This window comes from Thalia democratica, chromosome 1 (assembly GCF_965202585.1).
Source record: "Thalia democratica chromosome 1, ktThaDemo2.hap1.1, whole genome shotgun sequence".
Classification (NCBI taxonomy): domain Eukaryota; kingdom Metazoa; phylum Chordata; class Thaliacea; order Salpida; family Salpidae; genus Thalia; species Thalia democratica.
This window is the reverse complement of record NC_139165.1, coordinates 52,844,503-52,975,393: the sequence shown is the minus strand read 5'-3', so window position 1 is coordinate 52,975,393 and position 130,891 is coordinate 52,844,503. Positions and strand designations below refer to the sequence as shown.

Below are 130,891 nucleotides of genomic sequence, written 5' to 3'. Positions count from 1 at the left end.
ATTAAAAATTTTAGTTTAATTATATCATATTTTTAAAGTAGAAAAACATCAGACTTACTAACCCTCTGCAACAATATACGTATTTTGAGGGTCAAGCAAGTAAAATTTATCATTTGTAATTCCAACTGCCCTAACTATTAATTTTGAAAAAAAAATTGTTTAGGAGAAAATATAAATAAATGAAATTAATTGATTAAATTGCAAAATTCTAAACCAACTGATTTTACATGCTTACAGATTAATGATAACTAAGCTAGTTTTAGACAAAGATAGAATGTAATCTTTAGTAGTTTTTTTACCTCATAATAATGAACAAAATTGTAGAATTTATAAAATCATTTAAAAGTTTTTTACAGCATAAGAGCTTAAATGTTTGTATCATACAAAAATATTAGAGTTTATTATTAAAAACTTTTAGAATATTTTTCTGACTGAAACTGTCCGGATAAGTGAATAAGCACTGTATCAATTTTTTTTTGGTCTATGATAATTTGTTTTAACAACCAATTTAGTATTTAACATCTGCTTTGGGTAGTTCTAATAAGTTCTTCTAGAAGCTAGCTGTTTCTATGAAAAAATAGTTGTGAGAAATATTTGTAGTGTGCCTGCTCTGACTCCAATAAACTACTTCTTTTCTAAATACTGATCAACTGAGATTGAATGTAGTGTTTGAATTTATATTAGGATAAAGATCCTAGACTTTCTGAATATTTTTAAAAGTTTATTCTTATTTCTATTCACTAAAAAATTTAAAGTTAAAAATAAAACCAACTGAAGTCTGTTATAAAACTGATTGTGGAAATACATTGAAAATAATTTTTGTATTAACTTTATGGTGAGTTATAATTCCACAATAAAGTAGAAAAAGAAAAAAAAAAGAAAAATGCAAGTACTATACTACAACCCTCCATTTAGCTAAACATTAAAAACCAAATTAGGAAAATAATTTCTAAAGTTAGTAGACAAACACTTCCCTAAAAACGGACCTCTCAATAAAATTCTGAACAGAAACACAATCAAAATTAGTTACTCATGTATGCCCAATGTAGAATTCGTAATTATCAAATCAAATCTTAAAATAATAGAGGAAATTAAAATCCAGGAGAAAAATGAAACAACTTGCAATTGCAGAGTTAAAACCTCATGCCCAGTGGAAGGCAAATGCCTTTCCAGAAGTGTTATATACAAAGCTAAGGTCATATACAACAACAAAGAACATCGTTTTATTGGATCCACCGCAAGAAACTTTAAAATAAGATACAATTAGCATATGCATAGCTTCAGAAATAAAAATTGAGAGAATCAACAAAACTGAGCTCTTTCATTCAGGCCGCCAAGTTCAACAAAGAGATGATCAAGAAAAACGTCAAATGGAAGATAATTCATAAAATTAATCAACACAAACTGAACAAAATTTGCTCCCTGTGAAATGTAGAAAGACTGGAAATAGTATTTGCTGACAAAAAATCCTTCAACTCCAGAACTGACTTAATTGGCAAATGCAGACACTTTGCTAAATTTTTTTTATAATCATAACATTGTCATGTCCATATTTACAAATTTTATAAGTTTGTTGCGTTTGTGCTTGTATTTTTATTGTACTTTTATTGTATTATTATTGTATTTTCTAGTTATTTATTTATTTTGCTTTATTATTCTTTTTTTTTGTATACCATATCCAATAAGTTTATCTTTTTTATATATATATTTTATCTAATTCCCATTATTACTTGAATGGTGGCTCTTTAATAATTATTTAATTGGCCATTAAGCATTTTGGATTTTTTTTGTTAATTTAACAAGCTCATTTAACTTAAACAGTTATAATTAGAATATCATAAGTGTTGATTAATAGCACCTAATAGTAGTATATATGGCTTTGTCTGTCTTACTTCATAGAGTTTTAAAATCGTGATCATTGTGATTGCTTGAAACACTATGTAGAATAAAAAGTCTCAATTTGAAATTGTCTAATTAATAAAAATAATTTTTGTTCATGTTTAAACCTTGAAGTTCTATTCAATTTTGAATTTTAACTGATGTGATCTTTTAACAAAATTTGATACTATACTAAACTTAAGAACAAAACTTATACACTATCTCCTTAAATTTCTTCCAGTTTGTAATTTTAACTGTTGTATTAAAAAACTCAGAACCTTTATGTTAGTTTACTTTATTATAAACAAAAACTATAGTTATAAAAAATAGTACATGGAATTAAAAATTAGTCAAACGCTAGACAAAAAAGTTAGTTCCAGTGATTTTTTAATGTTTTTAATTCTATCTAGTGAATTCCAGTGTTTGTAAAATTTTAAATATCCAGAGAAGTCTATGAAAATACAGACAATTACTAATTATAATATTATTTTAGTTTCAGACTACTAAAAAGATACCTTGATTAATTTTGTTTTAGTGTATTTACTAGCTAAGATTTTTTTTACTGTCTTAAGGTTGTTTTTTAAGTCAAAAGTGTCAGCCTAAGTTTGTTAGAAATAAAAAATATTCTAAGTATTGAAAAACACTGTTAATCAAGCTCAAATATCCAATAATACCAGAATAGTAATAAAGAACTTGATATGAGCCCAAGATTTAATAAAATTTAAGTTCAAAAAAACTAGCCTGAGTTTAAGATAAAATTTTCAGAACTAGTCTGAGGTTTTCAAAAATTTCAAATTAGTCTGAGTTATTCTGAGTGGCAAGTGAGTGTTGGTCATTTCTGTGTTTTATATACTAATTTGTTTTTGTGTGAAGAGTAAATGATTTGTTTAATTTAAATTTATAGCAACTGGTTGTTAGTTTACATTGGTGGCATTTATCACGTTACTAAAATGTTAGTGCGTATTTTCATTGCAGCATCTGTGAATACTTGCATGAGGACTTGAGCTTCAGGTATTTAAATTTTGTATTTTTAATCTTATGATTTAAACCTATGTTATAAAATGATATTTCACAAGTATCTTCGAATTAAAATAAGATAAACTTTTATTTTTGTTTTTTTGGATAATATAGTGTTAATTATTTCAGTTGAAAATGTAATTAGACATGTTTTTACTTGATTGCCTGACCTTAGTAAAACGTTTGTTGTTGTACACAAGAACATAACTAAGAATAAGAAGTGAACTTTAAAAAAAAAAGCAAGAACTGAATGCTTAAAGCCTATGTTGGAAAAAGTTTATTAAATACGCAAAATAGCATAACTTAATGTAAAAATGCAGATATTAACTATTTCAATGTTCTAAGACAGATATATTTCAATTTATCATAAACTTTGTACTCATAAATACATAAAAAGTATAAAACAGACATCACAACAAGTTTTCTGAAGTATAGCAGACTATAGTGGGACTGATAAAAACAGCACAATATTTAATTACTTATTTAAATTCCCTACTATCATAACTCAGACATTGTATAAAATTTTAGCATTCTAAAAGAATGCAAGCAAAGTGAACTTCACAGCCTGTAATCAACATTAATCATGAACAGAAACCTTAGTTAAATACTCAAATTGCATTAAATGGTAAAGTCACAAAAATAATTAATTATTAATTTCTTACACTTGTTTAATTTTGCAACTTGCTTGCTGACAACGAATTTGAAAGTACTTTAAGCATCAGTAATGAGTGTAAAATAAAAACTTAATTTTATTTTTTTGATGTATAATAACTTTTTACATAAAGTAATTAAAAAAAAAACTCAAAAAAATAATAAATAATAATCAACATACAAAAAGGAGGACATGAGAAACTTAAATATTATTACTGTTAATTTAAATAACAAGTGGTTATCAAAATTATGCATATCATTTTGCAATGATAAATTTATATTTATAATTACTAAACCACTTATGTGAAAAATATAATAATGCTAATAGTTCTTTGTTATTTTAAGTATTTAGACAATAGTAAACAAAAAACTGTACAGCATGCAAAATGCTCCATATTGGATAAATCCCCTAAAATGACAGTTATTGTTGTTTTTTTTTAGGGTATTTAATTAAAAAAAAAAAGCTAAAAAAGTTTTAGTTTTAGTCAATTTATCACTTAACTTCATATCTCTTTAGTTGCTCTAAGTTAGTGCTTACAACTTACTTGAGTCTTGAGAAGCTTTGTTTGTTGACTTTTTACAACATTAATTAATATAGAAAAAATAAAATATGAGTTCATAAAAAAAATATTTTAATTAATTTATTGCAGCTATAAATAAAACATTTATTTAAAAATTAAACAATCTTTGAATTAATTGTTTCAAGAAAAAAAAAACAAAACGTTGAAAAATTAAAGAAAAAATACTTATTTTGTAATTGAAAATAAATTTTTAACAAAAAGATCATGTTTAATGTTCTAAAAAAATACAATTTTTATGTAAAACTTTAATAAAAATAACTCAAAATTTATTTGAGATTAGTTTTTACCGTTTATAACAACGAAATAAAAGTAATTAAATTTTAACTGTGTTAAGATAAACTAGTAAATAGACAAAATTAAAAAAATACTTTGATAATTTTAATTAAACCATTGTAATCATAGCAATTCTTTAAAAAAGGTTTAAAACGTATTTAAAAGTGTTTCATTAAAAAAGAAATATATATAAACTTTTATTTTGACAGTTGGGAGTAAACAAAACAAAACAATTGTGTATTAATTCTTAAATAATTTATATGCAAAATAAAATTTGTTTGTTGCCCAAACTACCAAGTACCAACACTTTATGCTACGATAAGTTATGAAAGGTATTTTTTTTAATTTGGTTGATAACTAAAAAAAACATAACAAAATAACTTAAATTTACCAAATTTTAGTATTAAATTAATTTAAACTTTTTGAATTAGAAAAAAGTTTTTTAATTTGTCTACAAAATAAGACTAGCTCGTTCCTTTTGTTTAGTAAGGATTTTGTATATTATGCATCCAGATCCTCAATGGGTGGTAAATTCATTTTAGCACAGTCTACATACCAGCTTATTACCGAAAATTATAGGCTGTACTTTTTTATTGCTTTGCAAGGTATTTTTTGTTCCTTACATTTGCTCTTTAATCTGCAAAGAGCAAACATACTTCGAAAGCACAGTGTCATTTTCATGGGTTACTAGAATTATATCGACTATAATAAATTAAATCATAATAAGCTTTTTAATTTAAAACTCGATAATTATAAACTCGATAATTTTAAATTCAATCTTTTCAAAAAAGATAATTTTGAACTTAATAATTTTAAACTTTATTATTTTAAACTCTCTTGGGGTATTTCAAAATTTTAGGGGTCAATATAGGGGCCAAATAGGACTCTGTAAGTAGTAAAGAAGCGACAGGGGGTTAGGGTCTTTATAAATACGGCGACCTTTGAGTTTTTAGCTAATTGGTATTTATAATTGGCAAATATTACAAAATCACTCTGTGCAAAATTTTAGCTGATTAAAAAAAAACTTATAGAGGCTGTTTTAGATTTTCTGAAAACAACCAAAATGCAAACTGTATGGGACCCAACAAATTCGACCTTAGAAATTTAAACTGATTTTTTTTACATGTGACCAATTATCACATAAACACATTGCGCATAATTTAAGACAATTTAAAGAAAGTTTTGTTGAGGCGCTTCTTTATTATATGTAATTCTTACCGCTTTTTGTAAGTTTTCATGAATTTTTGGTTCCTTTTTCAAAAAATTTAGATGTGACTTTATAAAACTTTTTCTAAATCGTCCTAAAATATGCTTAATGTGTTTATGTGACAATTGGCCACATATAAAAAAAAAATCAGCTCAAAATTCTTAGGTCGAATTTTTGGGTCCCACACAGTTTGCATTGGGGTGGTTTCCAGAAAATCTAAATAGCCTCTATAAAAAGTTTTTAAAATCAACTAAAATTTTGCACAGGGTGGTTTTGTGGTATTTGCTAAGTGTAAAAATTTTTTAGCTGAAAATTCAAAGGTCGCCGTATGTATAAGCACCCTAAAGTGGGTCAAGAGGTCAAATTTGAAACTTAAACTAGATATTCTAACGTTGACGGCAAAGAGCAAAAAATAAACAAAAGGTCTTCGGCATATTTAATGGTAGTTTTAGAACTTATAAACTTACACTAGACATTGAGTTGATGATGAATAGCAAAAAGAAAGTTATAGGCGTAGTTTTTGAGAGAGGGGGCCACAGTTTTTTAATTTCCTCAAAGGGGGACCTTATGAAAAAAAGTTAAGAAAAACCTGTTTCATTTGAATCTCACTAATTTTAACTGTGTCATTTTTATCTCGATCAACTTAACCTTTTTATCATTGCATGCATAAAAATTCAAGTAACTAAGCCACAAGTTCTCTTGAAAACGTTATACCTAGTTTAACTTAGATAAAAATTACTTTTTTGGTGTTTAATGACAAAAGTTCTAAAATTTTGCAGTAAAAAATACGCTTGTTAGATTAAATCATTGGTTTAGCTAGTTTTGCACTTACTAATTATTGTATGTTTTAAGAACTGCAAAAGAGCAGTTTCAAAAGTAATATTTTACATCTTTGTTATTCAATGTTTTGATCATCATTAAAAAATTGTTACATCTTTATAAAAAACTAAAATGGATGCATTAAGAAAAGCAAAAAAAACATCCTTACAATACTTTAAGTACAAAAAATTAAATTTTAGAAGTACAGTAACCTCTCGCTTATTTACGCACATTGTGTCCACAGAAAAAATGCGTAAAGATACGAGAGGTACCAAATAAACTTACTATAACGCCTGTTTTTTGATATTGCTTCTAGTTAAAAGCAGACTGGGGACTTTCCCACTTTTAACAATTTATTTGCTTTATTTATAAATATGAAAACAAAAGATAAAACTATAAAAATTATTTAAATTTATTTAAAATAATAATACTTGTAGAAAAATTGCTGTGCAAAGCAAGTAATACAGAAGTAATTAAACTAGATAAAAACGTCAAATGAAAATTAGTGATATGTTTACTAAAAAACAATTGAGATTTGTGTTAAGTGTAAGCTGTATATTTATTAAGTATCACTGCTACTTTTTGCTAGGAAGTTTCATTAGATTTCTTTTTTAGATGTTTATTAATATATAGGGTAAGAGTGCAGTATTATTTATTTGTGTTTTAAACTCTCATTATTTCATTGTACTTTCATTATTTAACACAGTCATATTTCTTTCAGAATTTTAATTTAATCTTTTATTGTTAACAACATTTCTGATATACTGAGGTATGACTAAATGTTTATCAATTAGTCAAGGAACATAAGTTTACGAAGTCTAAAGATATAGATAAGTGAGTTAGCATTTAAAAACATATTTCAAATAAAAAATATACAATAAACCTAATTTGTGCAATATTAGAAAAATTTGAAATGTTTACTTTTAATTTTATAGAAATCTAAGATGCGTAACTAAACGAGAAGTGCGTAAAGATGCGAGAGGTTGATGTACTATAATGATTCTATAAAACTTATTATATGCTTTTATTTATTAATCAGTATATCAGTTGATGTGCCATACTTAGGTACTAATTATTAGATGTTTTTATTCAAACATAATGTAGTCTTGATATATACAAGTAATTAAATTTATGTTTTACAGTTTTTTAATATATGATAGTTGAGAGGTAATCTTATATCTTAACAATTTTTATAACCGTGTGAAATTTTTAGTTTAAAATATACAGCTTCTGTAACAAACTAAAATTAAAAAAACGAAAAATAAATAAAGAAAAGAAGAGATCAAGGTATTTATATAATTTTTCTTTGTTCAAAAACAAAGACTTTCATTGTGCATTGAAAAATTATTTTTAAAATAGGTAAAAAAGTATAAACTTTCGATATAATATTGAATATCGTTAAATTTGGTGCACTTTAAACTTAACGTTACAGTAAACAAACATATACTTATAAAATCAAAAAAAAATTTAAAAGCTACCCGGAATATACAATAACCAACTACAGTTGTAAAAAAATTAATATTATTTTATTTGATATTTTAATGAGGTTTAAAATTTGATATAAAAAAATATTTTCGAGAACTTTTCTCGTAGTCTTGTATCAAAGTTTAAGTATTCAATATCTTTCTAGTGGTAGCAAGAGCTTCAGGAAGGCAGCCTAGAGACGTTCTTTATAATAATAATAAAAAATAAAAAATAAAAATACGTATTTTAGACTAATACTGTTTTTGAATCAAGTTTATAATATTTTATGAAAAATTAGTGCCTTTTTCTGTATAAATTGTTGTTCATACAACGATATAGAGTTTAAAGTTATCGATTTTTAAACTGTCAAGTTTAAAATAACCGAGTTTAATATGATCAAGTTAAAAAAGTAAGTGTTTAAAATTGTTAAGTTCGTAATGTTGCAAGATAGAAATGACCGGCTCCCTATTCTGATACTCACCGCCGTTAAAAATTTTTTGTGATTCAAACATATCTATACAAATCGAGTCGAGAACAAGCTGAAAGAATTAAATACGGCTTTGTAAACAATGTTCTTTGAATGGCTATTTTAAAGGATATTTTCTTTTTCAGTGCTACTTCACTGAGTATCAAATTCTGTACTTTCGTTCAATATTTTCTAGTTGTGCTGAATCTCTTTAAGTTTTCCGTAAATAAATAGCTAGTTTGCATCTTATTACAACTAAAATGTTTAAGGATTGTATTTATCGAAGTGTTTTTAATTATTATTCAAAACTTTCCACCATTATTTTACCGAGGTACTAAATCAAATTGTTATTTTATTATTTAAGATTAGTTTTAAGTTTCAATTTCTGGTTTTAAAAATTAAGTTTTTATTATACCTCTATTTTTTGATAGCTAATTCATAATCATTTTTATTTTCAATAAACTTTGTTCCTTATTCGATCTTTTGTTTAACTGTTCGTAAACTATATTTAGGATTTATGTTTTTGTAATTTCCGGTTGACAAGAATTTTTGTTAATATACAATAATTTTGCGTTTAGCTTTTAGTAGTTCATGTAGGAGAGATCATTGAGGTTTGACACGTAATCCAAAAGTCTTAAAGAAGTGGTAGTCACTATGGAATCACACTAGTAATAAATGACTTCCTAGATGTTAAGCTTAACTTGAATGACCTCATAATATGTATGCAAGAGTTAACTTAGTTGTACTAACTTAAATTTAAGGTTAAAAGAACCCTATTTTTCAAATTCTAGTTTTTCATAGTCTAGAACAGGGTTTCCCAAAGTGGGCCAAGTAGCTCCCTTTGGGGCCATTACAGAAGTTTAGGGGGCCATGAGGTCATAATTTGAAACCTCACTAGATATTCTGGAGTTGATAATGAAGATCAAAATAAAAAGAAAGTCTTGAGCGTTTTTAATGGTAGTTCTTTTTAGAAATATTGTCGGAGGGGCCATAGCTTTTTTAATTTCTTTAAAGGGGGTTTTTGAAAAAAAAACTTGGAAAACTCTGGTCTAGAATGATATAACTTTAAATTAAAGTTTTTTGGTAGGTTATTTTTTAATAAATTAACGGATTAAAAAAACTAATTAGTATTTAAAAAATATTTTAAACTTCGTGCAAAAGAAACTACTGTGAAAAATTTATTACGCCTTCAATGAAGTAACCTGTTCAAAGACGAAACAATTTTTAAATGTTACGATCAAAAAAATAAAGGATTGCGCAAAAGTAAAACAGTTCAATTCGGTTTTGTTAGCATGATAGCGAATAGGTATTATACTTACTAAAACTTGATAAAATTTTTGAAGATGTCTTATATTTATTGAAAATAAATTTATTTGTATAGTAATATATTGTTCGATAAAACAAGTTTTATGTTTACGTATAACTTTGACTTTATTTTTTTTATAAGTTTGTAAAAAAAAACTGCCAATTAAAAAAACTATGCTAAGTTTAAAATTTTGATAAATGTTTATTTAAACTTATTAATAGTTTTTATGTGTTCCATTAATTATAACAAATCTTAAAATCTTTCAAAAGTTTATAACAAAAAGTTTTCATTACGTCAAACTAATTAAAGTACTAACTAAAAGTGGAATTTACAAAATAATAAGTACATAAAAAACCTTTAAGTAAAAGACCGAGAAACTATAAACTGTTTTAAATATATTTTATTATGAAAAAAAGTCTGTATTGAATATATATTACTAAAATTTTGTATAAAATACAGTATCATTGTCCTTAAGAGCTACTTTTTGGAAAAAATAAAGCTTCAAAATCTATATAACAAATAAAAAATCAACTACTTAAATTTATACAGACAATTTTTATTTATTTATAACTACGAAGTTGTTAAAAATATTTGTGTTTAAGTAACTAAACTACAAAATTCTTAATATTATTTTTAGTTTAAACTTGTGTTATACTTTTTCGTAGCAAAGTGAACTACATAACACTCTAAAAACTCTTTATTGTTAACGTATTATAATTTATTGACTTGAACAACAGTAAAAATATATTTATCACATTCTTGTGAGATTTTTATATTAACTTTAAAATATATTACTTTTGTTATAAATAAAAGTTAAAATTGTTACAAGTATTTACGTTTAACAGTTTTGAGGTTAAAAGGTTACTAGCAAAAACGACTAAACTAATTTAAACTTAGAACCCTGATGTTTTAATGAAAAAGTTCTAGCTTTACAATGCAAAGTCTGAATAAATAAATAAGTGTTTTGATCGAAAAATTATATTGAGAACTATTTTTCTGAAACTTATTTAATAATAAGAATTTATTAAAACTTAATAAAACAATGATACTTAACTCGCTAAGATAGCTTAACTTATTTTTTCAATTTTAATTATAGGCATGGAAAAGAAAAATGCAATGTAGTAATTTTTGAAGAAATTATTGCTTTTTTGTAAAATTTTGAAGAATAAATAAAAAACACAAGACTTAAAATTTAAACTGTTTTTAAGAATATAAAATCTAAGATCAGAACAAAAAAACAATATTACTGCAGCAAAAAAAAAAAAAAGCAAAAATATAAAAACTTTACAACATTAAATTAAAAGATTTCGGCAGTAATATATTAAAGTTTGACTAAAATCAAACCAAATGTTCTTCAGTTGTTGCAGTAACTCCTTTCATTTTAAATTTAGGTGATTCCTTTGTGAACTGTCTGATTTGATTACGAAGCGTCTTAAGTAAAACAAATTTAGATAAGTTAATGCGAAATAGGATTGTAAAAATGTGTTCCAAACATTAAAACGAACTATTAAAGTATTTTAAACAACATTAGATTGTAAGTATAAAGATAGTCTTTATTAAAAAACATCATAGTTTGTAAATTTACTTGTATTTCTTTTTTGTGTATAGTGTTTTCTTTTTTAAAGTTTTCATATTGTAGCAATTTTTTCTTTAAGAAATTTATTTCATTTTGGAAATTGTTGTTTTCATAGCATTCTTGCTCTTTGTTTTCAGGTATTGATCCAAAGTTTAGAGATGAATTACTAAATAAAACTAAAGCTAGTAAAAAATATGTCACTAATATTACAAATTAAAATTTTTAAAACTAATTTAGACTAAATTATTTCTTTCTTAAATTTATGGCGTTAAATACTATCTAAATTTTTTTCTATTTGTAAGTTTACTTCAAGTATGTTTTCAAAATACATATGTGTAGTTATTTTAACGAATGTTGAGAATAACCGCCATAAACATAAAAAAGCAGTTTGCTCGATAGATTAGTAGTAATTTTTTTATTATTTTGTTTAGCTTTTGCGAAAAATATATTAAATTAGCAAGTAGACATAAATAACATTTAGCTTTAACAAACCTAAGACATAGTTGTTCAGCTTCATTTTTGTCAACTAGCAAAGTATTTAAGCTTTTTGTACCGTTTAAAACCTTGTTTGAACTGTTGTTTGAATTTTCGTGTACAACTTTCGACGTTTTGGTCATTGATTTATCTCTAAAAAATTTTTGTTTGTAAAATATGTAAACTAGTGAAAGTATATACACCAAAGTATAAATGAATTATTAAAGTTATGTGTATAATACTGTATAAATAATACAATGTACGTTTTTTTTACACGGTACTTCGTTCCCATAAGCTTTTAATATAGCTAGCTGACGGCAACCAAGTATATATAAAGCAAACGTAAAAAAATAATTTTCCTAACTTTCTCAACATTCAAACTAAATTTCAGTTTTACTACAAATATATACATTTTTGAACTAATACTTTGTACTGTATAACAAGTAAAGTAAAAAAGTAGCTACATTTATCTTATTGAAAAAGATGAGTCCCGCGAGAACAAAAGTAGCGCGGTTTCAAATATCCAGTATAATATCATTAAGATACATCAGCTAAAAACTCTTACTTTCTATTTTCATTATTTTGTAATGCATGGTTAGTACAAGTGTTGTTTGCATTCATTGAAGGTTGTGTTTCGTCCTAAATTAAAAATATATTGATTGAAAAATATGGTTTACATACAACAAACATATGCTTTGTTTTTATCGGATTTAGCTCAAAAAGCATATAAGTAGTGCAGTTTTACGTATATAAGTAATGTAACATAAAAGTAAAAAGGTCTTATTGATAAGAAATTTGTACGTATTTGAAAACTGACGCAACTAGATTTCGGTAACGACTTTTCGGTCTTGCCATGAAAAATTGTAGGGCTAGAGTTTAATTCTTCTGAGTTTCTTCGCCGTCGGTTTGCTAATTTCTGCAAATAAATTTAAAGTTGTTTCTTAAAATGATCGATTTGGTGCCAAAAATTATAAGATTTGATAAATAACAACTAACCCTTAGTTTAACTATATTTATTTAGTTTCATTAAGTTTAGTTCGGTAATTAAAACATAACGAATAAAAGTTGAAAAAAGTTTTTGTTGCAATGAGTAACAAGGCATTTTAGTAAAAAATATAAATTTGTATGAAAATAAAATAAAAAATGACGAGCTCGAGTAAAACAGGACAAAGTGTATTTTTAATTAAAATGTTATTTAGTATGTTTAAAAAACATTTATTATTAGTAAAAATGCTCGAAAATCTGATGTAGTGAATAAAAAAACTTCGTACTTGTTTAATTTATAAAATGTTATCAAGACAAACTCTTTTTTTTTGAACTAAAAATATACTTTAATTTTTGGTAAATTAAAACAATGTGTTTAAATTGCTGTGTTGAAAATAACTAAAGACAATATCACTAAACTGTTTTAAACTAGAAACTTTTTTTTAGTACTTAAGAGTTTATAAAAAAAAAGTAATTTTTTAGTTAAATATTATTATAAAACATTTTCTAATGAGGTTCTTATAGTATTTTTAGTCCTTTAAACATATTGAGATTATTTTGAAACTAATTGTATTACTTTTTAGTAATATTGACAACAACTATGTATCTTTTACTTATAAGTAGAAATTTTTTTTATAAATAAACAAAACTACGTTGTTTCACACAAACAAACCATGCTAAAATTTAGTTTTCATAAAGTAAAGTCCGCAAAAAACTTTTCTAGTCAATAAAAAAACTAAAAACACCAAAGGAGTTTAAAGGAAAGGAAGAAATGTAAGATGTACTCTTAATATTTGAAATTTTTGTAAATAAATAACTTGAACTCTACTTATGCAACATAAAGTACATAATTAATTTTTTTTGGTATGCTTTCCATTTTAAAATGTTATCTTGCAGCTGAAAAATAAAGTAAACTGAATCAAAACACGATAAAAAATTAAGATTAATGAGTTAGACTTTTCGTAAGTTTTCAATTTCAAAAGTTTGACGCAAGTATGGTACTTTTTGTAAGAAACGTTTTTGTGGACTACCTGTAAGAAGCTACAGTTAATTTAAAAAACCAGAGTAAAAATACCTTAAATTAAATTACATTAAATTACCATTGTTCTAAGGCTATTTAAGGAAGTATTCGCTCTTACCTAGCTAAAAGCTGATTAGAATTTTCAAAAAAAAAACTTAGAAGCTTAGAACTTATTTTAGAGCTTAGAATAATTTTACAAATTTGTAGGGATTAAAACAATACCAAGATTTTTAATAATTTTTTCAGCTTAGAATTGTATTTAGTGGTAAACTAAAGACAACTATCTTTAGAAAAGAAACTTTACGATATTTACCTAAAATTACATTATTGATAATTGAAGAAGCATTAGGTAAACAAACTTCTTATCTTTATTCTTTATATTTTACTAAGTATAATAAGATAGTATTTGTTTAGTTAAAAAAAACTTATGTTTCATTAAAAAAAAACTATTTCATAAAGACAAGACTAATGTAACTTTTAAAACTTTTTGATTTTACTTCTTTTATTGCAAAAGTAAGAACAAAACAATATGGTGAAAAAATATATTTCAGTAAAAAACTAAACAAGCTGAAATAAAATACTTTAATTATGGAAATTTTTAGTATTATAAATTATCAATGACAAACTTCTCTTAATACTTAATTTTTGAGTCTAATAACTATATTTATTTTAATAACATTTCAAAACAAATATATTTACGATATACTATCAGCATAGCTTAATTATTTTGATTACTACTTTTGATATCGGACAAAAACATTAAAAATAATATTTTTAAAACATATGTTTAAATTTATTTAAGTATTCTTTGTACCACTTTATTACTATCTGATATTAAAAGTTTGCAGCTTTATAGATGTTTGAAGATTCTATATCTTTTATTAGATTACTGTACTTTTATAAAATTGAACAATTTTGAATAATTTAAACTAAATTTAGGTCCTTTTCGTGAAACAACTTATTACGCTGGTGTAATTAGTTTTAGTTATTATATATTGATTAAGGTGTTGCATATTTGTAACTATTTTTAACAAAAAACTTGTTATAATTAAAATATTAGACTACTTATATTAAATTTTAAATTATTATTGATTAAATAACTTTAGTATAAGCTAATAATGTATTTAATTTAAAAACAAAAAATGCAATTCATGAATGTTCACCACGCATTGTTATTATGTTGAGACTTAAAAACAGTGTATATTAATCGTGACGTGATATGTTTACACAAAAATAGTTTCTGTTTCACACTTATTTTACCCAAACATTCATGACCCGCTGCATTTTCGGTAATCTACCTAATGTGTCAACGGAATTACTTTTTGACCGATACTTCTGAAAATTTTCTCAATTTTAAAGAAAGCGCTTTAAGATAATTTGACTTCATTAGAAGCAGGAATTTTCCAAAATAAAGTTACAAAATTTAACTGAAAAAGTAAAGTAGATGGTTGTCAGAACGAATTTATCAAAGTTAAATCATTATTTTGATACATAGCTGCTTACTACGCGTCATTTGTAGTTTGTAGGTTATTTGAGAAAACATATTGTACCTTAAATGTTTCATAAAAACTGGTTGATGACTCCTTGTTACTGCTAGAAACTGTTTCAGAAGAAATAGATGATATACTGACAGTGTCAACATTAGCTGAGGGATCAAGTAGTAAGTCTGTACCTTCTCGCAAATCTTTGTAAAGCATCGACATTAACATCGCTCTGTTGAAAAAATAAGTAGATAAAAACGAAACGTAGATCTCAGAAGTTTATATAAATAAGTGTAAAAGTACTCTTAAAAATTTTTTTGCTGATGTAAAACTGCACTTTAGAAACAAACTTATTCACTTTGAAAATTTAAACTTATCAAAAAAAAAAAGCTAAAACTCAGTTTTAAAAAGTTAAATAATCAAGACCTTCTTTTTGAAAGATTATTAGAAGAATACTTAAAATATTTTATTTATTTGAAGGTTGTATTATAAAACAGAAAAATTATTAAGTCATTTAAACGATGTTTGTAATTTTTTAACTTTAAAATTTATATTGATAATTAATAAAAAGAATAACTACATGAATTATTGTATTTATAGCTTTGTTAAAAGTTAAATTGAAAACATCCAATAGTAGCGTTACCTTGTTCGACGTTGCATGTGGGAAAACTTTACAGATTTATAGCAGTGAGCCTGGCCGTTGATCAACTTACAGTACAACCAGTCCTTAAACTTTTCATCTTTTTTAAAAACAGAAACTGCAGGAAGTTCGGGTGAAAACGTTGGAACGTCAGATCTAGCAGTCACGCTCACCTTAAATGATTAACTTCAACGTTAGTTTTTAAACTCGATTGGTAGTTATGATTTATACTTAATTAAAAAAAAGGATTAGTAAGTAATTAAGTAACAAGACAAATTTATTTTTAAAAAGTATATAAAGATTTAATATACTTTCAATTTTTGTAGTGAGTATTTTGTTTCCTTTAGATTACTACATCTGTTTTCACTAACTAAAAATAGTACTATTTTATAATGTGAAAGATTATATAATACTACATATGTTAAAAAGACGTATTAACTTAAGTTTTAGAAGGTTGTTTAAATTGTAAAATATATAGGCTTAATCTTAATAAAATATAGTTTTTTAATAAGTACTCGTAGGTTGAAGTTTATGTAAGTATTTACAAAACTCTTTTTTGACATATTCACTTTTCTTACAAACAAAAAAAAACTCTAGTTACTATTAACAAAGTGAAAAATGCTAAACTGATTAAATAAGTTAAATTTAAATAAACTAAATTACATTATAAAATCAACCTTGTATCTAGTATTCACTGTGCATGATTCAACGGGCTGGATGACAATGTAGGCGTGTAGAAACCTTGTTGTTATCATATTCGGTACGAAGGGAGTGTTTCCTTCCTGAAATACCAACGAAACGACATCATTTCCAATGTGACGTTTTCTTTGAAGTTGCTGTCTGTCACCATCTACGTAAGGCAGCATAGTTGACACGTGAAACATGACTTCTTGACCTCTGAAGTTCCTATATATTGATTCTTTACCCGTGTGTCCGTTGAATACATCCAGTCCCCCACGGAAACCAGTGTGTCCCTAAGAAGGTAAAATGATTTTTAGATGTTATTAATTTTTTCAGTTTACAGTTTTTGAACTTCTATAAATGATTAGCTTTGGTAACTTTTTTAAGTTAAGAATAGTACAGTTTTATAAAAGACAATAAATCCAATCTAAGTAAAGCAGTAAAACACCTAAAACTGTTTTAAAATAAAAAAACGTCATATTTTATTAGATTTTAGTAAGCATATGTTCCTTAAAACTGAACATATGTTAGTTTTTTAATCATTTAGTATAACTTATAGCGATCTTAAACACATTTGATAAATCAGTTTTACTATAATGTAAAATACAATTAATATATTTTTGTATAAAAAATTAAACTTCGATACTCAAAGGTTTTGGTACTAGCTAAAAATTAAAACAATTATTTGTTTTTTCCTTAGAATTATTAAAAAAATCTTGTTTAATAGAAAATAAAATATTTCATAGCAAAATAAATATTTAGTAAAAATTAAGGATACTGAAAAACAGTTTTTAACAAAGTTTAAAGCTGAACTACATTTAAGACCATTTAAGTTAATCAAAAAAAGAAAGAAAGTTTTTACAATTTAAATGTAAAGATCCCTTACAAATTAGTAAAACTTTGAAATTTACAAAAAAATTATATAATATACCAACTGTTCAAAAGTTAAAGAACTTAAAAGTTTTTAACTAAAAATAAAAAATTAAAAATAAAAAAACCTTTGAGTTCAAAAAGTGTTTACAAGTTTATTTAAATAATAATGAGAGGTTTTATCTATTATCAAGGTTTAAAAGATAAAAAAAGAAGTAGTTAGTCTAGAACTACTTTTATCATGCTTAAAAATATGTGTAAATAAAATGAATAGTAACATATTGCACAAAAAATTAATAAATTTTTATTTTTAAAAGTAATACTACTATTAAAATTTTATAACATACATCATTTAAAACAAAATAAAGTAAAAATTCTACTTATATTTTATCTGTGATTTTAAATTAAACATTCGTTACAAAATTTCTTTTGTGTTGTATATTGTACATATTTAATATTTGTATTTTAAATTTACTTTAAAATTCAATTAATGAGCCGCCACATGATATAAAACAAGCTTAACTACATAAAAATTAATATACTCACTTTTGAAATTAATTCTAAGGTCAATTTTTAAGATTTAAAATTAAAAAAGAATATATAAATTTAGAGTTTTTTTCAAACTTATTGTTATAAAGTTATGAGTTTTTACTAGCTTTGAAGGTTTATAAATTTGATAACAAGAAAAATAAACAGTATACTTTTCTAAAAGTTAAGATGAAAATTTAAACTATGTTTAAGTTTTATTTATAGTTTTAAAGACCACTCTAAAGTTATGTGATACTTTATTCATCCGTATCAGATATTTCTATAATCTACTTAACTGTATTTAGTTTTAATTATAATTTTATAACAAACAGAAAAGTAAACAAACTATGAGACTTATTAGATAGTAAATTTATTTACATTAATGTAGTAAATGTTTGAACTAAAGTTTTTGAAAAACTGACATTTAAAAGTTAAGAATATAAAGTAACTAAGTTATACATATTACAAGAAAAAAAGTTTAATAAATACCTCGAGTTGAATGCGATCTCCTAAAAAGTCCAGGAACTCTCTAAACGCAGGAGATTCTTTATTATTACTGAACAGTTCTTCTTCTTTAGTTTGATTAGGAAGCTGGTACAACAAGCCAAACTTGCAATGAGCAACTTCATTGTGTTCGTCGAAAGCTAAAATTGTATTCCAACAGTTTGCTGAGTTAATAGGATCAAACCTGCAATTTTAGTATTTAGTACTGTTTCTCTACTAAAAAAAGACTACTTAACTATAAAAGTTAGAAAGTTAGATAAAAAATAAATAAACTATACATAAATGAAGTCTTAACCATTAAATTTACATTTCAAACTTACTTTATATGAAGTATACAAACAAAACTAAAAATGTAATTCGAATATAGGTGTTATAGATAAAGCACCACTTAGTTTGAGGAAGCTTATATTTACTAAAACTAAAAGGTAAAGACAATTTGGCAACCTCAATTTACTAGCCAAGTAATAGCCTACGTATTGAAAATTTAAAATAAATAAAAAGTTTTTCGATTAACTTATGAGAAATTCAAATTTTTTTGTGCATTAATTATGCAATACTATTTTTTTTACGTAATGTTGATATATATCAACTGTTACAACTTATAATCATTCTTTTCTTGTGAATGTAGAGTAAACATTTTTAGAAAAATAATAAAGATAATTCTATTTATCATATTAGTATAACATTGATAATTTATGTACATATATATTATTAGTATGTGCACATTTTATACTTTAAACTGGTAAATTAAAATAACTTTATGAGTCAAAATCAGCAAATTTAAGAGTTTCTTTAGAGTTAACATAAAAATTCATTTAAAATAAAACTTGTGTTTAAACTTAAAAGATTTTTTTTCTAACAAGCTAAAAAAAAACTAAAAATGAAGCAAAATGTATTTTAAAAATTACTTTTCAACATTTAGTTCAGGGCATAACTCTTTTGCCCATTGCATGAGACCTCCGCTTTCTTGGTTTACAGTAAAAACTCCACTGTATGTGTTTTCTTGACATCTAAAAAATAAATATAAAAGTCCTATTGGTTTCGAAATATAACTACTTTGTTATCTAAACTTTATATAAATTTTACCCAAGGCTTGGTTGAAACTTAAAAAAACAAAAAAAAAGACTGAGTAAACTTTTTTACAAAATATGTTGAAAAAACTTTAGGTTTTATGTTAGAAAAATATTTGTTACTTTTTCTTTTATATTTTGAAAATCAGTTTTTTAAAGTAAAACATTTTAGGTCGAACAAAAACATTAATTAGAATTAGATAAATTAATAGTATTGCAAAAAATTCATGAGAACTGACTAAGCAATTGAGTCTATTTAAGTTTTATCAACATATAGTAAATACTAGCAATCTAAACAAATACAAACCTTAAAATAATTCTACATTTTCCGTAACTTTTTTCTTTGCTTTTTGTTTTATCATTTTCAAATTTAACCGACATTACAACATGTCCAATTTTTTCATTCGTCAGATCTTTTGCACTAAAGTTGCAATGATCCTAACAAATATAACAGTTATTTATAGATGTTAAATTTGAGTTAAATAAAAAAGACTAACGGATCCAATAAAATGATTTCTGTAAATATGTTTTGTATCATCGATATAAATTTTAGATTCTGTAGCAGGATGTACTTCTAAACTTTCATCTTCAGTTTTTAAATGCGAGCATGAAGAAGTAAATCCTTGAATCCAATAACCTCCGTTTGGAGGAGGAATAATCTGAGGATACGGACCACCTTGTTTTAGTACATCAATTATACTCGGATATTCCTGAGATTTGGTAGGTACGACCTTTGAAAATAAAAAACTTGTATAGATTGTTTTTGTCAAGAGCTGTTTTCTTTATTTACCAATTTTTATGTACACATTTTTATAGTTAGTTTACAAAGTTTCATAAAAAATCGATTCAATTTTAACTTTTTTTAAAGATAAAATAATAGCAATTAAATAAAAATGATAACAAATCTATAAAAACCCTCAAAAGTATTTGTTTTGGTTTAATTTGAATTCTATGCGGCTAATTGATGCAAGGTCTATCGAAAACCGATTGTGTAAATACTTATTATAATTATATTAATATTAATTTCGAAATAAAATATAAGGTAATAATAATTTAATTATAAAAGTTATAGAATAAGTTTTACCGTTTCTATTTGACACGTTTATAGCTTAACGATTCAAATCATACTTTGAAAATATTTTACTTTTTTGTATAGACAAAATGTAAAATTTATAAAACATAAAGTAAAGAAAGAAAGAACTACACTCCTATGAAATCATGTATAAAAAAAAATCGTTACAAATTAAATATGTAAAAATTGTTTATTGCTTTTATATTATTAAAAAAAATGCCTATGCTTTTAGCTAACTTAAGTATAAAAAACAAAGTATAAAAAACAAAGTTTAAAATAAAAAATATTTTATTATTTATCATTTTATTATTTACCATAGACTGTTTTACCTTTTGAATAATGATATCTGAATAAACTTTTCTTCTAACTATCAAAAATACACGTCTTAAGTTTTACTATAAAAACACAAAATATAACTAAATTATGTCAAAGAATATTGAGCATTTTTTGTACGGAATTCTGTGAGTTTTAAATGTGTTAAAAACTAAACTATACTTTTTTATCAGTAATAATCAAACTTGTTTGTGAGTTTTAAGATCAAAATAAATTAAATAACCTGTTGTGGTTGATCAAATAAAGCAGCAGATGCTATATGGAAAGAACAACGTTGTTCGTCTAGTCTACCTCCCTATAAATTTATATAGTATATTAACTTATATAAAAAACACAAGTCATCAAGTTTAGCTTAATGAAACATTCATCTTTTAAGCTATTTTTGCTTATTTAGGTATTACATAACTATATCATATTTTAAAATAAATTTCAACTAATAGTTACAAAATCTTAAACATTTTTCGTTGCGTCAAAAAAAAAGTAGCATAACTAAGTTAATTAAAGCATCAATGTTGTAAAAAACTTGCTATACTATATGACTTTATATCGAAGAAAGTGTTTTTTTCATAATTGTGAACTTTTATACAAAATACAAAAAGTAAAAACTAAATAAATTCATTTACTTGAATTAAGTTATATGAAAACAATCAATGAAAGCTATTCAAGACTTTATAAAATTAATAAAAGCTTTCCAGTAATAAAAGCTTTCAGACAGTGAAAGTACGAAGAAGATAAAAAATCAATTTAAACAAACAGAAATTAGTTTAATGAGCTTATAAAGTCGCACCTTTAATTATTTACGGCAGACACAAAGTATAAAAAAAATCATGCAAAAACTATAACTGTTCTTTCAAGCTACACGTTTAAATCTACTTAAAAAAATCAGTGTATATCTTACCTGCATTTTTTCCAATAAGTTGAAAAAGTTTTCAGTATTCTGTGACATAAAAAACTAAATATTTTCACGTAAGCGTATGTTTAAAAAAAGTAAAAAGTGCAAAGCAAGTTCAGCAAAAGAAATTTTACTACATGTATTAGCAAAAAAAAAAGACAATGCGTGTTCATAAACAACATTTGTTTTTATAAACCAGCGGATTTATATGACAGCAGTTACAACAATTAGCATTGGTGTTAGTGTGATAAAACAATACGTAAATGGTTAAAGTTTAACGTTTTACTTAATGATCGTAAAAGTAATACAATCAAAACATTCAGTATTTTAGTTTATTTTCTAAAAAAAAAATAAAAAAAAAGTAAGCTTAAATATTTTTTTAAGAAAATTTACCCTTAACATCTCTTATAAGTTTAATAAACAACCTATTCTTTAAAAAAGCTAAAATTTATGCTTACCTTGGTTGTTTCACTACTTGATTTACTAGCTTCATCCTGTATAGGACAAGACTCACATAAAAGTCCAGAGCCTGATTCTTTGCTGTAACATGTAAATACATTTTACTTTAAATAGAAAAAAGTATAAAGGTAATCGTCATTGCAATGCAGTTTTTTTATCAAAAACGTGTTACATTTGGTTTCAGTACTATATACTTACTTAATGTTATATAAAAGTTTGATCAAAAATAAAAAATTAAAAAGTTTGCTATGTATTTTATACTTTTCCTGATTAGTTACATAGAACCTTTCAACTTGATCCAAACAACAGTTAATATTATAATACCTATGTACTTACTCGTGTTCAAGTTGAGTTAAGTAAGTAGCTAATACAGCTGCTTCAGCAATTTTTTCAATTTTTTTCTGTGACGGTATAGTTGCATGTCTGTGGAGAGTACCAATAAGCTTCTTTCGAATTGTGTTTTTTCTGTTCGAGTTCTGTTCCTGTACTTCTTCCTCGTCTCCTGCTGTGTATCTCCTTAATCCTGAATCTTGCAGTTGCACGTTCAATGGCTGTACGTGTGAAAAGTTAGGGTCGTCAACAGACCCAGGTGCGCTAACAGCTAGTCGACGACATCTAAGGCGTCGTGATGAGTTTGGGCTATCGACAATTTTATTTTTGTCCACGAAAACTTTTTTATCTTTACAATGGTTGTGCTTTGTCAAACTAGTTTCTTCTTTAACTAATTCGCAAGCTAATCTGCTACATTTATGTAAGGAACACATCTGGTTATTTTGTTTTTTTCGGAAAGCGAGTGGTCCACATAATGTGTAGTACACAGTGACTGGTGATCTAATGTTTTTATGTTCTATTTTTGTTTCTCCGCAGCTAAAGGTTTTACTATATTAAAAAAAAAATGATGTTTATCTAAACTAATATTAAGTTTACTAAGTAAAATACACTAAAACTAACTTTACTTGAAAAATAAAAACAATTAGCTGTTTACTAAAAAAATTAAACTTGAAATCAAACAAAAATCAAAAACTTTAACATAAACTTTTCTAAAACATTATGCTGGATGAACTTTAATTGATTATATTTGAATCTAATTAATTATGTATACCCTATATGATTAGATTAATTAAGAATTTTGGACGAAAATGGTTTAAACTGTTAGATTTTAGTTTAATTCTAAGAACAAAAAACAGCTTACTAATTTAGAATTTTGTGATTGTTTCTGTGTGCGTTCGAAAGGTTCAGAAAATTAAAAGTTTTTAAAACTGAGAATTTTCTTATCAAACTTGTACACTCAATATATATATATAAAACGTTTAAATGGACGCGAGAAAATTTCAAAAATAATTGGAATAGTTAAGACAATGAGTTATATTATTTAGCTTAACTGTCAATATAGTCGTCATGTTGTTTATACTTTAATTTATAACAAAACAAGATTGTTGTTAGATATATATAAATAAATAAATAAATAAATAAATATATATATATATTTATTTATTTAATTATATAAAAACTATAATTTAAACAGCTGTTTCACACATTGAAATGTAAAATTTCATGTGATCGTCAGTAAGTTACAGTTTATTATAATAGTGAACAGAAATTTCGATTTTAGAATTTTTTATAATAATTATGACGTAGTAATGGTACAGTTTATTGTACGATTAGTTGAATTTGAAATACGCTGTGAATATTATTCTATGCTTTTTAGGAAAGTTTAAAAAGGTTATTTTGGAAGAATGTTTTAAGGTATTAGAAAAAAATTTTAGGCTGTTGGGGAAAAATGTTATAAAATGCTATAAAATACTCGTGTTTGCCGCTTCGATTTTATTTTGTTTTAATATTTAGTTGGTTTTAATTTTGTTAAAAAAGTTCCCCAACAGCCTAAATTTTTTTTCTAATACCTTAAAACATTCTTCCAAAATAACCTTTTTAAACTTTCCTAAAAAGCATAGAATAATATTCACAGCGTATTTCAAATTCAACTAATCGTACAATAAACTGTACCATTACTACGTCATAATTATTATAAAAAATTCTAAAATCGAAATTTCTGTTCACTATTATAATAAACTGTAACTTACTGACGATCACATGAAATTTTACATTTCAATGTGTGAAACAGCTGTTTAAATTATAGTTTTTATATATTTAAATAAATATTAAGCTCCAATTGATTTGTCGAGCACTGTCGATCAGAACTTTGTATAAAACCTTTTATATATATATATATATATATATAATTAAGTTATTTAACTTAATAAATTAAATTTTTCACACTGAGCCCACCTTGAGGGCTTTATTAATAAAAAGGTTTATTTAAAGATGCAAAACTCAAAGGACTCGAGTTTCGTGACTATTCACTCATCAGCTTCAAAACAAGTTTAAAATAAAGCACAAAACAAAATCACTAATGAAAGTAAAAAAATTTTTTCATAAATAGATTATGACGTAACTTTTAAACTATCAAAAATGATGCAAAACGGCTTGTGCAAAAATTAATCTACCAACAGACAATAAACTAGCAAAAATTCATACAACTTCAGTGAGTAACTATATATTAGGACAGATAATTGAAAGAGATAAAGATAATATTAAGATGCAAAAAAGAAGCGAGTTTGTATCGTCTTGTAGACATATAAAAAAGTCGCTTTTAAAGTTTAACAAGTTTTAATTTCATCTTAAAATAATCTAAATTTCAATTTGCATCTTAATTTTATTTTTATCTCTTTCAATTATCTGTCCTAATATATAGTTACTCACTGAAGTTATATGAATTTTTGCTAGTTTATTGTCTGTTGGTAGATTAATTTTTGCACAAGCCGTTTTGCATCATTTTTGATAGTTTAAAAGTTACGTCATAATCTATTTATGAAAAAATTTTTTTACTTTCATTAGTGATTTTGTTTTGTGCTTTATTTTAAACTTGTTTTGAAGCTGATGAGTGAATAGTCACGAAACTCGAGTCCTTTGAGTTTTGCATCTTTATATAAACCTTTATATATATATATATATATATGTAAAGTTTAAACATTTCTATAAGTTGTTGAGGCTAAACTATATAAAAGTTTGTTAGTTAAACTAGTATTGTTTTGTACAAGCTTGGTTGCTTTAGACCAGGAAACAGATAACTAGCCAAATTGACTGCTTTTGAAACTGTATTGTTGTCAGTTGTATTACGAATACTATGTAGTAATTGCCTTAAATACTAGTTGATCAGATAGCTGGTATAACAGTTAAGGAAAAAAAAAAACTTTGTGCTATTCAAAACTAGCACGTATACTTTTAAATAACTATAGGTTTAAAAAAAAGACATTTTATTACCTGGTTAAACTTTTAAAAGATAAAAAAAAACCATTTAACCACAAACAAAAGCCAGTCAGTGTGTTCAAAATACCGCAGGTTTTGTTTATAAACAAAAACAAAATTAAACCCACAATAATGATACACCTACGCGATTTATTTTCCGTTAAAAGTTATAATACCCACTTTGTACACACACTATACGGTTACTAATATTTTACTTTTAAAAACCATTATTTTAATCTAATTTCTAATGTAATTACTTTAATACTACCAGACCTACTTTTCGTCAACATACGTAACAGCAGGCAGATAAACTACGTCATCATCTTCAACTTCGTATTGAAACAACTTATTTGTTCCGTTTAATCTATTTCTTTGATACTTATGTCTTAAAGTAGCCATGGCTTGTAAACCATTTTAAGTTTTCATAAAAACTACAAGATAGTTTACTTAAAAAAAAAAACTAATTTCTGCTGAAATTATTTTAAAGTGAAATTTATAAAGCACAAACGAAACCAAATTAAAAAAGAAATTACTTTGAGTTGTTTAAAAAAAAGGTAGTAGCAGATAAATGACTTCTAAAAAATAAACTTAAACTTTTTAAATGTGTTGAAAACTGTGCTTAAATCATTATTTGTTTAAATTGTACTTATTTAAATCTAAACCTATCATTAAAACTATCTTCATAAAAGCAATTATATTGACATTATATATATATAGAAATTTTCTTTCTAAACTGTTTAATAACAAAGCTAGAGTTTGTAGCAAAGTTCATTCAGTTTTACTTTTATAATTGTGCATGTATTTATAAAAGCAAATTCGAAAAAGTTTTTCTTATTTCTCTCATTTTTTTTTAACTGGTACAATGCTGATTGAAATTAAAAAAAAGGTTAAGACTTTGATTGATAAACATCTTAATGAAGAAACAATGATGATTAATGAAATAAAAGTAATTAATAGACTATTTTTGAGGTTTAGATGTATAGAAACCACTACGTTATTAACCTTTCGTTGTTTCACGTTTAAAATATTTCTTTTTTCAAGTTTACGTAAGAATACACAGCGTTGTAATTTTTAGTTCAACTTTGTTTTTATAACTTTAAGTAGTATAGATGTTGATTTACAACATCAACGACAGATAATCGATCAAGCTACGACAACCAGCTTTTATGAATGATATGACATCCTACTGTGTGGTGCTTAAAAAAACAATTGTCAATCATAATTTCTCTTTTGGTTTTCGAACAAGCTAGCATGAAAATACTTTTACTGAAGCTATTTTTCACAACTTTGTAAGAATTTTTGTTTACTCTTATTATAACGTCTTGACGATTAAGTGAAAGTAAGAGTTTTAGGTGTCTGAAATATTTTTAAATTAAGGTAATATGAAAAACGTGAAAAGCAATCAAACTTTTAGCTTATGTTGGTCTAAGTTTAACTACTTTAGCTTCAAAAAAAGTTAGCAAACTGTTTATTTTTGTTAGTAAAAGTTTTAGTGCTTTTATAGCAGCACCCTAATCTGATTGGTTCCTAGTTATTAACTAATTAGAAGTATTGGGTTGATCGTAAAATTTTAAGCTGAAAGTTTGTTAGGTTTTTAAATCATTATGTTTTCATTTAAAAAATTTTTTATTAAAAACGTGTATTCTACTTATGATTAAAGTTTTATTCTCTACATTTTACGACATATAATACTTACTTTTTATAGCTTTGTTTACAAAAATAAAATATCTTTACTCAAACACAGTTCTATCAGAGAAAATCTCTTTAGTAATAAATCAAACACCATTTAGAAGTTGTTTTTATAAAAAACTTAACATCGATACTTAGTAACATTCTTATTTTTTTTATTACAACGTTTTTGGCTAAATTAGGTGTTTTTTATTAAAGGGCTTTTTATTATTCAGAAAGATATGCTAAAGTTAATATGTTTGTTTTATTCTTAAATCATTTTAGAATTACTTAGTATAGTCATTTACAAAAATTTAATATAGAAAATAAATTAAGAAAATATTAGGCAACATTAAAAGTTACAATGCAATAAGTTATTTCTTGCTTTGTCGTTGTTTGAAAACTAAACCTCAACATATGCAAAGTTTGGAATTAAGCAGCATATTTAGTAGATTTAAACGTTATGGTTGTAGTAACGTTAAAAGACATTACAGGATAGATAAATTTTACGATACTTAATCTAAATATTTTTATTACAAGTTAAAAATTTTTCGAAATGTCTGACCTTAAAATTTATTAATTTGTTAGCTTTTGTTTCTATTTTTATATTCTAAGAGTCAATATAAGTTATCGTAAAATTCTTTTTAACTGCTATCATTTCTAATCTTAGATAAATAACGCTGATAGTTTGTAAAATTTTAAGTAGATTTAAACTAGTATTTATAATTTTTGTACTTAAGTTAATAATAGTAACAATATACGTATTTTGTATCAAAGACTCTTAAAAATTTATAAGACCATTAATTAACAATGGTAAAACTAGTTTTAAACAAAGTACACTTTACTTTGATAATCAGGATCTGTCAGTCAAGAGATGAACAGAGAGCTTAACTAATTTTTGTTAGACATTGAAAAATCTTAAGTATTAGTACTATAACATGTGTTGGTTGGTAGTGCTTTAAAGCATTGAATGTTTTTATAAACAAACGCAATAAACAATTCATTCATTAAAGATGTTTAAAAATGTATATTTGAATTTTAAACTCATAAAGTTTATTTTTATTTATTCCATAACAACCGTAAAATTTATTCAGATTACTTAAACGTATGTTTATTATTTGAGTGTGGTTTAAAAAATTAAAAATATTGAACGCTATTGATACTTATAATCTTTTTTGGTACATACTATATTTCATTCAAAGCGCCTAATAAATTTAGATTATTAAAAAATGTACAGTTAAACTATTTAGCTTTTATTTATTGACTTACATATATCTTTGTCAAGTTCATTCTATAGGTTAAGAATCGATTCTATAAATACTAATTTTATAAACTAGCAGTGTTTATAGTTTTAGTGTGTTAAAAAAAAAAGAATTTTGATGTTATAATTTGAAAAATTAAAAGAAAAAACTATAAAATTATTTTTTCAAGTCGAAAAGTTGAATAATTATTTCTTAAACAAATTATTAAGACATCTTAATTTTTTTAGGTTTGTAAATTTAAGTGTAATCTGTTAAAACTACCTATAAACCAATTACAAATTATGACTGTAATATTTGTAACATTGAACGGCTAAACTGTAAACTAAATCTGTAAAACAAAATTAACTTTATTTAATACAAAAACCTCAAAACAAAGCTGATCTAACTTCACATTTAAGTTTAAAAATACTTTAGCAAGTCTTAATATTTAAAGTGTTTTACTAAAGATAACTTCATATTCTGAATAGCTTTATATCGGAAGTGTATATTTTACCTAAAATTTTATGATTTTTAATTCGAACGAATGATTTACAACTGTGATGAAGGTACTACCTTGATTCATTAAATGTTTTAGTAGCTCTTTTTTTCTTTACTGTTATTTCAAAGTTTCTTTCTTTTAAACTGTTTAGAACTGATTCGAAACTGCGCTTCACAACACATTTTTTGTAATCAACTAAAAACTTTGATGGACATGTATCACCTGACTCAACTTCTCTAAAACTCTGGTTTTCAGGTTTTAATAAGTTGTCGGATGACATTCGAGAATATATACGTTTAAAAGTCTTCATCCTGTACTTTTTGAGTTTTTTAATAACAAATAACTTTATACGAGAAATTATTAGCATGACACATTTGAGCTCAATCCAGCTTTAATTCTTTTTTTTTTCTACTTGTATTTTCCTATATTTTTCGTTTTACCGTCGATCGATGTGCACAAGAACAGCTTAAAATCAGCAATCGATTAAAACCTGATCTTTTCATTACGTAAAAGTGAAAGTTACGCTTGTTATTAGAATTAAAGCTTAGAATGTTTCATATAAAAATTGAATCAAATAAAAAGTAAAACTACTGTTAAACTTGAACAAATAAGAATAAATTATAATTATTAACTTGTTAGTCTGACATAGCAACGTTTTGAAAATAGTAGACATTTAAATAGATATACAAAAGTTCTAACATAAATTAAAGTAGAAAAAGCACTTACCGAGCAGTTTTTAGCATCAGTGGAGTTTCACACCTGTAAAATATATTTCAATGAATTTTTTTTATTTACGATGAAAGCACAAGCACAAATTAATCTACTAGTTTAGCTCTAAACTATCTTTGCTACTTTACTACTAGAGTTGTTATATTCTTTTACATCATTAAAACCCATCAAAAAGGTTATAAGTAATAAAATATTTTTGGAGAATAGCTTTTCCATGTAAATATACAATATTTATAAACATTTTATTTTAGTTTAAGAACAGTAAGAATATTATAGTTTTAAGTATCTCAAATCTTCCCTTGGTTGTGTGTTGTTCTTCGTGATTTTTTTGTCTTTATCAAAACTATTTTAAATAAAAAGTCTTTTTTATTTTACAAAAAAGTCTTTTTTATTTTACAAAAAAGTCTACAAAGTTATAAGTACTTGTTATATTGCCTAAAGTACTTTCAAAAAAAAATCGTCTTCAGTAAGCAATTATATTAGAACTGAATTAATTCAAAATTTTCTTGCATATAAAAAGTTTTATAAAAGTATATTATGATAGTTAGTATCATAATAAACTTTTTAAAAACTTTTTATATGCAAGAAAATTTTGAATTAATTCAGTTCTAATCTAATATAATTGCCTACTGAAGACGAATTTTTTTGAAAGTACTTTAGGCAATATAACAAGTACTTATAACTTTGTGGTTTTTTTTGTAAAATAAAAAAGACTTTTTATTTAAAACGAGTTTAAGAACAGAAAATGTTAGTTACTCCAAATAAGTACAAACATTTTCTGTATATAGTGATATTGATTTATATCGATGAAATTAACAATTGGGAGCTTGATTAAAAAACAAACAAAATAATTAGTTTAGAACTTTATCAAATTAAAAAAAAAAGTTATTGTGTTTGTAAACTTTCCATTAACATTTCTATCTTTTTTACTCTAAGTCACTTTTAATGTTTTAAATTACGTTTTAATTGTAAACAAGTAGCTACTGAACATAGAAATAGTATATTGACCAAAGCCAAAAAACGTGTTTTATAATAACTAAAACAGTTATTTTGTGAAAATGATATTACGACATCTTTTTACTTCAATATAAAAAAAATGAATTATCTTAAAATTAACAAAGTAAACTTTACATTGGCTATAAACTAAACAATTTTAATTAGGAAATTAAATTTTTAGTAAAAATAAGCATATACTATCATTTAGAAGAAATAAACATCAAATAAACACTTATAAAATACCTTATAAATTTTAATAAAACTATTTAGTATACCTGTTCATTACAAAGCTCAATAAAATTCAATGTCATTCAGTATTTCCTAACAATTGTTTTTGACAACAATGAATACTGTCTCACATACAATATTGAAAATAGAATAAATATTACTACTTTTTATCGATTTTTCTGATGGTTAATCTTTTTTTGTTTGTAAACTGACATAAATTTTCATAACAATAAATACATAGTTCTATTTTTCAGCTTACAAAAAATATAACAAAATTACCAGTAAAAACAGTTTTCTTTGCAAAATAACTAATGAAAAGAAAAGCAAAAAAAAAAACAGTAAAATATCGTCTAAAAGTTTACTTAGTAAAGCATTTTTGAGAGTAATTAACACTATAAAAACGCTCATTGTTTAGTAACTTAACATGACTTCATCTATGAATTTTTTATGTTAGTCTTTTTTTTTTTGCCAAGCAGTAATCTCCAAAAACTTAATAAAACTTTTTTTACAAAACTTAAAATAACTAAAGTCTTTATATACAGTTTTTAGTCTAATATTTTTCGTGTTTATATAAACAAAATGTAAAAATAAGATACCATGGTAAAATAAAATTTAGAATGTGTGTAAATAGTCTACGTAATTATTTAATTATTTTCTAACTGCGTTTGTTTTTCTTTTCTATCGATAGATTTACAAATGAAAAAGTATAAAGTGTTTGGAATAATATTTTAACAATTTAAGAGTTATAAAATGTATTTACTTTCTTTTTTACAACGATTGAAATAAAATGAAAATACTTTATATTACAACTATAATTGTAGGTTAACTTATTTATTTTACTGTGAATGTTTTAACCTTAAGTGTTCAAAGTGTAATACAGACTATTGTACTCACAAATTTCTAATAAATTTTATATAAAATAATCAAAAAGCTTAATAAGCATTCTGATATACTATAAATTTTTCTGACGAAAGCAGAAAACTTGAAAAGCTGTTTAAACTCAAATTTAGTGCAGCACTTAGCGGTTGATCAAAAATAAGCACCAACAAGCTTTTTGCTCACTTCTATTTTATTTTTGCTAAAATAATCTTCTATTATTTTTGATCACTCAAATTCAGTTTTAATTTATATTATTTTACTTGTTTGCACGCAGATTAATTTTTTAATTAAACTTTTACTGAAAATTTTATTAGACAGTGATACAATTAAGTAAAATCAATCTAAAAAAGAAAGCTATTTGCTGATAAGCTTTTTGGTGAAAACTTTTACTACGATAAGCATAAAAAATCGTACATAATTTACATATATTCTATATCAGTTTTAAAATCTAACAACTTCACTTTAAAACGAAAAGCTTAATATTAAATATTACAGAATACAACTATTTTTGTTAGTTTAACCGCATTTTCAAAAAAAGTTTGACTGTTGAAAGAACTAATTCAAACATTACAAACTACTATGTTTTATGATTAATTAATCTTTAATGCTTTACTAAACTTGTTTATAGACTTGTTTAAAAATAAAACATTGACAGTCTTTCTGATGAGGAATATATTTTTCTTTTTTTTTTACAAAATACATGCATTTTATCGAGTTTAGTATGTTAAAATGAGTATAAAACAAAAACTTATCTATAAGTAAAAGTAAAACTATTATGCAATTTTCTGCACATTTAATTTCTTCATTTTAAAATTTTTTCTAAAACTATAACAAATTTATTTTTATAATCTATTAAGTTAACCAGCATTTATTATCCACTACAGTTTAACACATGTGTTTTAGAATATTTGCTATAAAATAACAAATCTAAATAGTTAGTATATAAATAAACATTGAAAGTACAATATTAAAATAAAAATGTAACCAATAAAAACAGGCTAAAAATGTGATCAACTGATAAAAAATTTAAATTTAAATGTAGCTGATGGTTTGTAAAAGTGTTATATAAGTTTAAAAATAAATGAAGAAAGAAAATATTAATAACAATTAGATAAAAAACTGTTCCAATCACATAAAAATGCTGATTTGTTTTTGAAACTAGGATCTTCGTTTTAATTATACTTAGAATAATTTTAAAAAATAGGATTAAAAATAGAATGCTTGTTTAGAATAATCTTAATATATTTTATTACCACCAAATTTGTTTTCATTAAACAAAAAAAAAACAGAATACAGTTGTTTATCTTGATGGTTTTTGAATACAAGTCTTATAGCTTTTGATGTAAGTCTGAGTGATTAGGAAATAATCTTGATATTAAAAAATTGTCAAAAATATATGATTTATTCTAACATCTGAGACTTTGAAACAAAACTATATTTATGTACTTTTGTAATAAAGTCAAACGATTGTCTCTTCAAAACACTGTTTTTTAACTCACTTCACAAATAACAACTAAAGTCTTCTAAAAAAAAATCTTGACAACTATCTGTATACTTCAAGAAAAAAGTTACATATCCTAAATACACTAAAAATTTTTTCAAAAGTTTAAAGTTATTAGATCAGGAACTCGTAGCTCTTTATTAAAAATATACATATTATATTACATTATACTCAATATATTACTTTCTTTATAGAAAAGAAGCCATAGTATACTGAACCTTAATTAGCCCTATAAGTAGCAATAAAGACAAGCTAGTGTGTTATAGATATTATCTATTTTTACCATTTAATACAAACTAAGTGAAATTAATTAAGTTGTAAAAAAATAAGTTGCTGCATAGATGCTTAATCAAACTTAAGATAACTACACATAGTAACAAATGTTTTATAAGTTATAGAACTTTATTAACAATTAAAGTTAATTATAAACTGTATTGTCCACTTGACGTAAACGAGCATGTCGCTTAAAGAACTATTGCCGTCTAAATAATCTAGTTTATAAAATAAACAATACTTCTCAAAAAGTACCTCAAAATTATTTCTCAAGTTTACTTGTGTTAATTTGAAAAACAACAAAAATTTAAGAATGATAATAAAAAACAAACACCAAGCTGACTTACACAACCTACTTTAAGTTTAAATTAAAATTGATTGATAAACATTTTTCACTGGAAAAAAATAGAGAATCAAATATATGTAATTAATATTATACAAAAACTTTTACATAAAATTGGTTTAAATAAACAAAATAATATTATTTTCATAGACGTTTTTTGAGTAAATGATGCTTACAATGGATTTAAAATTGTACGCTATTAACTACATCAAAACTTGATATTTACAAACAGTATATTAATAAAAAATTTAAAAATTATAGCTTAAATTAATGTAAGTTAAACTTAGAGAAACGTCATTGGTTTAATTCAGGGTTTCACAAAGTGGGTCATTACAGAAATTTAGGGGGTCATAAGCTGCAAAAGGAGGGGGCATAAGGCCATAAATTAAAACTTACACTAGATTTTCTGAAGTTGATGATGAAGAGCAAAAAAAAAAAGGTTTTAAGAATTGCTAATGGTAGTCTTTTGAGAGATCTTGATGGAGGGGCCATAGCTTTTTTAACTTTTTTAAATGGGTCCTTTTGAAAAAAAAAAGTCGGGAAAAACTGGTTTAAATAAATACTATTTCAAAATTGTTGTTATTCTTATTAAATCCAACGGTATAGTTTCTTTTATAACTTTTATTAGGAAACTATATTACCAACTAAAATTTTATACATTATTATTTTTTTCTTATTACTACTTATCTATAAACTTAAAGTGCTTTAATATTTTTATGTGTCTTTTATTTTTGCGTTTGATAAAGTAGTAATATTACTTATTTTGAAAAATTGTAAAACTAGCATAAAAGTACTGTGAACTTCTATTTCACTAGAGTTATTAAATTTCTACTAATGGTTTAAAAAAAAGCGTTTCTTAAAGTATGCACTACACATTAGTATAAAAAGTGTAATTACAAACTAATTCACTGATCATGAAAACTTAGTAGAAGTACAAAAACAGTCAGATCTGTTAATATAGATATAATAAATTTTAAGTACTGTAAATTTCTATAAAAGTTATTGTTTTGATACTTTTTTTTGGTAAGTTTAGGTCTGTGTTTAACAATAAATACATTTAAACTATACCAATATAGTTTTTTTGTTAAAAAAAGATCATACATTTTTATTTAATGATAGGTGTACACTGTTTATAAAAAAGTTTGTAACTGCTAGTTTAAGGTGTTAAACTACCAAAACTTGCCTTCTTTTTTTCAATTGATCTACTATACCGGTAGTAACCAAACTTTAAAACATTTAGTGCCCGCAAACAATTGAGCATTTTTTTCTTAATAAGAATAGATTTCAATAAATAAACAGATATGTTTTGTTGATAAACTGGTTGAATATCTGGTGAATTTTTGAAAACTGGTGAATCAAATTTTTCAACTAAAACTTTAAATATAGATTCCACACAAGTGTTGTACTTAGATTATTTTTGGTCTGTGACCAAAAGTGTTTTTAGACAAGTGCAAAGTTTGATAATTAAGTTAAACAGTGCCTTAAAAAAGTAGGTAAAATATGTTTATACATACAAAACACTTTGAAAAAAAGAAGGATAATAGTTAGTAGTTTACAAACTTACGCACATTTTGTTAACGAGATTAGTTGAAAATAAATGCGAACAGGATGTAAACAGATATTGTGAAATCGGCTTTATTATAATGCATTAATTTGTTTATTTATCCACATGATTTAAAATACGGTTACAATACTTAAAGTACTTCATAAAATTTTAATGTAGAAAATACTTAAGATATAAAACTACTAGTTGTATTGTAACACAACATACGATTAAACTTAATCTCGTTAATTCTATTTAAATGCTTTAGTTACTAAAGTTTTTTATACCAATAGAAAAATATACTCAACGTAGGATAAAAACAGTTAATAACGCAAAAAGTATTTTATAATAAGCTCATCCTTTTGTTATTATCACATCACTATATCGATTCTTAGTTCGGAAGTAAAAAAGAAAGCAAATATGGGTAAAATCAATACCTGTTTCCGGTGTTTATCGATTTACTTATCGAAACTTACATTTTACAAGCCGGTGTTAAAAGTTCACGTTGTGTTGCAAAAAAAGTTTCATAAAAATGTTTGAAATTTGGTAATTCTATAAAAAGTAAAAGGTTTTTGTAACTTAAGTTTAATATTGCTTATTTTACCCTTGATGCTGTTTATAAATGTATCAAATCTCCAATCAAGGTCAAACATTTTCTTAAATCTATTTTAAACTTTGGATGAAAACAAGGTTATACCTCAGAATCATTGATTGGATTTTGCCTACTAAAAACTGCAACTTATCCAATTAAAATCTTTTTACATATCCTATCAGTTTTGTATACTAAAAAAATAAAAGCAAGATTTTTTTTTATTATAAGTTTGTTTTATCTTAAATTATAAACTTTTTTATTTTTACAAAATTTTCAATATATAATTAAAGTATATTTACTTAAGAAACTGATGTTGTTTTATAATAAAAAGCTTACTGATAAGAAAAATATGAATTTAAGTTATACAATAGGCTATTGCTTTTTTTCGTACAAAAATTTTAAAGGTAGTAAGCCGACTTTTTACAAATAAAAAAAAAAGTAATAAAAACGTTTTTTTAAAAGAAAAAATTGTTAGAAGTAGCTTTAAATTTATATTTGTGTGAGTCTGTTTCATACTTATATTGAGTTTATATTTTAAATTTTTTTCCATAGAAAACCTACTTTAAACTTTTGTATTATGTTTAAGAAATGGTGTGGTTATATATTTTGAATATTTAATAAAAGTTCATCAAAAAAAAAATATTAAGCAGCATTAATGAAGAAAAATTATCAGTAAAGTATGGTAAAATGTTTTTGTCGAAAGCCACATTCCTACTTTTAACAGCTGCATTTTATCTTTATTACTGTACAACTTTACAATTTTTTTTTGACAGAAGTAATAAACAATAGTTTATGTTTTTTAAGCTTTTACATATTAATATTAGCAAAGCCTATTTAAGCGTGTTTAAACGTTAAATTCTAACATCATAAAAATATATAAGAGTATTTTATAGAGGATAGTTTAATTTTTTTTTTACAAATCTTTTGATTAACTTTAACTTTGTGTTTAACATTAACATACTGCTTCAGTTTAAATGCTCTGACACTAGTTTCGAATAGTACTTAACTTATTTTACCCAAATTAGTTTTATACAGCATAATACTTACTTATATTTAATTTGACGTTGATTACGTCCTACTAAACCAGAAGTTCCTGTTGAACTATTGGAATAATTTGAAACGTTTGAGTTGTTTCTAATTGTCTTCTTCTGAAGACCTAGTTTACGACTTTTACCAAAGTCTGATAACGAAGAATTAGAGTTTTTATTATTGGTTTGAAAATCTTCAATATTATTTGAAGTTTTGTTAGAAGAAAAAAAGTTTTTGAAAGCACGGTTTATGCTATTCGATGTCGTATTTGAAAATGGTAGTGATTTACGACGATCCTCTTTCGAAATCACAGGCGATTCGTTCCAGTTGAGTGATCTGTTGTTGCGTAATCTCACGCGATTTTTCGCGCCATTAAAACTTGTAGATTGTTCAATGTTAGATTTTTGCTTTCTAAATAATGCCCGGCTTCCACCATTTGCTTCATTATAGCTAGGAACTGTCATTGTCAGCCCACAGTCACATGGTGAGTAATCCGCACTTTTACCTAAATAGGAGTTGTAATAATTAGAACTGTTGTTTGTTGAAACTAAAATAGACATTGGTCTTTGCTTAGAGTTGTCCATATTAGTTTGATCTCCTAATGAGGAAGGTGTTGATTTGTTACTTCGCTGTAAAATCTTTGGTGATTTTTTTGATTTCTTATTTCCATCTACTAAATCTCGCTTTGCCCCCGAAGAAGCCATAGAGCCAAACTGAAACGGAATAAACTTTCTTATTCCGCTAACAGCTATTTTACTTCGGTTTTCTTCACATTTTTCAGTTGAAAAAGATTTACGACGAACAGAGTTTCTAACATTAGCTGGTGGGCTAGTTGTAGGTGTGAGAAAGTCTTTTTGAGTCAGCTTGGTTTTAAAAAGCAATAAATTGTTACTAGAAGGTGATTGATGAAGAAAGTTTTGCTTTTTTTTAGAAGATTTCATTCAATTTATGTTCTATCAAGTTGTCTTGTAGACATGCAACATTAAAGTCTTGTAATACAACACAGGCTTTGTTAAACGTCTCTGTAATTTTATTCTTTACAAGTTGCATGAAGCTTTTTGATTTTAATTTAAGCAGATTTTAATCCTGTCTAAAATACAAAGTTTTAGGCTTATGAGTATAATAATAGCTAACACTGTATTAAAAACCATTTATATGCATGTATATATATTTAAAACAGTGTTTAAATACAAAATTATGTTACGAATTAAAGGCTTGGTATAACTTATTACAACGTTTTATAAAAAAAGCGGTTATACTAAATTTTCAAACTGTTTTTCTTTTTTCTGCTATTGTAATGATCAAAATATTGTAAACATAATAACTCTCCGTGTAAATGTTTTTTATAGTTAATTATAATAAACAGATAAATTACAAGTCATCTTAATAAATATCAAAAGTAATAATAAAAAGCTTTATTTGTATATTACTAGACAATTTTTTTGATTTATATAATAATCTATCAACATAGATTTTGACATTTATAAAATAATAAAACCAGGTTTATATAATCAAACAAAAAAAAAAAAATTCCATATGAATTCATCAATTCCAATTATACAATTAACAAACTTTTGAAAAATTAAACATTTGTTATACGTAACAAGCTAGCTAAAATTTTAATTAGTTTTAAAAGCTCGTAGATTTTTTGAATTTGACCTTGAAGTTAAAAAAAAAGTGCATACCGTAAGTTTAAGGAGAAACAAATCTAGATTTTATTCTATTGGTCATAACTAATTTATTATTTTATTCAACTCTTGCACAAAGGCTGTTTTAAGAAGTTGTTATCTATACTTTACATATAGCTATTTGTTAGAATCTTATTAAAAAGTTATTTTTAGAACTAAACTTTTGTAAATTTCAAAACCAGTGCATTAATTTGTTCACTAAGTCTATAATAGCTTTTAATTTTCACTTTGTATTTAACTTTTCTGTAACATGTATGTAGGTGGTAAAAACCAGTTCTTGTGCTTAATTTTAGATGATTGAAATAGTGTAAAAATTTACCAAAAACATAGAAAATTGCATAAGAAGAGGTTTGTATAAACATGTGCTTTTTGAAAAACATCCAGCTTATATATTTTTGGAAGCTATTGAAAGTAATTTAGAATTATAATTGAATTTCAAAAAAATTTTTGCTAGAAAAAAAGTTAATAAATTAATGTTAAGTTTGTAGTAGCTGGAAGTATCATCGTTTTTAAATGAAGTTTAAATACAATTTGTAATTAAGCGGTTTTACTTAAGACAAGGGTTGAAAAAGTGCGGCTCACGGGCCAAATAAAGCCCGCCAAGCAAAAAATTTTAGCTTACAACGTGATTTATACCTTAAAAACAATTAATTCAGTAGAATATTGTTATACTAGCGTATACAAATATACTTCTTTCAGTTTATGAGAAATTTTTAGCCTATTTTTAGTTTGTGACATCATATATGTTCTGTTCTATATTTATTATATTTATTGACAGCATTTTATAAAAATACCAATATCCGAAAAATACTTTTTTCTTTTAATATGGTTCATGAAACAAACGTAAAAAAAATCAAGTTTTTTCTTGGTTTGCAGTATAAAAAAGATAGCTTTGATAAATTCTAGCTTTATCGACTTTTTTTGAATATAATTTGTTTTTTAGAATAAAGCTAACTGTCTTCAATTCAATCATTTAAGTTTATTTTAAACAAAATTTTAAGTATTAGTAAAAGATGTTTTTTAGTATTTAACTTCTAAAAGTGTTTCTAAAAAAAGGCTATGTAAAAGTGAAGTATTTTTTTTTCTTTATTACAACTCTGTAAAATTTAAGTGCTACTTTTAAATTTTAAACTGAAAAGAATAAAGTTAACTTCTAACTTCAATAAAAAAAAAATTCTTGGTTTAAACAATAATCGATAGCAATGTGATGCTACAAAAATTGATTGGAATTGGCGTACAAAACTTTACATTTTAAAGATTAGTTAAAAATTTTATACAACAGCGTTACAAACGGCAATTTTTCGTCTAGAATGGTATTTTTAAGTTACCTAATTTTTTTTTATTAAAACTAACTAGAAACATACAATGTTTTCAAAAAAAAAAACTTTAACTAGTTCAAATATTAAACATTTACATTTTTTTTTTGTTTAGATTGAAATTAATCAGTTTAGATAAAAATCACGTCTATAACTTGTAAAAACTAAATCTGTTTTATTTAGCTCTTATTGAAGAAACTCGTTACACTTATCAAAAAAAAAAATTAAAAACACTCTCTCTTAATAGTATCCTGTTATTAGATTTGGTCAATTATATTACATATTGTGTAGAAATGAAACTTAACTTTAAAAAAAAATATGGCCTGAAGAGTACAACTGAAAACTTCAAGTTTAAAAAAAAAACATTTTCTACAAGTTCTACAAACTTTTAAAATTTTTGTAAGAACAGAAGTCGTTTCATACTTTCTTTTTGCCTGAGTGTTTTAATTTACAAATTACTATGTAATTGCTCTAAAACAATAAAAAAAAACAGTTTAATTATATAATTATATTATGATTATAAAATATAAAACTATATAGATATTAAAGAGCCAAAAATTGATCGCATGTTGTTTTATGAACTGTAGTTATAAAAAAATTTCATCAGTTTTTGTTGCTTTTTAATTTTTGCTTAAATTGTCAAAATGCCTTATTAGAGATTATTAAAGTTTAAAACTTTTAGTATCAGTCTTAAGCAAAGTTCTAATAAAGTTTTTAATAATAACTACTCGGCTGTTTATTTAAACAACATTTTTAGTATAACAAAGCAACTAAGTGGCGTTTTTAAATTCAGTCATCTATAAACTAGTTTAAAACCTATACAAACTTTAAGACTTAAACTTAATTTATAAATTTTCATAAACTTGAATTTAAAACAAATATATCCTTAATCATTGCTTCTTTAACTATTGGTTTTAAAAGAAAAGAGAAAAATTTCTTTGTTTAATTTGTAAAAAATGAGGGTTAAAAACTTTTTGCTCGAGTGGCTATAATCATGTTAAACGAAGCGTGAAATACATGCAATACAGCTAAATACAAATGTTTATGACATAGAACTTTCTTTTATAATTTATACATTTGGTATGGTCAAAATTTATAATCAAAATTTATATTTATGAAAATTTTGTCTGTTTTATGTATTAAAGTATTAACAAGTAGTGTAAACTAATTAAAATAGTCACAAATTTAACTTTATACAATTAAATTTTAACCTAAAAAGACAACTAGAAAATAGTTTATGACATTTTAGACATAAATAGGTTTCATACAAAATTATAAAGTAGTAGATTATGAAATCAGCTTGCATTTAGTTTTAGTGTACTAGTTGAAAACAAAATAAATTCTACAAAAAACAAACTTAAACTTTGAACAAACACTTTGCTATCAAGTTTAGGTAATTTAAATTTCAACTTCCCATTACTTTAACTAAGATAAAATATATTTAAACCATATTAGTTTATATAAGATAAAAGCTCACGTTGAAATTTTGTACTACCACAATTGTTGGAATAAGAAAATCGAGAGACTGGAAGTAAAAAAAAACTTGTATGATAGTTTTAGTATACTTATCTGCTTTTAAGCAAAAATATTTAACAAACTTCTTTTAAGCATATTTTCAATGTAAATACTTTTATGTTGAATTTAAATCAATCTAAAAACTTATACAGTAAGAATTTTTAAACAGCAAAAAAAAAACAATGTTTAAACTTAAGTAAAACTAAAAAGTACTTAACGTAGTTTAAAAAAGTTTTGTTATGTTTTCATGACTATTATAACATAGTTAAGTATTGAAAATAAATGTTTTGTTCTCTGTTTTACACTTAAAATACTTTTTTTTCAAAATAAAAAAACATTATGTACTCTGAGTAAATAATCAAATGTATATTAAAAGCTTCGTTAAAAGAATGCATAAATTTTTAAATCTAGTAAAATGTATTATAAGTAAATTCGAATAATTGAAATTTTTACTTTAAAAAACGTAAATTAGATTTAGTAAGCATATACTTTTGTATGTGTTTAAATGGGAACGGGTCAAAATATCACGATGACAAAGTTGCACGAGGGGACTAAATTTGGAGATACTTTTAATGGCGATAGTAGAAATAAATATAAAAGAATAACTAATAATAATTGTTATTAAAAAAAAACATGAAAAATGAAAAAATAAAATTAATTAATTAATAAGAAAAAAAAAACTAAGCTCCCGACCGAGGGTAAGGGTTAGAGGTAACAGTGATAGTAAAAAAAAAAAACTAAATTAATGAAGAAAAAAAATAAAAATAAAAATTCAACCGGTCAAAAATGTCTCCGTGCAAAATTGTCTGCTCGTGAAAAAATGTCCCCTCGTGCAATTCTTTATCGCTCGTGCAAATTTGACACCTACCCGTTTAAATAGCTCTCTACAGTAAAAATTTCTTAGTAAGCAATGAAAATAGTTACAAGATATGCCCAAGCATGCATCAAAACAAAAAGAAAAACTAAGTTTTAAATAAAGTTTTATAGAACGTTTTAGTTGTCTATTTTTATCTAAATTGTTTAAAAAACGTTTAGTTTGGGGTAGGCAATAAACTTAGTAAGCGGGCCAAATTTACGACAAAAAGTCTATTGCGGGCCGGACTTGTTAAAAAAAGAAGCCTTCTTAGGTTGCGTAGTTTACATAAGTAATATTATAAAAATAACTGTGTAAAATTATCTTTGCAATCAAACAGTTATGTAATAAAGTGTGCTGAAAACATTTTTAAAAGGATTTTTCTATAATTTATCATAAAAAAATTCATTTTCAACTTTTCGGCACAAGTTCGAGAGTTATGTCGCAAGCCAAAAATTTCTGCTTGGAGTACCGAATCCGGCACTCGCTCCGTACACTGTTCATTTCTTTCATTAAGTCCAAACATAATACTTATTACTCATAAGCAATGCTTTTTAATGTTTATTTTTTGAAAGTTTTTTTCTTAAGCTGTTAAAGTATTATTTTAAATTAATTAGAACAGTACAATTTGTTTGGTAATACGAAAAATTTCTAACCTGACACACTTAAAGCAAGCTTTGTGGTAGTGTTTCCTTCCAAAAGACACAAATGTTAGTTCCATTGACATATTGATCTCCTGCTGGCATAAATTGCATTTTGAAGTTGTATCAGAAGAGGACCTAAAGGATTTTTAACATTTTAGTGAGTTCAAATCTAGAACCTGTTCGTTTACTTTTAGAGCCTTACTTTAAACATTAATTCTAAGAATCGTCATGCTAAAAATTTACAAAACTGTAATTTAAACTCATTAATAAAAGACAGTTTTTCATAGAACAAAATGCTTATAAGATACTTTCATATTTTTATTGAGTTTTCTAAAACTGAAATATTATTAAATATAAAAATCCGTTATATTAAACTCAAATTTAAAGTTATAAAAGTTAGAAATATACAAAATTAATTAGCATGAATAGTATAAAAGCAGTAGTATAAGAGATGTACAATAAACATACCTTTATTTATTAAAAAAATTTAAACGTTATTGGAAAGTTAATTTCTTAATTTCTTCTGCAGCCAAAACCTTTAGCATTTAAGTTTTTGTTTATTAAAAATCTACACCCTAAACTGATCAAGCACCATTTGAGGTAAAACTCAAAACTCTAAAAAACTATGATAGCTTAATATTTTGACTTAGTGTATGTATTATAATTAGTAAAATAGTTGAACTTAATAACTTGTTTGTATGCTAGTTGCTTGATTTTCAAGTATGTGTTTATTCGATTTATATCATTAGAAAACCAATTTGGTATTGCCAGATTTCTAACAATGTATTCTATTATTTTTTTTACTATTGTCTAGTTTAAAGTATCTAAAATTTATACCAGAAACTAAAATAACAAAATATAAGTATAATAAACGTACAAACTTATATTTACTTAATAATTAAAAATTCAACAAAAAAAAGCTAAAAAGTTTATAAAAAATATTTTTCTTTACTGCCTAAAAAAAACTAAAACGATCACGATGAACGGCTGTTTCAGTCTAAACAAGCGGGCTGTGCCTGACTTACAATTCATCGTGACTATTTCTACCTGATGAGTCCTAATTATGACAAAAACCAGATCACAAATTTTCGCGTGGATTTTTTTTGATGGTCGTGGTGCAGTCTAGTGCTTATTAAAAAACAACCAAGCTGTTTATTTGTAAGTTACTATTACTATGCTGATTTAGTTGTAAGGATATAACCTTAAGTTTTTGATAGAACTTATATGTAGTTAGTAAAAATATTAACGTCAAAAAACAAAACAAAAACCATAAACTTAGGAAACCAAAACAAAATGTTAAGGGATCAAAATTCTTTTTTGAATTTTGTTTCGTACATCATGTCTAACAAATCAAACTATAATTAATTATTTATACTCGAAAGTGTTTATTAATTGATTTAAGTATACTAATAAAAACGATACAAAATTAAAAAAAAAAATTTTGAAACCTTAACATTTTGTTTTTGTTTCCTAAGTTTATGATTTTTATTTTGTTTTCTTTACTACAATAATGCAGTAGTTTGTTGTTACGTATTAAAACAGCTAAACTAAAAATAAAAACTTAACTAAGTTCAAGTAACTAACGAGTTATAACTTGACATAGGGTAAAAGTTTTAAATAAACTTCAATATTAACAAAAGCATTAGACTGTATTTTTGTTAAAATCAATTGATAGTGTATTAAGTGAAAATATATTCAAACAAAGTAATTATAAAAAAATCAAAAACTAGTGTTCTTTAACAAAACAGTACTTTGAAAAAACTTTTTTAAAGTTTTTTGTAATACATTTCTATTTTACAGATAATCCATGTAAAAAACAGATAAAGGCTTTGAAGATAAACTTAGAACTATGTTATTATGTTATGCGTATAAATTAAATTGATACTTATAAACTGTTTAAGCTGAATAAACATAAGACACTTTAAAACAGAACTATTATTTTTTAGTAACCGAAAATTTTCTAATGTTTTTTTCTTTTATACATTAATGGTTTATGAAACCTACAAAAAACTTTTTACAAAAAAAAAGCTTATATAAACCACAAAAAAATTACGTAACTTTGAACTAAAAAAATATTTAATTGTTGCTTATAACTTATGTTTTTTTAATAGTTACATCTCTACCTTAGTCCTGCTCGGTCAAAGTCACTTGAGCTGCGTAGACGCATTAGCTGCCGAGAAACTTTTCTACGCAAGGTGCCACTAGAGTGTGCACGATTCACGCTCGGTGTGAGCTTGTTATTGCGTGTTGAAAACGAAATTTTGCTTTTTATGTTTTAAAGCTGAAACATTTAAGTTTAAATTCAAATTCTTGTTATGTAAATTTTGATGAAGGTCAAAACGAATTCATACTTTTATTTTATTAATAAATGTATGTATGGTTAGTTTTAGTATAAAATTTTAATTAAAGACAAGTGTAGAGTCTTAAAAATAGTATTCGATATTCAAATGAAAGTCATAAAAAAGTCTTTGACTTTTTCAATTTTTTCTAAAACATTAAATTTATAGTTTACACCTGAATTAACCTTACTAATATATTTAGACAGCTACGAAAATATTTTTTGATAACTTTTGAAAAATAGTATAAATATTTCGTTGTATTTTTATAACATTTTCAATTTTCATAAGTCTAATTAAACGATTATCTCATAAAAAGCTGTTGTGTTGATATCTAATTATAAAATTAGAATAGTTACTGTTAATTAGGTATACAAGTCATTGTGTAGAAATATATTAAAATAATCTTTTTCAATTGAGGAAAAAAAAATAATGAAACAAGCTCAGGTTATTAAAAAGAAAGTTTGAAACTGTTTTGTTTTTACGGTTTTTAAACTTTTCAATGAATATCTTAAATACATTTGTTTCATAAATTGATAAATATGTTTAAGCAGTTTTATAAACTGCCATATCTAAATATTTAGTTATTAGTTACTTTATTTTTTATAAAATAGTGTGATACAATTAAAAAATCAATGTTTTATAATCAAATATATCATTTTAAACTTTTCTAGTCAATTTAAGTTAAATAAAACGTAAAATTAAACAACAGTTAATTGTTTAAGTAAAATGATTAAGTAAAAAAAAACAAAGAATATAAGTAGATGACTTTTAAATATTGATAATTTATTGTATTTTTTTATATAGTACAATATATAGTATATATTTTAAAAATGTTTACACTTACTATGATTATTAAAAAAAAAAACTTCTAAGTTTAACTTAAAAATAGCTTAACAATTTCCACGCCAAACTAATCAACTCGCAAAACCATGCACATTAAATGCCAAAGTTTTCTACCAAATTTAACTGTTTAATCGTTATAATTCCCAAAACTATTTTACTGCTGGTAAAAAAAAGATCTTACAAAAAAGCAACAACAGTCTTAGATTCTTTTCTCAACAAGAAAAAGTAATACTTTTATTTAATTTCATAAAAGCTGCAAGGATTTCAAAACAAAAAGCTTAAATATAAGTCTTAAAACAGTTTTCCTAAAAATTTGTTTAATCCAAAAATTTACACAAGGTATTAAATTATTTATAAAAAAAACTACTGCTTATAATTCTAAATGTCAGCTAAATCTTTAAAACTAAAAACAAAACAAAATTAAATCTATCCATAAAAAACTATGTTTTACAAGAAATAAAAGTAAAGTTTAACATGCATGTAAAGTTTATTATCTTATCACATAAAAAGCTTGTTTTCATTAACTTATAGTTTGTAAAAGTGATAAAAAAAATTTAAAGTTTAGTTCTCTATTTTAATTAAAGGTACAATATACTTTCTTTTAGTTTTTATTTGAAAGCCTTAAACATTCAGAGTATTTTAGCTACCACAGTTTCACTTTATTTCTAAACTAAAAACTCCAAAATAAGCAGGTTATATTTATTATCTGTTTCGTAACATATAAGTTGTAATTTAACTTTCTAGAAACATATCACTTCAAATATCGAATAGTTATTTTTAAAATTTAACATAGCTCAATCTACTAAATAAGTTGTGATTTCTTTATCGCATCTTTCTTGAGATTTTTAACTTTATATAATTAATAAAGAAATCAACAGTGTAAAGATAAAATTAAAGCTTAAATTTACAAATACACAACTTAACTTAGCATACACAACTTAACATAACATACACAACTTAACTTAACATACTCAACTTAACCGAAAATTTTTTTCGTGCACCAGGTCTTAGGATCAAATATTTTGAGCGTATTTTTTTCGTTCAATAAACTACATAACTTATAATACAGCTTATTCTATTTTTAAGACTGTTAAATATTTGACAAAACATGTTTTTAAATAAGATAAGCTGTATAACTCGGCTACTTTTTGTTATTTTTGTTGTTATAAAAGTTTTTTCGTTTAGCATACTAGTACTAGTATACTGTTATCCAAAAAAAGAAAAATCAAACGTTTAAACTCCTTTTAATAATAGTAAAAACTTTTGTAAATGATCATTTTAACTGTTCTACTTAGAAATAATATTGATAAACGCTTTAATTTGAAAAAGATCTTTTTATACCGATTTGATTTAAAAAAATAAATAAGTGTAAGTTCTCTAAATATACATGGTTATAATAAATATTTATTGAAACATATATATTAGAAATAAAATGAAAATACGCATGTCTTAAAGATGAACTTGACAACAAACAACCTAATATAAAATAAAAATCATGGTACTTTCGTTAAAATGAAGAGAATTTTAAAAACTGTACCATTTAGTTTTTTTAAACACTATAGTTGTAACTTTGTAGATTTTGATTTTGTGTAAATGTTTTTTCGTTCGTCTATCTACCGTTTAAAAAGCTAACCCTTAAAAACTCGTATAAATGTAACCATACATTTCGTGCAAAGAGTAAAGTTTACGCTTTGCTATGTTTTATAAAAGTTAATTATGCATATCAAAAAACTTGATACTGATTAAAAGACTAAAGACTAATGAAAAAAAAAGAAAAAAATAATTGTTATCTAAAACATGTTTCCATTATTTTCCGAATCCAGTACTAATAGTTCCAAAACTTTATGATTAAAACTATTTTTAAGGTAAAAACGTCATGTATAGACGAAAACTAAATAGCATAAGATAAAAAAAGAAAGTTATTATGTAATAAAGTAGGACAACAATAATTATTTTAGAAAATTATTATTTATTAGTTATTTCATGTTTGTTAAATACTTGAGTTGAAAATTTTATAGTTGTTTTTTTTTCTAAAATATCTTGTTTTAATTGTTATTGGTTTAATACAGAGATCGGCAAACTGCGGCCCGCGGGCCAAATGTAGCCCTCGAAGGATAAATCTGCGGCCCGCGAGCGCGTTATTTTTTTGAATGAAATGCGGCCTTCGAAAGAAAGTTTTGCGGCCCGCGAGCATGTAAATGTGGCCCGCTGAGCAAAAAAGTTTTTTAGAAATTGTTTATATGTTTTTTGGTTAAATTTGTTTAATCTAGTTTTAGCCCCTTTATAACATTTTAAAAGAACTATAAGACTTTACTACTTTAGCTTAAAAATGTGAAAAATATAGATTAGCTTTTCATCAGAGTTCTTTTTCAGTTTTATAATAGTTTTTTTCTTACAACAGTAAGTTACTATATGAAAAAACAGTATTAAGAGTGCTTGGTTTTAGTAAGTTACTTATATAATACGTATTTAGTAAATAAACTACATGCAAATGTTTTCCATTTTGTACAAAAGTAATGAAAAGTAATTAACTAAGATGTCATTTATTTACAGTTTAGTTGTTTTTTTATATTTTTTATTCTTAGTCTATTTTATAGATGTTTTTTTACTAAATGTAATATTAGAGAGAGCATAAAAACAGTTAAAATTACATAGTAATAAGAAATAAATATTATTATATTTTGGTTTTGACACGTTTAGATTTTCAGAATTTTTCTGTGCACTTTAAACAAGTTCCTATGTACACCAGTGCACAAAGATGTTCATATTTTAAGCCACTTTTTATTAAACAACTAAGTTAGATTAAGTTTAGTATATGCATAACTTTCTAAGATTGTTGTTTCTACATGTAATATCTAATTGTGTACAACCACATTATAAACAATATATAAGAGATAAATTAAAATAGTTTTTGTCTGGTGTATATTTTCATTTTACAAACAATTTCTTTTTGGCAAATTTAGCTAACTTTTATGCATTGCATACTGATATACACAATTGCTATTTTTTTAAAATACCTATTTAATTAAACTAGATTTGGGTATGGTAAATTTATTAAGTTGTACATTGTTAATCAAAATAGTTCAAATTCAAGCAAATAAACAACTAAACATTGCAAAACACTCAGACTTTGACTATTTGAAGACTTCAAATTTCAGGCCAATTTATCATTTTTTAGTTTTAGATTGAATTGCTTTTTGTATACTAAAATATTAGGCTATCTTTTTGTAAATCAAGATGGACTTTTTTGCTTTAAAGAGTAGCAAATTAAACTAATGATGTATGTTTTCTTCGATCTACAGTGTTTGTTTTAATTGTAATATATGTTAAATTTAAAATCTTGCAGCTGATATAATTTAAAATATCATTTAACTAGTTGTACACACATAGGTGTGAAAAATCAGTGTTGCTAAAAGTTTTGCTAAACACGGAAAAGCTTGAAATTTGACAATTTATGCTTAAAAAATCTAGAAAAACCTTGAATTTGAGAATTTTTTGTAAAAACATTGAATTTTAAACATTTTATACATGTAAATAAGTGAATTTTCGTTTTGGGCAATTAAATCTACCATACAAATATTTTTTATTAAAAACACATCTAAAGTAGCTTGACAGTATTTTTAAATATTGTTTTATCATTTAAGACAATTATTTTACCTTTTATTTTGTTTTATACTGAGAATAGAAGCAAAAAATCGTACTTTCAAAAACTTTATATCGGTGCATTGCACCTTTACTTTTAAAATATCTTTGCCTATTGTTATGCTTTGCATTGAACTAAACCTAGAAATTTTTCTGAAAATGTCAAAGTTAGTAAAAACACCTCTAAAAGAACGTAAGTATTCTAGTAAAATCTAGAACTCAATGAACAATTTTTGTTGTATCAGTACTCTCATCTTAACAGATTGATTAAAATCCTAATTTGATTTATGCGGCTTTATAATCTTCAGACATTTACTAAACACGAATTTTTGTTGTCATTAAATAAATAAACAAAAATATTTTGCTACCGCCAACACAAACTCTTTAAAAAAAATTAGAATTCTAAAGGGTTTCTTCTTTATAATAATTAATATGCTACTTTTTAATTTGTCTTAAAAAAATTTACTGATCAGTCTGTAGTTACTGAAAATAATCATGTGCTTTGTTGAAACTGACTTAAGCTTTTCTTTTTGTTTCTCCGAAAAATCCTAACTAACGTTTTTTAATTCTTGTAGCTCGTCTTATGTTTCACATTTACTCTTTTAAAATTCAATATTTTTATTGCAGATAAAGATTGCTATAATGCTTAATAAATTTTTTCTATTTCATTAAAGGCTTAATAAAATTTTATATTTTTGTTAAAAATATTTAAGAAACGTGATTGTCCATTCAAGCTGACTTATAATGATTTTTTTTGCTAAACTTTTAACTTACTGTTGATAAACTTTGTTGTTGCTTTATTTTCTGAACTTTATTTTAAACAGCGTTGCTTAACACACAGGCTAGTTTAAAATTTTTAAAAACTCAGATTATTTTAAACCTATTAAAGATATTTTTTTAAAACTCAGGTGTGTGTTAAGCATCTATTTCAAATACTTTAAATAAATCTGCGAAATCTTAGAATATTTTTATGTCTGTAGTGTAGCTCACTAATTGTTTTTTTTGTTTTTCTTCTTAAATATTGAGTATTTTTTTATAATGATGATATTTTAGTCAGGTACTTAACCTTGATTAAAAGCAAGTTTTTAACTTTTTTAACGTTAATAATTTTAAGCTGGTTTGATACAACTCAGACATTTTTTGCTTTTTAAGTGGCTACCATGAAAAAAAACTAATTAATTACTAATAATGTATTTTATTAAAGTATTTGACCATTAATTATGTTAAAGAATTTGTTCTAGCTTTTCTATAATACAAATAGGTATTAGTTTTATTTAATTACCTAACTACTGAGTTTTTAAAAAAGTGAAAACGCAAAAAATTTAGACGCAAAAAATTATTTTCAAATGTTAAAATTTTTAAAATATGAAAAATAGGTTCATAGTATTAAAATATTTAAAATATCCCAAAAGTGTTTTTCAAGCTTGGTTATTGTAGATAGTTAGGTTGTAAGTAAAATAATAAAGACATTAAGTTTAGCTTATTAAGTGTTTAAGAAAGTTAGTATTTTATTAAAACTTAAGTATATTAGTCAATGTTAATTTATTCCAAAAAAAAAATTATAATTTAAATTTAAACTATGTGTAGCTAAAAGTAATTCAAAAATAATAAAGTAATTAAAAGTATTAGTTTTCAGTAGACTGACTAAAACTAAAATATTATTCAAATGTCACTAAAACTGCGGCCCGCAAAGATTTTTGAAACTTGAAATTTAGCCCGCGAGCACCAACTGCCTGCCGACCCCTGGTTTAATACTAAAATGAAATGTATCATACTTGACTAAACAAAATAATCTTTGAAAAACTAACGTTTTCTCTATAACTATGTATTTTTAGTATTATCATATTAGACTTTTCCAATTAAGGATTCAGAAATAATGCTGTTTTTAAAAATAATATCAGCAGTTAAATAAAAAAATATTTTTTTTTATAATGAAATTATTAAAAGTGTTTAATGTTAAAAAAATATCAAAATTAGAGCTAAGTATTTGTCATACTAAATAATAACGTTGTCTTTTTTTTCAAGGACTTTAACCTATAAACTTACAGACAACTTAGTTTTATCTCAAAACATAGCGAGTACACCAAATTTTTTTCAATCAAGTACATTTGATATACGTGTTATTTTGATATTTGTTGGCCTTCAAAATGAAAAAAAAAGTTTACTTGTTTACCTAAAGTATTCTTTTTAAAAATACATTATGTTTCTAGAAAATTTAACGTTAAAATTTGAGCTTATTTTAAATATCTTTAATCGATAGATTTTTTGAAATAAGAGTTGAAAGCGTGAATACTAAAAAACAACTTAAACAAAATTTCTTTTATGTTTATATATGTTTATGGAAACATTAAGTTTCAATGTGTTTTAATGTTTTGTAAACAAAATATAACATTAAAGGTTCTATCATTTAACAGCTTTCTTTTAAATATTTATGTATAATGTTTGTTATATTAATTTGAGTTTCATTTAAAGTATATAAAGTTTAATTTACATTTGATTAGTAGAAGATCAGCTAGTATTAATTATTTGATTATAATTTATTTTAATAAAATAAAGCTGGAGAATTTCTTCATACTATTACTCTTATTTAAGCTTGATAAGTATAAAACTTTACATTAAATTTTAGATCTTTTTATTAATGTTTTATCTCTTATTCAATTTTTAGTCGTAATTTAAAAGATTTTTTTCTGTAACAACAAAAACTAAACAGAAATAAAAAATCTAAAAGTAATTAAAATCAGCTTGCAACAAACAAAACCATATATTTTACGGTATGACCTCGCAGCTGTTACAACGCTCGCTGAAGAAGCTGTTTTGGAATGAAGTTTACGTCACAATGATTCGACGACAAGCATTAAACAATTAGAGAGGGCAGCTGACATTTAATTTTCATAATAGATGTATAGAAGAAACAAAGTCTTTTGATGTTTAGTGCCTATTACGAGCTTTAAATTATTTTTTACTCGCAATATTGTTTTCAATTAAATCATCCATTATTTTATTTAAATTGTATTAGGAAAAAGTCTTCCTATGGTGTCGGAGCAATACAAACTTTTTAAATTGCTTAAATCGATACAAAATTGACTTTATAAAGTTCGTTTTCAAAAACCAATTGTACAATCAATCAAATATAAACTTTAAAACTATGAGCCTAAATTAAGCTGAAAGAAATGAGAGCTTATTGAATATATGTTTAAGTTTTATATTTCTACTTGTGTTAAGTACTATTTTTATATAAAGGAATTATTTTAAATAACATATAATAAATATTTTATAATACAATAAAAAATTTAAAATATAATAAAATCTATATCAGTTTATAAATATCAGTTAATTTTTATAGCTTTCTTCATTATTAATTTTTTTCTTTAAAACAATTATTACATTTTTTTTTGTTTTAAAAATGTGTTTAAAACATGAAAATTGTAAAAATATAGAATTTTAGATCAGTTTGAAAATTATGAAGCTATATCTTAACACTAGTCTCATTTGCTATTAGACCATATTTTACCTAATACCAATTAACTATTTTTATATAAACTAAATATTACAATATTGATATGGTAAAATTCAACTTGAACGACTACAATAAAAGTACTAAATATTTTAAAATATATATTCTTTAACATACAAGGGATTATAATTCATAAGTTTTACTTTATAAGTATTATGGTATGGTTAATAATTTATTACTTTTGAGAAAAAACAATTACTAAGTTTCACCGCAGAGCGGATTTAAAAATTTTAAATCTGTTGTAAAATAACAATGGTAAAAATGACAACTAATTAAAATTGGTTTGAATTAAGGTATAGTTTCCTTACAAGACAAAAATACATTGAAAAATATTAGAAAAGTATTACAAAATATCTAAACATCAAAACCGGGTTTATATTCATCAGTTTTTTAAAAGTAAAATGTTAAAATATGTTATCTAAAAAGTAAACCTTTATAATCATAGTAGTTTATGCAAGCTTAGTTATTTTAAAACTTAAAACTTACTTTTAATTTTAACACTCATTATAGATTTATATACACGTGTTCACTGTTCATACGATAAATTCTATTTGCAGAAATCTAACTGCCAATTTAAATTTTTTTTGTCGAGTCTTTAAAATGAATTCATTATAAATTTACGGTTCTAAAAACATATTTTTATTCTACTTGTAAAGATTCGAGGCTTAATGATGATCTAAGTGTAAAAAACAACAGTATTTCATTTAGCTGCACTACATAAAACTCAATTTTAATTACGGAATTTATGGTTCAGAGCGTAGCAACAAATTTCATGTGCAAAGCAAAATAATTAGTATTAATTTTACTGGGAAGTATTTTACTTCCTCTTAATTAATAAAAAAATATTTTTGTACCCTCTAAAAAAAACATTAATACTAACACAATTTGAAAAAAAACGAACAAAAGTCCAAATATTTTTTCATATAAATACTTACTCGTGTAAATGTAATCAACTAGGCATTAAATTTAAAAAAATCTTTGAACCAAAAATAAGCTACATAATTTTAAATAGTCCAATTCTAAACTAACTATAACAAAATACTACATGTTAAATATGTAAGTAATGTTGTACCAATAAACAATATATTGATAAAGCTTTTCTAAAATTTAAACAAAAAAAGAATTCAAAGTACTACTCTTCGAAAGTGCTTTAAACTTAAATACATATTTCAGGTAAAATGACAAAATAATATCTATAAAAGTGCGGCATTTATAAAAACAATAAAACTCAATAGTTTGCAAATATCGTTTTGTATAAAAGTTTTGATCAAAAAAGAAAACTCATTCATAGTATTGTAGCTATAGTTCATTTTAAACAGTCAACTAAAAAAGAAAAATAACTTAGCTTTCTTTTGTGGAAAAACATTATAAACATCTAAAATAACAAACCAACATTTTATTCATAAGCTCTTATGCAAGTTTATAAAATTTATTTACAAAATGTAAAAAGACTAAAACTTATCTATTGTTATTTACTGAGCTTAAAGACTTCTTTTGAATAAATAATTCAAATTGGCTATGTTATCCTGATACTGCCTTGATCGATTAAACTTAGCGCAACAAAACACTCCTTTTGTTTACAAAAAAATTAATTAATCAAAGCTACCATTAGAAACTGTTAAAAGTAGTTTACTTCTTTAAAACGTAGCTTCTAAAATCATCACTTAGAACATTGCTTGAATTGTAGATTCATAACTGCTTAACTGTATGTAATACTTTTAGTAAGTAGATACTTTTAAATAAATTGATTTTTTTTTGTAATACACCTTTACAACAAAGTAAAAACATCATTAGTTGAAGTTTCAAATAAATTATAACATACTTGATAACCCGGTGTTTTACCTTATATTTACTTGGATAAAATATTATTAACATTTTTAAACAGACCTATATTAATAAGTAGCTAAACAAATTTATTTAAAGTTTTGAATGAACACTGAATTCAAAGTTTTGTAATCTTAAAGTTTTAAAAGAAAGTCTTTAGATTTTTAGTTCTAACTTTGCAAAACTTACTCTGTTTTTTTTTCAAATTTGAGCAGAAAAACTGATAGTTTATGAAAATTAAAATTTGATTACTCACTAATAATACATGTTATGTGTTTAAACACTAAAGAATAGAAAAAGTAAATACGTAAAATTGTTTTTTTATTAAGTTCTTCTGTTCATATTTAAAATTGTCATATCTTATTATTTCTATGTATCTAAAGTGACAATTTACGCTTACTTGTTCAGCTTATCATTAATTATTTGTTTCACTTCGAAAAAATAGTTACACATAAAACACTTCTACATTGATACATTATTAAATATCAAATAACTAACGAAAAAAAACTTTCACAACTAAGACTGAACTTTAAATACATTATCCTTATAAATTTAATTTAAATGTATGAATATTTTTTTTAAGGAAAAAGTTTAGTTTTGATAAACTATTTAGCTTAGTTGTAAATGTCATGAGATTATGAAACAAGTGTTTTGAAACCAATAAAACACAATAATGTATTTTTTAAAGCTTATGTATTTTTTTAGTTTAAAAATCTTTATATTTTCTTGTTTTGATTATCTATTTAACTTTATTAGCGTTAATTGAAACTTATATTAGTTTTTTTATAAAAACTTGCTAAAGTTATGGACAAATTAACAGCTATATGTAATTAGTAAACCAAAATATCATCATATTTTAAACGTTTTCAGTAAAAGGTTACTTATCAAATTCTATTTAAGTACACTATCAATAAAACCTTTTTTTTTGGAGTAGTACATAGCTTAAAAAGCTAATAGCTTCGTGTTTTATTTTTTGATTGTTGTACGAAGTACACTTTTACTTGAAAAACTTTAAACATTTGTGAAAAAAAACAACTCTCGCAATTAACAAACTGAATCAAAATTAAACTAGCCTTTGTTTTGTTGAAAAAATTGTATTTTGTTATAAGTAGAGATAATTTTTAAATACCTTACACGTTGAGTATTTTCTAGCACGAGGTTGTTGGTTTTACTTTTTCCGTGCTTCAGTCTCCTCAAACTTCTCCTCGGAGAAAACTTTTTGCTACTTCGTACACTTGTGCCACTGTTTAGAAGCTATGTTTTAGCAATATACTATTTGTGAGGTGTAAAAAATTTTAACAAAACAAAGTTTTAACGTTAGAAAAATAGTTTTAAATGTTAAAGTTTTAACGATGATTTAACAGTTGTAATAGTATTAAAAATATCCAATTCTGTTTGTAAAATAAAGTGTGTAATTACATACTAAAAAAGTTTAATCATCTAACAATAGTCGTGATTTTCATATTCTGTTTTCTATTCATTTTACTTAATTGACAATTAATAAATAAAAACTTTAAGATTACGTTATCAAAAGAGTATGTTTAGACGTCATACTTACTTTTCTTCGGACATATTTTCGTTAACTCCACTTCCTCCTTGAATTGTTTTCTTTGCAAAAGATCTTGAAAAAGGAGAATCTCTTGCCCCATCTAACGACGCATTCATTCCAATACCTGTCAACACACAAGGTTATAATAGCATATAACTATTAGAAGAACATTGTAAACGGCTATAAAGAGTTTAATTTATAACTAAAAAATATTTTTTGTTGTTTTGAAAGACAAAAGAATTTAATAACATATAGATATTAAATATAAAAAAACAAATTATACAGTAATCTTCCTTTATTGTACCAACATGTGTTTCTGTGTGTTAACGAATCAACACACTTCAACTGGGTTTCTAATGGAAAGAAATACAGATATTATTCGATTAATTAAACTTAATGGATATTAAATATAGATATTTAATCCTATTCATACTGTTATTTTAAGTAGAGAATTTTGGTATTCTCACCCAATACTAGTAAATAAATAATAGTAGTAAATAATTAGTACTAAATTTTAGTAAAGTAACTAAGAACATGAAAGTATCTTAGACTATACTAAAAATCAAAGTCTTTACTAAAAAATTGAGCCTAAATACCTAACATGGTCCTGAATGTTTTTAACTCAAACTAATATTCAGTTTAGAACTTAATTAATTTTTTTTTGATCCACTAGATGCAGAAAACTTTGTTTGTATCATAGTATATAATAACGAGACAGATATACATTATATACTGCAATTATTAATGCATATAGACACTGTTAGGAGAGTCAAACGTTTAAAGTTGTATAGTTTTGTTAACAGTAGTTTTACTTGTAATGGTTTTAGTTTCAAACCTTAAAAAAAATCTGATGATAATAATAAGTATTAGTTCTAAACTTAGTCTAAGTTAGCTTTTTAAAAACAACAAATCTTTTGTTTTAAAATTTAACGCAAATACCGCAAGTTCTGTTAACTAATAAAGTTTAAAAAAAAATGATGAACTTATACAGACTTATATACCTAAATCAGCTAAGAATTTAAAACTAAATATTAAAGCAAGATAACTTTAAAAATAAACGAATCACAAAAGTAAATAATTAAAATTAAGTATAAAATATTTAGTAGAGATTAAAAAAGTGACCTGCTTCACAGAGGTTTTCGTTGCTATTTTTCGGTGATTTTCTTCGATCAGGCGACAGCCTTTTGAACAGGTCGCTGCGGCTGTAAAATAAATCAAGTTTATGTCACTATTACGTCATAAACGCTGGGTAGTATAAAAAAAAGCGAATCGCTTGAAGAGCTTCCTACTTTCCCAACCCGGATACGCACTGATGATAAAACAAGTATTACTTTATCTTCGTTTCATTGTGCTTATCTAATTTATATCAGTATAGCTTACAAAAACATTTAATTAATATGGACCTTACGAACACAACTTAAAATATTGTTAGAATTTAGTTATTTTCGTTTAGTTATAAATATGTGTGTTTTTAAGCTACAAAAAAAGTATTTTCCTGCCGTCTGTAAATAAAATCCTTATTTTACAAAACTAAGGGGTGTAGTTATCTAATTAAACAGTTTATAACTTAAAAAGTTACCTCTTTTACAAATAATGTATGCTACACATTTTTTAAAGTATACAATCTTTTTACTCAATATTTTAATACTGTTTTACAGTTCTCTTTGAAAAATATTATAAAAATTAAATTTTGTACGTTATTTTGTTTAAAGTAAATCAAAACAATATTACATTTTTACCGAAATTATAATAAGTAAACAATACCCTGTACTATATGAACTTGGTCTTCGTAACTTTAAACTTATTAGACTTAGAGTATAAAAGTATATGGTTGTTTTTCCCAGCATAAGTTAAAACTTTGAAATATTAATGATATTAGAAACTATCATATTTAAAAAAAATTTTAACACTTAGAAATAAAAATATTTATCTAAAGTTCAGTTTTATTGAAATCAAAAATAAAGAGTTAGCTGTTAAATTTTAAAACTGCTTTAATGAAATATTTTCATACTAAATTGTTTTAGCAAAAACTTTAAAGACTAAACATTTGTACTACTTTTTGAGCTATCTACAAAAAGAAAGTTTTATTTCAAGCCGTAAATGAAATAAAACATTACGGAAACTCAAGTTGTAAAACATATAACCTGGTCTTTTTAACGAACAGCTTTTTTGCGTTTGTAAAAGAGTTAGAATTTTCAGAACTGTAAAGAGAAAATATTGTACTCGAAGATTGTTTTATTCTTTCTTTTAATGCGTCAGAAGATGAAGGTTTATCGACTGAAAAGATGACACCTGTTTTTTTAATCTTTTGGGTCTTAACTATTTTTATCGAATTAATTTCATCATTAGTCATTTGTAAATGCTGTTTTATTTGAGTCTTTATTTCATTTGAAATATCATTACAATGTTCTTCAAGCTCTATTCGGATGAGAAATTGAACATGCGAAGAGCTAAAATTCAACTTTGGTTCTTTAAAATAGGAATTTGTAGACGGTTTTAGATTTAAATCGTTTTCCACAAAAATGGTAGGTTTTGAGTTAATTGCACTGAAATTTGACTGTTTTGTTTTAACCAGCTCTGCTAGCTTGAAAACTTCCTTTTCTAACTTTTCAATGCGTTCTTCAAAATTATTCTTCATTTTGTCTAATTGTTTTTTTAAACTTGTATCAGGGTCGGACGACATTTTATCATAGTCATTATCTGACAACAGGTCATTGTACTGTAATGAAACACTTCGTTTGTGTGACAATCTTCTTTTATTTAACGAATAATCGCTTTCGGTTTCAGACATTTTCTGATGGCAAGTTATCCCACAGTAATGTAATCAGCATTAAAGTTTTAATTATTTTATAAAACAACACTAAAACAATTAATTTACGGTAGCTAATAAACACTTTGTAAGTTTATTTGTTTATTAATAAAAAGTTTATAAATGCTTCTAATAATATATGGTCAAAAGATGTATACAAAAAAAAGTTTGGTCATTAGCAGTTAAACTAAACATCATATTATACTTAAATACTTTTTACACTAACTTTACAACTAACTAAGACAATAATTAGAAAAATTATCTCTTATTTTTAAAGTTTTACTCTACATAAAATTCAATCATAGTTTTAAAATGAATGTTCTTACATAAAAGTCACAACAAAATGTTTTTCAAAGCTAGTCTAATATTTAACGTATATTATATAATATAACTTTAAAAGTTTTAATCTCTATATTATTTAACAAAATAAGACATTTTAATCTATCTATTAAAATAATTTTTTTTATATAATTTACTGAAACATTGAAGTTCGATGACGTTAAATAAATATAATGTAATAAATCAATACATAACTAAAAAATACATTCATATGTGCATACTTAACATTCAAAATTTATTTTTTGTTTGTCTGACAGCTTTTTAAGTTTATATTTTTATTTAGTTTTTCTTACAGATTAATTACTTAGTGAAGTACAAAATCATAGTAAAATTTATTAAAAAAATCAGCATAAAAAAAAAAAAAACTAAATGCAAAACACTAGCTAAAAGTTTATAAAACTGTAACTGTATCAAAAAAACTTCAAGTAACTCTATTTTGCAGCTAATTTTATACATAACATTAAAACTTCAAATAAAACTTAAAAAACTAATTTAAACTTTAAAACATAAAACAACTACATAAATAAAAAAACATTAAATGGACTTTACTACTAAGCAAGAATGTAAAAATATAAAATCTTAAAAACTTTAACTACTGATCGATAGCTTACTGATTCTAAGTAGCACATTTGTTTATACGTATTAGATATGACATCATAATTAGATGATTCATAAGTCAATAATGTATAGTTAAATTGTATAGAAGTTTTAAAAGTTATAAAAGCATCTCGAATTTTATAGTTGACAACAGCTTGTATGTTTAGCAAAGCTATAAAAAGTATGAACTATTTATTTTCAAAGTTTATTATTTACTTAAAAATAATTTAAAAATAAATTGATATTGTTAAGTAGTTTGAAATCTAAACACGAATATACTAACAAAATAACAATAAGTATTTTTTCAATTTTCGAATATTTAAAACAGTCTTCCTGTCTAAGTTTAGATTTAAAACAACTATGTACACATTTTTAATTTTTTATTCAAAGACAACTTGCTAAATAAAATATTTTATAAAACAAACGTAAAAACGTACAATAAAGAAAAAACCTGTTAAATTTAATTGTTATCTATTGTTTTAGAAACTAATTACTAACCTTGTAGAAAAGAAATCAGAAAATGATTTTTTTTTTCCTGAAGGTTTTTCTATATTAGTGTCCTTCAAAGACCCACAGCGTCTGATTTGTTATTACTTTTATTTTAAGTAGTTATCTATTCGACAAAAATAATATGTACTAACATAAGTTAGCAGATAAAAAAACCTAATAGTTATTTAATAAAGAGGTTAGAAGCATATCAACTTACATTTATAACAAAATATTAAGAACAAACTAGTAAAAATAATATTTCATTTCAAGCCCTATATTTTGCTATGTCAACAAACTTTTTTTGTATATTATTATTGTTATTATTATTATTATTATTATTATTATTGTTGTTGTTGTTGTTGTTGTTGTTGTTGTTGTTGTTGTTGTTGTTGTTGTTGTTGTTGTTGTTGTTGTTGTTGTTGTTGTTGTTGTTGTTGTTGTTGTTGTTGTTGTTATTGTTATCATTATCGTTATCGTTATCGTTATCGTTATCGTTATCATTATCATTATCACTATCATTATCATTATCATTATCATTATCATTATTATTATTATTATTATTATTATTATTATTATTATTATTATTATTATTATTATTATTATTATTATTATTATTATTATTATTATTATTATTATTATTATTATTATTATTATTATTATTATTATTATTTTTTTTTTTGTTATTTATTTTCTTTTTTGTAATGTTGGACTCAGGCATCTAAACTTGAGCTACTTAAACAGGACACACAATGAGAAAAAAGAAAATAAAAACATTTATATTCAACAAAAAATAAACGTAAAAAAAACATCAAACATAGTTAAAATCAAAAAAACTCATTAATGAGTTTAAACTCACTTGTTTGATGTAAATGGCGATAACTTAAGACTTGCAAAAACATTTGTACAAAATTAATAAAGTAAAATTAATATTCTGTTAGGGGGAGGCGTAGGGAAATAAATAAATTAATATTCAAAATATAAAAATGAATGTAAAAATATTTTTTATATAAAATGTAACAAAACAAATCAGTAACGAAAAATACTTTACACTGAACTTTGGCTTATCCTATTCCTTATAAGTATAAGCTACTTCTAAATTTTGATTTTGTTAACAGTTGAATAATTATCTTTAACATTAAGCATAACTGATATACGTTCATATTAGTTAAAAACATATTATCTAATAGTGCTAAAACTAAGGTAACTACTCAAAATCAACAATTTCAAACTATTATTTTAAGTCTTACGTTGTGTATAAAATTCTAGTTAACATTAGAAAATTTATAGTCTATCGACAAAACTTATTTAACTAATTTAGTTAAAGGAAAAAGCAAAAAATACTAAATTAAAAGATTCTGATATGTTTAGATTTTTTTTTGGCCTAAAAAAAACTAAAAACAAATTTCATAAAAAGAAAAAAAAAAGTTTTTAATCAATCTTAAAATTTTGAATTTACGCTATTAAAGTATAAAAATTGCAGCAATTTATCACAATAAAATTGCTTTTGTCTAAAATTTGCAATAGTCCAACATAAAAAATATTTCACTGAACTTTTATTCTTGTGTTATCGTAGTAAAATAATAATTTGATATATTAATTCTTAAGAACTTAATTTAAATAAAAAAATTTATGTAAAACTTCTAAAAACAAAATTAAGCTATTAGTTCTAAAAACATTTTAAATATTTTACAATTTCCTTTACGTTTAAAAGCAAGAATCTTACTTTATTAGAGTCTAACTACTAAAACTTTTGTTTTGTTAAAAAAAAAAGTTTGTTTAAAAAGTTCTTATTTTAAAAAAGTTTTGATTTTACTGCTTACATAACCTTGACTTTAGCTAATCGATTTAACGTTTACAGTATAATTTAAGTTATAAAAACAAGCTCAGTCTTATTGACCGAGTAAGAACTTTCGTACAAAAAATGGAATAAATTTTAAACTTTCTAAAACTACTTAAAAATAAAATAAAATATAGTTTTACTATACTAAACATAAAACATACGAATCTTATAAGATTAAATCCAAAAAACATTAACAAATACGAGTATTAGATAAAAATTGAACTATACAGTTAACACTTAGCAAAAAAACTACTATTAGTTATGAGAGGTAAGTTCATAAAAGCAATTTGTTGAAAACAAAACATATGAGAAAATCTCGTGATGTTTTAGTTGTTGTTAGTATAGTTAGATATACAAATTAAAAAAGAAACAAAATAATAAAACATAGATTAAAAAATTTATGAGTAAATTATAGTTTACAGTTTGGAAATTTTAAAATTAAGAGGTATAAATATATACAATTTAAACGTGTATATATTTCAACCCACCTTTTTCCTAACTGTAGCAACTAAAATAGACAAAGAACTCTTAAACTTGGTAAAACAACACTTTGACACAAACCACCCATTCCACAAAATTTTTAATAGGAACACACTCAAAATTTCTTATAGCTGAATGGAAAATTTTAAAACAAAAAATTTTAAACACAATGACAAAATATTAAACAACCTAAACTTCAAAAAACAAGAAAAAACTTGCAACTGCAGGAAAGAAAAATGCCTTAAACAATAACTGCCTATCAAAAAATATAATCTACCGAGCTACTATAAAAATAGACGATATAACAAAACTTTACGTTGGTTCCACTAGTAGAATATTTAAAAACATATATAGCAACCATGAAGCAAGCTTTACTAACAAATTAAAAAGGCACAATACTGAATTATCGAATTAAATTTGGGAGTTAAAAGACGCAAACAAAAACTATAATTTAAAATGGGAAATACTCTGCAGAACCAAAAAAACCGAAAAACAACAAAACATGCCATTTATGTTGCTTGGAAAAGTACGAAATAGAAAAATTAAAAAAGATTTATCTTTAAATGAAAGAAAAGAAAGGCAGCAACCCTGCCTCCATAATCAAAAAATGTATTTTAAAAGAACAAAAACCACTGATTAATAACAAAAAAAAACAATAAAAGAAAACCAAAAACAAGAACAAACAAAACAAAAAATAAGTTGACTTGTACATAAATTGTTTTTAGAAAAGGCAAACTAAAATTATTCAATTTTATTTAAAACGTCACAATGTGTTTTTTGTATGATTGTTTAAAAATTTTGCTTTGTACGTTATTTCGTTCTGAAGATATGTGCTAAACATTGAAACTAAGTAAACGATTTGTAAAATTACTTGTTTTTTTATTATAAATAAATTAATGTATATATATATATAAACAGTTTTTTTAATAATTTTAGTCGAAAGCGCTCGACAATTTAAATTGAAGCTAAATATTTACTTGATTATATAAAAAACAATAGGTTTATACGACTGTTTCGTATATGAGATGTATTACCGAACACGAACAGTTTAAAACATTTTTCTAATACAACCTTTCCAAACTTTTCAAAATGCATAAACTCTTAAACTTACAAGATCAGCGTATTTTTCAAACCTAACTTGCGGTACAAAAAACCTTCATTTTAACTACGTCATAATACTTAAAAAAAATTCAAATTTTAAATTTCTGTTTAACATTGTTAATAATACTTAGCTTTACCTCTCTGATGAGTATATGAGGTAATATATCTCATATACAAAACGGTCGTTTCAACCTATTGTTTTTTATATAATCAAATAAATTAATATATGTATTCATTCTTTAGCTTTTTATCATTTTAGTTTTGACAAACGTAAATTGTTTGTTTTTTTTAAAGTAAACTTTTATATTTTATTTAAAAATTTTTAAGTCTTAATAAAAAATTGAGCTTTCTTGATGAGTTACGCAGAAAAACCTAAATGATGAATTGCTTATATTAAATATTTTTTAAGATAAGCACTATGTAGAAAACTTTAAACTTAAAAAAAACATTCTGCATTGTATTTTTTAAAACTTAAAAATAAATATAAAACAGTTTAATAGTCATTAAAGTAATTAATAAAGTAAAAAGTTTAAAATAGGCAGTTAGCTTTTTGTATATCACATCAAAAAGTAATAAAAGTATTAGAAAAGGAAAACAATATGTATTTGAATGTAAATAAAAAGATACTGTTACAAAATATTATTTACTGCGATATATGTTTATACTGTTTTTATTTTAAAACACTCTTGTCTACAAAGAATGAAACTTTGTAGACAGGCATTCTACTACAACTAAAAATTATAAAAGCTTTGAGTTTATTTTAAGCTAACTTATAATTCAATAAAGTATATACTGTAGATCATTATTCTGAAACCACTTGTAGAATTAAATTGTTTTAAATTTGTAGTTTTCCTGTATTGTTTGCAATAATGGTTTGAAATATAATCTAAAAATATAAAAGTACTCGCAGTAATTCTGATTACTAGACATTAAAAAAGTTACTTTAACTAGAAGTTGTGTTCTCAAAGTACTAATTTTTTTGTCATTTTCTAACATTTAGTCAAAAAAAACGTTATTTGGCTACAAATGATAAAAAAAAGGGTTTGGATAAGCTTAGTTTATAAAGTTGACAACAAAATAAAACTTATGTTATAAAAAACTTTCATTATGAGAAAAAATTATTGTAAATTAAATTTAAGAGTGTTTAGTACATTAAAAGGTATTTTAAATCAACTATTTAACTGTTTGTGTTTCACTAAAACTTGGTACTTTTTTATGGTTTACATTGTGAATTTATTTAAAATGTTTGAATGTAACTGTGTCCTTGTTTATATAATACAATTACTTTATTTAAAAGACAGCAAATTATTTATTTACTTTGTTTTTATTAAAAATACTAAACAAATTTTGATTTGATTTTTTTTATACAGTTGTATCTTTAATCATTGATCTATACTATTACCTTTGGGTTTTTGTGTTTTACTAGATTTCATTTAATTAATATACAGACTGATAAGACTAAAAAAATGGTCGATCATGTACTTTGCACAATTAAAATATAGTAGTTGAAAAATTTGTTTGTACATATACATAGTTTGCTTTTGTTAATTCCGACTACAGAGTCACGGACTTCGTTCATTGTCACAATGTAATAAAAATAAATAAAAATAAACTTTTACTAGAGACCTTTTAAAATATAAAACATTAAATAAAAAAGAAGGCTAGATTAATGCAAATAGTTAAAATGTGTCCCATATCTGTTATCTATAAGTTTAATTACAAATTTACAATGAACACTACATAATGTTATATTAATAGTTAGAAAAAATTTCCTAAAAACCTTTTTTTAAGCACTCTCGGTTTGCTAAATTTAAAATAAAGTTGTGCCACTTTAAAAATAAGATTTTATAGCACTTTTAAAACTTCGTAAATACTTTAATAAATAAAATGTTTTCATTTAACTTATTTGCCTTTATCTAATTTAGTTTTCAATTTAACAGCAAGTTTAATGAGAAAAACGTATAGCCTTACTGGGAATTAGAGTTCGTACCAAAAAACTATATAAACCGAAGGTGATTACTATTTTAAGATTAAACCTAAGCTTGACTTTTGTAAAAGTATTTAAATTTAAAAAATTGCTATGGTAAAAATTTGTTTAAAAAAAAAAAAAAATCCTTTTGAATTGTATATTAATCTAACAACTAAGTAGTATTATGACATTAAATTTTGTATTTATATAAAAGGAATGGATTTGAAAAAAAATTGATTTAGAAACGTAAAAATTAGAAACAGTAATAAGTTATGTTAGATATTATGTTTCTGTTAACAGCATTTTTAGTAGAAAAATATTTTTAATAAAGTAAATAATTGTTTACATTTCGCTTATAAGGACTCAGAGTTTCATTATTGGACAAAGAAATAAAAGTTTTACACACAACTTTGCACCTAGTTAGACACTTTAAGACACTTTGTATACATTTTTTGAAATAGTTTTAAATAAAAGAGTCACTTATTACGTTGCACGTTTGAAGGAAGTTTGTAGACTGAATGAGTATATTTTACATGAACACGTGTATGTTATATTAATACTTGCTGTATTTACAACAGTTAAGATTATCTGATTATTTTATTCATTTTTAAAGTTTGCATTAAGTATTGTGTTTTTTCAGTTTTATCTCTCATACATTGATTATACAATTAAGTATTGTGTACAACAACAAAATGTTTTATAAACGTTTCAAAATTACAAAGTAGCCAAAGTAAATATTCTTTAGACTTGTTTATATATATAATCTGAACCAAATAATTTGTTTATAGAACGTCTAATCAGAACAAAAACATTTATTACAAAAATTAAACTAAGACAAAATCAATTTAACTTTGTTTAAAAAATCTTAACACTTCCTTTTAACTATTGAATGATTGTTAGCTTTAGAAATTTTTGAAGCCTAGTTTGTTAGAGGTTTTTATCTATCATTAAGAAGTGTATAGTTTTCGTTTGATTGTTGATTTAAGTATATTACTTTAAAGTATTCAAAAATATTAACCTAATAGTTATTTTTCAATACACTATGAAAATGGTAAGGGTTAATACTACTCTTGCATCATATTATATAACAATAAATTTAGGCAAGAAGAAACTGAAAAGTTTTTTTTCATTAGTATTCTTACTTTGAGTATGTTCCAACTATGTGAATACATGTTTTACTACCAACTGTTTTTTAAAACTTTAAACGTAAAAAAAAGTTCATATTATATGTTTAAAGTTTATCAACTACTCAAAAGTAAAGAGTAAAGCAAACAGTATATAAGTCTTACTTAATTAGGTATAGTGATAAGATACTTTATATAAAAAGGTTAACAAAAAAACTAACAAAAATAACTTACTCATACATTTGTGAGACTTTTTGTTTCTTACTAGAAATGTTTGAAGTAAAAAATATTATAACTTAAGTCTTACTTAACAAAAAACATTGACTATATCAAGTCTATTTACTAAGTTTATCAACCTACTAACAAAGTGCAAACTAGAAAACGGATAAAAGTAAGAAAAAATATTATTTCTCCCAACTTAAAAGGAAAGCAGCATGGCAAATACTTGGCAAACACTCTTAGCCAGTGAAATGGACTTGCACAACTTAAAAAAATGTTTTTCAAAGCGTAATTGAAACATTAACTGTGTGTAATTTTGATAAGAGTTGTAAGTCATAGACTTTTTTTGATCAAAACTTAGGAGTACTTGTGTTAGTACATAAAATATTAATGTTATATATACTGTTACATTTAATGATACTAAAAAATGCTTTTTTTCTTCAAACTTTTGAAGTAGAAAATATGACGGTTTTTATAACTATAATAAGTTATTCAGTTATGTAATTTTTTTGATTTAACTGCCATTAGTTTTATTAAGAGACTAATTGTTTTACTTAACATTTGAAATATTTTAAAGTATTAACAATACAATAAATATGCTGTTTTATATACTATAAGAAAGTATAAAATGTGGGTAGCTGTCAAGTTTGCACAAGCTTACGAAATTGCACAAGGGGCGAAATTGCACGAGTGCACAAAATTGCACGAATATACTTTTGAACGAAGACAAATTTGCATGAGGGAACAAAATTGCGCGAAGATAAAATTGCACAAAGATACTTTTACACGAAGGGTCACTTTTGCACGAGCAGACAAATTTGCACGGAGACATTTTTGCACGGGTTGAATATTTTTTTTTGTTTAATGTTTTTATTATTTTTATTTGTTTATTTTTTGAGTATATTTTTTTTTTTTACTATCACTCTTACCCCTAATCCTCGGTCGATAAGTTTTTTTTTTTTTAATTTTGTTTTAATTACTATATTCATTTATATTTTATATTTTTTTACTATCACTCTTACCCCTAATCCTTACCCTCGGTCGATAAGTTTTTTATTAATTTTTTTTTTTTTATTACTATTTTTATTTGTATTTCTTTTTTTTTTACTATCACTCTTACCCCTTACCCTTACCCTCGGTCGATAAGTTATTTTTTTTTAGCTTTTTTAAATTTTAATTTAAATTTCTTTTTTTTTACTATCACTGTTACCCCTTACCCTTAGTTGGTAGCTTTTTCTTTTCTTATTAATTTTTTTTAATAATAATTTTTATTAGTTAATTTCTATTTTTATCATCACTGTTACCCCTAACCTTTACTGTCGGTCAGTAACTTTTTTTTCTGTAATATTACTTTTGTGCAAAAATGTAACTCGTGCAAAGTTGACCCTTGGTGCAAAATCGTCTTCGTACAATTTTGTTCCCTCGTGCAATTTTGTGCCCTCGTGCATATTTGTCTTCGTGCAATTTAGACCCGTTCCCATAAAATGTATTTGCAGTATACTGAAATAACTCTTCTTTATTACTCATAGGTTTAAATTTTTAATAAACTTTCAGTTTAAAGTAGTAAGTTACTTATAAATTTTTTAGAAGTATAAATAAAGTTAAGCTATATACTTGTTATAAGAAAACTAAAAGAAATATCACCAAATCTAATTTATTTTTAACTACTAAAACTTTTGTATTTGTACATGAAGTTGTAAAAGTTTAACACGTTGTTGCTTAGTCTTCTAAAAAGTTTCTAATCTAGACTTTTCAAGTTTTTTGATAAAAGAAAAAATATATTTCTTTGCACTAAAATTTAATTATGTAATCGTTAATAAAAAAGTGTAGACTTTATTTATTAAAAACTTGTTGGTAAAGTTTTAATTCAATTTGAATTAATAAATTTAGTTGATACAAAAAAAGACCGAACTTAAGTTTGAGTTTTATGACTGGAAAATTTAATTTTTATTGTTTTTAAGCTCCATTTTTTAAACCATTAATTTATTTTCTTTTTATAAAAGTTCCTAACATAATCTACATATCGGTCTGTTTTTGAAAACCCAAGTAAATGTTCTGTATAATTCAATCCTCAAAATCAGTTAATTTTTTGTGTGTAGCTTCTATATAGTAACATTTAATTTAAACTATAACTAAATCAATAACTATTAATAATAACTATTACAATTATATCGAACTACTTCTTCAAAATACATAATGTTCTACATTTGATAAATGTAATGTTGGCTTACTATTGATTTTTATTAAAGACACATATTTCGTTTTTTAATATGAACTAAACTCTAATAGTCTAATTGATTGTTTAAAAAACAATATACTTAAAAAAAATTTAATATTTTTTTCAATTATACATTTATGTTAAATACTTATACAAAACTTTAACATAACTCAGTAATCAAGATTGACAAAGTTATATAAAAATTCTATCACATTTTCAGTTACCCGTTACTTAACTTGATAACATATAATAATACAACAAGACTAAATAAAAAACTTTCGCTGATACAGTTTTGAGTTTAGAAATATATTTTTGTTATGCTTTATATAAATACATTATTAAAATCTTGTTATATAACAAGTGGCATTAAATTTTATTACAGTGAATCTACAGCAGGGTTTCCCAATCACTTTTTTTCAAATGGCCCCCTTAAAAGAAATTTAAAAAGTTATGGTCCCTTTGTACCAAGATTACTCAATAATACCACCTAAGACCTTGTTTTTTTTGCTCTTCATATACAACTCCAGAATATCTAGAGTAAGTTTCAAATTATGACCTCATGGCCCCCAAGGGGGCCACTTGGCCCACTTTTGGAAACCCTGATCTACGGGGTTAGTTTTTCACTACTTTTAAAAGCAAAAATATTACTAGAAAAAAAAACAGTTGATGATTTTCTTTAAGTTTTGTAAATGCATCAAGACCACTTGTTTAGAAAAATAAAAATAAATGATTCTAATAAAAGTATATTTTATTTAAACAAATGATGTTTTTTGATAAAAGTCAAAACAGATTAGGAAGAAAATTTGAAATAAAAGTATCAATTGGTATACATTTTTATTACATTAAGGGTCAGTAAACTTCGGTCCATGAGCGGGACCAAGTCTACGATACAGGTTTAGTTTAAATATAACTTGTGCAAAACAACCAATACTAAGCTACTTTGTATTAAGTATTGTTTAAAAAATATAACAGAATACATTTCATTTTCTTTAAATTTATTTTAGTACTTTCGTAGTAAGGCTTATCAGAAATAGTCTCTTACTGAATTGGAATGAATACAAACTGAAATCAAATCTTACTGAAGTTTTAAGTTTTAAGATATAAAATGACGTAATAATCAAATGTTAAAAATTAAATAAATGCTTATGCTAAATAAATTTGGTATACTAATAAAACTTGTTAGAATTAAAACAATCTAAATAAACAAGCGATAAAAATTAAAATTAAAACTATACTTAAAAATAGAATTTAACAAGAAACTAATTACTTTAAAATTACTAACATAAGGATTTAAAAAGTCTAGTTTGGTATACGAACTTTTTCTGCTTACATAAACTGGGCCTTAAAGATTGAATACATGAACTCAATACATAAATAACAAAAATTAATGAAACGAAAGTTTTGTACATACATTATGCCGAAAAAAACTATGCTAATGTAGAAGGTTTATAATTTTTTTTTTGCTTTTAATAGAATATTCATTCGTTTTAGTGAACACACCAGACCCTATTTCTAGTGCCTGTGTTACCCCCCTGGAAAATAAAAGAACAAACAGCTCTAAAATGATATCTATACTGTTTTTCAAATAAAACTAGTTCACAGCAAATGTTTTAATTATTTTTGTGTCCTGGTGATATATATTTTTTTAATTGATACTATTTATAGTTAGAATTTCAAATAAGAAATAAAACTTCAAACTTTAAAATAATTTGTTTCCAAATCTAAGTTGGCAAATAATAAACTTTTAAAGTTGTCATTAATAATTATCAATATATACATTATAATATACAGAAAATAACGTAATATATATCATAATATATAGCAAACAATTTTATATGTATATATATACCATACTATTTAAAGCACATCCCTTACTAAAATTTTAAAAGCTATCCAAAAACTTTATGCTATCTTTTTTGTAATTAACAAATAAAGTAACATTTAGTTCATGAATCGGCAGGCTTTTATATGTAATGGACCTCTATATTTAGTAAATTTAAATAAAAAAGTTTAATAAGTTGAACAAAAAAACGTAAATTAAAAACGCCTAGTATGTAATTTGGTTTAAATTAATGTCAAACATTTAAAGTTGTCTTTAAGAAAAATATATTTTTTAGTTGTTCTGCGCTTGGTTTTTTAATAAGTATAAGTTGGGCCGTAGTTTGCAACCCCTGTGCTAGTTTGTTTCTGCAGACTTCTAAAGAAACCAGATACTTTTTTTATAAAAAGTTTGTATCAGCTATGCATTCAAGTTTGTTACCATCAGCTAGACTCTCCTGAAACAATTTTTTAAATAACTTTGTAGTCATACTTACGGGCTTTAAGCTATAAAATACTTCATATTTAGATTTCTTAGTCACTTTCATATCTGATTTTATAATGAGTTGACCAAAAGCCAACACATACCTATCTGACTTTTAAACTAAACTGTTTAGTTTTTTTTTTTTTTTTCGGTTTGTTTTGTGACTTAATGACTTTTATAATTGCTATAGATATTTATTTTATTCATATATTATGTTTACTTGAGAACCTTTAAAGTTTTGTATTTTTCAGTTCTATTTAAACTAAACTTTAAAGCTTTAATCATCATTTGCTTCTGTGAAATTGCTAAAAAGGAAATTATAAATTTAATCTTTATTTTATTTTAAAATTTTCTAATATTCTAGTATTTTATTCCAATTTTTTATATAAAACTTACTCCATTTCCGCATTTTCCCATTATTGCTTCATAGTTTTTTTCTTGTACCAGATCTTTTGTTTGATTGGTCATTAGTCATATCTGATTTTTTTAGGTGATTCAAGTTAAATAAAACTTTATTTATGTACACAATACTTTCTATTTGTTTCTTATAGGGTATGTACAGTACGGTGCTTATTTTTACAGCTACTTTTGATTTATCGGCTGGAAAATTTGTATGTTTTAGAAACATCATAAAAATACCCTGTGCAAAATTTTAGATGATTTGAAGAAACTTAAACTTTGGCAAAAACCAGTTTTCTAAAACCACCCCAATGAAAAATGTACAGGATCTAAAAAATACAATTTTCGAGTTTTACTCTGAACATTTTTTTAAATGTGGCCAACTATCACACAAACTAATAGTGAACAATTAAAAGCGATTTAGAGAAAGTATTATGGTGGCATTTCTTAATTTTATGTAATTTTTATCACTTTTTGTAAGTTTTCTTGAATTTCCAGATTTTTTTTTAAAACCAAAAATACCACCATAAAACTTAATTTAAGTCGTTTTAAATTGTTCACTATAAGTTTGTGTGATAGTTGGCCACATGTAAAAAAAAATTCAGCGTAAAACTTCAAAGTCGTATTTTTTTGGATCCCATATATTTTCATTGGGGTGGTTTTTAGAAAATCGGTTTTTGACAAAGTGAAAGTTTCTTTAAATCATCTAAAATTTTGCACCGGGTATTTTTATGATATTTGCAAAGCATACAAATTTTTCCAGCCAGAAACTCAAAAGTAGCTGTAAAAAATAAGCACCCTAATGTACAGTCAGAATTCGTAGGTTTAGTTATACATATAAGTAACTATTTATTTAAACTCACAATTCAACACAACTGCGTGAAACAAAAGCATATGAAATTAAATTTTTTAAAACATTTTCTACTTTAAAGGTAATACATAAAGCAAACACTGACGAGCCATTGTCTTTGTATAAGTCAACAATTCTTGTTCTGATAACTTCATAACAATAACATCAAAACTTATCTATTAAAAATTAATATAATGTTGCATGTATCAGTAATTAGGTATAAGCCCTGAAATATATTAGTTAATAAGCTTTTGTTCTGTCACAAGTTTACTTGATGTATCTACATAAAAGCATTTTATACTAAACTTAAGTATTGAATAAGAATATTACATTACGGTAAAATCAAAACATTTTATTATTAATTCATCGCTGATCAAAGGACAGAAACGACCATAATTCTAAAGATATATTTGATTTTTATAAAAGTACTTAAACCAAATTAAAATCAGGATTTTAATATTATATTTCATAAATTTATATCTTCAACGCACATCTTTATTGGTGTAATGAATTTCATTTTACTTATATGTTCTACTTCGCTTTTAGTAGAGTTTATGAATCGACTTTTAGGATGCATTAACGATTTTTTTTTATATGTTTACTGTTTGGAAGCGCTTTGAAAGATATTTAAATAATCAATTTAATTTAATCATCTTTATTTTGTAACTCTCACTAAATTAAGGTTTTGTAACTTGTTTTAGTCTCTTTCTAAAGTGTTATAAAAATTGGAAATTTTATTTGAAAGTAGTAGAAGTTTTTGTTTTCACTTAAGTCTAACAAATCTTTATCAACTTAGTCTTACAATAGCTTTTATTTTTTCTTGAATCTGAGTTTCTGGTCATGTTATTAATATCATTATTAAAAACGTCGTATACCTTTACAAACCAAGACTACAAAGGAAAAATGATATCTGACTAAAAAATAATTTCAAAATTTAGAACATAATTAATAACTTCTTATTAAAGATATCTATCAATTGAAATAAAAATTTTACTGAATCTTTACTCTTTATTAAGTACACACTTATCAGAAACTACTTATTTACAGAGCTAGTTTGTTGAATTATTTGTAAAAATAGTTTAAGCTATGAAGAAAAAGCAAAAAAAAAAAAAAGTTTGAAGCAACTAAGCTATAGAACAAGGTAATAAACGTTTCTAGATAGTTATAAATTTTTTAGGATTCTTGATTGATCTAACAGTTAAAACTCCTTCTTAACATTGCTACCAAGAAGATTGCAATAGTTTTTAAAACTTTTGGGTATGTTAAATTTTAAAACCTACATAAAACAGTTTTTATAATTTAGCTAAGCTAGACGAGTTTAGTTTCTAAGATTTTATAAACTAAAAAAAAAACGTTTAAGTCAAACTTTTTCCATTCACACTTTTTGTATTAATCGGTATTTTTATTAATTAAGCTTCTATAAACTACAAATTACTGTAAGAAAAACAGTTAATCAAACTTTAAACCGAAAAATAAATGTATTGTTATATACTTTTTAATTACAAAGCAGATTATAGTTATTGTACTTAATTTTTAACAATGACTTATTGTTATTGTGTCAACTGTGTTAAACCTGTCAATAATGATTTTAACCGTTTAAATTTAATCTTACTCTATTACTTATTGTTTTTCTGTAACTTTTTTATGAACTTTATCCTCAAAGTTCGTAAAAAAATCAATTTATAAACTTAAAAAAATCTTTTTAGTCCTAAATATATTTTAATAAGTTCTGCTTAGCTTTATGTTATACAATAAAAAATTAAACATTTTTATTAACTCTTAAACAGACAAACAAAAGACTATAATTTTATCATATTTAAAAGAAAGTTATTACACAATTTCAGATGCCACTAATATATATATTTATGAATGACGTTTTACAATTGGGTTAATATATACAGTCGTGATAGCATTTTAAGAAGTCTAACAAATTTTTCTCTTTTTATCTAAGATACTAAAAAAGTATTAGTTTTGATTATATTATTAAAGATTTGCACTGCTTTTAAATAACCTAAATATTTAAAACGGTTTCCACTGTTTATTAAAGTGAACTAGCTTTTACAAACAAAAAACTATTGTTAAAAAAATAATTTTTGTTGAGCTTTTTTAATGCTTAAACTTTTTAAAAAGTCGTTTAGTAACGGTTTTAGTTTTTACTTGTGACAAGTCAAATCTTGATTTTTTATAATACAGGTTTACTAAAAGTACTTTATTGTTCACGTTTTCTTTTTAAACTAACTAGTTAACGTAATGGCTACCTGCTGTTATGCTTTGTTGGTAGTTTTTTATCAATAGTAGTTTGAAACTTCATTAAAACTAGATTAAGTTCATCAAATCTTTGCTCAGACTTGCTTTATTTTTTCAATATAAAATCATTTAACACAAAAATTAAATCTCATTTTGTGCTTGTTTGGTATGTAGTATAGATAAAATACATACAAACAAATATAGAATAAGTTAAGCTTGAAATACAGGCAGTAGAACTAAACGTTGAACATGTAGCTTTTAGTTTACGTATGAAATGCAAAACAAACTATTAATAGTTTAGGCAAATATTTTTGCAATGATAACTTGATTGTCCAAACGCAAATTCCGAAGGTATAAACACGAAATTAGTGTTTGGACATCCTGTTATTATCTGTGTCTAACAACAATTCCAATATTTTTAATCTATTAAGTATGACAATTTTTTAAACTAAAATAACAGAAGCTAAATATTTATAATACAAAAGTTTTGTTATATTTGACAGTTTTTGTTATGCTTACAAGTTGTACTGATTATAGTCCTAAGTTTATTGTTTTCTAATTAACTTTAAATTATAGTTTAATGACTGAATAAAAAAAAATTATTTAGCAGTAAATTACTAGATGATATTCATATATATCTTAATTAATAAACTCTAAAAACAGGCTCAACTTAGTTAAAATATTTCTAATGTAGTGCGCACAACAAAAACATTTTTGTGCTAATATTTTTGTAAATTAAGATTTATATTTCAACTTAGCTTGTGTTGTATACAAATAAAACTCAATTTAGAATTTTTTCTTAGCTCGACATTTAAAACTTTAGTTTTTTATAAACATTTTTTTCAAAAACGACATAATATTATAATATTTTTGTCACTTTAAATAAACTTAAAGAAGAAGCATGACAAATTAACTCATAAGAAATCAAAATAAATATCTTAGTATACTTTAAAAAATTTATTTTCTACATACGTTCAGAAAAAAAAAGTTAAGTAAAACATACTTTTATAAATTATTTTAGTGTGAAATAAGACTAAAATGTTATTTATTTAACTAATTTGAATATTTTTCTATTTGAAAAAGAATAGATATGTGTTTTAGCTCTTCTTGTAGCTACTCAGCCTTGTGTATCAATAAAGAATGTATCTAAAGCGTTTTTAATAATAGGTTTTTGTAAATCGTCCTGGTGGAAATGAAGCTTGTTTTGAAGTTTATGAATTTCTATTTTAAAAAACCTCGAACGCTTTTTTGACTATTTAAAGTTAGAAAAATACAACAAACAAGCAGCAAAATGTTTGTATAGCTATGTTCAATATTCAACTATATATGGTTATTTTAAATTAATAGCATATCTATTTAACTGGCCTTAACTCAGTTTTTGAACAAAGTAGTATTTTTAAAAGGTTTTCTTAAGTAAAAGTAAAACTCTTATAAGGTGATTTCTTCAGTTTTTCTATCGAAATAGAAACTAAAATATATTATAAAACTAAGTAAAAACTTAAATATACAAATGAAAGAAGCTTTAAATATGGTTGTAATTTATATTTGTACAAAAGGAGAAAATTTTCTTATTAATGCTAATTTAATATTTAATGGAATTAGAGTTTAAAAAAAAGTATTACATTGTTTGAAATGGAATGTTAAATCCTAAAATATTTTAAGACATTGAGGACACTTAGACTACATTTTGATAAACCTTCTTGGAAAAAAAAGGAATCGGCAAACTTTGACCTACAAAGCAAAAATATGAGGCCCGAAATGTATAACTTCGCTAAAAAATAGTTTTTATAGTTAAAGCTTACAATTAGCCTGTTAATTTAATGATTTCTAGTTACTACTATGTTAAAGCTGATGTCATCCCATTTTTGGTTAGGCTATATTTCTCTATTGATTACATCAATACTTGTAAATGCAGTACGCGGAAGATTAAACTATATATAATGCACTCTGCGTGTATTTTATCCTAGAAATACTTATAAAAGCTCTATTCTAATATGTTGTCAATATATGTTTTTAGATTTACAAAAAAACAATTTCTTTTTCATATATTTAAAAATCAGTCTAAAAATTTACATTCATAAAAAAAAACTTTTTTTAGTTCTATTTTACCTTATATTATACTTCCTAGCAGTTTATTATTTGTTTTTTTATTATAAATATCTTAATAGAATTTAAAACAGAGCTGCTAAGAAACATATAAAGTTTAATCGGTTTATGCTAAAATGTATAATAATTTTTAGGTGCTATTAAGCTTGAAGGTAGTTGCACTTAATATTTGTAAAAATACCTTCTAAACTTTTTGTCACTAAACCATTTAAAAAAAATCATTTTTAAGTATGTATAATAATAATTTGGTACAAAAATGCTTTATATATTGAACTGCAAATAATTAATTTTTATCAAAGTGAAAGGCTTTACATACAGTTTACAAGAGTTTTGCTATAAAGATATACTCTGCTGTTTAAGTCTATTTTAAATTACATAATTAAGTACTAAGTTTAGATAAAATACATTTTTATTCCACTGTATTTTTTGATTCTAAGATTAAAAGCAAAATAGTTTCCATTTTCTTTTATTCTTTTTTAAGAGTTTGTTTTCAATAACTTTGTTCTCTTTTAAAAATATCTAAAAATGTTCATCTCACTTTACTATTTGCTTTTGCAACACCAACTTTGAAGCTTCATTGTCTTTAACATTATTTTTTTAAACCACCAGTTTTAGCTTCCAAATTTTCTATACTTTCCAGCAGGCCTTATTTCTAACCAAATTACTTTTTAAGTCATTACTTAAAAGTTCAATCTTTATATCAAAGTCTTTTTTCTCTTTATTAAGAACAGTTATTTGTTGCTGAAGGTTTTCAATGACCTCTTTCATTTTGCCACATTTTATTTCATAACGCTCATTTTCATCCATTAAGCTATCGGCAACAGCCCCGTGTTATTAATTTTCTACCTCGAATACGGCCATCATTATTTTCATACTACTTTTAAATTTGGTTAAACTTTTCACTTTAATACTCATTAACTTGTTTATAAACTCAACTATACCCTCATTAATTTATTAACTTCACTCTTCTCCTCCAAACTCTACCTTTCAAACTTCTCGCATTCTTAAAGCAAAAAGTCGTTTTTCAAAACTGGTTTTTCCTTAGTCCTTTCAAATTGTTTCGTTCTTCTCCTTCAATTCTTTTACTTCCCTTCTCAACTTTTGAATTTTATTTTATTAGAATGCTGATGTATTCTTTGAACTAACAGTTTTAGTTTTTTATACTTTACCACTTACAATTTTGTTGTGTCAAAGTCAAATATTTTGTTAAACGTTGATTTAGTTGCCAAAGATAAGAACACCTGTGCAAAACTGAATCTCTTTGCAAAACTGAATACTCGTGCAAAATTGTCTGGTCGTGTAAAAATGACCCTTATTGCAAAACTAACTTTTTCCCCGTATAAATATGGCATTTTGACAAACAAAAAAAATTAGAATGAAGTAAACAAAACTTGAGTAAGGGTATGTTAGTTAGTAAACCTTTAACATTAAGATTTGATAAAACTTAGTGAAAAGCAGTTTTGAAATTGTTTAAAAAATTCCCGGCAGTAGGACTTAAATCATCATCTTAATAAACTGAAGTCCTACTGCCGGGGATTTTAAAACACTTTTAATAATGCTTTTTACCAAGTCTAGACTTGATCACATAACTTCAAGTTAGTAATTCATATGGAGCTGACAAAAAAGCGTTCTGGTCTTTTATTCATTTGCAAACCGTTTCAGAGCTCGGATACTGAAAGCAATTTAGAGTTTTATAGCAATGAAAGCAGACTGATTTTTACATTTTGAAACCGATGCTAATCGAAAAGCTGAAACTTAGATCGCTTCAAATAAAGAAAGCAACATTTAAAATACTTTATAGTTTATATTTTGCTTGCACAGACCTTGTTATTCATAAAGTACATTTAGTTTTCGTATATACCTTAATAGTTTAAACACACTTAGAGAAGTAACAACGTTACTTTAGTACTATTAAACTCCTAGATAAGGGTGTCAAGTTTGTTAATAAAAAACTCGAAGTAATAAAAAACTTAAGTATGCTTTTTTTCTAAAAAACATTATCTGTTGTAAATCGTATATAAATAATAAGTAAATCGTTCCTACAATAACGCAATAAAACAAAACATCACAAGTTCTTAAGATATTTTAATACGTAGATTTATCTAACGCATTTTACTGAATTAACATATAATTTTAGCTGTATTAGTATTTTCTATCGTTAAAAAGAGAGTAATTTCTTTTTCGATAAAATTAACTATTACTAAGACTAATAGTATTTTGACATTAAGTTAGCACGTTATTTAAACATATATAAGCTTGAATAACTGTTTAAGCTTAACTAATCTTGAATAAAAAAACATTGATAGTTATTATACAACTCAAATCGTAGTTAACCAAAAAAAATTACAACTATATAAATAATATCAAATTCAATTGTCACTAAGTTTACAATGTTTCATCTGTAAAAGTTCTTCAGATCTTACAGGTGATGATAAATGAATTGAAACAAAAAATTAAGACAACGTTAAAAATAAAAGTAATAATCATTAATTATGCTTTATTTTGTAAACTTTGTGACAACTTAGTTTAATAAAAAAGTTTTACTATATCAACTTTCTATATATAATAGTAAAGAACATTTTACTTCATATCGTTTCTCAAAAACAACACTAAACTTATTTACCTTCTACACAAAACAAGTAACAAAATACTAATTAGTGAAGTATTTTATTGTTGGATAAAGTAACAAACATAACTGAATAAAATAGATAAATACATAGACTTGCACATTACCGGATATATATATATTTTATTATTTTATGAAAAGTATTAAAAAGGAATCATTAACAGATTGAATAATTTTATAAACAAAAAACTACAGAAACTTAAAATTTAGCTAAAGAATACAAAAACAATTACAAGTTTAAGTAAAATAAACGTTTTGAGAAATATAGTTTAAGCAAAACTTATTTTTAAAAGGTTTCTAAGTTACCTTAAGTAAACTGAATATTTAATCGTTTATTAAGGAACTCTTTTGTAATAAACTGTTTAATAGATGGATTCAAAAAATGAACTTAGTACTTAATAACTTTAACAATTTGAACACATTTTATTCTTACATAAATGATTTACCAAGGTGAAAAGTATGTCAAAAACTTAAACTGAGCAAAAAATTAGCTCAGTTGCCACTATTTAAAGCAAAAAAGTTTGAATCTAAAATAAAAAATTTAGCTGTTTAGTTTCACTTTTAGCAAACAATGAAAAAATGTACGAGCAAAACTAACAGTTGGCTATATTTTTAATTTATCTAAACAACTAGAGTTAACACAAATATAAGTTTTATTTATATTTAATTGCAGATTGTGTTAGGAAATAATTATATTTGTATCTTTTATATAACAGCAAATCTGTTTATATTTATGCATTGCTTAATCACTTCTTTTTCAAAATAGTCCTAAACTTTGACCTAAGGATCGCTGAAGTAAGCTTATATCAAACCAATTCATTAAAAAACTGTAGAACTCAATTAAAAAGTTTTAATTATTTTAAACAAACTATAAAACTTATGTTATAAAATTAAATACTAACTATGTAAGTAGTAGCCGTAGTTTGAAAATTTAATCAAAAACTATTCAATTTGTAAATAGCTAGTAATAGAACTAGCGTTTGTCAAAACACTAAATAAATTATCAAAAGAATATTAAACAAATGTCATTAACATTTAAATTCAAACTAGATTGAGTTTTGTAAAAGTTTCTCAAACAAAAAAGCAAAAGATAAGCCTGAGTTTTTTATTTGATCAAAAAATTTAACTTAGATTGAGCTGGCATTAAAGATTGGCAACGTTGTCATACAAAAAAAACGAAAAACAGTTAAATATCTGAGTAAAATTGCTAGACATTAGATTCTGATTAAAAATGTTATAATAGATATTTGGGCTGTCAAAGTTTTTAAATAAGGCAGCAATGAAATGTAAGCAAATTAAAAACAGTCATATTTTTAAGACTTAATGGTGAGTTAGAACATGGTTAACAGTGACAAAAGACAAGCACACGACCGTCCAGACTATCATCAAAACTATCCAATACTTTTTATAGAATGGTGACCTGTAAAAATCAATGATTCTAATTAGTTTATTTTGCAAAAAATCTATTTAAAAAATATTAAATCAGTTCAAATTGTTATCTCGAAAAAAGGTCATAATAATAAACAAAAATACATATTGTTAAACTTTAAAAAAACACTAAATAATGTAGTAAATGAAACTTAGCAAAAGTTTTAGCAGTATATGAATATTTCAGTTTTGAATACTGCATTTTGTACGAAACATAGGTAAATTTATCAAAAAATTAATCTAAAAATCAAACTTGTAGATGTTGTTCTTTACAGCGGATTCGCTGTAAATTTCAGATCCCATTCTCCTGGCAGTGAGCACCAGCATGGAGGGAATGACGTATTGCACTCCGGCACCAGCGTAGCTTCCGGTGTAACCAACTAGTGATGTTACGTCGTTGGTGGCAAACGCTGCTGCAATAGGGGGAAAAACCGCTAGTGAGGGGAAAAATATCCTCTGAAAGGTTTCGTTCGAAGGGAGGTAAGGTGATAACAACGCCTGGCGAAAAGATACCAGTTTACTTAATATTTTATGAAATAAAGTTTTTGAAGAAATTAAAAAATAATATTAATACTTTAATTAAATAACTGTATATAGGTTAAGTTTTACTATTCGTTAAAGTGATTAAAGTTTAACTAAAGCTAATTTGCTGAAATTTGAGATTATTTAATTTTGAAGTTTTAATTGCTTTGATTAGATTTAGTTTTTAGATCGTCATGCGCTTATTCTTGACATATCAAGTGAAAAAATTGTATAAGTTTTAGAACTGCTAGATTCAAAAAAAAACTTGTTTACAACGGCTTTAGTTGGTTTAGAACTTCTATTAAAACTTTTAAATTAAAACCAAGTATATAGAAATCATTTAATTTATAAACCTTGAGTTCTGGGATTAGAATAAAATAAAAACAACTTGAATAAAAGTATACAAATCTCTACTTATCAGATATATTTACATTAACTATATAGTTTTATAAAAATGTTTCAAAATTTGTTGAGAGACTTAAAGTTTTTTCTAAATGAAATCATAAAACTACTAAATCATACATCATTTTAGTTATTATTGTTTTTATTTAATTCAACATAAATAAGTGTATTCCAAAAAATATGAAAAACTAAAAGAACTTACTTTCAAGTTATTTGCTAAAGTTACTGTAATAATAGGAAAGTTTGTAGATATAGTAAATACTGGAAAACTTCCAAGAAAATATCTGAAGAAGATAATGTCAGTTGCCTCACATGAGTCCTTAAAATATTCAAATGTTAATATTACATATAAAACAAATATAAAATTGAATACGGATCACTATAATAAGTAGAAATCATACATAAAATAATGATTGAAATATTACTTTTATTACTAACTATATACAACACTCGCAGGAGATAAAAAATCATACTGTTTAATAGTTTGAACTAAAGTTTAGTTTATAGATTTAATATATTATTTTGTATAATAATACAGTTCATAATGTAATAAAAATTACTTGGAAATTTAATGTGTAAATATCTTGAAGTTTGTCTGGGCCAAAAGCAAAAATTGCAGTCATTCCAATAAGTGCATAGAAAACATAAATTAATAGGTAATCAAAAAGAAGTAGCATGTTTAAACGCTTTTTGTTAGATATTGGAGTAACCAGAGACGGAATTGAGTGCTGGCACATAAATGAATACACAGATACTCCAAACAAGTTTGGTATTCCACTAAGCTCAAAAACTGGGGGATTTTTCGTAATGCCTTGCTTTTTGTTTCGCGAAATTAAACTTATTGCTAATACTACCATCATGATGAATGCTGAAATTGTATTTTTTTTTTGAACAAAACTTGTATCAGTATAAAAAGCAACACATTTTAGCGTTTGATTTAATCTTACGAAAAAACTATATGTTTTATAGTACAGCTTAAAGCTTTTAGTTGCAAGTAAAGAAATATACACAAAAAGCTACCTTATATAAAAAATTAAACTAAAAACAAAAAAAAAAGTTACCATAAGTTTATACTTACCGATCCAACGTAGAACAGTTGTAAAATACTGAAGATACTTGGTTTTTTGAACATTGAAATATGCGAATGGAGCCATTAAAACTGTGAAGACACCCTAACAAATTTTATGAAGTAAGAACTAGTAAAAGAAAAGTTAACAAGTTCCTGCACGAAAAAACATAATTAAAAGCATAGGCAAAACCGTAAATACTAATAAATAAAAAATTAGCTTCCAAAAACATTATTTGAATGTAATTAATTTCTTTAAACGAAAACAAACTAGGAATAATCTATAGACATCCATTCTTGTCCAATTATCATTCCAACATGTACCATCATTTGAATTAGTTCTATTGTTTGGGGTGCATGATGTACTTGCACTGTTTATTTGTTTGATTTGAGTAATTATGGTTGTAGAATAAGTTTATTTTTTATAACTTAGACTGTTTAGAATAATTTTATTTAATTGATTTTGAATAACTTTCAAAAATACTAATTTATTTCATTTAAATCATCTGTAAATTTATTTCACAAAAATAATATAAAACTTGTTCTATAATGATTGATAAATAATATATTTAACTAATTGAAATCAATTTTAAATAAAAACTGTTTACATGTAACATGAGATTACTAGTTCTCAGTTTTCCAAAATACCAAAACAAAAAGCAATTACAAGGATTAAACTAGATAACTACATTAAACAAATATTTAACAAATAATAGAAACATAAAATAAAAACAAGTACAGTAAACTGACTCCTGAGTATGCACTTTTAAAACAATCCAAAAGTCCTTTACCAAAAATTCCTGATCATTGATTATGATTAGATTACATACAATAGACCTAATCTAAATATGATAGAAAACCAATAATTTTTACAGGTATTCGAAAATCTTAAAGTATTTTTTAAGAAAATTTACAGTTGTAAACTTGCAAACTTACCCCATAAGTGAGTGCAAGTTGGGCGAGCAGAATATGACTAGCTACAAAAAAGAAGCAATTAATGATATAACACTTTCAGGTGGGGTGGGTGTCAGAATGACACAGCAACAAAATGACACGGTGCGTCAATTTGGCACGGTGCGTCACTTCGACACGGAGGGTCACTTTGGCACGGCGACAAAATGACACGGTGCGTCACTCTGGCACGGTGCGTCACTTTGGCATGGCGAAAAAATGACACGCTGCGTCAGAATGGCACAGCGACAAAATGACACGGTGCGTCCTTTTGGCACAGAGGGTCACTTTGGCACAGCGATAAAACGACACGGTGCGTCACTTTGGCAAGGAGGGTCACTTTGGCACAGCAACAAAATGACACGGTGTGTCACTTAGGCATGGTGCGTCACATTGGCACAGCAACAAAATGACACGATACGTCACTTTGACACAGTGACAAAATGACACGGTGCGTCACTATAGCATGGATTAACAAACTTATAAGCAAAACTAAACTTCTTCATTAATATAACTTTTAATTTTAAAATTTTGATAGTAATTACTTGAACAAAAAATTTATTATATTTTTTCCAAACTATATATGATACATTGCTTTAAAATTTAAGTCATAGTATAAAAACAAAAATATTCTTATGTTTTATTTTTTACGTTTCACGACTTTTCATATTTATGTAATGAATAAAATTTAGTATTTTTTGTTAAACGTTTAATTAATTATTATCAGGAATTGTTATAAAAAATAACTATGATCTAGTTTAATACAGATTTATTTCGTAGTAAGAATAAGTCATGCGTGTTTTTTAAAATACAGAGTTAAGCTGCTTTTGTAGTAACTAGCCATTTATATTAAATAGGTATATATATTCATATTCAACAAAAGTTAATAAGTTAGGATGTTTACTTAAAACTCTGTATCGAAAATGTATAATAAACTTGTCTAAAAGCAAATAATTAAAATAAATGGCCTGGAGCATAAATTTATGAAAACGTTAAAAATAGTATTATGAACAGTTGAGAGAAAATTAAGAGTCTGATGCAACCATTCATGCGCATTTATATATTTATCACTTTTAAAAAAATTAATCACTAGAGGTTATACATACAACATTGCTGCTGCAGCCATTCTATTAAAGTTAATATTATAAGTCTTTTTTATTTTTACAAAACGTTTTAGTCTAAAATATAACAAATTAAACTTAGAGTATGACATATATTATAGTATTTTATTGCATATAAGGAATTATATAGCATTTATATTTAATACAAAATCAGTAAATAAATTTCATAATAATACAGTAAAAGCAGATTTTAATTTGCTTGTAAAACATTTCTGCTACTTTATATTCTTGAGTTTTATTACAAAGTTTTAAAAAACTCGGTTTTGTCTTAACTCTGTTATGAATATAATATTTAATTTTCTATTTTTAATCTTGCGAACAAAAAAAGGAGTTTTTTGTAAAAATAAATACATTAAATCCTTTTGTCGCTGGGCTAAATAGACCCTCCGTGTCATTTTGTCGATGCGCCAAAGTGACCCTCCGTGCCAAAGTGACGCACCGTGTCGTTTTGTCGCTGTGCCAAAGTGACCCTCCGTGCCAAAGTGACGCACCGTGTCATTTTGTCGCTGTGCCAAAGTGACCCTCCGTGCCAAAGTGACGCACCGTGTCATTTTGTCGCTGTGCCAAAGTGACGCACCGTGTCATTTTGTCGCCGTGCCAAAGTGACCCTCCGTGCCAAAGTGACGCACTGTGTATATTTAATGACCGTGTCATTTTGTTGCTGTGTCATTCTGATCCGCTCCCTTCAGGTGTGGGTAGCAAAGACAGTAGAAGAGAACTCCTTTTCACCCAGAACTGCAATAATGATAGTGTAATTTGTGATTGCCAGCTAAGAAATAAGTTTCCAGATTAACAACCCAGGCTTCTATTTGAGGTTAAAGCTTGGTTTAGATGTCTTTTTTTAAATAGACGGAATGAAGTAGCATGGATGAGACAAAGTTTACAATGAAGCCATAAAACTGTTATCTGAAAAAAAATAACTGAACAGTTTTAAAAAGCTATTACAAAAAGATCACTCGACTAAAAAGATTTAAATCAGATTCTGACTGAACTTCGGTTTGAAAAAAGACTCTATTTTGTTCGGGTCAGACTTAAATTTAAATCAAAAATTTGTATCTGGACAAACTTCACTGAGCATCGCCAGATCAGGATCGTATTTTGGAAACTAGCACTGGCCAGAACCGGATAAAACCTTTTTTTAAAACAAGATCAAGCCTGATAAGAACTCAAATGTTTTTTATTGTCAAAATTTGGTGGGATCAAATCTTAGCAAGCAATGGCCAGATCCTGCATCTTAATCAAGTAAATTACTACTTGTCATCCAGTCTAGGATATTTCAAGGTAAAGCAAAGAAAGAATTTGTTATGCGTTTATAATCAATGTAACACACTCAAAACAGCCATGTATTTTAGGAGTTATTGCAGTTGTGAAAATAGTTTTAATTGAAAGATGTACTGTGATTCTAAAAGGTGGACAATGACATTAGATAGAGTATAAACAGAAAAGAAGAACTTCATTTTTGTATAGTAACTGTTGGTGCTTGGTATGGTAGATCTGCAGCTCTGCTCGTGCAGTTAAATATGATAAAGAGACTTGGAAGAAGGTTACTGATTAAGTCATCAAAAATATCTTTATAAAGCTTCACTTAATGGAAAATATATTTAAAAGTTGTCCGTATATACTATGTTTTTATATGTTAAACTTTTAAGGCTGGCTGCGTTAATAAAAAAAAATATATTAGTGGATGCCTACGTTTTGTCTTTAGGATTATCTATTGAAGGCTATGGATTTTTTAAATTTTCCTAGTGTGCACAATTTACATAAGTTTTTGTAACTGAATATTGCTTTTGTTTTGTTTACTTTACCTACTTTATATTGCAATTCACTATTTTATGTTTAAACTTCAATACTCTATTAGATAAATCAGTTACATGTTATCTGATTGTAAATAAAGATATATGATTAAAAAAGCATTTCTAAAATGTATTTCCAATAGATCTTATATAAAATGTTGTTGTGTTTACAGTTTAATAAGGTTTAAATGAGACGTAGTGTCTATTTTTTTAGTATATACTATGTTCTTAAAGAAAAAAGCACTATATACAAACATTAAAATAAAAATAACATATAATCAAGTAATTAATACATTAAGTTAATAGAGCTTACCAAGCTATATCTCTCATTGATTTAGGAACAGCAGCAGCATATATAGCTAAATCACCATACAGATAAATTATAATGCACAAATAAAACAGTAGTCTCCCACCTACAAAAGTTAAAAATTGCATTAAAAAAATAATTTAAAATATAAAACTATTAAAAATATTAATAACTGTTCCTATTATTTAATTGACAAGTAAAATATTAAAATTTTGATATCTTTAAATTGGTCAATAGAATGGGAATTTTTTGTACAAAATTTTATCAGGCATGGCAAAACCTAGAGAAAATAAGTTACTTATATATGCTATTCTTAACTTATCTTCTTAACTACTAAAGTTTTTAAGAATTAAGAGTATGAACAATTTAGTAATTTATAACCTTTATTGAAAAACATTAAAGCCATTTCTCCCATTTCAATACTTCTAATAATTTCAAAACTTTCATCAGTTTTGCTTATGTCATGATCTGTTGTGAAAAAGAATACTTTTTTATTTATATAAAATAAAATTACAAATAAAAGTTTTTATTTATAAAACCAGTTCAATTGTAAAATATATTTCAACACTTAAGACATATATTTAGTTGTTAGATTATATAAGAGCTGAAAATATATATAAGAGAAATAGCACCAAAAGCTTATATTGTTTGTTTTAAACACTTCTTGGCAGCAACTAATTGTACAAAAAAAACAAACAAACTAAAATTAGTATCAAAAATGTTATTTTAGTACCATGCAACTAACACCTAATCTAATTTAAACAAGTTAAATAGAATGAAATTATATTTTATCAGATACAACACAAAAAACATGCATTTGCTTTTATCTATTTACTATAAACAGCTTAATAAAGTTTTAACACCACTAAGCCTATGCAATTTATACTTACAGTTTCTCCTAAACCTAGATGCAGAGTAATAACCTGAATCAAAAATAGTTTGAATTTATTTAAACTTTAATAAAAACCAATCTAAATTTTATTGTCAAGTATTTATAACATAAATTCTAAAATCAGTTTTGTGCTATAACAAAAAATCTTCAACCTTTTAAGTTCTTTACAATCAGTACATACATAACAGTATTGAAATTTTTGAAATCTTATAAAAAAAAATAAACGGTTATTTAAAAAACAATTTAGTAATATAGTTTTTAACACTTTAAGTCAATTTATGTCTTTTTGTTTGTAATGAGAAGTAATTTTCAATAGAATTAGTACATTTTGCTGAAATAAGTTTCTAAATTTTGAGGCGTAAAAACTAGTTTGGGTAACATAAAAGCTACCTGAGTCTACTAATTTAACTCAGAATATAAGATTGTATTGGCTCAGTTTATAAGTATTTTTTTTAGTCATAGTTTGTTACGATAAAAATATTTGTATTTCAGTAACTATGAACTGACTAAATAATTTAACTAAAACTTATCTTCTGAGCTGGATTAAGGACTTTTATTAACTGTTTTTATAGTATGTTTTTTTAACATACTTACTAGTAGTCAAACATAAACAAAAACGCTAAACTTACTTTTAATTTACTTAAGGAACAAAAAATTAAAAAGCATAATTAAAAAGAAAAAATAAAGTAAAAAACTAATGATTATATAACAAAGTCTGAAAAAATGAACGGATGCCTTTTTAAGCCAACTTTTAAAGGAGCCTTAGTCATTTTAAGTTTTAACGTATGTTAAGAATTTTTGAGTTATCACAGGGAGAAGAAACCCTGTTATAAATAAAGAATTCATGAAATTCTTAAAGAATTTAATAAGAATAACATGCACCAACTAACCTTTATTATACAAACGAGCTGTGTAAAAACTAGAATTATTATTTATTGAATAAAAGTAAACTATTTGATACAAACAACATTGGTGCAATGACTATACAGCACATTAAAACAAAGTATAATATATATATATTATGTGCATCAGTTGAAAAAAAAAAACCTTTAACTATTTGTTACGCACTAATTTTTTTTTTCATTAACTAAAAGAGAAAAACTATGCTTAAGTTTTTTTTATTACACAGGGTGAACCAAAAACCCTTGGACTTTTCCGATTAGAAAAAAAAATTAAAATCTATTAACTTTTTTACTTTTAAATTAAAGTAGCTTGTTTTTTTACTTACAAAACATATAATATAAAGTTTTGTTTAATTCTTTTTAATTAGCAAAAAAAAGAGGCAACAATTCAGTTTCATTGATCAGTTAAGACAAATTTAGAGATTTTTAAGCTTATGAAGGTGGCCAAGCCTATTGTTTACAACGTTATAAAAAAGATTAAAGGAGCCTGGTACATTTGAAGACTGCTTTAGAAAGGGAAAACCTTGCATTCCTCAATTAGAGAAGATGGTTAAGACTGTACAGGAAAGGGTAAGGAAGAATCTGAAGAGATCTGCAAAAAAAGTGGCTAAAAATATTTTCTGATTGTTATCTAAATGAGACGAAGCATCAAGATAAATTTTAAACTACTTCCCTACAATAAAGAAAAAGATGACACCTCACGACTGTCAGAAGCAAAAAATACTTGACAAAGAAAAGTCTCCTTTTTTATGGTTTAAAGCTAGCAAGGTAGATATAGTATTTTAGCTAAACTTCTAGGCTTTAAAAAATAGAGCTTTCAGACTCAATAATTATAACACAAACCTTATTCTCTTAAACACTATAGTACTATTACTCAATGTAAGACTGAAATTACCAAGCTTATTTTAATAACAGCTAACTTAGTAGGTAATTAAAAAAATAAGTTCTCCTTTTGTTATGCCTTTACTAGTTAATTTCTTATTTAACCTTTGGCCCTTAACTAATTATTAATCCATGATGGTCTAAATCGCCTCAAAGGATGCATTCGAATATTTAGTATTGCCTACTATGAGAAAACCTGATTTAAAATAACAGTTCATCTGGAAAACTTTACTGTCAATCCCTGATTTAAGAAACTGTTAAATTTATTGTGTGATCACTTAAACATCATAAACTTTAGGCTATTTTCCTCCAAGCTAAGATGTTTATTAGGGTGCTTTTAAATACAGCAATTTTAAAGTTTCGACCTGAAAAAAACTACGATTTGGAAATATCACAAAAATACCCTGTGCAAAATTTTAAAGGTTTGAAGAAACTTTTACCTTGGCGGAACTTGATTTTCTGAAAACTGTCCCAATGCAAATTGTATGCGACCCAAAAAATGCAGCCTTAGAGTTTTAGCTGTAGTTTTTTTAAATGTGATTATTAATTTATCACATAAAAACAATGTACACAATTTTAGACAATTTAAAGAAAGCTTTCTGGTGGCATTTCTTAAAAAAAAAAGGAAATTCAAGAAAACTCACAAAAAGTAATAAAAATTAGATAAAAACAAGAATTGACTCCATAAAACTTTCTTTAAATGGTTTTAAATTGTGTACAATGTGTTTATGTGATAAATTGCCAGTCACATGTAAAAAAAGTTACAGCTAAAACTTTAAGGCTGCATTTTTAGGTCCCATACAGTTTTCATTGAAGTGGTTTCTTCAAATCATCTAAAATTTTGCACAGGGTGTTTTAGTAATATTTTTAAAACATTAAATGTTTTCCAGCCTAAAATTCAAAAGTTGCTGTATTTATAAGCACCCTAATGTTGATGTCATTATTCAATAAGCACTAGACTTCATTATAACAAAAAATTCTGAAACACTATACAACTAACAAAAATTAAACACAATTTTCAGGATAAAGGTGACTTTTTGAACTATATTTACAAATAAAAAATCAAATTAATTTCAGAAAAAAATACTAAGCTAGTGTGATTGTGCAAATAAAATATTCGAGTGCACTAAATTATCCCACTTTTTTCTAAGCATTTTTTATGAAAGTTTTTACTAGTAAAAGTGACAAACCCTGTAAAAATATAAACTATTGTACACATTCGTACACGAATTGGAAAAAAAAATTAGTGTTTTCAATTGAATCAAACACAAAATATAAGTTATTTGATTGTACTTAACCTTACTTTTAAACTATTTTTCATATTTATTATTTTTGTTGTATAAAGTTTTATAAAGTCTTGATAAGTATCAAAACTAAAATGGTGAAATACTGTATGTTTTGATTTATAAGTTTTAAAAACTGCTAAATTTTTTGTATCATTTTAAAATAAGGCGCAATATGTAGGTTTAAAAGTTTCTGCATTTTTATAGCATACAATAATATATGCTTAAAACATTGATTAATTTAAGATGTATTTTTGGGATCTCTTAAATCAATAACTTTATTCTATTATGACTAAAGAAAAGGTAATAACCTTGTATAACCAGGTTTGCTAAAATTTTATTGTAAATTTATTTCAGGTTTTAAAAAAACAAGTTTTTTGGTCGATTTTCTGTATAAAATTAAGCTTAAGTTAAAAACTGTCTTCAAAAGTATAATAAGCTTTAGAGATACTGTAAAGGTACTTAAAATGTATTTGTTAATTAAAAACATTTTTATGAAACTATTTTAATTTTAATCGTTATGATAGATTTTTTGAACCAAATTGCAATTTTGTTACTTTACATGAAAAATAGTTTAAAGTTCCAGGTTTTTCCAAAATCTTGTGTGATTTTTGTTCGAAATTCAAAGTTTTTTTTCAAAATTTCTCAAATCACACATTTTTTCAGGATTAAAGGTTTTTTGGCATCCCTGTAAAACACATGTAAAATTAAAACCGCAAGCTATATTAATTTGGTTAAAATTAAAGTCATAGATTAAGTACATAATTTCATTGCTATAAAATTTCAATCAAAGTTAAACAACAAACAATCACTTAGTAAAGTTTAACTAAAAATTTCTTTTGTCAGATAGACTTTACATATTTTATTTATTAACTTTTTGGATTATTTAACAGCTTTTTTGTAACATTTTTAATGGTTACCTTTAACATTAGAAAGCAATGGTGACTGATCGTTACTTCTTCTTGTTAACCGAGGAGAACTTTCATCTTCTGTATCTTTTGTTAGAATGTTAATGGTTTCACTAGTTTGTTGCTACAATTATTTAAAATACATTAAAATTGAATGTTTTATAAATTAGATTTTTTTAAATTCAGCAAAAAACCAAGTCTTCTTTTTTATCTCTCCTATAGTGGTAACATGCATTTGCTATTGACAGAGATTCGATAACGAATGTAGTTGTTATGTAGCTGAAATTATCAAATATAAAAATTGTTTAGGTAAGTAAACTAATACATAGCTCAATTTTTGATACTAAACAAAAATATCTTTACAGACTTATAATAGTAAGTTATTTAAAACTAATTTTATATTTACCTCAGAAATCCAAGAAAAAACAGTAGGATGAGGCTTACTAGCCAACCAGCATGACCAATTGCATTAGGAAGAGCAAGAGCGCCAGTTCCAACAATCAAATTGAACACATAAGCTATTCCTGCCTATTTAAAAAAAACTTAACATTTTTCTTTTAATTATAGGAATAAGAGATATAGTGTAAAGATAAATTATGTAAAAAAATTATAAATATATTAAGCAACAAAAAGTTTATCTGATATATTCTTAAACTAATTTACAAACAAGTACCAACTATGTAAGAAACTGAACAAATAAAAACTGTGCATCAAAAAATACATACATAAATTTTTACACTGATATTTAAAAAATAATGATGCAATAAAGTATTGGTTTATAAACTTATTTAACAAGAGATAATTAAAAACAATTGTTTTTAAAATCAGCATTTTTGGATTTAATGATGTATAGAGAGTAATTTTATTTTACAAAAATATTGAAGTGAAAATATTTATTCTTGGCTAAGTTTGTTTAACTTTTTATTGAAAACTATTTCCTCTGATTTTCAACAACAATATTTAAACATTAAACAACTTAATAAAATACTTTACTTTTCAAATGATAAACATATCTTTTTTAAGTGGAATTTAACTTAATAATTATAAATGTATATGAACCCTTAAAAAGATATGTAAACAAAAACCACAGTCGATTTTGGTATAATGGATAGAATAAGTAAATTAAAATTATATTACAACTACAATAAGAAAAGATTACTTGTTTTAAATTTATTGATTAATATATTAAAACTTTGTAAATTTAAAAAAACTATTCAGTTAAAAAACTTTAAATAATACTGTAACTTATATATGGATAATTGAAAAAATAAGCTTAGAGACTTTATTTGTAAACTATTTCTTTTGATTTAGTTTAATAAAACTTTACAACCATATGAACAGTTATAAACATTAAATCCAACAAAAATTTTCTTCTTTACATTTAAACATTACTTTTATTTTCAAAGATAAATTGAATTTTACAATGACTTTTAGGTTGAAACAGAAACAAGATTGTACATAATTTGTTATTGTTTTACCATATTTTTTTTTTTTTTAATGGTAAAAAACATCAGTCTCAAACTCTACCCCTTGCAACAATAAACGTTTTCTGGGGAAAAGTGAGTGTGTTACATCATATGTAATTTTACCTGCCCCATTAATATTTAACTTTAACTATCCAAAAATAAAATAAACAAAAAACTATCTTTTAAACAAATAAAAAAGCCCTTGGTGACACGCCATTTGGAGAACACTTACAAGGCTAAAATCTCAACACTAAAAACCACAAAGTGTGGGAAAATCATGAAGCTCAAATCCCCAAGTAAGTGTTCACCGGCGCTACAACAAAAAAATCACACCAACTATCCAATCATGCAATCACCGCCACCAAAGTGAACTCACAATCAGCTGTTGAGCAAATGCATAAAACTAGTATTATAATGAATATATTAGCATTAAATAACTATCTTAAAGCTTGATAATAAACTAATTTACTGAAATAGTACTCAGAAAAAAAAATCTAAAAATTAAGCTAAATTAGAAAAAAAATAAAAATAAATAAATAAAATTTAAATAAAAACTATCAAGAAAAATGTAGTTTCTGAAACTTGTATTGGTGGAATTAATTTTAGTCTAATAAAAGTAAGAAGAAAAAAAATTATATTTATGCAATAATAATTAATATATACAGCTAACAAATAAATAAAACAAAAATATAATAAAAACTGGATAGTAGCAAAAAAACAATCACGCACAACCATACAATTATGATTTTTTTAATGGTAAAAAACATCAGTCTCAAACGCTACCCTTTACAACGATAAACACTCTCTTGGACAAAAGCTAGTGTGTTTCATCAGTGTAATTTTACCTCCCTTATTTATATCAATTTTTAACCAACCAAAAAATAAAAAACAACAGCAATCTTTTAAATATGGTCAGCAACTCAACCCAAAGAATGTAAATTATTCAAAAAACTAGTTGTATATATTTTGAGGTTTGTTCTCATAAATCAACTTACTCAATAACAAATAATTAAGTTTAAACTAACAGCAGGAGAGTACATTTGTAATTGTTATAGTTTCCTTTGATAGTTGCAAACAAAAATGCAGTGTTTTGGACAGCAATAATCAAAATTAGTAAATCCCCAGTTATGATTCTACTACTATAATAATACCGCGTGCTGTCGAACTAGTATCTATCTAGCATCTGAAAAAGACATTTTTATAAAACTTCGTTGCCCTAATTCGACAATTGAGTAACTTATAGTTCTTTCTAATTAATAAAAGGCTAGCTTAAATATTATTCTTACTTTTTCTCTTTAGTTTACGTAGGCTACAGACTTTGATATTTTTGACTTTCTGTCAGCTGCAATTTCTAAGCACTTCGAAATGGCTAGAATTTAACCTATCTTTATTTTAATTTTATAAAAACAAATTATACAGTAATCTTCCTTTATTCTACCAACATATGTTTCTGTGTGTCAACGAATCAACACACTTCAACTGGGTTCTGTAAAAAAATAATTACTGTAATGAGAGAATAGAAGCATAGAATAAAGTAGGTGTATATATGTTTTCATTAAAATAAGATATATTCTACAGATAATAGTTATTAATAGTTGAAATACTTAACATTAAATCCGACTGTTATAAAATTATATGATATTTGTAATTATTAAGTTTAAAATAAATAAGTAAGCTAAATTACACAACAAAATATAATATAAACAAACAACTTACGTTAATAGGAAAGATGACTAAATCAAAATTCACGGTTGTTAACTAACGAAAAAATACATTTTTACAACCAATAATTACGTCACAATGTAAATGAGGCCACCTAAACTATTCAATTTGTACTGCAAGAATATTAGTTTTGTTTTTATGTAATCCATTCTGAACAAAAATAAAACATTAACCATCAGTTAGTAAATCAATAAAATTCAATAAAACTTAACGGCGCTGAAGGCAATAAAAGTCACAGAAACTCGGTGTAACATGTATATTATATATTGAATGTTAGTAATGATTGAATCAAAGTTATATAGAATTAGGGAGCAGATTTAGTTCAAATGTAAAAATCAAAGAGTGAAAAAATTAAACTTTAAGGAAAAAAATTAAACTTTAAGGAAAAACAAAGCACAAAAAAAATAATTATTACTAGGCTTACAATGTACTGACCGATAATTAATTTACAGCGACATACATAAAATCATAGTGACCTGAATTAAATATATATTGTATTTTATAATTAATAAAATAATTAATTGGTAAAGTAGGAGTCGGCTGTTTAATTTAAATATCCCTTACAGATATTTTATATATTTAATAAGTAAATTGTGAATAAGTAAATAAGTAAATTGTTCAGAATGGATTACATAAAAACAAAACTAATATTCTTGCAGTACAAATTGAATAGTTTAGGTGGCCTCATTTACATTGTGACGTAATTATTGGTTGTAAAAATGTATTTTTTCGTTAGTTAACAACCGTGAATTTTGATTTAGTCATCTTTCCTATTAACGTAAGTTGTTTGTTTATATTATATTTTGTTGTGTAATTTAGCTTACTTATTTATTTTGGACTTAATAATTACAAATATCATATAATTTTATAACAGTCGGATTTAATGTTAAGTATTTCAACTATTAATAACTATTATCTGTAGAATATATCTTATTTTAATGAAAACATATATACACCTACTTTATTTTATGCTTCTATTCTCTCATTACAGTAATTATTTTTTTACAGAACCCAGTTGAAGTGTGTTGATTCGTTGACACACAGAAACATATGTTGGTAGAATAAAGGAAGATTACTGTATAATTTGTTTTTATTTATATTCCAGTGAAGTTACTTTACTAGGATCTTTTATTAGCAAACAATTAAAACTATATTTTGAACAGTTATTTTAATTTTATTTATTTAACTTTTTTTTTTTTTATAAGTTTGGGTAAGAATATAGAAAAAAAAAGATAAACTTGGTTACAGATAAGGGTACAGCTTTAGATGTTATTAATACACTTATGTACTCTGTAGTATTACTTTACCTTATTTATACAGAAATCTAAGACAGGATTCATTCAAAAACATTTTTTTAAACAAACAACAAACAAAATCGATTTCGGCTAACGCTTATCAACTAATTTTGTTAGCAACTAGTTTTAAGATTAAATTTTGAGTGAATAAATATTTAAAGGTTTCATCAGAGACACAATCAATTAACATTAATTAGCATAAATGAGCAAAAATTAATTAGGCATTCACAATTTATAACTACGTATTTAAAAATAGTTAATCAGTAATTTAACTAAGATAGCAACAATAACAAATCAAACAATAAAATAAGCGACAAAATTCAAATAAAACAACATAAAATTTTAAATTTAGTTTTAATTTATAATAACTTATAAATAGCCTTAAAGTATTATAAACGTTTTGTTGTTTGCACAAATTAGGTTTGAACTTTTTTATAAATAAAGATTCTAAATAACTTGGGTGATAATCATTACGAGCTTTACTTATAATTGAAAAATTACTATCACTATAATTCCTTGCACAAACAATAAGTTTGTGTTTTAGTAGGTCGTTAATGATTTTTACGAGATTTTTTAAATTAATGATTCACAGGATCCTAAAACTACAATCCTGCCGGATCGGAAGAATTCAATTTTTGAAAAACAACTAGTGTTAGATTAAACTCATAATATTAACATATTATTAAAAACGTTAAAGCAATTCAATGATTTAGCTCTCAATGACAAGCTTTTGTTGTAAATCACATAGTATTGGACAGCTTCTTATAAATTATCTAGTCTTTACAGACCTAAATTAAATTTTGAAATTAATTCAAGTATTATAAATTTATTTTTGATTTATTTTGAATATAATCACTAATTGAAAAACTTTTACCTAATTTCACAATTCTTGATTTTAATAGTATTCCTAATACTATACGTTATTTTTTTATTAACACAAAAATTTAAAAGTTTATTTAATATAGCATTCTTTTTTAAAACAAATGCTTGCAAATAAAAGATTCTAAAACTGTCGAAAAAAATATTCTTAATTGACTTGTTCGAAACTTAAAAGTCGCTAAAGAGCAGTAAACATTTGTATAAAAATAGTTCTCTTAGCAAAAACACAATAATCTGAGTAGTAGTTGACCTAAAGTATCTTAAAAATTCTATAAATACACGTTCAATATTAAAAATGTATTGTTTTTTTTTTGTTACATACAACTATATACATAAAACTTTAGAAAGGGTTCATTTTAAGGTTTTTTAGAAAACGCAAAAGTTTAAGTCAGCTTATATTCTACTTAAGCTATTAAGATGTATATTATTACTATATTTTTACTACATTTTTCTCTATTAATTTATCAATGAACAGTTCTTTATTAAATGCTTTTCATAACTGCTCAAAAATTGGTTATAAAAAAAGTAATAATTTTAATTTATTAGTTTGACTCCTAGAAAATCTTTTACAATACACAACTCTGGCGGTAAAAACAACTAAAAAAATATTATTAAAATATTTCAAAAACAAAGTGGTTTGATAATCAAGTTTTTTTTTTAGTTTATGTAGCTTAAAAAGTTAATTTAGTACATTATGAAACGGAATTAAAAAGGGTTTATAAGATTAAAAAGTCGATTGGAGTTAGCTGTAAGGTAAAATTTTGTACCTAATAAGTTAGTTTTGAAAACATAAGAAAGATAATAAAATATTATTTTTAACGCTTAAAAAATACAATAGTTTGTTATATTTTTACAAAAACTAGCTTGAGTTTAAAAAAATAAAACTAAGTTTTTAAAAAACGTCAAACTGCCGACATTTTTTGAATAAAATGCAGGTAAACTAGGTATAAATAGTTAAAAAAAAACTAATTATACAGTATCTTTTTTTATCGTACCGACATATATTTCTGTGTTTTAACGGATTAACACACTTCAACTGGCTTCTGTAAAAAATATAAATACTGTAAAAGAATAGAAGCTAAGGTAGGTGTATACATGTGTTCATTAAAATAAAAAAAATTCTACAGATTTTTAGAGGTTAATAGTAGGTAAAATACTTAATGTTAAATCCGACTGTTATAAAACTATATGATATTTGCAATTACTAATTTTAAATTAAGTAAACTAAAATACACAATAAAATAAAAAATCATAATATAAACTACTTACATGAATGGAACGAAGAAACCAATTCAAATTTATTTACCGGTTGCTAATGATTGAACAAAATATATCTAATAATTACGTCACAATATATATGAACATTAGAATAGCCATTTAATTTGTATGGTAAAGTTAGATAGATTATTCTTTATGTTTGGAAAAGCAGTTAAGCGCTTTAATATGAAAAGTAATATGTAATCTATTGTAATATGAATAAAAGAAGATACTGTATAAGTTGTTTTTATTATATATTCCAGTGAACTTGTTTCACTAAGATCTTTTGTTAACAAACACTTAAATTTATATTTTGAATAGTTATAAATATTTTACCAACATATCTTCGATACTTTTTTTTTTCTAAACCTTTTAGTTTAGTTATTTTAATTTTTGTAAAAATAACTTACAATAAAACTGAAAAAGAAATGTTTTTAAAACCTACTAAACTAAAATAATATGGAATGTTAGTAAGCTATTACTTTATATGTTTTTACTCACTTACATTATAACTTACGATTAATAGACTATTAAAGTTGTAAAAGACAAAAAATACTGATTATTTATTCATAGTAATAAAGCAAAAATTAACAAAACGTACAATCAATAATTTATATTTTGGTTTTTAAATGTTTTATTGACACATTTTTTTCATAATTATTAAAATTTAACTGACAGGAACTAAACAAACAATTATATATTTTACTTCAAAATGTTAATTAAAACAACATGAATCTTTATAATACTTTTAATTTGTGAAAAAAAAAACTGTAGTACAATAAACTTTTAGTTCCAGAAGAATAAAGACTAAAGTAGATTAACTTGTGAAGTTTAACAGCTTTTTTATTAATCAAAAATAAATAGGAACGATGAAAGAAACGTTTTTCAGATTTAAGGTACTTTTTAATACTATAAAAAAGTAAATTTAACTGAAGTTTCATAGTTCGTTAAATTTATTGTATAATTTTTCTAAACATCTTCATTTCTAGTTACTAACGGAGAACTCGTTGGAATTCTCGGCTTCTTGGATTGATAACCGGTGTCATATTTGTTATCAGGGCTCGGAATAAAGGGAGGTTCAAGAGGATTGTGAATATTAAAACTTTTTGAAAAAAGTTCACAAATTCTTATATCTAAAAATAATGTCTAAATTAGAATTCCTGTTTATTCAAATTTGTTTTTTAATGTTTTTTATCAAAATATCTTTTTTTTTTAACCACATATAAAAACATATAGGTCTGTATAGCTAAATTTGCTTTAATATCTAAAAAGTACTTCAAAAGTTAAATAATTGCTTAAAACACTTTGTTAGGAAAATATAAACTTTCCTTCAATATAGAACGAGTTACTTTTTTAATATTGATTATTTAAAAAACTTCAAATTTTTATTGGTAAACGTTCTCAACTAGCTAATAAATTAACTCAATTAAATTTACTTGAAAAGTACATAAACTGTTTGTTTTCAAAATTTAAATATAATGCTATGACCTAACAACTTTTGAATACAAGTTATTTTAAATTTTAGTATTTCAAAGTTAGAAACAACCAGTAAATTTTTAGTTTATGTAGTACTGTAATGCTCATAATATTTTTTATTGTTCATGTGTTAATGAAAGATCAAATGGTTTTTTATTTTTCTGTATTGTAAATTTACTGGAAATTTAATCCGTCTAAATAATAAGAAACATAAATACTACTTAAAGAAATTAATTTTACTAACTCAATACCACAAAATTGCATTAAAAAAACTAAATGATAAACAAAATCATTTTTTAAACAATGAAGTATAACCTTTAGAATTTGCTCTTTTAGATGAATCTTTATTTAATAGCTTAGATACAATATTTTTTGTGTAGCTGTGAAGAACATCTCCATTCTCCTCATACACCGCATCTTCAGGCCAATTTAATTCTGCAAAGTTTAAATTACAAGCACTCATAACAGATAAAAATTCAACTTTTTCATATTACCATATGAAAATTACCTTTTTGTTCAAGTATCGAAGAAAAAATATTTTCGATGTTGTTATCATAAAAAGGAGTTTCTCCAGTCAGAAACTCATAAAAACAAACACCTAACGCCCACCAATCTACTCCAGAGTCATGAGGTTTGGATAGTAAAAGTTCTGGTGCGAGGTATTCAGGAGTACCTGTGAAAATTAACTTTATAAAATTCTTATAATCTTTGTTTTATTATGTACTTTGCACATATTACTTTTTATCTAATTTGAAATTAGTCCCTGTAAATAAACAAATAAATTTGTAATGTAATACTTAATTTTACAATAAAATTGTGTAATTCTTTGTTTTAGGGTATATATGGCAGCAAAATTGAGTTTTAAAAAATTTATTGACTTCCTCCTCTATATATTTTTAATTTATAATATAATATATTATGCAACATGTATTTCTTGCGTGGTTATCTAAAAAGATCAAATATATAAAATCGAGTTTTGTGAATGAGTTCGAAAGTAAGAAATATTTAAGATCTGTAAAGGTCTCATGCACTGGAGTAATTAAGGAATAACTCGGACATCATTATTTTGTAATCTTATCTTTAATAGTAAGTAAAAATACTCCATTTAATAAGTAGTGTTTAAAATTTGTTAAAACTTGAGTGGTTGATATTAGTGCAGTAATGTTAAAATGAATATACACTATTAAACTATAATTTATTTACTATACATAATAAAAACCATTATCAAAGTGAAATTCTTAAAATTCATAAGTAACTGCATAAATTAATCTAAATATGATTATTCAAAGTTAAAAAAAAAACAAGTATTTAATATACATTTAATATATCTTTAAAAGTGCCTACGAATTTATAAATAAAATATAACTTAGATTTTATTTAATAACCAAACTTATAAGAAATATAGTTAAGTCAGCATTTCCATTGTTATTTTAACACATGGATATTCAAAAAAAAAAAAGGAAGCTTTATTCAAAAAAAGCATGACTATATAAAGTTAGTTTACTTTAGTTACTTTCACACTAAATTTTATTCCAACTTAAATTATTTCAGAAGTGCTCCATTTTTAAATTCGTTATATAAATAATAATTAAAACAATACAACTAGAAAGTTTTCTATATAACGCAAAATGAGTTTTTACCTTGACACTTTTTTAATTTAAAGTTATTGTTTAATGGCGAAAACATCTTAGTTTTGCTAAGGATAGCCTAATATTGCTAATAGTTAACTTAAACTTAATCAACCAAATATTGAATAATTAAAAAAACATTAGTGCTAACATTAAAAATATGTTGATAATTAACTGAAAATTAGTTACAAAACAGTTACCTAAAAAATATTATTGAAATAATAGTTTAAATGTTTAATCTAAATTACAGTCGTATAATAATTTAAGTATTACATAAAAATAAATCAGCAACTCTTGTTATGGTTGCCACTCATCAAGCTGAGAAAAATTTCCTGACTTTTTACCAAAATTTTCCTGACTTTTCTAAATCAAACTCTTAAATTAAACTTATTCTAAAATACATAATCTAACACTTTAAACTATATAAAGCTTCTAATCTAATTTTAATACAGGTTAAAAACAATAGTTTTTTGCTGAATTCTATCATCAAACTTCCAGTACATCACGTAAACCATCTGTATGATTGATGTTTGTAATAAACAGCTCTATCAGCAAAATACTTGTATTATTACCTTATAAACACAGCTTGTCTTAAAAAAGAAACAATTTTTTAGCAAATCCTAGCATAAATGTATCTAGATAAACAAACGACATATAAGGAACTTTTACAATTAAAACCTTGAATTAATAACAGACTTTCACAACTAAAATCTTAAAACTATAACAAATTTTTACAGTTGAAACCTTAAAACAATAAAGAACACATTTTTTTAGAACTTCCTAGTATAAATGTATCTAAATAAACGAAACGACATATAAGGACCTTTTACAATTAAAACCTTAAATCAATAAGTAACTTTCACAACTCAAACCTTTAAACAATAACGAACTTTTACAGTTAAATCATTAAAACAATAAAGTACTTAATCAAATACTGTTTTTTTAAATGTATGTACTAAAATTTATTTTCTCCGTTTTTTTATTAGCACTTCAACCTCTTCATCTAATACTAAATTAGTATAAAATTTGTAACAAATAAATATATTTTTATTTACTTAAAAACTTGAATTACTTTACAAAAAATACAAATAATAAGTAAACTTAATCTTGGCATATACTTCTCTTATAACTTATTTTATAAATTTAAACAAATTTGAAAACATTATAAAGAGGTAAAGTATACACATTAACTTGTTACATAAGATACTAAACTAAGTTCTTAGTTATAAAGAACTGAATTGTTTACTTAAACAAAAACTCTTTGATTCTAAAATTATGCTAGATAAACTTATGTGTATATATCACAGTTTCACTATGAAAGTGTCCTTGCTACAGATCATCAATACTAAAAAGCTTACAAAATCTGCTTGTTCAAGTAGGGTACTTGTTCAATATGTTAATAGAAAATTTTTGCAGTTTAATAAAGGATATTTTACTAATTTATACCAGCTGAAGGCATTGGAAATAAAATTAAATATTTTTGTAAATTTCTAGGAAAATTTTGGAATTTTTTTCTGACTTTAAAGGACTACTTAAAGGCTTTGGAAAACAAGAAATTTTGTAAATTTAAACTGACAAAATCTGACTTTTTTTTTAATCAAATTTCCTGACTTTTCCTGACTTTTTTTCAAAACCTCCCATTTTTTCCTGACTTTTCCTGACTTTTGTAATTTTTTCAAATTTTTCCTGACTTTTCCTGATTTCCTGACTTTTCCTGACCGAGTGGCAACCCTGCTTGTAGTGTTATTTACCTTATTACGGTAATATGTTATTATGCCTATTAAAAGTTGTTTATAAATATAAGATTAAACTATCGATAAAACATTAAATAATAAAAAATAAGAAGCTTTTTTTAATAACTAAGACTTAAAATACGTTATATGAACTAACTTTGTGAAAATTACATTTCACAGAACTAGTTTAAAATGTAACATTTATTTTCAAAAAGCAAACTTAAAATAAATTGACAAACTTAATTACAAAAAATCAGAACTAACATTAAGTACTACAAAAAGTTTTTTTTTAAAACGTACCAAGCAATCGCTTTTCATCTTCAACTTTCTTTTTAATAAGTGGTGTTTTCTTGGGAGTTGGGCCGAAGTTTGGTTGTAACCTTGAATTTATTCTTGAAGATTTTTCAGGTGTTTTGAATTCTACAGTTGGTTTTATCTATCAAAGTGCGTTAATTTAAACTTTATAAGTAAATTTTAAAATATAAAAATATGCTTTATTCGTACTTTGTGGTAAAATCATCAAACTTAACAAAAAACTACAAACTTACAAATTCAAACGATTGTTTTTCATCGCATGTTTTGCTGTGATCATCTATGAACTTTTTCAATGGTGTTCTTGATACTTGCTAAATTTAAAAAATATTTTTAATGCTTTTGAAATTGTGATTTAGTATATATTCACTTTAAATAATCGACTTGTCAAACTTGAAATTACAAAAAAAAAACAACAAAAATAGTTGTAACTCTAATAGCCCTTATTTACCAGGGTTTTTAAGTTTCAGAATGGGCCTTATTTTAAAAACTATACTATAAAATCAAGAAAAAAACTTTGACAGTAAAATTGTATCGAAATAATTATCTAATTACAAGCCTGCCAAAGGTTTTTAGAAATTTTTTCCAGGTTTTTTGAATTTATTTCAGTTTTTTAAAAGAACAAGTTTTTTTGTCCATTTTAAGTATAAATTGAATTCAAGGTAAAAATTGTCTTAAAGAGTAAAAAAAACTACCTTAAGTGTTTTGCAATTTTAATGTTATCAAAACAAAAAATTGAATAAGATATTTCGTACCTGATAAAAATTTCACTGTTTTACATGTAAAAATTGTTTAAAAGGTCAATTTTTTTAGATTTTATAGGAATTTTCGTTCAAAATTTCAGATTTTTCTATGATCTATCTGCCTCAATTGTCAAATTCCAGGTTTTTACTTGTTTTTCCAATATTGAATTTTGGCAACCCTAGAATTATTTAACTAAAAAAATCTAATGGTTTCTACATGTTGTTTAGAAGCTAAACTATACGTCATAGGCAAAATATTTCTGGACCCCTGGCTTTGAATATACAGCTTTTATGATTTAAGTTTCTAACAGTCACGTAATTCAGTTAAAAAAACTAGAACTAAAAATCTTATTTTTAACGTTAGTGTTAATATGTACGTAAAAAGATACAACTACACTTACAAAGGTTGACTGGTGTGTAAGCGGACAGGACTTGCTTTCAGGTTTTAATACAGCACATTGAACTATATTTTCATTTATTTCTTGTGTTAAATCATTTTTTGAGATTTTGAGATCATCAAAACTTTTATTTCTATAAACATTTAGTTACCGTGTTGAAATTACATTAAGAACTTCTTCAAAATCATAAAATACTGCTCAATAAATTATTTATAAGTACAGGATATTACACTTTGTAAGTATCCAAAAATAAAAAACTTTCAATTTTGAAAAATTTAACATAGTAAACTATAATGCAATAAAAAATTATTTTATATTACTCTAATTTATGTAAAATAAAATTAATCCGGATCCAGGGTCAAAACAAAATCAAGTTATTTGATTTGAGCCCAGAAGCAATTTCGTATTTAATTATATATTACACCTAAAATAGATCAAAAGGAAAAAAGAGAACTAAAATAACAGCATTTCGTACTAAAATAACAGCATTTCGTTAAACTATTACTACTATTCTTAAAAAAGAACTTATTTAAATTATAAATAGATCTTTATTCTGTAAAACTCTGTACCCATATACCAAAATGCTCTAAATGATTCAAATTTTAAACAATACTCAGAAAATAAAAAACCCTCAAAATAATAAGAAAAGAAACCGACCAAGAAAAATCATTTACTTCAACCCACCCTTCTGCCAATCCGATAAAACAAATTTAGGTAAAATACTCTTCCAACTCATCGATAAACATTTTCAAAACAATGAAGTACTCATCAAAATTATAAACAAGGTAATTGCAAGATTTCATACAGCTGTATGAACAATATTAAAGTTATAATACAAAAACATAATAAAAAAACCCTAAATAACATTTCAAATAAAGAAAAAACAAAATCAATAACATCCCAACTTGTAATCGCCGATCTAAAAACTCCTTGAACAACAAATGCCTTATAAAAAAATTATTTACAAAGCCACTGTAATATTAAACAAGGAAACAAAGGATTACATTGGGAGCACTGGTAATACTTTTAAAAGCAGATGGTACAACCATAACCACAGTTTTAACGCCTACAAAGAAAACAGAACCGAACTAACTAAATACATAAGGTTTTTAAAAAAACAACAATATTAAGTATAATATTAAATGGAATATCATTCATCACATCGGGGAGGTCAGAAAAATCAACAGTATATGTAGCACTTGCAGCCTAGAAAAACTATAAATATCCAGAGCCAATTAAAGAAACAAGTTAAACAAAAGACACGAACTGTTTGATAATTGTCCACAGTTGAAAAACTTCACTTTAAGACTTAAGCGCTTGCTAGCTAGTTTTGCATGTCATATTATTTACTTAAATTCATTTTTATTTATAAGTACAAAATGTTTTTCGTCCTACTTAAATAACTTAATAAAACTTTTGCTTTAAACTATAAACAACTAAATACTAGCATTAACTTAGTTCAAACCATGTATTAGTTACGTCATAATGATAGAAGCAATATTATTCAAAAACTTTCAAAGCACTTTTCAATTAGTTTGATTTAGCTTCAGTCAGCTAGTAGCCTATCAAATTATAAATTTAATTTAAATCCCTTTGTGTATGGTAATATGTAAGTTATCTAGTTAATTTATTCACTTTAAGATGACTGTGTTTTTAAATCTACTAGTTCCATGTTCAATACCTAAGTTAAGTTTTTTAATTTATTAATTAATTCTAGTACACACAGTTTTCATGTTTAAGACTCAAAACTTTTTATTTATTATAGTATCTAAATTATTTACTCTATTTTTTAATTCTATGCCACTATAATTTTTTTTTTAAATAGTTAAAAGTTTTTTTCATAGTTAAAAGTTTTCTTTTTTTCCAGTTAACAGCTTATTCAGTATAAGTAGTTTTTAAAAATTTTAAATTAAAGACTCAAGTTCTTTGTGTGTTATAGTTTTAATTTTATTTAGTTTTTTGCCTTCAAGCTAGTAATGTTTTTTAAAGTTATAAGCTTTACATTCAGTATAAGTAAGTTTGAATATAAAGACTTAAAAGTTTCTCTGCATGTTATAGTATGTAAGTAGCTTGTTTTATTCCTCAATTTTTGAGCCACTAACGTTTTTTTTATAATAACAGTTTCACATTCAGTTTTTTAAGAGTTTAAACCCATAGTGTTTATTTAGTATTTTATTCAAAATCTTGATTAATTTTCTAACTAACATAAATTACAATTTTTAGTTTACTTGTTTTGTTTTGCTTTATAGTATCTTACTTGTTTTGTTTAACTTTTATTTTTCAGATTTAAATTGTAACTGAAGATCCCTTAAAGGGTGAAACATAGTTTTGCAAATAAAAATCTTAAAATAATTAATTTTGTTTATTTGTCTCCATATTTTTAAATAAGTTGAGAACTATTTTTGTTCAATTTATAACCTCAAATATAAATCTATAGATCTTTACTTATTAATAAATTAACATAATACTAAACTTTAATTACAAAAGTTTTTGAAACAATTAATACACGAGTAAAAATATTTTGAATTCAAAAAAAAAATTCAAATGATATGCAATAACTAGTTTAATTATTAGTTTTTGCGTAGGATTGCGATAAACCCTTGGGAGTTCTATCTTTATAACTTTTAACGGGTCTTGTAGACTTTAGATTTTTAAGTTTAAATTTTAAATCTGTATACTGACACCATTGTCACAATGTACTTGATTAAAATAACATTTCGAGGCCTTTAAGGTGTCTTAGCATTCTTTTTTATACAAAAAATAACATAGGCTCTTATAGTTAAAGGTGAATGTATGAACTTTAGTTATAGAATATGAAATTTCATTCATTAAAGAAGTAAACCTGAGTCAGCAATAAGGTCAGATACAGACTAGAGTAAGAATAAATGTTTAACCTTATACTCTTAATTCAAAATGAGAATTTAAAAAACAACTATAAATTATACATAGCTAAAAAGCGTAACAGAAATTAAACTAATAGTCCTTATAGTGATATTTAAAAACAGATATATTCAGAGTTTAGCATGAAAAATTTAAGAAGACTGAATCAAAAAACAAGAGGTTGAAATAATCAAACTAGGTTGAAAACTTTTTTAAACTAGTCTTACTAAACTGGTGAAGTTGTGACTGTAGCTAAACTTTTTAATAAATTTATACATTTACTATAACATACATAACTTACTTGTCAAGATTAATGGACTCTGCTGTGTGAGATAAACATAAATTTGTATGTTTTGTAGGCTTAAAACATTCAAGCTCTTGCGAACTAAATCTGTAAAAAAGCACAGCTATAAAATAAAACCATACAACATTTGTATCTGATGTGAGCAAAGTTCTATTTATTTTTTAGTATTAAAAACTCAAACCTTAGTTTCTTGGCAACGGGGTCATCTTGAGTTCGCATTCTGCGATCAGTTTGTATTGAAGCAATCGATGCGTTCGAATCTGTTTAAAACAATAACATTTGATTGGTGTAAAGCAAAAAACTGATAATATATGTGATATAATCTTAGTTTTAGATTTTGATGATTCATCTGATTTTTATACAATGAAACAGTTAATAATTATATCTTTTTATGTACTTTTTTGATTTGGTTTGAGTTTAAACTATCAAACTTTCTTTGTTGGGTTAAAGTTATTGTTTTAGTAAGATTTAGAGCGATGGTTGTTCATACTTTTAACTATATTTTATATTTTAAAATCTGAATAGAACTGGCATTTAACACAAAACTGTAGCATAAAATAAATTTGACAAGAATACAAAACTTTACTACAAAATAGACATCTTTAACCCAAAAAACGTTCAATAAAACAAATAATATTTTAATGCTGATTTTGAACAAGAAATATGACAAACTCATGTTCAATAAAAGGACATTATAATTTGTTCTATAAATTTATTTTTATAAACGTATATCATCCTAAAAATTAAAACAAAACTAGAGTTTAATATTTAATTTAAAAAAGCAATTAAAAGTACAGTATCGGATTGTAGGAAATAACAAAAGCTCAGCTAAGCTTAAATCTTTAATTTTATACTTATGTTAACAGCTTATTTATACTCTAAATGCCTCAACTTTTATTAAGCTGTAACAACTTTCTGGAAGCTTTGATAAAAGTTTTTTAAATATGATCTGCTTGGATAACACAAAATTACTTTTAATAATTTACACATCTGGAAGAGTACAACCACAGATGATGTTAGTGATAGAGCAGCACTTAAAATACATTACGCCAAAAAACACAAAACATCAAAAAAAGATTTAAAAGAAGCTTTTTCAATTATCTTTGTAGACACCACTAAAAATTATACAGACTTAGATTTTTTAGAAAGTAAATAGATCAATAAACTCGAAGCAACAATAAATATAAACAAAACTATATTACCACTTTACAGATAATTGACTAGGTTACTATTATTTAACATGTTTTAATGGTTATAAAGTTTTTTGATTATACATTTCTAAATAACTTAACAAGTTAAGGTTGTACGCACTACTACTTTTATCGACTTATTTATTATGATTATTTACTCTATTTATTTTTGATTTTTTAACTTCAACCAACAATAAGCTCGATTACTTTTTTTATTTTGATTTTACATTTTAAAGTATTATAAAACATTAAATCAAACACATCAAAGTTTAACAATTTAATTTCATTTAGTCCTTTGTCTTTGATTTGATTTTATTTCATATTTTTTTTTTTTAATTTCATCTAGTTTTTGCGAGTTTAAACTAGAGATAATAATAAGATTTACTATTTGAAAAACTTTTAAAAGACAGTTTTTTAAAACAAAGTTTACCTTAAAACTTGATTTATAGTTACGTAACAATATCCTTTTTTAAACTTTTATATGCAAGAAAATTTTGAATTAATCAGTTCTAATTGCCTACTGAAGAACAATTTGAAAGTACTTTAGGCAGTATAACGAATACTAATAAATTTGTAGATATTTTGTTAAATAAAAAAAACTTTTTTATTTAAAACGATCGATAAAGACAAAAAAATCACGAAGAACATCACACAACGAAGGGAAGATTTGAGACACTTAAAACTAAAATATTCTTACTATTAATAATTTACAAACATTTTCTTTAATCAAGGCATTATAAGATTTCAGTATGTTGAATTTTTTTTTTTAAGAAATAAAAAAGTATCCTAAAAAAATGTACATAGAAAAGTTTAAAACTAACTATATCTCAAGCAAAATATAAAGTTTTTAAACCTGTAATTAAAAGTAAATATGGTTACATACAACCTCGGATTATTCATTTTATATCAATATTTTATATTTTAATTTTTTTATACTTAATATAAATTTTTGCATATATATTATATAAGTATCTAGCATAGTCTTATAAGTAATAAAGTTTTCCAGTGATACTAATAAACCTTGATCCTAATGTATAGAACATAAAAAGCATAACAAACAACAAAATTTTAAAATTTATATACTAAAAGTAGACTATAACTGTTTATTTATATTTTTACTTTATTGAAACAACTAACCTTTAATAAAAATATTTTTCGAAGTTTTCGAATCCTGTTAATAAAGAATTCGTAATTATAGTTGAGTCAGTTTGTTTTTTAATCTTTTACAACAATTCTTTAATGCACAATAAAAACTTAAAAATAATCAATCAACCAAATTAGTAGTAACATACTGAATTGAGAATAGTTTTTTTACGTTTAAAACTTACATAACGACTTGATTTTTCAATATTTAAATCTGTTAATTCTCCGGTTAAACTAGATGATAAAGGACTGTCTAACAATGATCCAGTTGGACTTTTTATATGATCTTGGAATTTCATTTTTGTATACCCTGTAAATATTTTTGTCATCTAATTATAAAAAAAATATAATAACATTTAGTTTATAGTCTAAATTTAGGTATTTTAAACTGAAGTTTAAGTGTGATAAATAAATATATAAATTATTTTCATTTAAAATATATTTATTTATTAGAGTATAAAATGAAAACATTTAAAATATATACAAAAACTTTAAATACCTTTATAACTCAAGTTCATACATATATGAAAAACAATGTGCAGTTTTAAGGGTATTGGTAAATGAATAACTTATTATAACATTTTATCATTCTTCAGACCAAAACAGAAATCCGATTTTATCCACTAAACGGAAATTTCCGGCCCGCGACATAATTTTTAAGATTTAAAACATCTTGACATAACAATTAAAACTAAGGATTTTTTTCAAAAAAATTAAATGTGCTCTGAATCTAATAGTGAACAAAAAAGTGCTCATTAATGATGAGTTTATAGGAACTTTGCTTTTCACGAGTTTAATAAGTTTTTTTGTATATAAAGTGATCTACCGAATCCAAAAGTTTTGGATCCGGCCGGATCCGAATCTAATTATTTTTTTTAAACTAAGATCTGGCCGAATTCAGATATATTTTTAACTGAAATACAAAAGGCTTAAGTCACTTGTAATGTAAATAGAATACAAGCTTACAAATAATAATTACGTAGTAAATTATTAATTATTTAGTAAAAAAAGTTTTAACAATAATGATGAGGGTATTTTATTGTGTTAATAATTAAATCAATAAGTATTCTTAAATATTTTATTCAAAAAACGAACAAAAAACCTAATGTCTTGCTAAAAAGAAAAAAAATCAAGCTACATACCCAAGATCTTAGTTTAAAGTTTGTGATCTGTATGCAAGCCACACTAACGATAACATTGCACTTTTGATATTTGTATTCTGTAGTAGAATTTAACTATTGACTTTAACAAATGCTTAAAATATAGAACGAATCACATACAACTTTACAATTAATTTAAGATTAAATTTTTACTGTTACAACAAACGAGTTAGTACATAAACTTTTGCAAGTGTTTAATATTAAAAAACAAAGTAAAATTCAAAATAATATTGATCCGCTGTAAAATATAAAATTAGTATCAACTATGGTATAAGCCTAAAATAAAATAGAATATACAATAGTAATATAACGTTTTAAATTCGACTTAGAATTAAGTTTCGACCTTGTTTTGTCTTTATAACTTTAAACATTTTAAAACATTTACCCCACTTAAACAAAAGAAACTGACCTAACTATCCAAATTTTAAGCCTTTTTAAAATAGCCTGAGTTTGTATGTAAAGTTTGAAATAAAAAATTATATACAAAGTGTTGTATAAATACAGTATTATTAATATAAAATTCATATAAAATAATTAGTAGTAGGTAGCAGCGCAAAATAAAAAAAATGATTGTTATACGAGTTTTTATACAGAGTACTAGGCGCTTGAGTTCATACACAGCCGCAAAACTTGGGTATCAACAGACAAACCTGCTTATTATTATGTTATACTGGAACTTCTGCAGTAATTATGTTATCTATTGCTTGTCAATCTGATTTCAACTTATTTTTAGCCCGTAACTTTTAATATGCTTGTTTTGACTTACTATTACTACTTTTAAAATTTAATATTATTAATATACTATTATTACTTACTATTAAAAACTCTAATTAGGAAAAAATAAATAAAATAAAGTATAATAACAATTTACGTCGTCACTAGGACACAAAATAAATTCGTTCGATGCTAAATTATCCTTTTTTGTGTACCTTGTCAAAACTTTAAGCTATAGATGTAGATACATAAAGGCTTTTTTTTAACTACAAGTTTAAAATGTAAGTATGATATTCAATGCAAAGTTTAATAAAATATAATTAACTTAGAATTATTTTTTACTACTTTTATTTTTGAGTTCTGAAGGTAAAGTATATAAATTAGAACAAATAATTTGCTCAAATGCGCGAATGACAGAATATTGTTCTATAAATAAAGAAAAACTGTGGTAAACTTTAACAAAAACGTAAAATCTGTTGAAACTTTGGAATAATAAAAACACATTTTAAAAAAGTTTTTGAGAAAACTGACTGAAAGTTATTAAAGTAAAAGCTAAACATAAAGTCTGACATTTACAAAAAGCTATATTCCTTGAGTTATTATCCTGAATGAGTGTCAACTTTGCCTAGTTTTGATAAAAATTAATTTAAGTATTGCTAAGGTCTGACTTTAAAAAACTAAAAGTAAGTTACCATAAAGTATAATATAAAACTTGTTAAAAGTTCTATATTAGAGAATAAATAAATGTTTTCATACAATAATAGTTTTTAAAACTCGTAAATAAGTATATTAAAACAAATTACAAATTTTATTAAAAAACAAATTTACCTATAAGAATGAACACACTTCAATTTCATTTATATAAAAAGATTTCTTAGTATAAAATCTCTAGCTAAATATCTTCAGAATTTTATAATCCATATGACATAAAAAAATCTGTAACAACTAACGTATAGGAGAACTATCTTGATCATTTTCATCAACTTCTATTTTTCGACGCTTCTTAGCTTTTATCTTGAAATTATTTTAATTTTAAAACAAACTTGATTATTAATAATTTATCAAAGTTAAGTTAAAAAAGATAGAGATATAATTTTGTATTATATTGTGATTTATAGGAAAAATTTGTATATTAACAGCAATAATAAAAATTCAACTCATAAGTATTTACATATACTGATTAAAGTAATAGTCAGAAACTTTTACTAACTTACCTTTTTAGTGAAGAGAGCTTTAAAATTAACATATTTGTTTTTTTAAATTTATTACTTTAACAATTTTATTTTGGTTATTAGTAACTTTTGTAAAAACTTATTTTTAATAAAACTTTATTACTGACCTAAATTTAGTTATCTACAACAACTAATTAGTTAAGAATGCTTTTATGTTACTTGACGAAATGGAAAACATTTTATTATATAGATCGTTTTAATTATATTGTAAAAAAGTAAAGTAAATACTTTAACTTTCTTAACAACAACGAATATCTGAAAAAATAACGCTAAAAGTACAACTAAGATTACAGATTAAAGTTAAAAATATTACGTTTGCTTCTGACTTATAATTTGGGTATGATTTTGTATTTTATATATGGATTTTTTGAAGAAAAAATATTCAAATTAAATCATCATAATGATCTGTTAACGTTGTTTTTATTTTAAATGCAAAATTTTTCAGGAACTTATTTAACCTAAATAAGTAAGTTGTATTTACTAAATTACATTGTTAAAAAAGATAATTTAAAAAAAACAAACATAAAATTTTAAATGTAATAAAAAGTTGTCATTGTATATGATTATAAAATTTTATTTGAAAACTAAATATTTTAAATACTAAACGTAATATGCAAAAGAAAACAAGATTGGTAATAGATTGTAAATATTGAACAAAGACACTTAAATGATGTGGATAGCCAATTGTAATGATCATTTTTTAAAAATCATGCTAACTTTTATTTAGCTTAATGTCATAATGCGAAGTCAAAATATCAAGAAGGTTTGTATCTTCAACTATTTAAACAGTGCATCTATTTAAATAAATGAAAAATGTGAATTAAACAACGCAGTAAAATTTGAAAAAACTACGGAGAAAAACTTAAGAACAGAGACTTAATGATTATACAATACCGAGTAAACCTGTTTTTGTATTAAATAAGTATTAACAATGATTTAAATGTATTGCTAATATGTTATGATAAATAAATACTGTTATGCTTAAAATTATAGCTAAAAAATTGTAAAAGTTGTATGAACGTCAAATAATGGTAATCCAGCAACTACTTGAGCTTTTTTTAGATTCAACTAAAAAAACACAGTATACTGTTTTGAATAACATTTTAAACTTACTGTAGTAGTGGACTCTCTGGCAACCATGTTAATATCTTTAAATTTTGCAAAAGACTTGCATTGCATTGGAGTATGATCCGTTAAATGTTGTTTTAATTTATTCGGTTGAGGTGATGATACAACTGTGATTAACACCAGAGTTTTAAAACGTTATCTGGTAAAAACACTATTTTCTGCTAAAAAACTATCATATTTTACTAAAATTTTGATAAGTAACTGTTCCAATAAATAAATAAAAAACTAACTATTATACAAACTTGTATAAATTTGTTTGTACTAACTCAAAAAGTAATAAAAGTTCAAAATTACTTTTTTGCTATTTTACTAGAAAAAATTGTTCTACCTGCACTAGAATTTCTGACTTCTGAAAGACCAAAGTCACTTAACTTTATGTGACCAGATTTTGATAAAAGCATGTTCTCAGGTTTTAAATCTCTAAAAAAATGTTTTAGTTCAAATATTCTTACAGTCTTATTGTTATCAAAAAGTATTTTATAATGAAACAGGTACAATTATGTGCTTATTCAACTATTGATTCATTCTTAGTTTAGATTTAAAAAATAATTTAAAAAAAAAATCTTAAAAGTTATATAAAAAATCTATAGTTTTTACAGGCTTAAGCTAAAGATCAAACTATGATATTAAATTTACATTACCATACATAAATATTTCTTAAAAAAATCTTAAAACAAACTGCTTTGTATTAAAATACTTTATTCGACTAAATCCATTTTGCTGTTAAAAAATATGAACAGCTCTATAGAATCAACAGTTCAAAAGAACTTTATCAGATTTAATTTTTAAGAAAACCAAAAACAATTTGTTTTAGTTTTTTGACAGGGTTTACATGTCTTGAAGTTTAGAACGTAATACCTTATTGCATTATCTTTAATAAAACAATTAACTTAAACTTGAACGAGTTAACAATTGAATTCTTTATTTTATGGACATAAAAACTTTTAAATTTTTTTTTTAATATACTTTTATTAAGGAGGATATAAAATAGTATTTTTGTAAATAATTAATAAGAAGCATTTGTACTGATTATCACATACATATAAAAAAAAACTAATGTTCTGGTTAGAAAAGACCATAATGTTTCCATAAAACAAACTAAGTTAATTTTTTCACCAGTGTTTTTCAAAGTGTAAAGTTTTTTAAAAAGTGTTTGACATATTATTGGAATATTGTTATGGGGGCATATACTCTATTTTGTTGGTGCAAATACTTTTCATAAATTTTTTACAAAATTGTTATGTTTTATAAAACTATATACAGTTATTTTCATTTATAGTAGCTCTCTAGTAAAAGAGTATTACGAGAAAATGTAAATCTTATCTAATAATTATTCTGTTAGTTTAAAATGAACTAAACATAACTAAATTCATAAAAATTTTCTTGACTTGAATTTACTAGTAAGTATCTTAACGTTTTTGGTAAACTACTTGAAAATATTCTTAATTTAGTTGAATTTAATTGTATAAAAAAGTCATGTATAAATTTTATAATTTTTAAGTGATTATGTTTTAATAATTAAAACTAATAAAATTATTTATTTTAAATAAGTTTTTATATAAAGCATTCGGGCGGGATTTCAAATTTTCATAGCTATTACAAGCACAAGATTGTTTAAATTTTCAATAGTTGGCCACAATTAAAATAAGCTACGTTAAAATGCATCTCAACTTTAAGCTCACTTTTTTACTTAAGCAATGTTTACTTCGAAAATTAACAAGAAGAAAAAAGAATGCTACATACAGCTTTTATTATCATTATTGTTGTTATATTGACTTTAAAACTTAACTAAAATTTAAACTTTACCTTAAACTCAATCTTAACATTAAAATTTAATTTGTTTAGTTTTTTAAGTATAAATTTTGAGTAAAAATTTATTTTTATTTCAATTTAATTGTTTAAATGCTATTTTCCATGATTGTCACATATCTTTTTAGATTTATCTAAGCACTGACGAGGTCTTTGACCAAAACTTAGTTTGAAAAATAAATTCTTAAAAGAATAAATTCATTATTTCTCCTCCAGTAGTTGAGATCTCTTTATCTGTTTTCTTAAAACTAAAACATATAATATTATTTCAAGTACTAGTTAATAAAGTTCTAACTTTTTCTGTTTTAAATCAAAATACTAAGTGAAAATTTAACAAGTAGGCTTAAATCCAATTATGATCTAATAATCAATTATAAACTAGATATTTTTTTGGATATTGATGCTAGTGAACTTTTAAAAAATAAAGCCTTAATTTAGTTAAAGTTACATACATTTAGTTAAAGTCACATCTCTCAAATTTACGCACTCAATTGGTTATGCACCCTCGTTTAGTTACGCATTTAAGAATTTTCAAATAAAAATCTAAATTGTTTTTCTTAAATTATTTCCAGGTTCTTACAGGATTGTAGATTTTTGGCAACAGTAATGAAAAGATTATTTAAAGCAAATTTAAAGTAAATATTTTAAAAATTTGGGGGGAAATAGATTTTTTAAATTTAAGTTTATGCATTTTTATTTTGTACCTTCCATAAGAAAACTATTGAACTATATGGATTTGCTCTTTATATTTTAGGTGTTTTAGCCCTTATTTATATATTTAAATCAAACAAGGTACAATATTTAATTCCTCACAATATTTAAGGCATCAAGTTATATTTCAACTTAATAAATATATTATTTTTAGCTAATTTGTTCCTTGCCCAGCTATGATTAGTCTTTTATGATATTAGAGAAGCATCTTATAATTAAGTTTAATTATCAGTATGCAAGGAACAAAGTAGAAAAAAAATTGTGCACACATAAACAATTTTCATATAAGGTTTCCACATATTAAATAAGTAAACTTTACAACTCGAATGTAAACTATTTTTGTAAACAAAAAAAATGACTACAAACTGTATCTAATCAAATGCATCATAAGAAATCAGCCTATATTTTAAGTATATTTGCTACCTCTCGTTTAGTAACGCACTTTTGCTGTGGACACAATGTATGTAGATTTGCAAGAAGTGAATATAAATCCAAAAATTTGAATAATTTAAATAAAATTGAAAAGGTAGTCATATTTAAAGTAATAGCTATCTATATTTTTAATGATTTTTCAGGATTAAAAATAAGCTTATTTTAAACACAAAATCAAGGTTATATGTATTCTTTCCATGTTTTAAATATTTTGGTGCTGTAACAGGCCTATAACCGTTTATTAGAAGTTTAGTAAATGAAAAAAACACGTTTGACTTATTGAACAAAAACTTAAAGACAAAAATTCTATATGGTTTTTTTTAATAATACTATATAAAAGGTACAAAAAAAAACAAGCAACAACAATTAAGTGCACTAGCATGTTAGTATCATTTTATGTTAGTATTATCATAATCTACAAAATTGAAGGTTTTTTATAGGTGCATTTATATGGTTACTCTGACCATTTACTAGGTTAAGGGCCGAAAAAGTGCAAAAATTTCTTTATTATTTATGTTTATATATAAAAAAACTTTGAGGTTTATTTTTGAAATTAGAAAAAAATCGAGTAGTTTTATATTAATCAACTTTTTTAAGGTTATTATCATGATTTTAAATATATCTAATTTTGATTTAAGAAAATGGCCTCACACCACTGGCATAAATTAGGCTAGATTAGTAATGTTTCAGACTCACTATCCGGGTCCGGATCCGGCCGGATTCTAATTAAAAAAAAAGTCCAGATCCCGTTCCGGCCAGATTCTAATTTGAAAAAATAGTCCAAATCCGGGTCCGGCCGGATCCTAATTTGAAAAAAATCCGGATTCGGGTCCGGCCAGACCCAAAATTGTTGGTCTGGTACATCACTACTTTAGATTAAGTTTTTTTAATTTTGTTTAAAGCTTTAAATTTATTAGAATCTCTGCTTTCTGACCTTTAACTAAAAAAAACATTTCTTTTTGTAAGCCAACTGTACATAACTAAATTCATTTTAACTACTGTTTTGTAAATGTGGAGATTTAAATTTTAGAAAGACCTTAATAAAATTTAAAAGTTTATGATATTGACTATTTTTAGTTAGTTTACAATACAAGTTGTTAGTATAATCAAGAGATCATAACTTCCTAAACTCTTTTAATATCTGAACATACCTATGAATTATATCTTTTGAATGTAAATATTCTAGAGCAAGAGTAGCTTCAGCAATATAGAATGCTGCAATATTTTCATCAAAATAAGTCAAGTTTTCTAACAGAGTCTTCAAATCACCCCCTATCATATACTCCATAAGCTGAAATTTAATTTTGTGAAAAAAACACTTTAATTACTTCTTTTAAAATATATACATACATTTATGTTATTTAAAATTTAGCTTCCTAAAGTATGGTGCTAATAATTTAGGTGAAGACTACAACTTTATTCAATTCAAAGCTTTACTGTAGTATTCAAGCAATCTTCAATAAAATTTTATTTTAAACTAACTGAATTTTAAAACATAATGGAAAATATATACACAAAAAATATTATGTCATAATACTTACAAAAATTTTATAAGTTGTCCCTTGCATTAGTTTTCTAATTATAGTTTATATTTTAATAGTTTTAATGGTAAACATTAATGGCATGCATAGTTGGCATGCAAAAAATTGTTAGTTTTTTTATTAAATAAATATAATTTAAAACTATGGATATATGAAATTAAAATTTCCTTTGTATTCTAAATAATGTTCTAAAAATAACATTGGCAACTGTACAAAGAACATTTTCTTTAAGATCAATATCACTTTCTATAAATAACTAAAATTTAAATTTTTATTTATTTTTCAGCATTTGAAACAAGTCACAACTAAACTAGCTGAAGCTAATTTTTGCTGAAAGGCCTACCTTTATATAAATTGTTGTCTTTTTTTAAGTTTTACAAAACTGTAAATACTTTCCATATTTTTATCTAACTTATACCTTTTTTAAAAGGACCTACTTTTTTATAAACTGGTATAATTTTGTAAAGTTTTTAAACAAAAAGAAAATACTTTTTTTAGTTTGTTTAAAAGAAGAACTATTTTTAGTCAGAAATTTAAAGATTCCTTACAAAAAAAAATTCTAAATATTGCAAGGAACATTTCCTAAAAACTTTAAGTATTTATTTAAAAAAAAACATAGAAGATTTAGATTTTTTTTAATTTGCATCTACATAAGGAGCCATTGTATTCTCCGACTTAAATCTAATATATATTCAACATTTTTTTGGATATTAAAAATCTGTAAAATGTAACTTGTGGCTCAGTTTAAACTCTACAGAAAAAATACTAAGTATTATTATTACAAATATGTTATACAACCTTTCTATAAAAGTTATTTATCCTATATGCCCTTAACTTGCAGTAAACCATTTAAATTTCTTACTATATCTCTTTAACTAGCTTGTATATTTATAATATGTAAAAAATATGTTTACTAAAAATGAAAAAACTAATTATAAAACTAAAAACTAAAGGAATTCAACCTTTATAATACAAAGTTAAATTTAAATAACAAAATGCTTAGTTACAAACAACAGCTTATTTATGTATTTATTAAACAATCAATATAAAAAATTAAATATATTTTCAGTATAAACAAAATAAGAATTTACATATGTATTTGGACTTGAAGCTTTGTGTTTCAAGGCTTTGTCAGACTAAGTTTGTTTCTAAAGGAACTGTAAATCAAGTTTAAAAAGACATAAAATATAAAAAACTAAATTCATTTAGATAATACACATTTTTGATAGAAGTAGCTGCTAATTTTCTTATGAATTAAACCGACTATTTTGTAGAGCACAAAAAAATTTATAAAAAAGCAAGTAAATAATCTATTGACATGTAATAATTATAACTAAAAATAAAAAACTAACCAGATAAACTTTTTTTTCTCTATGAAGAGCATAAAATAACTTTACTATGTAATTTGTACTAATTCTAGACATTATTTTTACTTCTTCTTTTATTTTATCTGCCATGTTTTTTTTTGCAATTTCTTCTTTGTCCATAACCTTTTTAAAAACTTTCTGGTTTCACTAACTTTTTTATTAGTTCTTATTATATATTTAATACTTTTAAAACACTTAAAAAACAACTGTGGTAAAAAAAAACAATTTAGGACGAAAATTACATTTTATATAACAATTAGGTTTAGTTGCAAAGTTGATTTATACAAAGACTATTTGATTGCAAATTATTTATCGATAAAATATAAAATCAATAAACATATTTCGTACATCTTGTTCAAAAGATTACAGTATTCAACATAATATATTACCTTCATTGCAAAAATATTGTTGTTTTCCTTCTTTTCTATCAAGTAAACTTCACCATATGCACCTCTGCTAATGTAGTCAACAATTTCGTAATCTTCAGGGTTGAAATCCATAGTGGGCTTTGTCTTGATAGGCTTGCTTTTTAATAACTTATCTATTTTTATTTAAAAAGCATGTATTTTAAATTTCTATATAACTTTAAGTTTTAAATTTAGTTTAATAAGGCGCACAAAAAAGTATCATTTTTTATTTTCTGTGTCCATTAGCTTTATTTAAAAACAAATTGATGTGTATACACAATACAAAATTATAGTTTAGTTATTTTTTAATTAACATTTTCCTACTAAATTCTTTGGTAGTTATAAATTAGATTTTGATGTTTTAAGGATAAAAAAGTCTTGGTGCTAAGGGTAATGCAAGTGTTTAGTATGGAAAGTTTTATTAGCTATTAACTTTATATATATGTAAACATTTACTATTAACAATGTAAATAAAAATATAGAACTAAACAGCCAATTTTTGCCTTTTTAGATTGCTTTTCAATTAAATAACATGTTGAACTCTCTAATTTTGGTCGCTTATATCTTAAAGTAACTTACAACTTTTTTAAAAACAACTAGTAGCTTAGTTTTTAATATAGAAAATAAAGCTAACTTTTACAAGTAACTACCCCTCTATAGCCTTAAACTAGTATTATAAACCTTTAAAGACAACCTTAAGAGAAGATATTATATGATATTATTAATTATCATTAAATGGAATTAAATATTTAAATAGGTTCTATTTCTATAAGGTTTTTTATATAAGCACTGACAAGGTCTTCAACTGAAACTGAGTTTGCATTAAAAAGTCTTGAAAGAATTAAATAAATAAATTATTTCTCCTCTAGAAGTTAAGATCTTTTTATTTGTTTTTGAAAAATCAAAACATATAATAATAATTAATTAATTAGCATTAATTATAATATTTTCCATTTTACTGTATAACTAAACTTTTGAATTTATTTAGTTGCAACAATTCATGGTATAAAAAAGTGAAGATAAAATAATGGTCTAAAACAAAATTCTTGAAAATATAGTAAGAAAATTATAAAAATGACTAAGCTCAAAAAAATAGTAAATAGTAAACATACACATGTTATACCCATAAACCCACTCAAATTAGTTTTTATATCAACAAACCAAAATCTATTTTAATATAGACTAGTATTATTTATTACTAGTATACACAAAATAAACACTTGAATAAATATAAACTATATATCTACTTCAACACAAATCAAAAATTCTAAGCATTCTCAATTTACTCAGTATCTGACTCCGCAAGATTTTTTTGTAACTCTATTAAACTAATCCTTATTAGGTTTTTAAGATTTTTGGACACTAGTAGACAACGACTTAGGACTCTAATGCCTGAAGCTGTTAAGGTCAAACTCTGATCTAGGTATTTAAACTACAAATATATTACTTTTTGAATGTCTAGTGTTGTGTGATTGAACCATACTTACTGAAGTTAAGCAACTGTTGTCAACCTCAAATTCTCTTGAAGTATTCAGTACAAACTTACAAATTAAACACCTCATTTTTACAAGGAATTTTTTTTTCAGACTACCAATTTAACAAATAATGAAATTGCTTGAGTTAGAACAAGCACAAAACAAACATATTTCACAATTATCTATTGCATACTAAAAGTTAGCTAAAAATGACAACTAGCGGCGTTTTCTAACAACTAGAATCTAAGAATCTAAAAAAATTCTTGTTATTAACTTTTTTTTATAATCTATTATAATGGATCTCTTATCAAGGGATAGTTGGTTTGAGAAACCATAAGATTTGTTTGGCAAAGTTACAACATATATGAAAACGAAAGTTGGTATACTCACTAATGAATCTGTCTAAAAACTTTAAAAAAAATGTTTAACTAACCAAAATAAAAACTAATCCTAACCCTTTATTCAAAAAACAAAGCCATTGGTGACACGCCATTTGGCACCTGAATATATTGTTAAAATAGTTTGATAAACTTCTGCATGGGTTAGCTAGAGAATTGTGCAAATCATTTGCATATTTGCTAAATCAGCTATTTTTTAAGCTTTATTTCTATTTATTTTACCTGATACCTAAACCACCTTACTGAAACATGTTTAAATAAATCAAAAAATAAAGTTTAAATGATTAATGTCAAAAACTACATGAAATTTTTTTGTTGATTCAACATATATGATTTGCTACATTATACTAATGATTTGCACAATTTTCAAGCTACCCCTTTAGCATTTTATTCAAAAATGTGCCATGTGCTATTGTGTGTTTGGTGTTTTGTATTATTACTTCAAAGTTTTAAATTTTGAATAGCAATAATAGTGGCACTGTTTATTAAAATTAACCTAATTGAAAATTAGTAGAACACGGGAAACTTGTTATAAGCTAATGGTTTGGCGACATACTTAATGAATTAGACATGTTAATACTAAACAATATACTATAGAATAGACAATTAATTAGTTATGTTGCTACAACATTAAAATAATTTTTTATAAATTAACAAAACTCTAACAACGGTTGCATTTTTTAAAATTAAAGTTAAAGTGTTACATGAATTACAACTTATATATAGTTTATTATACGACAAATAAATACGCTCAAAATGTTTGGTTCTAGGACCTGGTACACGAAGAACCTTTTGGTTATCGCGTCGCACACCACGGATACCTTTTAACGTCTTGTCCACGACGTAAACTAAGTTTAAAATATTAAGATGATTGTTAAATGAATAAAATAAAAGTTTAAGTTTGCTTACTTTACTGAAAAATGACTATTCGTCATAAAAGCTGATTACATTGAGTTCTACAACTTAACTTTCTCACGCTTTTATAAGATTTGTACTATGTTTGTACTTTTTATATTTAATTTTTAAATGTATTTCTCTTTTTTATTAGGATCAATTTTTAAAGTTTGTTTACTTCAATTTTTGTTATTGTCAGCTGCAAATTCAAGCCGCTTCTGAATAGTTAAATTTTTAGTTCTATTTATAACAGTTTGTTTTTAATAATGTTTGTTCTATTTGTTATACGTTTTGCCAAATTATGTTAGAAGCAGGCTTACCATTTTTCAATTTAATAATCTTATAATTATTTAGGAAAAATACTTGAGCTTAATTATTATAATTTGAAAGAAACAGACGTTTAAAAAGTAGCTATAAATTTGTATAGCAACATCAGCATTTTTGCATCCCTAGTTAGATGCAACAGTTTAGTTTTCATACTACGAAAACAATAAAAGTTTGTATAAAATTAAGTTTCTAGAGTTATAGAGGTCCTGGACAAGACGTTAAAAGGTATCCGTGGTGTGCGACTCGGTAACCGAAAGGTTTTCTCGTGCACCAGGTCCTAGAATCAAATATTTTGAGCGTATTTTTGTCGTTCAATAAACTATATATGTAGACTACAGAGTATCGGATTTACAATGAATAACTTTTGTTAATTTATTTTTTCAGGATAACCTTATTTACACACTTACACTGTAAAAAACATAAGAAAGCAAAAAAAGTAATTATGAAACATTTTTACTTAGTTATGCAAAACTTTTTAATTTTTTTTGAAATTCGAAACTTACTCTAAACATTGATCATTGTTATTTTTTAATGTTTTGACCAAATGAATACTTTATGAAAAATTATTCATTTATAAATGTTACCTTTACTAGCTTTTTACGCTTTTAGTCATAAATTAGCTATTAAAATTGTCAAACTGGCAATTTCAAAAACATTTACTATTTAGAAAAACAAAGTATAATTCACTACTCTTTTACTGAAGTTAAGAACTTAAATTTATTAATTAAAAAAGTTAAACAAACTATAAAACCATATTTTAAGTTTAATTTTGTTTAACAAAAAACTCTCAAAGCTAGTAAGTATCAGTCTTTACTTTTATAAGTCTTTGCAAATCTAACAACAAAAACTTATTATTATCCTTTTTTTATATAAATGATAAAAATTTACTAAAGACACGTTTACAGTAATTTGTTTAGTATAAAAATAATTAGTCAAATTTTAAAAAATCTTTAAAATAAATGCAGTTTGCTTCAAAACTAACACAAAAGTTAGTATTTAAGACTTGTTTTTATACTATCATATTAATGTTTTTTTTTTCATTTGTTTAACTGATTGTTTTATTATTAAAGATTTAAAAGTTAATATGGTAGATATTTAAATCTAATAGCTCGTAAGAAATTTTATAAGTATGTGGTGTACGACTCGATAACCGGAAGGTTCCTTTGTACACTAGGTCCTTAGACCAAACTTATTGAGTTTTTATCGTTCAATAAACAATATATATATAAATATTTATTGCTATAGATTTATACTTTGCTTGCTAAATTTTTGTAATTGTATAAAGTTGTTTTATTAAAGCGAAAATATATGCAACTTAAAAAAATGTATATATTTATTATATATATATATATAATAAACAGTTTTTCCAAAATTATATTTATAATTTTATAAAACTAAAACGCATTTCATCATGACTGGAGTAATAGAAATATTAAAATAAAAGCAAAGGAGTAAGTAAAGAAAATGTAAGGAAAAAAATCAAAATTTTGATGAAGTTTGTTTTAACGCAGATGAATTTTTATTAAAATTTATAGAAGCTTTGTTTTCAGTGGTAGATACCTAAAGTTAGTCAGTTAGGTAATAGTAACTTCTTTTGCGACAAAATCTTAAATGTTTTTTTACTGTTAAATGTGACTCATAACAGTACTGTATGACTCATAAAAACAACGAGCTGCTATAAAGTTTATCTGCCCATTGAGTGACCCGTGTGTGGCTAAAATATAAAAATAAAATTGTATAAGAGCAAGAGAAATTATGACTAATTAGTATTTGTAAATAGTAACTACTTTTTTTAATATTAATCATTCATAAAAGTTAAACTATAACTTTATCGTTATTTTCATAAATTAAATTTTACTATAAACATCTGTTTTGAATGTAATTGTTAAATTTTTTATTTTTACATTTTTTTAGTTCTAAAACTTATATGCTTTATAAATTGAAAGATTAATAAAATGAAGCATAGGAAAAAAAAATTACTTTTAACAAAACTATTAAGTCCATTTTTTTATTATCAAAAATGTTAATAATGGTTTTTAATAGTTATGTATCGAACAGTTTTTTTTCAAGTAAGCATTAAAAGTAAATATTTTTTCACAAAAACAAACATAGTTCTTATTTTATTTACAATTAAATTTTTGTCTAATCTGATCAGTTCTTAATATACAAAACAATTGAACTATAGTATCCTTGCAATGTTTTTTTTATAAAATTTGTATAAAACTTATGATCAATTAAGTATTGATTATAAATATTAATTTATTATTATGTGTTAGAACGAACGCTAAAAAAAAACAACACAAAATTAAATACATAATCTAGTTTAAAACTTGAAAAACTATTGCTTAAGTAATTTGAAATTAAAGTTTAAAGACAAAATAAATTAAGTTTAAGTTACAAAAATGGTTTACAAGTCAAACTTTAATAGCTTTACCTTTCTTCAAAAACTAGAGTTTTATATTTTGAAAATAGATTAATATATTTGAAATAAACATGAGAACTCATCTTCAGCTTAGAATGCTAAATGGCTAGGTATTTTCAGCACACGACAACAGTTTCTAGAAAATAGATTATATACGGCTTACCACTTACTAACTAACTAAATGTTTTTGACACGTTTTGTTTTTGCCTAGGGTGAATCAGAGTTATAGTAAATAACAGCATTTTGTAAACAAAACTATAATATTTAAAATATTTGTTTAATTATGACTGTTGTTGTTTTTTCTTTAAGTTGTAATTGGTGTGTTTACCTTTAGGTTACATCTTTTTACTTATATCTTTTATGCACTTAGTTAATTTAAGTATAGTTATACAATTAATATATACCAAAGTTATAAAATCTACACTGAAGCTTTTTTAATTAAAAATTATTGGTAATTGTTTAATAAAACTACTTTATATAGAACTAGTTTGATAGCTTTTCTAATTAGTAATTTACAATATCAAAATTGAGTTGATAAATTAAAACACAGTATAATTAAAATTTAAATGTTTGTTATACCACCTATTGAGCAACAAAAAATATTTTTACGATTCTTCATTTAAATTACTGTTATATAATTAATCAGACTTTTGTATTGCATGTGTTTGTTGTTTAAAACGTCGATATTAAGGCCATAGGGTTAGTCCACAAATTTTTTACAAAATATTTTATTTGTAGAGTTCTGTCTTACTTCTGAGACATTTTTAACCGTTAAAGAAATTCTAAGTAAATTTCGAGATATAAAGGATCAAAGTTGGTGAACTCAATTGGTTCTATATAGAAGAAACAAATCAAAAATGCGAAAAAGGACCATTTTACTAAAAATTTATCTTCTCCTTCATTTTTAACCAATCGTATTCAAATTTTTGCAGTAAGTTACTAATATTTTATTAAATACAGGAATTTTTATAAGTTTAGTTTTTTTTAACAACTATTTTCATATTTATTTTATTTTTATTTTTTATAATACCTTTAAAACTCGAAAATTCAAATCCTTTTAAGCTACATAAAGTTAATTGTTGAATTTTTGAGGCCTTTAGCTCAGAAAATAAAAAAGAGGATGGACTTTTAACAAGCTTTTAAACTTTAAAGAAAATTGACAGTGAATATTAAAGGTCATACATTTGTATATAAAACTTTTTACAAAAACTGCGATATCTCAAAACTTAAAGAAAACTTTTAAACTATTTAAAAACTGACCTGTAGTTTAAGCTTTTATATAAGAGCTAATAATAGTTTTTGTAAATCCCCGATGGGTTTAACAAGTTTTTGTTTAACGATTTATTTCGGCTCTAGGGAAGCATGTTTTTTTTTTGATAAGCTATGTCAGATAAAATATTGAAATATTAGTATACTATTACTCCAATATAGCAAATAACTGTACAGTGATAAAAGAGTATCTAAAAAGTGGTATTTAGCGATGTATTAATTAATTTATACTAAACATTTGTTTCGAATTAATGTAATAAACTCGAGATATAATAGTAAAAAAGAGATATTAATTTTTTTGTGTACTGCATTTTATTTTGTATTATTTACTTAAAGTTTTAAATTAAGTTATATATACTTTTTTCTAAAGCTACTTCGTAATCTTTATTTTTGTATTATACTGTATATATATATATATGTATATATATATTTATTTATTTAATTATATAAAAACAACCTTTTTAAACTTTCCTAAAAAGCATAGAATAACATTTACAGCGTATTTCAAATTCAACTAATCGTACAATAAACTGTACCATTACAACGTCATAATTACTATAAAAAATTCTAAAATCGAAATTTCTGTTCACTATTATAATAAACTACAACTCACTGAAGATCACATGAAATTTTACATTTCAATGTGTGAAACAGCTGTTTGAATTATAGTTTTTATATAATTAAATAAATAAATATTAAGCTCCAATTTGATTTGTCGAGCACTATCGATCAGAACTTTGTATAAAACCTTTAATATATATATATATTTATTTATTTATAAAACTTTCTGTTTGTTTTTATTCACTGCAAATGAAAAGTAAAGAATCTTGTTTACCTATTTCAAGTTTCCTTTTGATTTTATGTTTAATTTTTTGTACAAAAAAATATTTCTAATATAAAAGTAGTTTTGCAATGTTGTTTATTAACTGTCCTCATGATATAGTGTGAGTGAATTTTAAGAGATCAACTAAATACATTTGTATGTAAATAAAATCCAAAAAAAGTATTCATATCATAAGTAAATGATCTATTTAAAAAATATTTTGTTACTTGATCTCGATTTTTAAAATTTTAAATATAAACCATGTAGACATTAATAAACTAGAGTTGTTGTTGTCAAACCTCAAATTTAGTAGATAGCAGAATTAAGTTGTTTACAGTCTATACAAGTTGTGCGCAAAACAAGAATCAGCAAAAATATCTTACATAAGTACATAGTATCGTCACGTGAATAATAAGTTGACGTCTGAACAATTTCAAAAACTAACTGAATGTAGTTTAAATAAGATCTATTAAATTCTTTTTGATGACAAACTCAAAACTTATATTCTATAGATAAATCGTTTTTAGTGTTACAATTTTTTAAAGTGTTTTAAAAGCTCTACATTCTACAGTATACAAAACTGAACTAAAAACTTTTCAAACAAATATTTAAGTTTTGAGATTTATATTTAAAAGCTTCATTAGCTTAATTTTGTAAATGTCTTCAATAAAGATATCTTCGTTTATTTTAGTGTTACAGTAGTTAAAACAAAACTGTATACTCTATATTTTAATATTTTAAAATCTAAAAATTTATCGCGTTAAGACTTTCATATCAAACACTTAAAAAAAAAAAGTTTAAACTTTAAATCGCCTTATTTTATCAACTTAACAGGATTATACATAAATATATATTTTTAAATTTTTGAACCATATGATATGTAAAAAAACTTAAATTATTAAAATTAAATTACTCTGTAAATTTAGTACATAAATTTTTTTCATAATAGTACAAAACCCTTTTCCTTGAATTTAAGACTTTAGTAGCGTGTACAATTAGCAATGTAATCGATATTAAGATACCTAACAAAGTCGTTATCTACGAGTTTGTTTGGTTAATAGAACTAAAAAGATTTTCAGTTACCTTTTTGTTAATTTAAAAGTTTCGTCAACCTAAAAAAATGAAGTTAAACAATTCTTGAAGCCCTTAAACAGCAATGCAAGTGTGGGTGTAATATGAAACACCTTAACATAACCGTAACATATATCACAGTATACAAGCAAACAAGTAAGGATAACTTTTTTTTTGTTTTTATGCATCAAGCAACTACGCTCGCTTGAAAACAAATCCAAGTTTTTAGACACTAATAAATGGAAAAGAGTTTGAAGAGGTGAGAAGAGTGAAGGGGCGAGTAAAAGGAGAAGTGATGCAAATATCATTTTT

At 24.3% G+C, this 130,891-nt stretch overlaps 3 protein-coding genes across 14 annotated transcripts; all 3 read right to left on the bottom strand.

The window, feature by feature from the left end:
- Nucleotides 1-10,619: 10,619 nt before the first annotated feature.
- Nucleotides 10,620-61,081, bottom strand: LOC145849612 (rap1 GTPase-activating protein 1-like). 9 transcript variants are annotated; one of them, XM_082954640.1, is made up of 22 exons: nt 61,045-61,081; nt 57,924-58,003; nt 56,811-56,925; nt 56,382-56,495; nt 43,103-43,225; nt 29,688-29,720; nt 22,247-22,328; nt 21,795-21,833; nt 21,120-21,191; nt 19,989-20,222; nt 19,799-19,929; nt 19,330-19,431; nt 18,407-18,605; nt 16,516-16,812; nt 15,842-16,011; nt 15,268-15,430; nt 14,978-15,052; nt 12,530-12,628; nt 12,278-12,351; nt 11,731-11,865; nt 11,248-11,404; nt 10,620-11,093 (listed from the first exon to the last, which is right to left on the bottom strand). In XM_082954640.1, the coding sequence occupies exons 3-22, from the start codon at nt 56,915-56,917 to the stop codon at nt 11,001-11,003; spliced, it is 2,499 nt and encodes an 832-aa protein (XP_082810766.1). In that variant the 5' UTR covers nt 56,918-56,925; nt 57,924-58,003; nt 61,045-61,081; the 3' UTR covers nt 10,620-11,000. The 9 variants fall into 9 exon arrangements, with proteins under 9 accessions (XP_082810766.1, XP_082810774.1, XP_082810783.1 ...); XM_082954648.1 differs by lacking the exon at nt 21,795-21,833; XM_082954657.1 differs by lacking the exons at nt 56,382-56,495; nt 56,811-56,925; nt 57,924-58,003; nt 61,045-61,081 and adding an exon at nt 53,915-54,012.
- Nucleotides 61,082-81,577: 20,496 nt separating this feature from the next.
- LOC145844507 (putative sodium-coupled neutral amino acid transporter 12) lies at nt 81,578-95,510 on the bottom strand. Of its 4 annotated transcripts, XM_082952266.1 has the most exons (14): nt 95,465-95,510; nt 93,380-93,501; nt 93,168-93,252; nt 92,986-93,097; nt 89,889-89,906; nt 88,997-89,029; nt 88,488-88,574; nt 88,113-88,212; nt 84,206-84,305; nt 83,947-84,040; nt 83,429-83,736; nt 83,071-83,187; nt 82,198-82,442; nt 81,578-81,936 (listed from the first exon to the last, which is right to left on the bottom strand). In XM_082952266.1, exons 1-14 carry the CDS (start codon nt 95,477-95,479, stop codon nt 81,837-81,839), a joined length of 1,536 nt encoding a protein of 511 aa, XP_082808392.1. In that variant the 5' UTR covers nt 95,480-95,510; the 3' UTR covers nt 81,578-81,836. The 4 variants fall into 4 exon arrangements, with proteins under 4 accessions (XP_082808392.1, XP_082809377.1, XP_082808905.1 ...); XM_082953251.1 differs by lacking the exon at nt 88,997-89,029; XM_082952779.1 differs by lacking the exon at nt 89,889-89,906.
- A 4,912-nt stretch (nt 95,511-100,422) lies between these two features.
- Nucleotides 100,423-122,025, bottom strand: LOC145844138 (serine/threonine-protein kinase greatwall-like). The gene is made up of 16 exons (XM_082951501.1): nt 121,883-122,025; nt 121,479-121,616; nt 119,737-119,876; nt 115,962-116,053; nt 115,619-115,740; nt 114,224-114,287; nt 111,585-111,709; nt 111,394-111,427; nt 109,248-109,326; nt 109,064-109,153; nt 105,886-106,015; nt 104,978-105,055; nt 104,730-104,865; nt 101,577-101,741; nt 101,384-101,503; nt 100,423-100,725 (listed from the first exon to the last, which is right to left on the bottom strand). Exons 1-16 carry the CDS (start codon nt 121,991-121,993, stop codon nt 100,562-100,564), a joined length of 1,788 nt encoding a protein of 595 aa, XP_082807627.1. The 5' UTR covers nt 121,994-122,025; the 3' UTR covers nt 100,423-100,561.
- Nucleotides 122,026-130,891: the final 8,866 nt, after the last annotated feature.

Bases quoted from the DNA above. Each gene is read 5' to 3' on its own strand.
- LOC145849612 (XM_082954587.1), bottom strand. From the start codon at position 38,015: ATGAAATCTTCTAAAAAAAAGCAAAACTTTCTTCATCAATCACCTTCT. The intron at 19,432-19,798 runs GTTTGTATTTGT...TTTATTTTTTAG, and splicing joins AAATGTAGAATTATTTTAAG to ATGTCAAGAAAACACATACA. The intron at 12,352-12,529 runs GTCAGTTTTCAA...TTTTTAATTTAG, and splicing joins CGTTACCGAAATCTAGTTGC to GACGAAACACAACCTTCAAT.
- LOC145844507 (XM_082952266.1), bottom strand. The intron at 93,098-93,167 runs GTTTTTTGCTGA...AAATAATTGTAG, and splicing joins GAGATAAAAAAGAAGACTTG to CAACAAACTAGTGAAACCAT. The intron at 84,041-84,205 runs GTTTGTTTTCGT...AAAATTTGTTAG, and splicing joins ATGTCTATAGATTATTCCTA to GGTGTCTTCACAGTTTTAAT.
- LOC145844138 (XM_082951501.1), bottom strand. From the start codon at position 121,993: ATGGATTTCAACCCTGAAGATTACGAAATTGTTGACTACATTAGCAGA. The intron at 114,288-115,618 runs GTAAGTTTAAAA...AATAATTTCAAG, and splicing joins CCAGAGAGTCCACTACTACA to ATAAAAGCTAAGAAGCGTCG. The intron at 109,154-109,247 runs GTTTGAGTTTTT...GCTTTTTTACAG, and splicing joins CCCGTTGCCAAGAAACTAAG to ATTTAGTTCGCAAGAGCTTG.